Source organism: Ovis canadensis, chromosome 24 (assembly GCF_042477335.2).
Source record: "Ovis canadensis isolate MfBH-ARS-UI-01 breed Bighorn chromosome 24, ARS-UI_OviCan_v2, whole genome shotgun sequence".
Lineage (NCBI taxonomy): Eukaryota > Metazoa > Chordata > Mammalia > Artiodactyla > Bovidae > Ovis > Ovis canadensis.
Genome location: NC_091268.1, coordinates 49658150 through 49770222, shown reverse-complemented (window position 1 = coordinate 49770222; position 112073 = coordinate 49658150). Strand labels below are relative to the sequence as shown.

At 56.9% G+C, this 112073-nt stretch overlaps 7 protein-coding genes and 2 long non-coding RNA genes across 27 annotated transcripts; 3 read left to right on the top strand and 6 right to left on the bottom strand.

Annotated features, from left to right (window-relative positions):
* The first annotated feature begins 5836 nt into the window (after positions 1 to 5836).
* Positions 5837 to 18203, top strand: ORAI2 (ORAI calcium release-activated calcium modulator 2). Of its 11 annotated transcripts, none has more exons than XM_069571277.1 (5): positions 5886 to 6015; positions 8458 to 8584; positions 9862 to 9986; positions 10222 to 10459; positions 14862 to 18203. In XM_069571277.1, exons 4-5 carry the CDS (start codon positions 10235 to 10237, stop codon positions 15399 to 15401), a joined length of 765 nt encoding a protein of 254 aa, XP_069427378.1. In that variant the 5' UTR covers positions 5886 to 6015; positions 8458 to 8584; positions 9862 to 9986; positions 10222 to 10234; the 3' UTR covers positions 15402 to 18203. The 11 variants fall into 11 exon arrangements, with proteins under 11 accessions (XP_069427383.1, XP_069427382.1, XP_069427381.1 ...); XM_069571279.1 differs by having other exon boundaries at positions 5920 to 6015; positions 8458 to 8588; XM_069571274.1 differs by lacking the exon at positions 5886 to 6015 and adding an exon at positions 6749 to 6863 and having other exon boundaries at positions 7617 to 8584.
* On the bottom strand, positions 11767 to 14340 carry LOC138429592 (uncharacterized). Its single transcript, XR_011252853.1, has 2 exons — positions 14278 to 14340; positions 11767 to 11909 (listed from the first exon to the last, which is right to left on the bottom strand). It is a non-coding gene; the product is annotated as an uncharacterized lncRNA (long non-coding RNA).
* Positions 18204 to 20399: 2196 nt separating the features above from the next.
* On the bottom strand, positions 20400 to 24739 carry ALKBH4 (alkB homolog 4, lysine demethylase). Its single transcript, XM_069569807.1, has 3 exons — positions 24692 to 24739; positions 24335 to 24532; positions 20400 to 20990 (listed from the first exon to the last, which is right to left on the bottom strand). Exons 1-3 carry the CDS (start codon positions 24737 to 24739, stop codon positions 20400 to 20402), a joined length of 837 nt encoding a protein of 278 aa, XP_069425908.1.
* Positions 24740 to 27457: 2718 nt separating this feature from the next.
* Positions 27458 to 34032, top strand: LRWD1 (leucine rich repeats and WD repeat domain containing 1). Of its 5 annotated transcripts, none has more exons than XM_069571268.1 (15): positions 27458 to 27864; positions 28367 to 28601; positions 28698 to 28814; positions 29203 to 29340; positions 29550 to 29654; positions 29917 to 30039; positions 30128 to 30230; positions 30394 to 30503; positions 30683 to 30890; positions 31372 to 31444; positions 31535 to 31675; positions 33041 to 33132; positions 33318 to 33473; positions 33555 to 33667; positions 33757 to 34032. In XM_069571268.1, exons 1-15 carry the CDS (start codon positions 27506 to 27508, stop codon positions 33901 to 33903), a joined length of 2220 nt encoding a protein of 739 aa, XP_069427369.1. In that variant the 5' UTR covers positions 27458 to 27505; the 3' UTR covers positions 33904 to 34032. The 5 variants fall into 5 exon arrangements, with proteins under 5 accessions (XP_069427369.1, XP_069427368.1, XP_069427371.1 ...); XM_069571267.1 differs by having other exon boundaries at positions 33555 to 33679; XM_069571271.1 differs by having other exon boundaries at positions 27654 to 27864; positions 28698 to 28858; positions 33555 to 33679.
* Positions 34033 to 34352: 320 nt separating this feature from the next.
* Positions 34353 to 38915, bottom strand: POLR2J (RNA polymerase II subunit J). The gene is made up of 4 exons (XM_069571283.1): positions 38705 to 38915; positions 37275 to 37364; positions 35263 to 35437; positions 34353 to 34548 (listed from the first exon to the last, which is right to left on the bottom strand). Exons 1-4 carry the CDS (start codon positions 38755 to 38757, stop codon positions 34513 to 34515), a joined length of 354 nt encoding a protein of 117 aa, XP_069427384.1. The 5' UTR covers positions 38758 to 38915; the 3' UTR covers positions 34353 to 34512.
* Positions 38916 to 38971: 56 nt separating this feature from the next.
* On the top strand, positions 38972 to 40872 carry LOC138429586 (uncharacterized). The gene is made up of 2 exons (XR_011252852.1): positions 38972 to 39325; positions 39424 to 40872. It is a non-coding gene; the product is annotated as an uncharacterized lncRNA (long non-coding RNA).
* A 1729-nt stretch (positions 40873 to 42601) lies between these two features.
* Positions 42602 to 65437, bottom strand: LOC138429774 (ras GTPase-activating protein 4). Of its 2 annotated transcripts, XM_069571500.1 has the most exons (21): positions 65170 to 65437; positions 60288 to 60344; positions 58662 to 58775; positions 58116 to 58177; positions 56895 to 57024; positions 54979 to 55060; positions 54204 to 54335; positions 53887 to 53978; positions 52479 to 52596; positions 52089 to 52239; positions 51701 to 51765; positions 51277 to 51389; positions 50830 to 51022; positions 50463 to 50600; positions 49242 to 49386; positions 48893 to 49062; positions 48284 to 48421; positions 46953 to 47088; positions 45313 to 45433; positions 43338 to 43402; positions 42602 to 43239 (listed from the first exon to the last, which is right to left on the bottom strand). In XM_069571500.1, exons 1-21 carry the CDS (start codon positions 65232 to 65234, stop codon positions 43118 to 43120), a joined length of 2409 nt encoding a protein of 802 aa, XP_069427601.1. In that variant the 5' UTR covers positions 65235 to 65437; the 3' UTR covers positions 42602 to 43117. The 2 variants fall into 2 exon arrangements, with proteins under 2 accessions (XP_069427601.1, XP_069427602.1); XM_069571501.1 differs by lacking the exons at positions 56895 to 57024; positions 58116 to 58177; positions 58662 to 58775; positions 60288 to 60344; positions 65170 to 65437 and adding an exon at positions 55484 to 55683.
* A 24221-nt stretch (positions 65438 to 89658) lies between these two features.
* Positions 89659 to 94110, bottom strand: LOC138428900 (uroplakin-3b-like protein 1). Of its 2 annotated transcripts, none has more exons than XM_069569825.1 (6): positions 93900 to 94110; positions 92143 to 92295; positions 91806 to 92025; positions 91198 to 91274; positions 90830 to 90950; positions 89659 to 89922 (listed from the first exon to the last, which is right to left on the bottom strand). In XM_069569825.1, exons 1-6 carry the CDS (start codon positions 94087 to 94089, stop codon positions 89814 to 89816), a joined length of 870 nt encoding a protein of 289 aa, XP_069425926.1. In that variant the 5' UTR covers positions 94090 to 94110; the 3' UTR covers positions 89659 to 89813. The 2 variants fall into 2 exon arrangements, with proteins under 2 accessions (XP_069425926.1, XP_069425927.1); XM_069569826.1 differs by having other exon boundaries at positions 91806 to 91914.
* A 10217-nt stretch (positions 94111 to 104327) lies between these two features.
* Positions 104328 to 109821, bottom strand: UPK3B (uroplakin 3B). 3 transcript variants are annotated; one of them, XM_069571337.1, is made up of 7 exons: positions 109202 to 109821; positions 108892 to 109041; positions 108398 to 108635; positions 107189 to 107268; positions 106261 to 106390; positions 105599 to 105800; positions 104328 to 104953 (listed from the first exon to the last, which is right to left on the bottom strand). In XM_069571337.1, the coding sequence occupies exons 1-6, from the start codon at positions 109281 to 109283 to the stop codon at positions 105641 to 105643; spliced, it is 840 nt and encodes a 279-aa protein (XP_069427438.1). In that variant the 5' UTR covers positions 109284 to 109821; the 3' UTR covers positions 104328 to 104953; positions 105599 to 105640. The 3 variants fall into 3 exon arrangements, with proteins under 3 accessions (XP_069427438.1, XP_069427439.1, XP_069427437.1); XM_069571338.1 differs by having other exon boundaries at positions 104328 to 104832; XM_069571336.1 differs by having other exon boundaries at positions 104328 to 105800.
* Between the last annotated feature and the right edge of the window lie 2252 nt (positions 109822 to 112073).

Below are 112073 nucleotides of genomic sequence, written 5' to 3'. Positions count from 1 at the left end.
ACCATTCCGTGTCCCCTGCTTCTTGTTTACAGAAAAAGACTTTATAGTCTCCTAGACCTTCCCTGAGTTCAAAAGAGCAGACTCAAGCAGTTACTAACTAGGGAAGGAAGGGAACACAGAAGCAAAGAGCAGGTCCGAAGGGGCCTGAAAACAGCAGGGGCTGACCGGGAAATTCTCCACCAGTCAGTCACCTCGGCTCTAAGTAAACAACAAAAGGCCTCAACCATCCTTTTTGCTCTCTCTGAGAAAGAAGTTAAAGAATCACAAGACCATGATTTATGAGTTTGTTTTGCAGGAACACACAGACAGATCGCCAGTGACATAGTCACAAGACGGTAGAGGTACAGAGAAGCAGGCAAGTGAAGTCTTTTCAGGAAACTGAAATCACAAAGATCCCTCCTCTTTACCTTTTTTTTTTTTTTTTGCCTTTATAAACTTTGCACTCCAGCCAGCAAGATGGATTTGAGACAAACCTCTTATCCGCCCAGTTGGCACCTCCTGGACTAGTAAACCTTTCTCTGCTCTAAATGCCAGTGTTTCAGTTTGTTCGGCCTCACTGCATGTCAGGCACAAGAATTTGATTTTGACGACACCCCCTACCCCCAAATCTGTTCCCCACACAGCAACCAGAGTGATCTTTTAAAAGAAACTAGAGCTTTCCCTGACAGTCTGGTGGTTAAGACTCCAAGCTTCCAATGCAAGGGCGCAGGTTCAATTCCTGGTCAGGGAACTAAGATCCCACATGCCTCATGGTGAAAAAAGAAAAAAAAGCAGAAACCAGATATTGCCTCCCCTCAGGGTTCAGTCCTCAAGGTCGGACTTCCATTGTTATGGAGTCCAAGCTCACTCTGCCTGCCACACGACAGGCCAGTGAATCCGAAAGACAAGGTGTTGAGGCAAGCAAGAGAGAAACTTAAATCGGAGAGTCAGCAGATTGAGAAGTGGTGGGCTAGGGCCTCAAAATAACCATCTTATTGGGGTCTGGATGCCAGGTTCTTTTATAAGTCAGAGAGAAAGAAGCAATGAGGAACTAAAGTCAAAAGGCAGAATAGAGAGTGAGAAGCAGTGAGGAAGGGGTGTGCTATTCACAGGTGGGCAAAGACAAACTCTCTCCCTGAGCTGAACAAAGGCACTTTCAGTTCAGTTCAGTTGCTCAGTCGTGTCTGACTCTTTTCGACCCCATGGATTGCAGTGCACCAGGCTTCCCTGTCCATCACCAGCTCCCAGAGTTTGCTCAGACTCATGTCCATCGAATCAGTGATGCCATCCAACCATCTCATCCTCTGTCATCCCCTTCTCCTCCTGCCCTCAATCTTTCCCAGCCTTTAAAAGGTGCGTTAGTTTAGAGGGGCAGGGTCCTCCAGGCAAGCCACTGAGTATGATCATAATAATAAAAGCAATGGAAAGCAAGTCAAAGACACAGTTCCAACAAGGGAGTCAGAATTGGCTTTCTCCCTGAAACACCATTACACTTAAAATAGGAGCTGAGGCCTTCAACCCAGCCCCTGCGGCCCCCCCACCCCCCCAACCCCACCCCCCACCCCACTCCCCACCCCCCCACCCCACTCCCCACCCCCCACCCGCTCTCGCTCCCAGTGGCCCCGCCTCCAGAAGCATTTCCCGCCTCCTCGCTCCTGTAGGCCTCCGTTTTCCACCCACTCACCACCTGTTCCCTTTCTTCCCTGGCTCCATCACTGGTTCACCTGCCTGCACCCTGCCACACCCGCAGCCCCTGCTACCCCAGACTCCACTCAGCTTCTGACAGTAGGGACCCGCGTGTTCTGTTCCTTGCTGACCCCCAGTGCCAGCAGGGCGCTTGGGATGTCATAGGTGCGAAACAGATGTCACTCAGCTAATCTCAGTGACTGAAAGCAAGCAGGGAAGTTGTGCACCGGAGAAGGCAATGGCACCCCACTCCAGTACTCTTGCCTGGAAAATCCCATGGACGGAGGAGACTGGTGGGCTGCAGTCCATGGGGTCACGAAGAGTCAGACACTGAGCGACTTCACTTTCACTTTTCACTTTCATGCATTGGAGAAGGAAATGGCAACCCACTCCAGTGTTCTTGCCTGGAGAATCCCAGGGGCGGGGGAGCCTGGTGGGCTGCCGTCTATGGGGTCGCACAGAGTCAGACACGACTGAAGCGACTTAGCAGCGAGTTGTGCACACCTGAAAAAACCGCCCCTGCGGCAGGGAGAACCTACAAACCTGCAAGTAGGCACAGTCACTTTTGCTGCCTTTAGTGCCCAGAGCTCAGCAGCAGGGGAGGAGCCTGCCTGAAACACCCAGACCCACCCCAGCCACACCCCCCAGAGTGAGTCATCACAGCTCTGGCCGTGATTAGGCATTTTAAGCAGGTACCATTTGAAAAGACCCTGATGCTGGGACAGATTGAAGGCGGGAGGAGAAGGGGACGACAGAGGATGAGATGGTTGGATGGCATTGCCGACTCCATGGACATGAGCTTGAGCATGCTCCGGGAGTTGGTAATGGACAGGGAAGCCTGGCGTGCTGCAGTCCATGGGGTCGCAAAGAGTGAGACACGACTGAGCAACTGAACTGAACCTCAGGAGATGCTACTCTGGATCCCCACACCACACCCCTACCACCAATACCTTGAAAAACACTGGTTTGGAGCATAGAAAGTACCATCATTATTTTAATTCTCTGTTTTCAACATTTATCATATGGGGGGTAAAACTGAGTTAGAGGAGAGACATTCTACTGACTTCTGAAAATAGGAACGTAACTAAACCAGCGTTAACTAAACTTGGTTTCCAAGGTATATGGGAGGAGGGCTGTGTGGAAACCGTATCTTCCATTATCACCACTGGAAACAGGCACGGTTTCCCCTCCTCCCCTTTGGAAGTTTATCTATGTTTACTGTCCAGCATTCACAACTAAAGTGATCTACTGCTGAGTCATTTCAGGCGTGTCCGACTCTGTGCGACTCCATAGGCGGCAGCCCACTAGGCTCCTCTGTCTCTGGGATTCTCCAGGCAAGAATATTGGAGTGAGGTGCCATTGCCTTCTCCAATGCTTGAAAGTGAAAAGTGAAAGTGAAGTTGCTCAGTCATGTCCGACCCTTAGCGACCCCATGGACTGCAGCCCACCAGGCTCCTCCATCCATGGGACTTTCCAGGCAAGAGTACTGGAGTGGGGTGCCATTGCCTTCTCCGAAGTGATCTACAACCTCTATGTAATAACACAGATCAGTAAGGAGAACCACCTGAGAAATTAACCTGGGGCAAGTCCTTGGGCAATTTTCCCTTTTCTTGTTCCCCAGGATGTAGCAAAAAAAAATTTTTTTGAGGGGGGGGCACATCTGTGCTGCGTCAGGCTTCTCAAGCTGTGTCACACACTTGCGATCTTAGTTCCCTGAGCAGGAATCAAGCCCACGTCCCCTGCACTGGCAGGCGGATTCTTAACCACTGGACCACCAGGGAAGATCCCATAGCAAACATTTATTGAGCAAACACTAAGCTGAAATCCAAAGGGTTCTGAACTGCACTTTGTTGGGCAACACGATCCTCACCTTCAAGGGCTCTGGGTCTGATGAGGGATACAGACAAGAAAGTCAGGCTGGTGATGCTCAGGGTGCTGCGTGGGCATGGGCCCCAGGCCTCCAGGATGAGCGGAGGCTAGCTCAGATCAGAAACTCAGATCAGAAACCAGAGGTGACGATGGCCTGAATTAGAATAGACGAGGTGGGGAGAGCAAAAAAGAGGGGCTCGGGGGATTTCAGAGACAGAATTCACAGGACTTGAATTCTCCTTGTGGGGAGTCAGGATCTAGAGAGTTCTACAAATCTACAGAGTTACCAGCTGTGCCGTGTGGTGGACCCTCCCTAAGCGGGTAGGGGACCAGGAGGTGGAGCAGGGATGTGAGGGAACCATGAGGCCTCTAGCTGTGGGCGTGGTGAAGCGGGGGCCATGGGACACGTCCTGCCAGGCTGGGAAGAGATCAGGGTTGTAGGTGATGATACAGGAGCCCTCAGGCCAAACAGTGAGTGGGTGAGAAAACTCAGGGAGAAGTGTAGAGAGAGGGACCGGGGCAGGATCCTGAGAAACACCCGTATTGAGTGGACAGACAGAAGAAGAGACGCCCGCGTAGGGTGCGGGGTAGAGTCTGGTGGGCTCACCAAAGAAAGAAGGAGGGTTTCCGGGTGGAAGGAGGGGGACGCAGGGGCACACAGGGCAGTGGCTGGGACATCTGGATTTAGCAGCACAAAGGGCTGTGACTCCAGGTGGCTGAGGAGGAAACAAAGGAAGTGATGACAGCTCTCTGAGAGGTTTATAGTCTGATGTGTAGGGGAGAGGCCACAGAGGGAGTGGAGAGGAGACTGAGGGGGAGAAGGATGGCTGTCAACAGGGTCGGGGAAGTGCTGGGGACTGAGTGAGGAAGAAGGGTCAGAAAGCGGGATATCTGAATTTAAGAGTTCACACTGGGAATTCCCCAGCAGTCCAGTAGTTAGGACTCACTGCAGGGGCGCAGGGTTCGATCCTTGGAAGTTCACAGAGGGTGATGATAAGCGCTGGGCTTTAGGAGTGAATGGTCAAGGGACTGGATACGCTGTCCACGCCAGCGGGGAGGCCATCCTGGCTAGGAGCTGGGGGAGGGAGGAAGACAGCAAGGACCACAGTGTTCACGGAATGAGGGGTCACAGTGGATGAGGTCACCGGCATGGGGTGACCTCTGGGACGTGCCTCCCAGAATTGCCTTTTTCAAATATGGGGTGGCCAAGGCCTCAGAAAAGGCGGTGACTTGCCAGACCACCAGCCACGGGAGTGTCAGCAGAGACTGGAACCCAGACCTCCCTGATGAGCGGCTAGTACTATGCACCTTGACCTGAACCACCTTGGCTTCTGCGTAACCCCCATGCAACAACCTGGGCACCTGAGTGGGCTCTGCAACTGTGAGTACTGTGATCATTAAACTTCTCTCCTTTCAACTTGGTGCTGTCAGCATGCTTAATCTCATAGGGTGGGGAACGCTGTTTTCTGGGTTTGGTTAGTAAACGAGCTCTGGAAAGCCCTGGTAATTATGACTTACATTCTACTTCTGTCCAGACAGGCTGGATAAATGTGCCTGGGGGTGGGAGCGTGGCTACCAGGCCTAGTAAGCTTTCTAAAGGATGTGCAATCAGGGTTCAGAAGTGAGAACTCAAGCAAAGGACTCTGTTGCTCAAACAATGTTCACCTGTGATGCAATTACAGCCGTTAGCAAAGTGTTCAGAATGTTTTCTTCCTTTTTGAATACCAAAAACATTTTATATTGGGGTATAGCCGATTAACAATGTTGTGGTAGTTTCAGGTGAACAAATAAATTAAAAACAAATTTTTTAAAAAGAATGTTTTTCCTGTTTTCCAGTCCACATTATCAACTGCCAGAGGTGTGAAAGCCACACTATGTTTTTTGTGGACTTTGCTCCCCGAAATACAACAATCTCTTTCCTGTTGCCACGGGTGGGAGGGGCAGTAATCAGACCCCAGGATTTTCCTCATTGCCTTGTTAGGGCGGTAAACACAGGGAAACTAGCTTAGTCCGCTCTTAAGCATGCTCTTGAAATAAAAGGTGTCATTCTGGCTCTCAGCATGGGTCTTGAAGTATAAATGGATCTGGCCTGGCATACCTGCTAACATTTACTCATCCAATTGTCAGAAAACTTGGACTGGGCGACAGGAATGGAATTTTTCTTTTTTCTTCTCTTTGGATAAATGTGTCACGGTGCCATGCTGTTGTGACAGATGGAAAAATCCTATGTAGGGCAAGCAGGAAGGGCTCCGAGGGCCCGCCTGGCACGGTGGGTGGATGGGAACCCATCTCTCCTCTCAGTGAGTTACCCATATGCACTTCCTGAAAAGACCGTTCCTGTTTGAATGTCTGGGTTATAAAACCGGAGAGTTCACCACTCCCGCTGAGAGGTTCCCTGCTGCCTGGAACGGAAGGAGCCAGAGGCACCGAGGAAAACTCTTTCTCCCCCAGGACTCTGCCCACCAAGCATGCTGCACTCGGGTGAGGACCCCGTAGGTCTCGCTGGGCCTGGTGGGTGGGGCTGCAGTTCCAGGTGACCAGCTCCGGGTGTGTGCTCGGCCTGGGGTCGCTGTCCACCTGGCAAATGGGGGCGTAGCCGCCCACACCTTCCCCAATGGAGCCTCCTTTCCTCTACACCCCTTCTCCCCCGGCCACCCACCGTCCGCCCGGCAGACTGATAACGAGATCCCACCCGTCCACAGGGTCAGTGACCGGTCCTGGGCGTCCCCCGGGGCTCACCCTGGGAACCTGAGGCTCCTACTGTGTGTTCAGACTCACACGCGTCCCGCAGACTAGGGCTCACCCTTCCCTGGACTCGCGGGCCAGACCCAGGGGCACAGAAAGCGCAGCCTCCCCATTCCGTTGCTGGGGAGGGAGAGCGAGGGATGCCCAGGCTTCCGGCTCTCATCACTGCCGCGGCGCGGATCCCTGCTCACGGCCACCCGCGGCGCGCCCAGGAACCAGGAAAGATGAGCACCCTTCTCGGGTTTTCGTGTCCCGGCGGGAGCGGCGCCAGCGCGGAAGGGACCCCGGGGGACCCCCAGTGAGGGGACTACGCGCCCCGCCCCTCCTGGCCCGCATCATCACGTGGCCCGCGGCGCCCCCGCGGGCCGGTCACGTGACAGCCGCGCTGTTGCCGTGGCAGCGGCTGCGGCTGGGCGGCGGGGGGGCGGGGCAGCCGGCGGGGGCGGGGCCCGGGGGACCCCGCGGGACTGGCTGAAGGAGGGAGGGGGCCGCGCTCGGCGCCCGGGCCGGGCCACCGGGCCGCGCCAGAGCCGCCAGCCGCGCGCCCGAGCCGGAGTCGGGCCGGGAGGGCAGAGCAAAGATCGGTGAGTGCTCACTGCGGGTGTCGGGCGAGGGCGGCGGGATCTCCGCCCCGGCGGGGGGCGGGGGCGACCGGAATTGCACCCGGAGACCCCAGCTTCTTCCTAGGCAGGCCTACGGGACGACTGTGAGGTTGGGACCCCAAGCCCGCGGGATCCCCGGGCGGGGTGCGGAGCCGCCAGGATGACTGGGAGGTTGCCAGACGCGGAGAGATGCGGGCCGCATGCGGGTCCCCTGGCTGCTAGGGAGTGCTGAAGGGAAGGAACAGGGCTGCAGGCGGGTTCCTCCAGGGAGACCCAGGGGAGGAGGGGAGCTGGGCCTCCCGTGTGCGGGTGTGACAGAGTCAGAAACAGCCGTTTCTGCGTGGCACTCGCCATTGCTCATGCCCCAGATGTTTAAGGGAACTTGACAGTCAAACCCCCAAACCCACCCCCTGGAAATGTTTCCCACGGCCAGAGACAGCGTTACGGTAATTCTACGAGATCTCTTTTCTCTGACCGCCGCTTATATGAAAACAAAACCAAAAGACCACAAGGTTCGGCCAGGAGAGCATCCTTTGGCTCCTCTGCCACCTGACGGAAAGGTCAGGCTCCATCTTGCCCCGCCCCACCCGCTGCCTGAGCAGAGCCCTGGAGTCTGAGGACCAGACTCTGCCTCTGGGGGAGGCCGGGTGGGCAGGAGGCTTGGCCCGGGGTAGGACTCTGGGGCTGAGGGGCCGCGGATGGGTTTGAATCCAGTCTTTGCTGCTCCCTCTGCAGGAAGTGGTTTCTCTGTCCTCGGGACCCACAGGCCCACCTCACCACCCCAGCTCCAAGCAGACAGACAACCCTTCCCAAATCCTGCCACTGGAGACATCAGTAGAGCTGAGGCCGCCCCGCCACCGCCTAGGCCACCGTCAGCCCTCACTGCCCATGAAGTTCTCCACTCTCCAACTTGGGCTCAGCTCACCTTCACGGACGGTCCCCATCTCCACCCCATTCATCTTTCTGGAGGCCACCAGGCCTTCCTGCCCTTCCCAGTCGGCCAAGTGTTTGAGCACACAGACCAGATAGAGCCCCGATGGCTCCCTCACCAACTCCTCCCAAGCCCGAGCGTCTGGGCAGCTCTGGGCAGCGCCAGGGCAAGTCCAGCACAGTCCTACCACCCGGGCCGCACATACTCCCTGAATCTTGCTTCCACCACGGCTCCCCTGGCCCCCTCTGCAGCCAGCCTTCCTGCCCTGCCTCTCAGACCCTCCCCAAGTGGGCACCATCTTGTCTTTGCAGGAGGGTCCCTCTTTGCCAACACTACCTTTACCAGCTGTGTCCTGGTCCCTGCTCCCTTGCAGGGACCGTCTCCTGGCCCAAGAGTAGAGGCAGCCAGCCAGCGCCTTGTCCACCCTGTCAGCCCCCACACTGGCTCCACTACAGCAGCATTTAACTCACTGGACAAGAATCTCCCCCAACTTAGGCCACTCCCCCACTGAACATCATCATCTTTCATCTTTGATCCTTAAGTACCAAATGCAGTCTTACCTTAGGGCCCAGGAAGCGTTTACTGGATGCAGGACAGAGGATGGATCCTCTGAGGGGGCAAAGGTTGTGCCTTTTACCCTTCCAGAGGCTGGACAGTGTCTTCATCAACCCCATGGGCTCACTTCTGTTATGCAGCGGAGCAAAAAGAGGAAAAAACAAATGCATTTCCCAGTGATGCCATTCTAAATTATTTGGAGCCAGCCAATGGATTGGTTAGTGAACAACATTTCTCTGAATTCTCCCCAAGGGAAGGGACATTCCTGTGATTGAAATGCTCACAAGCTGTGCTGCTAGCTGCAGATGTGGGTGGGGGCCGGGGTGGTGGTGACCAAGTTTCCAAGTCAGCCCTCTTGTAAATGACCTAGTAATTGGCATACCCGGGCAGAAAAAGAAGAGCACAGAGCTGTTCTCTGGGGACCCTGTTGGTCAGTAAAAGCTGTGCGTCCATGGCCTGGCGCAAAACAAAGAGGAAGGGACCCCCAAAAAGAGAGAGCCTCCCCCCTCCCCAGGACCCTCCCAGAGAATCCACTTAGGGACTGGCATGGGCAGATCAAGTTTGGGGCATTTCCTCAGCCACAGACCCTGGTAAACACCCTCTATCCCGCCCTCCCATCCCCAACCTGGCTCCCTGGGACCTAGGAACGCTGATCTGTTTTTAATAGCCTTAAGTAGGCTTTTCACCGGGCCCATGCGGGCCTGAAGGTACAAGTTAATATCTGATGCTAAGTGAGCTGTGAGGTGCCTATGCCCTTGAAGCCTGCCCTACAGATTAATTAGAGCTGATCCTGAGGGCTGCTGCAGGGCCAGCCCCTTGGGCCACACAAGACCGCCAATCCCCTATTTGGATTAGTGGAGATTTGCGTTTAAATTCACAAATCTCGAAAGATCAGCCCTTCTGATCTTCATCCTGTGTTACTGTCAAACCACACGTCTACTGGGATGACTCGAGGGGTCTCCAGCCTCCATTTCTTGAAAAGAATAAACCCCCAAACCATGTTCATGTCAATTGACCAATTTGATTTTTCATTTTGCTAGTTTCCACTGCACCCTGGATGTAGCTTCAGCAAGCTATAAATCAGTTATTTTCAGGGTGAACTGTGCTGATTTAAATTGAAGTGAGATTTGAGAAATTAGCAGCTGCATGGAAACACTGATTTCATAGTTGGCACCTGGCTGTTGGAAAGCAATTTGGAGTCTTTAGGCTCCATTCTCTCGTTTAAGACCCCAATAGGGTGGAGAAGGCAATGGCAACCCACTCCAGGATTCTTGCCTGGAGAATCCCATGGACAGAGGAGCCTGATGGGCTACAGTCCATGGGGTCGCAGAGTTGGACACGACTGAGCGACTAACAGGATGGGCATGTCTCCACGTGAAGATGAACAAGTTGGAAAAGTCAGGTGGTGTGCTTAGAATCACATGGCTGGGTCAAATCCAGAAGTATCAGGTCCTAGAAGCTTCCAAAACGCTATAACCCCCTTGTTGAAGGTAGGCGTTTAGGTGCTTTCGGCCAGCCTTGGAATTCTGTTCACCCAAGAGCCATGCTCAGTTGGAGCTTTTCTGAGCTCAGGAGAGGAGACCAGATACCAGCTTTGTGGAGGAACACTGGACGCTGAGGTGGGTCCTAAAGATGCACCCGCTTGACCCTTCTTTCCCACAGGTGGTCCCTACATTCCTGAGTGGGGACAAGCCTCAGAGGCCAGGGCCCCACCCTCGTGCACCCCTGGATCCTGTGGCCCTGGCACAGGGTGTACATAGCGGGCCCCCAGGGAAGGTAGAAGGGACTTGGGAGTCTGGCTTCTCCATGTGTGGGGGACCCTCGGGTATATCTGAGTGTCTCTCCCGCCCCCAGCCTGGCCCCCACCATGAGCGCCGAGCTCAACGTGCCTGTGGACCCCTCTGCTCCCACCTGCTCGGAACCCGGCCACAAGGGCATGGATTACCGGGACTGGGTTCGCCGCAGCTACCTGGAACTGGTCACCTCCAACCACCACTCCGTGCAGGCGCTCTCCTGGAGGAAACTCTACCTGAGCAGGGCCAAGCTAAAGGCCTCCAGCCGGACGTCTGCCCTCCTCTCGGGCTTTGCCATGGTGAGTGGAAACACGTGGTGGGAAATACAGCCAGTAAGGTGGGCTTCTGCTCACCGAAATCCTGTGATGCTTCAGGGAGCAAAGCCCACCCTCTGGGCCCTGCTAGCAGCCAGGATGGACCATTAGGAAGTCTCTGTCCAGAGACTTCCCTGGAGGTCCAGGGGCTAAGACTGCACTCTGAATGCAGGGGAGCCTGGGTTCAATCCCTGGTCAGGGAACTAGATCCCACAGGCTGCAACTTAAGATCCCACGTGCTGCAAATAAGACCCTTCCCCCACCCCCACCCTCCAATGAAAGTCTCCGCCCAGGTCCCACCCCCTCCAAGGGGTTTGGTCTGGCAACAGGAAGGGCGACCTGGGGCACCCAGGGGAGTCCCCAAGCCCTCAGAAGGCCTCCAAGAGTTTGGGAATGTGAGCAGGGACTGCAGAACGGGCCGGTTTGCTCAGTGTAACCCAGCTGGGCACGCACACGCCCCCCCGAAGTGATGAAGTGGAGCTTCTGGCCTGACTCCTAGCTGCCTGGTTATGCTTTCCTTCTGAGTCACCCCCCAGGGCGAGTCTGTCTGGGGAGAATCTGCAGGCCCCCAGGAAGGGCCACGTCTCATATTGACTCCGAAGCCCGCAGACCTCATCCCTCCAGGGATCGTCCCAGAGCACGGGGATGTCAGGATCCCAGTGAGAAATGCGGCCACTGCTCCTCCTCTGTTGTCTGCTAGGAAGTCCTATTGGGCTGGAAGCAATTCTTTTTTTTTTTTTTAATGTGGAAACAATTGTTTTCCCATAACCTAGGGTGTCAGTTGTCCAGTGGGTATGCAGAAAATAGAAAGGTGTCTGAGAGAGCCAGTGTGGCCATTCCCCTGACAAGGGCCTGCCAGACAGAGGTGCCGGTCACCCTCGGAGAAATGAGACATTGTGTAGTCAGGCTGTGACTTCGTACAGGGCGGGGCAGTGGTCACCGCATTTAGAGGGCAGTCAGTCTGGGTTCGGGCCTGTGGTTTAAAGCAAACGCTGATTCAGGTCTTGCGAATTATTTTTTAAAAAACAGGGTCTTTCCTGATGTCCAGTGGCTAAGACAGCTCCCAAAGCAAGGGGCCCGGGTTTGATCCCTGGACAGGGAACCACATCCCACAAGCCACAACTAAAGATCCTGCATGCCACAACTAAGGCCCGGCACTGCCGTATAAATACATATTAAAAAAAAAAAAAAAAGCCCATAATTACAAAAGTGTCCAATCACATGGGGCAAAATTTTGGCTCAAAATGATTTTCTTTCATCACATTGAAAAAGGAATATTTTCTCAAGCTTAATTTTAAGAAATATGCAAGAGAATTTTCGATGTCATAATTAAAATGAGATCTTGGGCTTCCCTGGTGGTCCAGTGGCAAAGACTAGGCTCCCAATGCAGGGGGTGGGGTGGCGCGGTTTGATCCCTGGATGGGGAACGAGATCCCTGCGGAGCCAAAGAAATATTTTAAAAGTTAAATTTTGTTTTCTACCTTCACAGAAGAATTATAGTACTGCATTAAGTTTTTCTGGCCTGTGTGTATATGTATATATGTATATATATATATATATATATCTTTTATCTTTGGAAAACTAACTCTGAGAAGCACTGCCCAATTGAATGCAGTAGGATGGTTTCCATTCTGTGTGGGGCCCAGGTCTTGGAAATCACTTCCTGTCTGTGGGCGGTCTCTTGAGACTACAGTTTGGATTTCCAAATTTAGGGAAGTCACTTTTTCCAACAAAATGCTCACCCAAGTTGAAGGTTACAAAACCCGTCATTGAAATTTGAAAACAAGCCCTGTGAAGCTACAAAACAAAGAGTGAATCCTGGAGGATTAGTTTGAGACTTAACGGCAGGCTTCAGGGGTGTGAAGTGGCCTGAGAATGGGAGCAGTGACCTTTGAGAGGCAGGGGTGGAAATAAAAATGCATTTTCTCAGCTTTCATGGAGTATCTCCTCTGTGTCAGCCAGTACGCCCTTTAAGCCGGCAGGGACACATTTCAGAAACCACACAGACCCCAGTAAATCAGATAATTGTTCAGACTGCAAAGCCACCTAGGAGAAAGAAGTGATGAATACTGATCGTCAGCCAGTATTTCCGCTGTGGAAACTATCGCTGAATTAGGACGGGGTCATGGAAAAATGGACAGGCGGTGCTCCGCGCGGAGCCTGTTCTGTGTATCTTGTCGTCAGTCACGTCTGGCTCTTTGCGGCTCTCTGTATTATGTATTCCCTAATTAGAATTGCAAAGCTGGTCCCTTGTCCAACAGGTGCTCACGCCTGACCTTAAGCTTATTTCTTCATGTTTATCCTGCCCCTAACACAGAGGCTCTTTGCGGCTCTCTGTATTATGTATTCCCTAATTAGAATTGCAAAGCTGGTCCCTTGTCCAACAGGTGCTCACGCCTGACCTTAAGCTTATTTCATGTTTATCCTGCCCCTAACACAGAAAACCTGTGATCCGAGGCCTGTGATAAAATATTTACATAAATACACTGAAATATGGCCTTTGGCCTTTTCTCCTGCAGTGGAACAAAACTGCTTTCCTTGCTGGCCTTTTAATCATCTTTGTTTCTTATCTCTGCACCCTCTGAGGTTCACGACATCCTTTTTTGTTGGGTCACGTTCTTTGTGGTCACAAGAGCCTACCCAGGCTACCAGGGCACTGAGAAAGGACCACCCCTCCCTCACCTTGGCAATGTGGCCACCGACTCTTTGGAGCAGTAATCATTGCAGAGTTTCCGTTCAAGCTGTGGTCCATTAGGACTGACATTATCTTTTTCCCTACCAAGGGTTCCATCTCCACTGAGGACAGAATGAGGGGATAAGGCAATAGTTGCTAGAAGTTGTGAAATCTTTTTTGTAAATTTCTTAAAACTAGGATGGCTCTGGGAGTTCCCTGGCGGTCCAGTGGTCAGTGATTGGGACTCTGGCACCTTTTTTTTTTTTGGCTGGTGTGGCCCTGGGTTCAATCCCTGGTCAGGGAACTAAGATCCCACAAGCCGCACAGTTCAGGGAAAAACGAACAAACAAACAAACAGGGATGGCTTAGATCTAGGAGACAAACAGTGAGTGGAAGGGCCTTCTGGCTTCCCTCTGCCTCCCTGCTCCTGCTGTCTTAATGGGTCTGGTTTCTTATCGTTGGGTACTTGAGAGAAAGCCCTTGGTGAGCCAAGACTAGGTCTGCAGAGCTGGGGTGGGGCGTGGGCCCCAGGGGAGCCATCTCAAGTGGGCTGGGTGTGACCTGGGGAAGCATGGCAGGAGCTTGGGGCCCAGTCCGGATTTTGAAAGCCCCTTAGGGCTTCTGGTGAGCAAGTCTCAGCCTAAATAGACACCCACTGCTACAGAGATAGGGAGAAGACAGTGGCAACCCACTTCAGTACTCCTGCCTGGGAAATCCCATGGATGGAGGAGCCTGGTAGGCTACAGTCCATGGGGTTGTGAACAGTCGGACACGACTGAGCGACTTACTTTCACTTTTCACTTTCATGTACTGGAGGAGAAAATGACAACCCACTCCAGTATTGTTGCCTGGAGAATCCCAGGGACGGGAGCCTGGTGGGCTGCCGTCTATGGGGTCACAGAGTCGGACACGACTGACGTGACTTAGCAGCTACAGAGATAAGCTGGGGCTTCTAGTCCTTTGGTGGGCCTCTTATTCCCTTTCACTTAAAAGTGATTTATATGTTATTGAAGTGAATACACACGCGGTTTAAAACCCCAGCAGCCCCTGGTTCCCACCCCTGGAGGAGCCCCTCCGTCTCCATGTGGAATTTGGGAATTACTGGTTTCTTACACTTTCTAGACATTACCTTGGCCTAGCTGTGACCGCTGCTGAAGATTCAGCTGTTTTCCCAGCCCAGGCCATTTCCCAGCTTCCCCGTCTTGCCATTGTTCTCATGTATATGGCTATTCCCGGCCTTTGGAGATGAGGCTGCTCCTTCCTGCTTTTGGTCTCAGCTGACAGAGGCACTCTGTGGCTTGTGTGAGTCCGTCCAGTGTACAGCTCTGAGTCTGGGGGTCATCAGGAGCCTCCATTGTTCCTTTTTTTTTAAACCCCATGAAAGGTCAGGTTGTTTTGAAAAGCAGCAGTTGTTGGCAGCTAAGTCCCACTGCAGCCTGGCTCTGCTATCAACAGCAGTGTTGCATTTTCCCAGGGAAGTGTGGCCTCTGCCTTGGGCCGGAGCTGGGCACCCCCAGTACACCTCTGTCCATGGCACCTAGGGGGAGATCTCGGAGGGACACAGTGCTTCTTTAGCCTTTTCTGTACTTTTTAGATTGCCCTTAGTGAGATCTTCTCTAGCATATCAGAAAAAAATTCACAGTGTGTGAATAGGGGAGGAGAGTGCCCTCTGCTCTGCGGAGGCCCCGACTCAGCAGCCCCTCTGCCTTGCAGGTGGCCATGGTGGAGGTGCAGCTGGAGACGCAATACCAGTACCCGCGGCCGCTGCTCATTGCCTTCAGCGCCTGCACCACGGTGCTGGTGGCCGTGCACCTGTTCGCCCTGCTCATTAGCACGTGCATCCTGCCCAACGTGGAGGCCGTGAGCAACATCCACAACCTCAACTCCATCAGCGAGTCCCCGCACGAGCGCATGCACCCCTACATCGAGCTGGCCTGGGGCTTCTCCACCGTGCTGGGCATCCTGCTCTTCCTGGCCGAGGTGGTGCTGCTCTGCTGGATCAAGTTCCTGCCCGTGGACGCACGCCACCAGCCGGGCCCCCCGCCAGGCCCCGGCGGCCACACGGGCTGGCAGGCCGCCCTGGTGTCCACCATCATCATGGTGCCCGTGGGCCTCATCTTCGTGGTCTTCACCATCCACTTCTACCGCTCGCTGGTGCGCCATAAGACCGAGCGGCACAACCGCGAGATCGAGGAGCTGCACAAGCTCAAGGTGCAGCTGGACGGGCACGAGCGCAGCCTGCAGGTGGTGTGAGCGCATGCGCTCCCGGCGCGGCCGCCGCGGCGCCTGCATCACTTGGCATGGACCGGAACTCGCTTGCCTCCTGGACAGTTTCAGACACGCGCATGGCCAACCGGGCCGCCGAGTCTCTGCCAGACGGTTCTAGACCAAAGTTCTACTTCTGTCTTAATGCTGTTAAGACCTGGCTCGTTTCCCCTCAGAGGATGGAACTCTTCAGTTAAAGGGGAGACTGATGGCTAAGAGCTCAGGGTAAAGAAAGGCTGAGTCCTTGGCCGTGGGGACTTACTGAGGCAAGGAGGCCGGGCTCTGGGTTGTAACGGGTGGTCACGGGTCTCCTCAGAGACATGGACCGAGTGGCCAGCTCGGGGCGGGAGCCTGGCAGGGGCCTGGAGAGTCAAGGCAGCATCCTGAGTTCAGGGAAGGGATTGCACCTTGACTCTGGAGCTGGGCTGGTGGCAGCCCGGGGGCATGAGTGATGCTACCACCCCGCTATGAATAGACTGGGCACCGGATTAATGGCTTGGCCTGGTGCTTCCCTCCCTGCCCTGGAGGGAGTTGGGTGGCCTCGCCTGTGGGGTGGGGGGGGAGGGGAGGCAGGAACCTGGGTAGGGCAAGTCAGCCCAGCAAGTGCATCAGACTAGTCAGGCCTTGGATGAGATGTCCAAGGTCGGAGGCCTATGAGGTCAAGAGGCCTGTCTCTAGGCATCCCAGGTGAGGTGCCCACTTGAGGTGGCTAACTGAGGGGTGACCTGAAGCAACCTGGGCTCGAATTCTCTCTTCCCAGACAGCAGGATCCCTGGCCACACTGACACAGCGAGGCCACCAGGTTGGGGAAGGGGCCCCCAGTCCAGAGAGGTCCTTATCTCAACCCCAGATGGTCCCAAGCTGTCAGCCCTCCGAGCTGCGGTTACAGAGGGTGGGACACTGGCCAGGCAGCTGAGCTCACCTGTCTCCCTGCTGCCTGTGGCCCCTGCTGTGGGAGGGGGGCAGCCTGGGGGACTTCCTGTCTAGACAAGGCCGTGGCCTGGCCTGGTCCGTGGGTGGTGGTGTCAGAGGCCAGCCCTGGCCACATTTGGGTTCTGCTTATGACAGCAGGGAGGGCGAGGTCCCATGTAGTGCTCCCCAGGGGCCCCCCAAGCCTTCTGGCCACACCCACCCAGCTCATACTTCTAGTCATGGTTTCTGGTGTTTTCCAGATGGCATCTGGTAGGCCTGAGCCCACGTCTTGGGGCAGAACGTATACGTGCTACAGCCCAGCTCCTCTGTGAGCTTGCTGTGCCCTGAGCTGCTTTTAAGAACCACGTGTACATACTGGCCAGCAGCCGCCAAGAGGGGTGCCTTTTCTTTTGTTTCCACAGTCATCGGACTTCATGCTCCAATGGCATTTCTGTCCACAGCCCAGTAGCTCTGTGGTGTCTGGGTTGTGTGTGCCAGGAAACGCTGCTGGGCCTGGTTGAGGTTTCTGAGATTGTGACGTACTGTCGAGAACGTAAACCTTAACACATCACTCTGAAATGCTGAGAACCACCAGTGCAAGTCGTGGCATTTACGGGGAGCCTGGATGTTGTGTCCTGTGGGGCCAGAGGAGAGCCCTGGTGCCTTCCGAAGGGTGTGTCTCTCATATCCTCTGCTGACATCTGTCGTGACTTGCTCGCTCCCTGGCGCATGTCTCCTCTCCTCCTGGAGCCTTGCTGAAAAGGCTTGTCTGGGTTAATGTGTTTGCTCTGTGCAAGGTCACTGGCGTCACTGCAAGACCACCACTGTGTGTCCTGGTAGGGACCAGCTCTTCCCCACTGCTGGAGGGGGCAGCAGCCCCTTCCTCTAGCCTGAGCCTTTTGAGAGGGGCCTCGTGGCGCTCGCTGCGACCCACTGTCCTGGGCTGCCTGGCGCCCCTGCCCTGTGAGCCAGGCCCATGGAGTGCCCAGCTCCCCCACATCGTGGCAAGCACACCCCAGGTATCAGCCAGGAGCCCGCCGTTAATGCCTGGCCCATGGCGGTGGTGGGAGGGGAGCTTCCTAACCTGGCCACATCAGGGTCACCTAGGTGCCAGGGCAGTGGCACACAGGCAGGGAAGATGCCGCATGACATGTTTTAGACACTGATTAGGAGAACAGTGTTCTTGCAATTTCTTTTTTTCATCCGGCACGTTTTCCCAGCTCCAGCCTTTCTAGTTCCCAGAGGTATGGGGCAAACAGTTTCTGTGAGAACAGAGCTGACCACGGGTTGGGGACTGGTGATGGGGGTCACTCTCAGAGTAGCCCAGAGCATCCTCTGGGGCTGGAGAGTAAGCTATTTGGAGCTGCAGCAGGGCAGTCTGGGAAGGAGAGGGAAGCATATTTACAGGCTAGAAATTCGGTTCCTGGAGGTTTAGCCTGATTGTGAAGAGGGTTCCAAGTATAGTGGCCTCTCTATGGTGAGAGGAGCGGTGTGGGCTTGCCCTATTTTCCTCTGAAAGGAGCCTTCCTGGTGCTCATAAAACAAATGCCCGCAGATATACACAGAGGCCATTTCCAAAGTGGAACACAGTCTCCATTTAGTACCTGACCAGAAGCAAACTCACGGTTTCTATTTTGGACAAACTGCCAGGGCAGAATGTATTTCAGTGTCTTCTAGGAAGGTGCGTGCAGGACAAAACCACACAAGCCTGAGTGGATTGAGGTTCATCTACAGACCTTATCTGTCTTGTGCTGAGAAATGCACTATGCGTGACGTCATGGAGACCACATGTGGTGTACACCCCGCCCCCGTCCTATACATGGATTTTTTAAAAACTGTTGTCCTGGATTGAACTGAATAAATAAAGCTATAACTTGCTCTCTGCTCTTGGTGGGAGGCCACAGGGAGAGGGGATGCTCAGAAGCCCCTTCTCCAACCACTGGTCACCAGTGTCCCAACAGGCTCCCAGGTGAGGGAGGTAGAGGCCCCCTTATTGGAAACTTCTGTCCTTTACTAATAACATTTTTTAGGTTTTTTTGGCATACTGTGCAGTATATGGGATCTTGGCTCCCAACCAGGGATTGATATCATACCCCCCCGCAGTGGAAGCACACAGTATTAACCACTGGCCCACCAGGGAAGTCCCTGTTATTGTTCTTAACGTTCTGGCACTTCAACCCAGAGGGCCAGCCTGTCTCTGCAGCACAAGATGACTGGGCTGCAGTCGTCTTTTTTTTTTTTTGGGGGGGGGGGGGTGGCGGCCAGAAAAGGCCTGGGCTCAGCGCAGAGCTTTAGGCCAGCAAGCCCATTCTGACCATTTCCCGCATGTGCTCAACCAGCCTGCAGACACGGTCCCGACTTGGATGCCTCCAGAAGGGCAAAGGAAGAGAAGGGACAGACCAAAGCTAGAGACTCCTCACTAGGTCCATTAAGACCCTGCTGAGCTGTCTTTCCAGCCCCTGCCATCCCTCTCAGGCTGCTGGGGACACAGTCGGGCGGGTTTTGCACCCGTCTCTGCAGGAAGAGCCTAGAGGACACTGCCTGGCCTCAGCTCAAATGGGGCCCTCTGTTGGTGGAGCACCCTGCAGGCTCCATCCAGGGGCCGGGATGCCCCAAGGCCCAGCCTGTCAAGCCCCCAGCGAGCAGACCACCAGGTCAGTGTGCCTGCTTGGAAACCGATGTGGCAAAATGGGCTGGAATTCTGGCCGCCTTGCCCAAATGCCACCCTGAAGGGTGTGAGGGCTAGCAGGGAGGTCACAGTACCTGAGAAACAGCAGTCCCCCACCAGAAGAGGAGTCTGGGAGCCCACTGCCCCCCGCGGCCGGGGGCTGGGCCCACTCAGTCCTTCTGTTGGGTCTCTGCCAGGGCCACTACACAGACAGTGCAGGGGGACCAGTGGCTCTGCACTCCTGACAGCTCTTGGAAAGTTCCAGAGTAACCATGAAAACCAGTGCTGTGAATGTCTTCAGGCTGTGATAGGGCGCTGGTCCCCTAAGTTTGGCTCCTAGCATGTGGCTGGTGGGCCAGGTATATCGACATATAAGCAGCAGACAACCAGGCTGGCCCCCCAGCCTGCACCGCCATGCCTTCCGCCTCCACAGGCTGCTCCTCACCTGGTCACGAAGGACAGCCGCCCGTCCAGGTCACCACCTCACAGCACTGGCGCCAGGTAAGAGCCACCCTGTGCTGTCCTGAGCTGAGGAGACTCCTCCACAATTTCTAACATCACTGGGGGTTGGGGGCCCAGGCTCCCAGCAGACTGCCCCATCACCACACCCCACGGGGTCAAGCATGACCTGGGCAGAGCCGGCTCAGAAGCTGTCAGCAGTCCTGATGTCTGAAACAATAACCACCTCACATCCTCTACCAATCCACTCTCCAATCCAACACGAAGTGGTTCCTAAAGGAGGGGCCTGGGAACTCCCCGGGCAGTCCAGTGGTTAGGGCTCATCACTTTCACTGTGGTGGCCTAGATTCAACCCCAGGTCGGGGAACTAACATCCTGCAAGCTGCGTGGCACGGCCAAAAGTAAATAAGTAAAATAGTAACTAAATGCGGGGCCTGCAGGCTGGGAGGTTCTGCAGCCTTGTTAAGTTGTTCAGTGGCTCAGTCGGGTCCAACTCTTTGTGTCTCCATGGACTGCAGCACGCCAGGCTCCTCTGTCCTTCACTATCTCCCAGTTTGCTCAAATTCATGTCCATTGAGTTGGTGATGCTACCTAACCTCTAACCTCGGTTACCCTCTAACCTCATTAAGACAGATGGATAAAGGAGAAAACCGCCTGAAGGGGCACCAACCATTTTTAAGCTCAAATTAGGCCACTGCCCGCAACTGTGACAAACAACCCAAACCAGCGGCCACCGCGCAGGCCCAAAGGGACCGACCTGGGCCCCCCACAGTGAAACCATCCTGGGCAGGGCTCAAGCTGCCAGGCGCCAGGGTGTGGCCAGCAGGCTCCTCTTAAGACCTGAGAAAGACCCTCATGCACCCCCCCTTCGATGCTGGCCAACGGTCCGCTGGGGAGCCAGCGCCTCCGCCAGGCCCAGCTGCCAACTCCCTGTCCCGAGCGGCAGCTCACGTGGTGGGTCTCCCCTGAAAGGAGAGCGCCATTTGCAGGAGTTCCTGCCCCAGTTCCTGCTGCTTCCCTCCAGGGCCGAACTCGGCCGACAGCTCCCGGAAGGTGACGCCCACGCGCCGGGCCCGGACGTGCCGCCGGTGGATGGCATGCTGCCACTGGTGCCGCGCGCCTCCGCTGAGCACCACCAGGGAGCGGCGGGGCAAGGGGACCGCCACCTCCACCTCCTGGCATGGGACGGACCGGCTGGGAGCCATCGCGCTGTCCGCCAGGGCCTCCGGGAAGCCGGATGGGGCCAGGCAGAGCAGCAGGCTGCCGGGCGCCTCCCGGGACATGGACAGCACGGTGGGGGCCAGCAGGCTGAGGCTCACCAGCCGCTCCCCCCACAACCAGGCGTCGTCCAGGTGCGGGTCGATGGCCGAGCCCCGCTCCGGGCAGTAGTCCAGGTTGCACTGCTCCACGGGCTGGAAGTCCTCCAGGATAGGGTAGAGGCCCATCCGCCGCACCACCTCCCGGCTGAAGCTGGGGAGGCCTCGGAAGTCGGCCATCTTTAGCTTCTGTTTCCGGAAGTTGACTTTGGGGCCATAGTCCTGGAGGATGAGGACGAAAACGAAGTGGGGGGTTGGCTGAGTTTACGGAAATGGCATCACACGCCAGGGCGGAAGAATCCAACCACAGGGACCAAGACAAGCCACGACGTCTGACTTCGTGGATCTGACATTTTGGCAGGAGACAGAGACCAGAGAGAGAAAAACAGCAAACACCAGCTGGCAGTAAACGCCGCCGAGAAAAACAAAGCAGGGAAGGGGATATGGAGTGTCGGAGGATGTCTCCGCCCAGGCACCACAGGAAGCAGAGCTGGAGACAGGAGGCCCGTGTGTGGGTGACCTGTGGGTGGCCAGCGTCCCCAGAGTCAGGACCTGGGAAGGAGGAGCGGCTGGGCAGGGCAGGCGGGAGGGCGCGCCAGCCCAAGGCAGTGTTACCAGCTGGTCAACACGGCGCAGCTGGGCTTCACGACCACGAGGGAGAAGAGTTCCCCAAGGACCCCGAAGCGGTTCCACTTCTAACCTCACTGAAGAGAATGGAAACACATGTCCATACAGAAACCTGTACTCGAATGTTCACAGAGGCAGTACTGACAAAGTCAAACAGTGGGGACCTCCCTGGTGGTCCAGTGGCTAAGACTCTGAGCTCCCAATGCAGGGGGCCCGGGTTCTATCCCTGATCAGGGAACTAGATCCTACATGCTGCAACTTAGTTCATATGCTGCAATTAAGACTCGGTACAGGCAAATTTAAAAAGTCAGAAAGTGGAAACAACCTGTGTCCACCAGCCAGTGAGTGATGAACAGAGAGTCATCTATCCATGTGATGGAATAATGCTGAGTCACAAAAAGCAATGAAGTCCTGATACAGGGTGCAAAGCGATGAACCTGGAGAATATGCTTGGTGAAAGATGCTGACACAGAGGGTCATACCCCAGCTATAGGAATGTCCAGAAGAGGCCAACCCACAGACACAGACAGCAGTTAAGTGGTTGCTGGGAGTTAAGGAAATGACTGGAATGGGTATGTGTTTGCTCTGGGCTGATGAGAATGTTCCAGAACTAGACAGTGGTGACGGCTGAACAACACTGTGGCTACACTGAAAATCAAACCACTGAATTATACACTTGAAATGGGGGGATATTATGGTAGGTGGCTTCCATCTAAAGGAAAAAAAAAAAATACCACGAGAGAGGAGCCCTGTAGAATACAGCTCAATCTGAGGGGTGAGAGGGGAGCACGTATCCACACTCCTGCTCCCTGCAGCCCCTCCAGTGGAGGGGCCCCACCTGGTGGTAGAGTCTCCTTCCCTGTTCTGCAGGAGCCAGGGCCAGCTGGCTCCTTCAGGTCACCCTGACCTGTCAGCAGCAGCTGGCAGGAGGGCCACAGGCAGAAAGAAGAGAAGCCAAAGCCCGAGGAATCCCTGGGAGGCTGGGGTGACTGCCGTGGGGACAGCAGCAGCGGAGACCAGGGCTGGGCTGGCGGCCAGCACAGGGCCTTCAGGACATGGGAAGGCCTCCGTGTTCACGCTGACATGGGAGGCCTGGAGGGCCGGCAGTAGAGCAGCGACGCTGACCCGCTGGTGGGATCACTTCCTACTGAGACCGACAGGAGGGGCGATGGCCATGCAGGGAGTGTGGGAGGCAGGTGGCAGCAGTGGCCGGGGGTGAACGTTCTTAGATTCAGGACACGTTTTGAAAGAGTAAAGAGCTGACAGGAATCACCAGAGAAAGACAGGACTGTGAAAAGATCCAGGGTTTCTGGTCTGAGTAGGTGGAAGGTGGAATGCGCCAGCTCAGCTTCAGGGCTGACAAGCAGGAGAAGCTGGGGCTGGAGATCCAAGCACGCGAGCCCTGAATTTGTTGGACCGGGCCTTGCTGAGATCAGCTAGGGGTGTCTGGAGAGGGAGGAGAGGCCTGAGCCTGAGAACCAGCCGCTGGGTTTAGCGGTAGGGGTCGGCAATGAGGCAGTTTCAGAGTGGGTTAAGAGGGAGCAGGAGGAGAGGAGCTGAACAGAACAGCTGCACTTCTCTTCTGAGAAGTTCTGCTGCAGAGACGAGAGACATGCAGCTTCCTGGGAGGCTGGTGGGAGAGAGCCGACCTTGAGAGAAGGGAGCTGGACAAGGGCTTCTGAGAAGAAGCAACCAGCCCGAAGCTGAAGAGGGGCTCGGAGGGAAGCGGAGCACAGGAGAGAAGGAAACCTCAGTAGATCCGTGTGTTTTCTCAGAGAACCCCGGTCATCAGTGGAGAGGGAGGAGGGGAGTGAGGACTGGAAGGACAGCACCAAAGCCGACAACCTGGGGAGTCAGCATGGCTCTGAGCATGAAGGGCCTGGCTCAGGATGGAGAGCCAGAGCCCGGGGGCCACCTGGGGGTGGGCGTGCGGGCTGGACCCGACCAGAGCTGTGGGTGAGCGGAAGGAGTCTGACAAAGTGAGAGCAGAAAGGGTAAGGGACACCCGAGGAAGTGCCTGTGCTAAGTGGCTGGGGGGCCAGGGGGAGTTGGGGGGTGCGCTCGGGCAGGGAGCGTGGAAAGGGGGCCGATGGCTGTCTGGAGGGGGTGAGGACTGCTGGAGATGAGGAACAGAGGAGACAGGAATGGACCCAAGGAGAAGGGGGCTGTGATCCCAACAAAGGGAAGCTTCAGGGTTTGGAGGCCAGCGTATCAGTAGGAACAGGCGTGAGGAGATTCATAACTGACCCGGAGAACTGCCTGCCGACAGGGGTCGGGGCGTCTGGCAGCACTCCACAGGGCTTCCCTGCGGGCTCAGTGGTAAAGAATCCGCCTGCTAATACAGGAGACGCAGGTTTGACCCCTGATCCAGGGGGATCCCACGTGCCTCGGAGCAACAAAGCCAGAACTACTGAGCCTAATGCTCTAGAACCCAGGAGCCGCCAAGTACTGAAGCCTCCAGAGCAACAAGAGAAGCCACTGTAAGAAGAAGCCCTCGCACCAGAACTAGGGAGTAGCTCCTGCCTGCCGCAATTACAGAAAAGCGTGCGCAGCAGTGAAGACCTGGCACAGCCAAAAACAAATAACTAACTAATTAATTAAAAAGAGAAGCACTCCACGAGAGTCACCAGCACTAGGCCAGCTGGGGAGAGGGCAGAGAGAGCTGGGTGGCCGTCTGCTTCTGAGCCCCAACTCATAGGAAGGTAAACAGGCCATGCTCTGGGCCCTTTCCCAGCACGCCTATTCAGCAGCCCTGCCCTGCCAGAGCCCTAGGTCAGCTTGTCCGCTAATGGCTCTGGGGGGTGGCTGCAAAGGAAGGCATGGAAAAGGAGATAAGCACAGGGGCTCCAGGGTCAGGTGCCTTGCAGGGCCCTGTGGCGTGACTGCCCTCTCTGGCCGGCCAGGCCCTCCTCCCCCTACCCGGCTCTGGCCCAGCCTACCTGCTTCCTCCGCCCAGACTGGGAGAGCTTCCAGGGCTCGCGGTCCATCAGCTGCACCATCTCGGCTTCTTCCTCTCGGGTCACGAAGTCCTCGATCAGGGTCACGCCCGGGAAAGGGAAGGCCCAGCCTTCAAAGTCAGACTCCTCGGCCCCCACTGCCCAGCCGGTGTCAGGGTAGTAAATGAACCGGTGTGTTTTCTGCAAAAGAAAGACAGGGGTATCAGAGCCTCTGGAGCCCTGGCTCACACCACACATGTGCCCTGAAAAGCTGCCCCACCCAGTGGTGCACCCTCCCCAGCAGCACTTTGGGGGGCAGCTGGCGTCTCCAGGGAGGTGGGACCCCTGCCCAGCCCCCACCTTGCTCACTTTTTCATCTGTAAAAGGGAAGAGAGTACACAGGACCATTCTTTCGTCTTCCACCTTGCAGGTGAGGTGACTGAGGCTCAGCAAAGTTAAGGAACTAGCCCAAGGCTGCACAGCTGGGGAGCAGCCTCCAAGGCCACACTGTTGCTGTGCTGCTGTGGGCACTATCTGTGCCCCCCAGGCTAGTGAGGCCTGTGTGGAGGCAGACAGCCCTGACGGGGAGCTGGAGAAATCTGCTCCCCTAAAGCTGAGGCCTCGAGCTGCCCAGGGGGTGAGTTCACACGCTGGGAAGCCAGAGGGAGCAGCTCTTTCCAGCCACAGTGGGGGTGTTGCTGGGGCCTCCCCGACACGGTGGCAGCCATGGGCACTCCCTGAATTTCTCATCGAAAAAGGATAGAGGGCTTCCCAGGTGGCTCAGTGGTAAAGAAGCCACCTGCTAAGGCAGGAGACATGAGTTCAATCACTGATCCCAGAAGAGCCCACTCACAGTGGGGCAGCTAAGCCGGTACGCCACAACTACCCAGCCCGTGGTCTAGAGCCTGGGAGTGGAAACTAGCGAAGCCTGCACACCCTAGAGCCCGTGCTCCGCAGCAAGAGAAGCCACGGCAACGAGAAGCCCGTGCACTGCAACTAGAGAGGAGACCCTGCTCGACCCAACTTGAGGAAAGCCCACACAGTAGTGAAGACTCAAGACAGCCAAAAATAAAATAAACAAATACAATTTAAAAAGAAGAGCAGAACTTGCCAGTCACCTAGAGGAGTACCAGACTGACAACCTCCTGTGGCAGGACCTCCAGCCAGTGACCTGGCAGAAGCCTGGCCAATTACCAGGCAGTCTTTGCTCTGGAGCTTCCAGTTGGGTGAGCCAAGACTTCCTCAGATCTGCGTAGCAGTCGGAGGTGCTCCCTGCCCAGTGCCCCCTGCCTCCTCCCCGTGTATGTTCTAGAAGCGTTGCCAGCACCCCTGACTCTGAACCACCACGTCTCCCTCCTGGCACCTCACGTGGGACAGACAGACAGTAAGGACTCCTCCTGTACATTTCACTTGTTCCTCAGGCATCAGGTTGGAAAGATGCTACCCGCTGCAGTGCCCAGAACCTCCACACCCTCGGCCATGAGCCCAGTCCAAACCTCTGGCGAGGTCTGAAAAATTTTTTTTAAGAAAGTAATTGTGGTGAAATATATACAACCACATATATTTTATACGTAAGACTGATCCTCAACCATATTTTAAGTGCGCAGTTCAGTGCTGAGTATATCACACTATCGTGCAACCAATTTCCAGAACTTTCTCATCTAGCAGAAGTCTACCTGTTAACTTAGAGAATGAACTTGCGGTTGCTGGGGCTGGGGGTTAGGGGGTAAGGAAGGGGTAGAGGGGTAGTTAGGGAGTTTGGGATGGACATGTACACACTGCTACATTTAAAGCCAATGAGGTCCTCCTGTACAGCACAGGGAACTCTGCTCAATGTTATGTGGCAGCCTGGATGGGAGGGGAGTTTGGGGGAGAAGGGACACACGTATATGTATAGCTGAGTCCGTTCTCAGTCCACCTGAAACCATCACAACATTGTTAATCAGCTATACTCCGATACAAAAATTTTTTTTTTTTTAAAGTCTATCCATCAATCGACACATCCCCTCTCTCCTGCACACCCACCACTCTCCTTGACTCTGACTACCTTAGATGCTCTACCTGAGTGGAATCATACAGTACGCCTTGTGACTGCCTTAATCCACTCAGCATAACGTTTTGAGGTTCATCCGTGTTGTAGCACGTGCCAGACTTTCCTTTCTTCCTTTTCGGACTGAATAATAGTCCGTTGTATGGATGGGCCGCATTTTGCTCATCCTTTCATCTGTCCATGGATACCTGGGTTGCGTCTACCTTTTAACTCTTCTGCGTAACTCTGCAGTGAACATGGGTGTACAGATATCTCTTCAAGACACTGCTTTCAATTCTTTTGGGTCCATATCCAGAAGTGGGATTGCTGGGTCATATGGCAGCTCTACATTGAATTTTCTGAGGAACTGCCACTGTTTTTCACGGACAAAAACAGCCCCCTTCTGAGCTTCTATCAGGGACACCGTGACGGTTTCTTCACTGGCTTCCCAGCCCCCTTTCCTTCTTATCCACTCCCTCCCCTCAGAGGAACTTTATAAAGTTCATATGTGATTTTAACTTTAAAACCCTCATGAGCTCACCACGGCCCTCAAGAGGAGCCCAGCCTGCCTTCCGTGGTCAGGCCCCACCGGCCTCATCTCCCTCACCTGACGCGTCACCCACCTTCCCCAGGCCTCGGCCCAAACAGTTCCCCAGCCTGAAGGCCCTCGCTCTGCGCAAAGGCTCTGAGTCCTTCTTTGTTAATTCGTAGGATTAAGGAATCTCATTTCCGTCCAGTGCCTCCTGGGACCCTTTGCCCCGAGTTTCGGCACCCTCTGCTCTCGTCCTGTCGTCTTCCCACGGGCAGGTGAGGTTCCCAGCCCGACCCGGGCGGAGGGGCAGCGGCCACGTCTGCTATCAGACTACCCCCAAGTTCCATAGGTGAACCGCGGCCGGACTGCACCGACGTCCCAGCCCCTTCTCCACTCCAAGCCCACGCCTCAAATCCCTCATCTCTTCACCTCCCAACGCCCCCATCTTCAGGGCCGCTGACACGGTCTGATCCGGAACCTGTCTTCAAGGCCTCAGTTTCCCCACACGAAGAATGGAGTTGTGGGCGTGGCCCCTCTCCCACCCCTCACCTGCGAGGGGTGCTGCCAGGGCGGGTCACCTCCGCGCTGCCGCTCGCAGATCAGACAGGTCCTGATGCCCTTGCAGCCGCATTCCCGGAGAACCTCGGGAGGCGCCACCGCCGCAGCCGCCATAGCAGCGTCCCGGCGGCCAGGGCGCAGGTGCGGGGCCGCGGGGGCCGCTGGGAGTGGTAGTCCGCGCGCGGGGCGCGAGCTTCGTGGGGACGCTTCCTTCCGGTGGTCGCCGCCGCGGACGGATTCGCGCGGCGCCACCTCCTGGGCTGAGGCAATCGCTGGCGCCAGCGTCGGATTCCCGTGCTGCGGCCCGGGCACACGCGGACCGCGCCTCCTCGCCATGGCCCCCCTCTCGACGCGGCTGCTGTTCCAACGGGGGCGACCCAAGAGCGACCGGCTGGGGAAGATCCGGAGCTTGGAGTAAGGGCCGGGGCCACACTGTCCGCCACCGGGGCCTGGGTCGGTGGGCAATCGGAAAAAAGCCTGGGATCCTTTCTCTCTCCCTTCGCGGCCCCGTTATCACCCCGAGTCTTTAAACACTCGGGCGAAACGCCGTCCTCTCGTTATGAGATGGGTCGGGGCTGTGGGGGTGGTGGTTCTGGGGCAGCGTTGCCCCAGAAGAGGGCCTGGGCTGCTAGGGAAACAGTCTTGTAGAAAGAATATGGAGCAACCTGTTGAGAGAGTTACAGGGGAGCTCAGAGAGCCCCCCCTAGAGGATCAGGAAAAAGCCTCTTGGAGATAGATAGCCAGCTGCCTCAAGTTCTAAAGTAGTTATAAATGGAGGCGATGTTGGGGATCAGCTGCACAGACAACAAGAAATATCAAGAGAAAAGCCATCTGAGGTGCCTGGGCTGACATGGGTGTGGGGTGGCAAGTCGGTGGGCCTGCCCCCTGAGCTGGTCCTGTCTGCGCCTCTCCCCAGCCTGTCAGGGCTGAATCTGCTCTCGGAGGACTTGGACCTCAATCTCCTGGGTCGCTTGAAGCAGCTGCAAGAGCTGGACCTCTCCGACAACCAACTGGAAACGCTGCCTGCTGACCTGGGTCTGCCCCACTTGCATGTCCTCCATTGTGCCAACAACCAGCTGAGCGACGTCACCCCCCTCTGCCAGTTCCCACAGCTGGAGGAGCTCAGCCTGGAGGGCAACCCCTTCCTGACAGTAAGTGGGTGCCCGCAGCAACCCCAGGCACTCGATGGGCTGGGGCTTAGCCACAGACTGGGTGCAACCCTGAGCCGCTCTTCCCTCATCCTCCAGGTCAGTGACAGCCTGAAAATCACCTTCCTCCTGCCCGAGCTCCGTAAGTTCAACGGCAAGGATGTTTCCACCACTCGCTCTAAGGCAGAGAACCTGAATCGGGAGCTGACCACCAGGGTGAGGAACCGGGAGGAGTCCTTGGTGCTCGGGAGCCTTGAGGAGTGAGTGACAGAATGGGGTATTTGGAGAACTCCGAGAGGGGCTACAGCGGCCCTGAGACCCTACCCTGACCCAGGGCTCTGAGCTTGGCCTCTTGTTCTTGTGCAGGCAGGGGACGTTGAGACGTTTTCATGGTGACACTACACTGGGCCAGCTTTTCCCTTCAGGGACTGTTTCTCCCTATGGCTCGCTTGGGTTTGTGCAGCATGCAGCCGAGAAGACTGTGGTTCCTGGAGGCTTCCCGGAGGCGATGAGAGCGACGCCTCTGATCTCTAGAGACAGGCGCCACAGAAGGTCCAGGAGAGCTGGGCTGGCCTGAGCCTGAACCTGGTCCCTCTTGTACCAGGTCGCAACTCACTGGAGGAAGTTCATGGCTGCACTGAGCCCAGAGGAGCAGGCAAAGGCCCAGGCCAACTTTGTGAAGTCAGCTGTCAGGAATGTCCGCTACGGGCCCGTGTCGCTCAGCGAATTCACCCAGTGGCGGGTATGCCCTCCCAGCTGCTTCCTCCCTGGCTTCCACAGCCCGAGCCGCCCTGGAGGTCGCTGGCCACGAGAGGACGTGGGGAGTAGGGCAGGTCAGGGAAGGTGGCCCTGGGGGCTGGAAAGACCCTTCCCCAGCTCTGACTGGCTGTCTGGGAGGGGCTGGAGGCCCCGGGACCGTGCCCGGCTTCCTGACGGCCTGCTCCCACCCAGGTGCGGATGATCTCTGAGGAGTTGGTGGCCTCTGGTGGAACCCACGCGCGTGAGGCAGACATGCCAGAGGGGCCCCACAAAGCCACAGCTACCCAGGAGCCCAGGGTGAGTGGTTCCGTGGGGCTCCCAGGCTCCTTGGGCCTGCCTTGGCCCTTCCTGCCTCAAGAGGCATTAGGGAAGCAGGGGACCTTGAGATATGCCCAGGAGATGGTCTCCTGTGCTAGAGTGGGTTCCCTCTGACCCTGGTACCCCTTGCCTCCCATACCCCAGGAGGGTGAAGTTGCGTCTGTGAGAGGGAGGAGGCAAGCCCTGGGCAGATGGGCTCCTGGTCACGACGCCTCAGCCTGGCCCACCCCCTCCTCCACAGGCGAGGCCTGTGGCCTTGAGGCGGCCAGGTGACACCCCACTCAGCCTCTCGCCCCAGAAGCGGGTGTGCACCTCCCCGTTGGCGCCGGTGGAGGGCAGCCCTGTGGGCTCTGAGAGCAGCCAGGTGAGCCCTGCGCGGCGGCAGGGAGTGTGAGGCGGGAGAGAGGGCCGGGCCGCCGCAACCACCCTCTCCCCTCACCCCTCTCCTGCAGCTGGAGCCCCTGCACTTCCTGCAGTGCCACAGCAAGAACAACAGCCCCAGCGACCTGAGAACGCAGCTCTGGGCCTGCGCCTTCGAGCCGGCCTGGGATGAGGGTACACACTTCGGGGGCAGGGGCCCTGGGAATGCCACCTGCAGGGGCTACCTGGAAGGGTAGGGAGCAGGGAGGGACAGAGAGCTTAAAGTGTCATCCAGGTCAGGAGGAGTGACTGCTGCGGACAGCTGGAAACGTTTTCACCAGACTGACCTCCCAAACAGGGCAGGCAGGGGCCACGTCGCAGACCGTGGCCACGTGTGGTGGGGAGGCCGTGTGTGTGATCGACTGCCAGACGGGCATTGTACTACACAAGTACAAGGTGCCTGGCGAGGTGAGTGCCAGCACCTGGCTCCTGCGAGGTGGGCAGAGCCTTGGCTCCTGGGGGCAGGAGTGTTGAGGTTGACGGGCCAGACTCGGCTACCTGCTCACCAGGTGGCCTTTGTCTTTGGTGCTGGACCGGGGTCCCCAGGTAGCTCTGCCCCTCGGTGATTGCTCCTCTCCCCGCCCCAGGAGTTCTTCTCCGTGGCCTGGACCACCCTGACGGTGGTCACACAGACCGGCCACAAGAAGCGCTGGAATGTGCTGGCGGCTGCAGGCCTGCGTGGGCTGGTCCGGCTGCTGCACGTGCAGGCCGGCTTCTGCTGCGGGCTCATCCGGGGCCACAAGAAGGCCATTGCCACCCTCTGCTTCAGCCCCACCCACGAAACCCACCTCTTCAGTAAGACCCTCCTCCCACACCCCCAGGGTTCCCCTAGTACCCGTGTCCTGCAGCCTGGCACCTCGGCTTCTCCCCAGGGTGGGCCTCACATCAGCTGCCAAGGTCAGCTCAGACTGCGGTAGGAAGCACGAGGCTTCAGGGACACCTGACCTGGCTTCGGATTCTGTCTTGTTCCCCCAACCTGCCCTGCAGCCTTGGAGGTTTCTCAGAGCCAGGGCAGTGTCTGCCATCTGGGTGGGTACCCCAGCCCTCTGGGTGTGGTGAGGTGGTATCTGAGCTGTAGCTGCCTGGTGTGGGGCACGTTAGGTTCGAGCAGGATAAGGATGGGGCCCTGGGAGTCCTGTCTCCCAGCTGTGGCCCTCCCTCCCTCCCTGCCTTGGAGGGGCTGGCCTTGGGAGCCTGGTCTCCACCTGGGATGCAGCCTGCAGGAGACAGCGGGGCCTTCTCAGAGCCATCTGTCTCCTTCCCATCCCCTCGCCAGCGGCCTCCTACGACAAGCGCATCATCCTCTGGGACATCGGGACACCCAACCAGGACTACGAATTCCAGGCCAGGTGACACTGCGAGGCAGGACAGCCCGGGACAGGGGGTGGGCGCACCAGAGTCTGCGGCCTCACGCCCTCCCGCCTCTCATCTGCTGGCAGCCACCTGCTCACACTGGATACCACCTCCACCCCACTGCGCCTCTGCCCTGTTGCCCCCTGCCCGGACACCTACCTGCTGGCCGGCTGCGAGGGTGGCTGCTGCTGCTGGGATGTGCGGCTGGACCAGCCCCAGAAAAGGAGGTGAGCACGGGCAGGGGATGCCTCGAAAGCCCGTCCTCAGAGCTGAGCAGCTGCAGGTCCAAGGGTCTGACCCCCAGCATACCTGCCAGGGGTAGGGCCTGCACTATGCCCCCCACCCTGGGCAGCGCAGAGGCAGTTTCCAGGGCCCTCTTTGCAGAGCTGGGGTGTCTACACCTCCTGCTCATCTCTAGAGGAAAGATCACACTTCCCAGCACCCCAGGCTGTGATCACCTTATCATTGCCCGGGTCCTGCCACTCGCCAGCTATGGGACCTTCCCTTCTCCAGCATGATTTCCTCATCTGCAAAGTGGGGACAGTGACTCACACCTCAGGACTAGTGGAGGGCAAGAGGGATGGGGTCTGGGCTGGGACGAGGCCCCGGGAAGGCCAGCTTGAGGCTTGTGGCTCCTGGACCCTGGGAGAGCTGAGGCAGTGCTCGGGAGGGAAGCCCTGCCCTCGAGGGTCCCAGAGCCTGGTGAAGGAGACAGGCATTAAAATCACACAAGGTGTGATTGATGTCAGCGACGAATAAGGTGCTCCGAGAGGAGCAGGGAGGCTCAGGGGACTCTGAGGTGACCAGTGGCAGATGGACAGGTCCTCAGACCTATGCTCTTCATGGATCCCAAGGGTCAGGTGGGCAGACGGAGGGAGGGTCTTCACACAGAGGGAAGTGCAAAGGGCAGTGAGCTGGCTGACAAGGGACGTCTGGCCACAGCTTGGGAAACTGGAGGGAAGGCAGGGGCGAGGTGGCTGGGCCAGGGGACACTGGCCCTGTGGTCCCTGGTGAGGTACTGAATTTTAACCTAAGTACAGGGAATAGCCTGGGGAGAATTTGAGGGCAAGTGGCAGGGGCAAACTAGAGCAACATCTCAGCACAGACCAACTGCCACTGGGCAATGGTCCCGCCAGGTGTTGGCGGCCCCCTGCCTCCTCCCTCCCTGCCCACCCGCGTCCGCCTCCTCCCCAAGTCCTGTGATGCCTTCCCCACACCTCAGACGCGTCTGCCTCTTGGGGTGGGTACTTGGCTGCCTTGTGGATCTCAGACTCTGCTGGGACCCTCTCCAAGCAGTGTGACTCCGCGCGCTCAGCCGCCACTCTGCACACTGCCCTCGGGGTCAGAGCAAACCCCTGCCCTGGCCAGCAAGCTGCTCACCTCACTCAGCCCGAGGCACAGCCTGGCTTCCGAGCCCTTCCTGGCCAAACCCCACCCCACCCCACCCCAACCCGCTGGCTCCGCCTTCAGGGCTTGGATGGACCAGGGGTCCTGAGGAAGTGCCCGGCAGGGATCTGAAGGAGCACCCAGCTTTGATGTGTGACACTTCCTGCAGCCTTCCGGGCTGACCAGCATCTTCCGCTGCCCCACAGGGTGTGTGAAGTGGAGTTCGTCTTCTCCGAGGGCTCCGAGGCATCCGGACAGAGAGTGGACGGGCTGGCATTCGTGAACGAGGATGTCGTGGGTGAGTGAGCCCAGCTCCAGGGACAGTCTGGCTTCTTGGGACCCCGCTGGCCAGGCCTTCTGGGCTGACTTCTCTGTGGGTGGGGGTTTAGGTCCAAGGGTTTCTGAGGGGGCCCTCAGCATGGACCAGGAAGTGTCTGGAGAGGGCCCCCCCGCAACAGGCATAGCTCTTCCTTCTCCCATCAGCCTCCAAGGGGAGTAGCCTGGGCACCATCTGCCTGTGGAGCTGGAGCCAGACGTGGCAGGGCCGGGGCAGCCAGCCCACGGTGGCGGTGGTGGTCCTGGCTCGGCTGCAGTGGTCGCCCACCATCCTGGCCTACTTCTCCCTTAGCACGTGTCCTGGTGAGTGGTCCCCCCTCCTTCCCCACCCCCGGCCGCCCCCCAAGTTCTGTCCCACCTAAGTCTCCATCCCTGTCCTGACAGACAAGGGGCTTGTGCTCTGCGGGGACGAGCAGGGCAGCGTGTGGATCTATGACATCAGGCCCCTCCTGGCGCAGCGCTCCCCACCGCAGGCCGCCCCGCAGGCCGCCCCGCAGGCCCCCACGCAGGTAGGCACGCAGGGGGCCAGCGCCGCCCAGGGGCCCTGCTCAGGAAGCAGCTGCTCAGCCCCCTCTCTTCCACCCAGATCCTTAAGTGGCCCCAGCCCCAGGCGTTGGGCCAGACGGTGACCAAGACGATGGTAAACACGGTGGTGGCCAACCCCACCTTTACCTACCTCACGGCGCTGACCGACTCCAACATCGTCGCCATCTGGAGAAGGGGCGAGCCCTGAGCACACAGGCCTGCCTCCGCCACGGGGCACCAGGGACACAACTTAACTTATTCAGCTTTGGGGGTAGTAATGGGATCTTTCTGTCTGTGTTGTTGTTTTTTTTTAATTAAATGCTACTTTGTAATAGAAGCTTGGGGAGAGCTCTCTGTGGGTCCCATCCCTGCACTGAGTGAGGCTGGCCAGCCCTGCTGCCAAGGCTTCCAGAGCAGACTCCTGGAAGCACACAGGTTTTCAGTTCCCTTCTGCTTGAGACAGTGCCTGGCAGCCCCAGGTTCCCAGGGTTTGCTAGAATGAGTTAGCTCCTGCCACCTTCTCAAGACAGAGATCGGGTCTGTGGGCCAGTCCACTCTGAAACAAGGCCCCCAAGTGGCGTCGGAACAGGTCCTCTACCTCCACTGAACTGACGGTCCTTTAGCTGTGAGGTCATCTCTGCTCAGCCCACAGCTGGGTTGTTTCTGGTCATGCTTTATTAGGAAAATAAAACCAACTCTCTATGTACAGGACACATTAGTGTCTGGGGGCTGGGGGGGAGCTCAGTGGACCCTATGAGGAGGCCCACAGCTGGCGGAAGTGCTCTCGTCCACCTGGAGAAGGGCCCGGGGCAGCCAGCTACTCGATGCCCTCCTGCTTGTCTTTGATGGCCACCTGTCAGGGAGCAAGGATGTTGAAGACTCAGCCCCAGCCTCCCTGACCAAGGGCCACCAGGAAACCGCCACTGTGCCCCTCCCCAGAGTGCAGCCGTGAGCTAACAGAAGCAGCAAGCTGGGGCCTCAAACATTCCGGGTGCTGGGCAGGTGCCCCAGAGACCCTGGAGCCAGCCCACCCATGCCATCATTCCTCCACAGCCCAGGTCCTGTTGCCTGGGGCAGGAGGGAGTCAGGGGACAGAGGTGCCTCCTGGTGGCTCCAGAAGCCGTGGCTCTTTCCCACTCTCAATTATGCCTAGACTTTGAAGACCCCTGAATAAACAAGTGTGGCCACACCCATTTGGGCTTCTTGACGATGGAACCCCCAGGGTACAGTGAGCTGCACCCTGGACAGACGGACCACAGGGGGCCGGCACCACCAGGAAGAGGCTTGGAGGGCCAGCCCCAAGCAGGGGGCCCCTTGCTCCCACAAGGAGACCCAGGGCACCAGGGGAGGTCCCACCCCCGGATGCAGAGCGCAGGTTCCAGGCCTCAGCTCCGTAACCCCTCAGTCCACACTCGGATGCTGTGGCGGACATCCCTGCTTGGTCATCACTCCCTTCCCCGCCCCGCCCAATAAGTCAGAGGCCACCCCCTGGGGGCCGTCCTGGGTGAGGGCGTACAGGCTGGTGTCTGCGGGGACCGCCCCCTGCCCCTCCCAGAGTGGGCCTCACCCGGAAGCGCTCTTCCAGTAGGGACAGCTCGCTGATGAGGTCAGTGATGGCGTTGGTGAAGGCCTCCTGGGGGCTGTAGTCTGGTGTCGTCTGCACCCGGATGATGATCTTGTGCTCCAAGGGGTGCGGGACTTTGTAGCCAGCAAACAGCACCTGTGGGTCCTTGAGGAGCTGCCTGAGACATGGACGGGCATGGTGAGGGGGGCAGGGTGCTGAGCCGAGTGCACTTGGGGCTCTGACCCCTTTGTAGCCTTCTAATCAAAGGTCTCCCTGTTGGCTTGTGGCCTGAAAGCACACGCAGCTACTCCTGACCGTTAAGAGTCTGTGTTGTGGTCACACACCCTCACCCCAGCCCCCACAAAAATCTTGAGTTAAACAGACACCCAAAGACAACACAGCCAGTGGGGACTCCTCCCACACACACCCCTACAGGCACAAGGGTCAACGACCCTTCCCACTGAACAGGGTTTCCCGCCACCTCTTCCCTCAGGGGATGTCAGGGAGCCTGCAAAAGCCCCAGAGAAACCTCCCAAAGCAGGAAAAATCCAGCCAGCGTCCAGTAAACCAGGAAAAAAAAAAAAAAAAACAACCCATTCCCAGCCCCCAAACAGCATCTGGCAGAGTAAATAAAGGCAGCAGGTGGAGAAGGCTCTAGGCTCTGAGCACTTAATGAAACAGAAATGGAAATCCTCCGGGCAACGCAGGCTGGCAGCTGCGTCCACACACACGGGGTCCCGCTCCATGAGGTTGTGGGGAGTGAAGCCTGTGCCCTGGGCACCAGGAGGCTTCCTCCTGTGCGGCTCTGTCAAGCGTGAGCACTGGGGGGCTCCCCTGGTGGCTCAGCAGTAAAGAATCTGCCTGCCAACGCCAGAGACAAGGATTCGACCCCTGGATCAGGAAGACAACACATGCAACTTGGCAGGTGACTAAGCCCGTGCGCCGCAACTATGGAGCCAGTGCTCAGAGCCCGGGAGCCGCAACGACCAAGCCCACGTGCCGCAGCCACTGAAGCTGGGGCTGCTTGTGTCCTGAGCAAGAGAAGCCACTCCAATGAGAAGCCCTCATACCGCACTTAGAGAGTAGCCTGCACAGCAATGAAGACCCAGCACAGCCAAAAATAAATGTTTGATAGAGTGTGCACACCGAGGGAGGGGTGGGGCCTGGCATAGGAGGGGACACTGGGCTCACACGGGCAGGGGGCCGCAGCAGGACACCAGAGACAGCCTGGGTGCACCCCTGGCGTGGTGCTGGGCGGGAGTCATCCAGACAGAAGGTGGGCAACCTCGCCCCCTAACTCACACCAGGAGAAAAACAGGCTCCTCCTGCCTGCGGCCTCAAACATGCACACCTGGGAAAGGCCTGGCTTCACTGACAGCATTTCTCAGCAACGAGAGGACAAGTTCCTGGGCCAGAGTGGCAATCCCACTGCTGGCCACCTACCGGGCCAGGACTTTGCTGGTGCAAATACCAGGCGTCAGGTAACCACCAGGACACCGGATGACCACGGAGTCCCTCTCCCACCTCCTTCCCTTATTCTACTGACAATCGCTGGCACGTACATCTTGGAATGCCAAGTGTCACTGATGTCACTGTTTGTGACAGGGCGGACAACCCTGACGGCGTCTCGTGAGCACAGAGCCTCAAGCGGGCCTCCTGTTCTGTGGCTCACTGTGCATTTACTTTCTTTAGTTGGATAACTGAGCCAACACAGAGAAAGGGCTGCAAGACCAGATGTGGGGGCACCGTCATTTGGAAGAAAAGGTACTGGGATCTGTGAATTCCCACAGCCAGCTCCCAGGACTTTCTGGAGCTCAGAGAGCCTCGAGAATGTCTTCTGGAACTTGATGCTTGGCCTCTCAAAAAGCCTATCAAACGTAACTCCCAGGACTTCTCTCGTCATCCCGTGGCTAAGACGCCACACTCCCGATGTAGGGGGCGCAAAACCCGGTGCAGCCAAGTAAATAAATACTTTAAAAAACACAACCCCCAAAAGCCACTGACTTGGAACTTACGATTTAATGATGTTTCCTAGTGTGTGGTCCTCCTTGTTGATGGTGAACAAACAGGCATTGGGTACTTTGGTGTCCTTGTTAATGGTGATCCTAGGAAGAGGCAGAGGCAACAGATTGGGGGCGGGGGGGGTTTCATCCCTGGAGCCTAAACCCTGTCCTCCAAGGCAAGCTTAGGCCCTACCTCCTCCTGAGAGCCCTTCCCCATCTCTTCATTCCATACAAACCTCTCTGACTCAGAGAAGCCCAAACCCAGCCACACCTGATACTGTGGGATCCTCACCTTCTCTGAATTATCCCTTCTTCTCGAGCAGAGCTTCTCAACTTTGGCACCACTGATATTTTAGGCCAGAAATTTTTTTTGTAGGGGGCTGTCTGGTACACTGTAGGGTATTAGCAGTAGCCCTGGCCTTTACCCACTAGAAACCAGAAAAGTTTGCAGACACTGCCAAAGTCCCCTGGCGGGACAAAGTGGCCCCCCAGGTTGAGAACCACTGCTCTCAAGCCATTTCTCTGTGTTGGCTCAGTTATCCGACTAAAGACTGAAGTGGCTGGCAAGGGGCTACGGGCTAGACTGCAGAGCCTTGCAGTTAAGACCAGGCAGTTAAGAGAAAGAAAAGCCAGCATTTAAGATGGTCTTTTGGGGGGACTTTGCTGGCAGTCCAGTGGTCAAGAGACCGCGCTTCCACTGCAGGGGGTGCGGGTTTCATCCCTGATTGGGAAAGATTCCCCGTGCCATCGCAGCGTGGAGAAAAAAAAAAACAAACAAAACAAAACAAAGCAAAAAAAGGTCTTCTTTGTGCTGAATCCTAGACTAAGCACTTCACATAAATTACCTAATTTATCCTCCCCAAGAGAAAATCCTGTGATTTAATACACTAATAAACCCATTTCTTAGATGAGGAAAGTGGTTCCCAGGCAGATTAAGTCACTTGTCCAAAGACACAGAGTTCTTAAGTGGGGGATCCTCAGGCAGGCTATCTGAGCACTGGACTGCACTTTCCTTCATCAGCAGACAGTGAGGAGTCACTGAAGATTTTACACCGGCGAATGAAGATCCGGTGTGAGCCTGACAGCCCTCAGACTGTCCTCTGTATGCAGCAAAGAGGATAACGGTGCCGGGTGGGAAGACTCTGGAGCCAGAAACCCTGGGTTCGAATACAGATCGGCTAATTTCTGTGCGCTTGGGGGAGTTACTTAACCTTTCTGAGCCTCGGTTTCTTCATCTACAAAATGGGGCGGCTCACCACCGCCCAGGAATGTCTTAAGTTTGGCAGACACGGGTGTGGAGCACTCAGCGAGTAGACACTCAAGCAAAACCTGCTTCTGCCTCCCGGCAGAGGACGGGCAGAGAAGCCCCAGAATCTGCGGGCGCAGACGGTCAAGGGCCCGCGACCCTTCCCCTGTCTCTGACCCAGGCTGGTTCCACTTACTTCTTCTCGCCCTCGAAGAGCAAGAACGACTCGAAGGCGGGAGGGGCGTTCATCCTAGCGTCGCGGCCACCTAAACCGCTGCAGCAGCCACCACCGCCTCCAGGGCACTACCAAGCAACCACTTCCGGGTTAGCGGCTGCTTCCGGATTATGCCGGCAGTGCCAACCCCGTGTGAGGATCGGCTCGTTGCCCCCTATCGGTCTGGAGGATCCTGCGCAGGCGTGAGAAGCCGCCAAGGGTGGGGGGCTGGTGGCTCTGCGCATGCGCGAGTCTAGAAGCTCCTCTCCGCTCACCGACGGGCCCTGGCGCGCTTTGGCGCTCGGTGGGAACGCTGAGGGGTGCTCTTTCAGTTCTCAGACATCCTTGTCTAAGCCAAGCGGGAAGCCAGCGGTGTATTTCCCTCTGCTCTCTTTGTCCCTTTATCCCTCTTTGGAAATGTGCCCTTGGAGTACACAGCAACAGGCTCCTGAATGGAGAAGGAAGCCTTGTGGTGGTGGGCAGATGTGACCCGAAGAGACGGAAGAAACTTCCCCTGGGCTAGACTGTTGTGTATGAAGACAATCCCCGTGCCCACGCGAAGGGCTACAAGACCCCTGGCCGGGTTGTCAACTGACTTTCCAGGTGGGCTTATAGCCTAGTTTCTTGTTAGAGGAGGGAGGGCTGGGGAGGAAGCAGGTGTAAACAGGTGGGGACAAAAAAAAAAATGTCTGCCATTTCAGTGAACAAAGAACGGCTGCCCACTCTCCAGTTACCAGCCCCTGACAGTGCGCCCGGAGGGGAGTTCAGGATGGAGAAAAACCGGATGCTGGCCCTAGATAGTTAGGATGCATATGTAGAAATCATTTCAGTGAGCCCGCATTCTTGCATTTTCCCAAGAAAAGCACTGAAATCCTTGAGTGTCTGTCTTTTGTGATTAGGAGTGATCTTTTGATACTCGACTACATGTGTTCTGTTTTTCAGCAAAACAAACAAACAAACAAAAAAGCTCCTATATATCCTGGCTCCTATCTTACCTCTTTGGAACAGTTCCTCACAGCGATCTGAAAGGCTGTCTCCCAGGCTATTGTCCTCAGTAGGATCCCCAATAAAACAGAACTCACTGGGGAATTCCATGGCTATCCAGTGGTCAGGACTCAGCACTGTCACTGCTGAGGCCCAATTCAATCCCCAATTGGGGAACTAGGATCCTACAAGCCACGTGGGGCAGCAAAAAACAAAAACAAAAACAAAAACATAACTTCCAACTTCTGGGTTGTGTATTTTTGTTTTGAGTCAACACAGTTGTGAGAGGAACTCAAGAGGATAAGGGTGTGAATCGGTTCTGGTTGGTTGATACTTTGCAGACTACAGCTTAGAATAAAAGTCCTATCTGAGCAGTCAAAGCAGCAGGGGCCAGAGTCTCAGATTAGCCACTGGAGCTGCAACAGCTCCCTAGCTGCTTCTTCAGGTCTGGACCACAGCTGTGGAGCCCCCAGGGAAATCTGGAGCTTCCCTCACCACTTCCTGGGAAGGACTATTTCCTACTTGAGCTTGAGACCTGCGGTGAGAAAATGTCATATGCTAGAGGCCCTTGTGGCTCAGCTGGTAAAGAATGCGCCCGCAATGCGGGAGACCTGGGCTCGACCCCTGAGTTGGGGAGATCCCCTGGAGAAAGGAAAGGCTACCTATTCCAGTATTCTGGCCTGGAGAATTCCATGGATGGGGTCCTGAAGAGTCAGACACAACTGAGCGACTTTCACTTCAGAGGCCCACACCAACCTGACTCTCTGGGCCAAGAGTCTTTTAGGTTGTGACTGTTTTACTGGAATATACCATCCCCACTGGTTTCCTCAGTGCCTCTTGCTGCTTTTGTGCTACAAGAATAACTGTGACCAAAACCTGCATGCCCGGGCCTTTGGAGGAAAAATCTGGCAATCCCTAATCTTGGGGAATGAACCCGTGTTTGACTTTGATATTTATTATTCAATTAGAACCCAGACACTGAAGTTACTTATGAACTTGCAGGTTTCCATCCCATACAGGACAAAACTTCATCCACCAGTTTTGTATCTAATATCACCATCTTATTCTAACTTTTCCCAGCTTCTCAAAATAGTCTGTGAACCAGATTTGCTCAACACTCGTTTTCTCCTTAAAGTGTAATAAATCTTTGTTACATGTTCATGCTATATTTGTCTGAGTCATTTTTTAACGTATTTGAAAATTATATTTTGACAGGAGTTTCCTAAGAGGAGGTCGGTGGGAATTTGCCCAGACTTCCTATGGGATCGGCCTAGAGGATGAAGAAATGCACATACCACATGAGCTAGGCCCACTCAGGGCTTCCCAGGGTGTCTGCTTTGTACTGAATGCCAGCCCCAGGGCTGCGGGCCTCTGTCTGAGGGCCCAGTCAGACTCTCAAGACATCTGGGGTGGTGGTGGTGAATAACAGGCCTGGTGATCCCAGGGAAGTGGTACAGAATCCCTGGGCAGGTGAGGGTGTGACCTGCAGGACCGCCTGGACTTGAGGGCAGGAAGGAGTCTCTTCTCTTTTTACCGGAGACTTCCAAAAAGAACGTAGCATCCTGGGCTGTAGGGACCTCTGCTCTGATTCTGAGAGAACCTAGACAGGTGGGTACTCATGGGAGAGGTGGCTACAGGGACTACTCCCTCACCAGATCCACTGGAGGACAGGGTGGCAGTGACGACACCCACATCAGATCCACTGGAGAGGGTGGCCAGTGATGCCAGTGGGTGGCTGTGTGTGTATGCAGTTAAAATCTGCAGTTCTGGGACTTCCCTGGTGGTGCGGTGGTTAAGACTCTGAGTTTCCAGTGCAGGGGACGTGGATTTGATCCCTGGCCAGGAAACTAAGATCTCACATGCCAAGGGTTGTGGCCAAGCCCCGCCCACCCCCACCCCCACCGTGGTTCTACTTGTGGCAGCCCCTTGGATCCATACTTCCTGAAACCCAAGAAGAGCCAACAGGCAGGAGATGTGTGTGAGACCCTAGGGAAGTAGCCAGAGAAGCAGGAGTTGGTGATGGGGGCAGGGAAGAGCAGGCTGAGCCCCCTAGGCCCTGAGCCCTGGGCCAGGGAGGGAGAGGGGATGCCCAGCCTTGCAAAGAAGCTGGTGAGGCCCACACGCTGGCAGCATCATGACCAAGAAGCGATGAACATCCAGGGGGTTGAGTTGGTGTGAGCTGTGGGGGGGACCACCCCCATCAAGGCTGTGGCCAGGAGAAAAGTCTGATATGGCCTCAAAAGCCACAGGGTTGAGGGGAGGGGGCAGCCCCTTGTACCTACATCACCTCTTTGCTTCTGGGCCACTGCTCAAAGAACCCAGATGGTCCTGCCCCAGAGCCTGGCTAGTCAGCTGGGTCAAGGGTCCTGCCTGTGACCCGGGCCCTTGGGAACTGTCCCAGGTCTGGGCTCACAGGGGAGGCCCTAAGCTTGGTTGAACGAGACCTTTAAGAACATGCTGGAAGACCGTGTCCCTTCTCTGTCTTGTTAATTACGTGGAAGGTTTCTGTGTACCTAGGGAGGGACTGGGAGGAGGGCAGGGAGGTGATGCAAGGAAGTCCTGCTTGGGATGAGGGGTTGGCATAAGGGACACTGGCAGGGCCAGGCTATGTAACAGCTTGAGGTTCTGACCAGCTTCCTCTTGCAGGCCCGCTTGAAGGGCCTGTTTGGGGGCCGCAAGGAGGGGCAGCTGGTGAGACATGTCAGGCTCACAGCCTGTGGGATGGATGGGTGGGACCGAGGGGTGTGGTGGGGACAGTAGGTGGGAGGAGAAAGAAGTCCTCAGGATGGGGGGCCGCAGAGAAGAGGCAATGGGGTTACACAGAGTCTATGCTGGCGCCCAGTGCTCGGCCATCCCCGCCAGCAGCCGACCCCCATCACGAGACCCCAGAGCCTCCGCAGTCGCAACAGGTTTATTGTCGGCAACAAGCACCTCGATGCTCTCCCGGGGGGCACAGCCCAGGAGCGGGTGGGGTGGCGGCTGGGAGCAAAGCGGGTGCTGAGGTCCAGGCCTGGTCTCCTGGGCTCTGCGCTCCCTCCTGCCTCTCTGGATCTGAGAAGTGTCAGTCCATCTGGGAGTGGGCCACCGTAAAGGGTGGCTTCTGGCTGGCTCTGCCCTGGGCAGGAGAGGAGGGCCCCGGCGCAGCCTGGGGCATGTGGTAGAGATGGCGACGGGGAGCAGCCCGGCCTTACAGAAGAGCGAGAGCAACTGAAGCTCCCTGGAGACATCAGGCGGGCGATGACTGGCCAAAGCCTTGTCAGCCCTGGACTCCGGAGCCCCCAGACCCCTGGCACCCCCAGCCCAGGAGGGACCTGGGCCCTGCACCCCAGTAAGAGGGAGTGAGGCAAAACACTGAGAGTGCGCGGGGGTCTCCCAGCACTTGGCGGGGCACAGCGCAACCTGTGGGGCACCTCACGTCTGCAGCTCCAGGATGCGGCTCGGCTCCGAGGGCGGCGAGCCGGCTGGGCTGGACCTGTGGGCCTCCTGGAGGTCCCCGAGCACCTGGAACAGCTCGGCCAGTGGGTCCCCAGGGGCTGGAGGCAGATGCGGGGTCAGAGAAGAGAGGGCCCCCCCCAGGGAGGGAGGCCCCACCCACAATGCCTGAAAGGGGGCTGGGGTGGGTAGCACCTACCTTCCCCACGGCCCGTTGGCCCGCGGCTTGCCTCTGGGCCCGTGCTCAACTGTCGGTGTTTCTCCCTGTGGGGAGAGAGGACAGGCTGTGAGGCTCCCATGTCCCCACGGGACCCAGGGTGACCCCAGCTGGGACTCCTGAGCTGGAGGGGGTCCTGGGGGCAGGGGCCTAACTTTTCCAATCTACAGGCAGAGATATGGGCCCAGGTCTCAGCTGGCCCCCACTCACCGCCCTCGTCCTCGCTTCCAGCCCCCTCCCTTGGTCCCCCCTCACCCCTCACCCCCCACCACCCTGGCAAAGGCAGTCTGGAAACCAAGGTTGAACCGTGTCACTCCTGTTTTGGAGGGCCCTTGGGAAGAGGGCCAAGCGGAGCCTGAACATCCCCTAGTGTTAACTGACCACGGAATGAGTTTCTTTCTTTTGGGAATAGGAGACAGTGATTTTTTTTTTCTGGCCACATTGCACAGCATGTGGGATCCTAGTTCCCAGACCTAGGGTCAACCTGCACCCCCTGCATTGGAAGCACGGGGTCTTAACCGCTAGCCCACCAGGGAAGTCCTGAGAGTGCTGTTTCAAGCGTGGCTCCTGACGCGTTCACCAACGGCACCCCGGGCCGCTCAAGTACAATCCTCTGTGCGCTTACACAGAGGGAAGGCGAGCAGCCTTCGTGCAGACCTTGTGCCTGTATTGAGGAATTCTATGGGCTCAGCCCTTTGACTGTCTCCTGGATCTATTCTGGGAGAGGCGTGTCCCTCTGCTGAGGTCTAACAAGGTCGCCCATCTCAGGTGCCTCAGGTGACCCCGGGGGGTCAGTCTGGTCCCTAACTCCTCTGTTCATTTGCTTCTTCAACATTTACTAGAAAAAGAGAAATCTGTGCTGTTTAAGCAAACAAATGTATGATAATCTGCCTCAGCAGCTGTAGGAAACCAGTGCAGCAGGGGGCCGTGGACAGGTGATCGGGCCAGAGGCTGCAGTTCCTGGTGGGGCAGAAGTTCTGGGCAGCAGGATGGAATGGGCCAGGGCTGGTCAGAGGCTCTGGAGGTGGGGAGGCTCTCAAGGCAGGCTGTGCTGGTTAAGAGCCTGGGCACTGGTCTCACCTGAGCCCCAGGTAGGTTGGGTTCAAATCTTTGCGCTCTCTGTTGCTTCCTGGCTTAAATGGGGGAATGATAAGAATCCACCTGTTTCAGTAGCTGCAAAAAGTGGTTTTTAAAAAGCACCCCATGTTTTCTAAGCTGGAGCCAGGGGCTTCCCTGGTGGCTCAGGGGTAAGTAATCCTCCTGCCAAAGCAGAAGACATGGGTTCGATCCCTGGTCGCACATGCCTCGGAGTAACTAAGTCCACGTGCCGCAACTCTTGAGCCTCTGCTCTAGAGCCTGGGAGCCAAAACTACTGAAGCCTAGATGCCCTAGGGTCTGTGCTCCGCAACAAGAGAAGCCTCCGCAATGAGAAGCCCTCGTGATGCAGTTAGAGCACAGCCCCCACTCACTGCAACCAGAGAAAAGCCTGCAAGGCAATGAAGACCCAGCACAGCGAAAGATATTTTAAAAAATAAAGTACAGAAATAAAACTGAAATAAGCCAGAGCCAGGGCTGAGAACCACTGAATTGAATGAGTTTGCTGAGGGCAGTCCCGGTGCTCCGAGGGCCCCACGGAAGTACTGGGCAGATGAGGGGGCAGGGTCAATCAGGGCAGGAATCAACCACAGCCTGACCCTGGGCTTCCACAGCCCTTGGCACCTTCATCCAAAATAGAGCCAGCCTCGTGCTGCAGAGATCCAGGCACCCTGCCCTCCCCAGCTGTGGGTGCCCTAGCCAGGAAGGTGTGGGGGCTGGATTAGGAAGGAAGAGAACAGCCACCATGGAGAAGCCCTGAGCCCGATCCTGGCTCTGGCCACCCCCAGCCCCCCAGCACATCCCCGGGGGCTGCCCAGGCTCTGCCGCATGGGCCTCACTGCCCCCGAATGGGCCTCCTCACCTCAGTGCAGCCTCCACACCCAGGAGGTGCCTGTAGATGAGCTGAGCCTCCAGGTCGTGGTCGAGAGGGTCATTCCACTCCTGCAGGGTCACCCAGGACCGTGTCTTGTTGCAGCCCAGATCTGGGGGCAGAGAGGGGACAGAGTGGTGGGCAGGCACTGTGAGCTTTCACATCTGACTTCCTGGAATGCAGATGGGGAAACTGAGGCCTAGAGAGGGCAAGGGGTGGACTCAGGGGCCCCCCGGTGCGGGGCTGGGCTGGGGGCATAGCCTGGGAGGTCTGGCCCAGGGCCTGTCGGTGGCACCCACACTTCAGGGGGCAGCCCCTCATCTCCCTCCTGTTCAGCTCCTGAGCGGTAACTGACATAACCGCAGGATGTGGAAGTTATGCAGGATACAACCTAGGGTGCTGGACCACTTTCTGGAAGATTCCTGCCTAGAAGGAAGCTGGGAGCAGCCAGGAACCATAAGGTTATGGTGAGAGGAGCCAGGAGGGTTGTGCCTTGGAATGAGCTGGCTCTGCCATGTGCTGGCTTCACGACCTTGGCACAGACACCCGCCCTCGCCAAGACTCTGTCTCCCCTTCTACAGTATGCGGCTATCAGGCCCTGCCTCGTAGCACCCTGGGGAGCCCTGCTGCGCCAATGACAAGGGTTCTCGCCACGTTATAGCCGGAGGCTGCAGGCCAGGCCCATCACCCAGGGACATGCTCGTAACAAGCTGCCCTTGCTCCCTGTCAGAGCCAGGGCTGAGCATGAGTGAGTGGGCCATCTTCCCAGGGCCTGGACCACGCCGAGCTACGGGGCTCAAGGCTTGGCCCGGCCTGCAGGCAGGGGGTTGCTCAAAGTGCTGTGTCCTCTGTGACTGGGGAGCAAGAATTCTGTAAAGCAGATACAGATAATGCAGGAAGATCTGGAATCTTCAAGAACTTTGCTGTCCAAGAAGATAGCCACTAGCCACGTGAGACCATTCATATAAAAATGAATTGAAATTAATATAAATTCAAAACTCAGCTCCTTGGCTATACTCACCGCATCACAAGTGCTCAACAACTGCATGTCCACAGCTGGCACACACACAGTGTTGGGCCATACAGATACACACCATTTCCATCATCACTGAAAGTTCTAGAAGCTTCTCTCTGCCATCCCTCTAGGGTCCAAGGCCCAGGGTACCCCCAACTCACAGCTCCAGTATCGGGCTGCCAGTGTGGCAATATGCAAATTCAGGAGCTCTCTTCAGTCCTCTTTAGCAAGGAATCCCTAAGGCATGTTCCTCAGAACCCTGGTTCTGCAAGAAGCTCTTTCATTGGGCTGAAAAAGGCTTCCCTGGGAAAGGAGTTTGGAAAGAGCTGGACTAGATGGCAGCAGATATGGGATGCTAACTCTGGCCTCCTCCAGGGTCTCTCAGGCACCCACAGGCTTTGTACACACCAAGTGGCAGTTCTCAAACCACCAGATCACGGGACCCTTTCTGCCCAGAGCACCTGCATGGCCTGGCTGGCCTCAGGAGTGCCCACAGGTGCCCAGGTGGCTCCCAGCTGGCCACCAAGGTGGGGCTCCAGAGCCCCATGTCCTAGGCAGGGGCCTGAGGCCTATGGGGGACAGACTCAGCACTGTGGCTTTCTGGCCTGCATCCCACCTGTCTTGTCCCTCTGGTGGCAGCAGCTCCATTTGTCCCCACGGAAGACGCCAGGGTGGTAGGAGCCCAGCAGGCCGGTGTTGTTGATGCAGACCTTCCGCAGAGCAGACAGCCACTGGTTCAGCTCATTCACACACTGCAGGGGATGAGGGGGAGGGGCCATGATGAGAGGTCACCGCCTCCAGGAAGCCCTCCATCCTTGAAGCTGCCCTGCCTCTCAGGACTACATAGTCTTGAGAGTTGGCTCAGCAGCTTTGGGGGAATTAGAAAAAGCTGCCCTTTCTCCAGATGCAGGCAGCCCACACCCAGCACATGGCCTGGTGAGGGAGCGAAGGCTGCATGTCAGCCCCACTGGCCCCCTCGGCCAAGCCCCTGGGCAGTCCCAAACCCGCCAGTCATGTGTGCTGGCTTTGCTGTCACCATTTCTCCCCTGGGGCTCTAGACTCTGACCCATCAGGGAGTCCTTGGGGGTTGGGCCCCATCAGATGGGTCTGTGACCTCCCATCCCTGCATCCAAGACAGTCACTCTGGGGAACAAAGCACGTCTCCTCCCACTTCTCCATCCCCCTTGTTCAATGTCCCTGCTCAAATGCTGCCGTCAGAGGCCCTCCCTGAGCTCCCCTCCCTGCCGCACCCCACTCTGTCCCCTCTCTCTCAGTCTCCATTGCCAATGTCAACAAAGCGCTGACGTTAAAATAATGTCAAATATTTTCACTGACATTTAAAATATTTATTTATGGATTTATCTCCTTCCCCGTGATGGAAGCCCATGAAGGCAAGGACTCTGTTCTGTCTGCCGCAGTACCCCCATCACTTAGATTAGTGCCCGGAACCTAGAAAGGATTCAATGAATATTTTTTAGATGAATGAATGGGTAAGTGAATGGGTTAATACGTGAAGAGGAGAAGGAGATCTGAGAGAATGACCCACAGCCACACACTTGCATAAACGATTGTTATGTGTGGAAACATATGTACACACACACACAGAAACACACAGACACCAACTTAAGACAAGTTCCAACAAATATATACAATGTGAAGATTCAAGACACAGGGACACACTCATCTACGCACTGGACCACCCTGAGACCTAGGACCTATGTGTGGGTGCCAAGACAGGGCCACACAGACATGGGCATGGCCTCCCAGGCACCCAGACCCCGAGAGACACACCCACGGCACTCACATCAGCTTTCACACCCATGCTGTGCCTGATGCAGCGACAGGCGGTCGGAAGCTCATTCAACCTTCACTCCAGCCCACCCAGGGTGGGGAGAGTTTCCCACAGGACCCCCACTGGCCGTGGGCCCCCCTCCGCATGGCCCACACCTTGCACTGCAGGTAGGCAGTCTGGAGCCTGCCCGAGTCATCCGTGTAGATAGCCTGCATGACGTGGGAGCTGCCGAAGCTCTTCTCCTCCACCTTCTCTGCTGCCCGGATGTTGGCGAGCTTGATGAGGGTGCTTTTCTAGGGGGATGGGGACAGGGGAAGGGAGGCTCAGGCCGAGGTCACTCCCCTTCCTATTTCTGGGCCTCAGTCTCCCCTTCTGCAGCACCAGGGGTTGGCACCGGGGATCCAGAGGACTCATCCTCCCAGGAGCCTGCTCTGAGAGTGACCTCAGCCAGGACAGAGTACAAGCTCACTCAACCTGGCCTCTTGGGGGCCTGAGCATGCCTCAGTGCCCCACCTCGCTCACACCCCGACCAAGAAGCCAGGGCCAGACACTGCAGCTGCTGCCCACCCCAGAATCCCCTAGAAAGAGGACCTTCTTCCTTTTGGGTCTTAAGTCACCCTGTGGCTGCCACCAGGAGCTGGCCCCTGCCTGGCTTTCTTCTCCAACCCCGGTGGTCCCTGAGATGGGCCAAGAGGAAGGGACAGGTGCCTCCAGGGTGTTCCAACCCCTCAGAGCCCCTCTTACCCTCTGCCGCCCTTACCCACCTTGGAGCTGGGGGTCTTGGCAAAGCTGAGGGCCTCCGTGGTGAGGGAGAAGTGGAGCTTCTTAAAGGAGGAAGATGTGAGGGGGCCTTTGCCCTTGGTCCTATGGATGAAGAGCGGCCCCTCCTTCACCGGGGGTGCCTGCAAGCTCAGGGCCCGCTGCAGGTCCAGCTCTGTGGGCCAGAGAGGGAAGGCAACACGTGAGCCCTTGGCGGGGGAAGGCGGGGGGGGGGGGGGGGGGGCGGGGGCGGGGCCGGGGGCGGAGCAAACTTCAACATCAGGCTGTGGGTGGAGCAGCGAGAGGCACTGAGGTGGGCGGGGCAGGGGCGGGGCCGCGCCCTGAAGTGCTCACCGTCTTTCTCCTGGATGTCCACCAGTTTGGTGATGAAGTCCTTCAGCTGGGCCACGCCCTGGCGCACTGTGGGCTGCAGCGGTTCCATCCAAGTCTCCTTAGCCCTGGAAGCTGGCGTGTCCATGTTGCCCACGTTCTGGACCGCCTAGGGGTTCGACAGCAGGAAAGGCCAGACTCTGCTAGAGTCAGACGCCCGGCGACGGCTGCTCCCACCACCCCCCACCTGCACCCTGTCTGTGCTACTCCCACAGTAGAAATGGAGGCAGGGGCGACCCAAGCTCTGCTCAAGGGCCCACTCTATCCCACTGGGGACCGGGGCGGGGCGGGTCACAGTTTGCCGTCTTTGCTGCTACTGCTGCTGCTAAGTCGCTTCAGCGTGTCCGACTCTGTGCGACCCCACAGACAGCAGCCCACCAGGCTCCTCTGTCCCTGGGATTCTCCAAGCAAGAACTCTGGAGTGGGTTGCCCTTTCTTTCTCCAATGCACGAAAGGAAAAGGGAAAATAAAGTCGCTTAGTCACGTCCGACTCTTAGCGACCCCACGGACTGCAGCCTACCAGGCTCCTCCGTCCATGGGATTTTCCAGGCAAGAGTCTTTAGGGAACTTATAGTTGGGACTGAAAGTGAAAGTGAAGTTGCTCAGTCGTGTCCGACTCTGCGACCCCATGGACTGTAGCCCACCAGACTCCTGTTTCCATGGGATTTTCCAGGCAAGAGTACTGGAGTGGGTTGCCATTTCCTTCTCCAGGCTATCTTCCCAACCCAGGGACAGAATCCGGGTCTCCCGCATTGTAGGCAAGACGCTTTACCATCTGAGCCACCAGAGAAGTCCATAGTTAGGGACTACTTGGGGCCAGTCTATTGACCCGTGGATTTCACAGCAGACTCTGCTCCACCAGGTACCCTGACCCCAGCCTGGTGCCAGGGAGATAAGGGCAGCCTGGGAGTCAGTAGATCTGGGAGTTAGAAGGTCCCTGTTCTCCCAACATGTGCTGCAACCAGGCCTTGGGCACCCTCCAGCTCGCGGACTTGTTCCCTTAATCATGAGACTGGGCGACCATGAGAAAGCTTTGAAAACTATGAAGTGCCGTGCCACAGGAGGGCACCGGCGGCCTGCCACAAGGCGTTCCTGGAGCCGATGTGAAACACAATGGGTAACATAGCAAGGGCCCCACTCAAGCACCCAGCTGGGCATCTTCCGCCAGGATCCGCAGCCCCGGACCTTGGCCAGCAGGAGCAGGGTGCGGCTGGTGCGGGCGTCCGCGTGCCGCTCTCGCAGGTGGAAGAGCTTGGGCGCCAGGATGGCAGGAGAGACGAAGCGCAGGCACAGGAAGCTGGTGACGGCGATGAAGGGCACGTTCTGGAAGGGCGTGAGAGAGTGGGGGGCTGGACTCTGCGAGGCCTGGGCTCTTTTGACATCTCCCTTCCCTCTGGGACTCTCTCCCTCGCTCCCGTGACCTTCCTGAGCTCAGCCCCAGCCTGGGCTTCTAACATCAATCAGGCCCCTTCCTACCAGGCCCTGAGACACCCACCCCTTCTTTTCCCGCCACTTTCTCCCCTCCGTCTAGCCCCACCGACAGAGGGCGCACCTCGTCCTGGGCGCTGGGGAAGCGCTCGCGCACGCGCCGGAAGAGCTGGCGGAAGGTGGCCCGGACCACGGCGGGGCACGCGCGAACCGAGCGGCTGAGTGCGCTCAGCAGCGCCCCCAGGTGGGCGCGCAGCGTCTGCGCGCTCTGCTCCAGCACCTCGGCCTCGGTCTGAGGGCGGTGCAGTCCAGAGCACCTGAGTGGGCCCCGGGGGCGGACCCGCCGAAAGATCGAGGTCAGCGCCTGCACCCACGACTCCGACAGGGGCGCCCGGAGACACAGGTGTAGAAAGACATCAGCCAAGACAGGGACACAGTCAACGCACAAGTGGGCAGAGCAGACGAAAGGCCGACTCAGGCAGAAAGAAACACACGCACACTTTCCCAAAGGGCCTGACCCGTCCCCCTGTCCGTCCCCCACCCCGCCCTCAGGGGTCACCCCTGGCCTCACCCTACATCCTTGACCTCCACCTTGCTGGGATCCAGCTCCACGTACTTCTTCTCCTCAAATACCCTGTCAATGATGGGGCCCAGGACTCCGTGCAGATACCGCATCCCTGCCACCTGGGGGCCACCGCGAGCAGCGTTGGTCCCGCCTCCCACCTTCGGCTACCGGCCCTCTCTCCCCGCAGCTGGCCTCCCAGCTACCATCTGCCTGCTGTAGCCACCCAGGGTAGAACCTGGCGCACACAGGGAAAAGCTGCTCAACAAACTGCAGCCACATGAATGAATGAATGAATGAGTGGACGGAATTCTCAGCCTTAAAGGGCCCCGGACAGGAGGCAGATGAGCCAAGTTTAAGGCGCAGCTCTGTCTCTCCGCCTCTAGGATCTGTCTCCTCTATAAAACAAAGACAATACACCATGCAGCCTCACCTTCAGAAAAGACTCCATGGATTTGGAGGCCAGAGAATTGCTCCGGAACAGGGTGTTCGCCTCACCTATAAGCAGAGGTTCCCGTGGGCAGGGAGTTGAGAGAGTGACAAGGCTTTGGGGAAGAGGATGGAGGAGCTTAGGACTAGGGGCTCCTTGCTAACCACTCAGTAAAGAGCCTCCTGGCCACCTGTCAACTCAGCACCCCATCTCTGCCTTTTGCTTTTTCCTTTACTTCTGAATCTGACCCATCTCCCTCCTTAACTGGACCCATTGGCCTCCTGCAGGAGGACTCTGGGATTTCTCACCTCCGAGCATCCCTGGAGTCCTAGGCTCCCGGCCCTCCACCCCAACCTGGTGCCCTAACAGGCCACTCCCTCCCAGGCCTCACAGGTGCGGCTCAGCTCCAGCTGAAAGAGCAGGTCCAGGAAGTCTTTGGCCAGTCCTTGCCCCAAGAAGAGCTTGAGCAGGGTGGTGGCCACTTCCTGGCGGCACTCCGTGCTGGTCGTCTCCTCAATGAGTGAGATCAGCTGCCCTGGGCCCTGCAGGGGGCGGCGAGGAGAGGCGGGGCTGCAGGACACACAGGGGAACCCCAACCCTTCCCTCTGAGGACCGCAAAGGACCACGGAGAAGGCGGCCCACTGTCCCAAGGGACGGAGGGGTCCTGGGCACTGGCTGGTTCTGACGGCTCAGATCTTCGCTCTTCAGAGCGTGTTTAGAAGGACAGGAAAGACACACCCACGGTCCCTGAGTCTCCCGCCTTCCCCCGGGGGCTTCTCACCTGGTGGCCCAGCTTCACCTCTCGGCACAACAGCTGCACCAGGGGCTGGTAGCAGCTGGATGGCAGCACCGTCTCGTCCCGCAGCCTCACCTCCAGCTGCAAGGAGCCCAGGTGGCCCCTGGAACGGGCAGCCCGTGACCTCTCCACCAGGGACCCAGGCCGCCCGGGGCCAGCCCCTTCCCCACTGCCTCTGTCTTCCCTGCCATCCCTCTGAGCCAGCCGGCCCTCCACCAAGGTCTCCTCACATCGTCTCCTCCACCTCCCATTCTCTGCCCCAGCTGTTCTGTTTGGAAAGCCCTTGCTCCCTCCATCCTCAGGGGAGCTCCATCCGTCTTCAAGACCTAGCTCCCTAGGGACCTCGAGACTCCTGAGGACCCCAGGCTTCACCCATGTGGGCCTGCTAGGCTCCCCGGCCTTGAGTTTGTCAACTCCCAGAGAACAGCTCCCATGTGTATATTTTACACAGGAAGCAAATCCCCAAGCTTCATGACAACCTGCCAGGGGAAACTGAGGCTCAGACTAGGTAAGCAACTTGCCACATTAGACCTAACTTCCAAGCTCCCCTGTTCTGACCCCTCCTGGGGAGGCTGCTGACCAAGGCTTGATAGACCCTAAGGCCCCCCACCCCCACTACCTGCACGACAGCCCGGCTAAGTGACGAGTGACAAGACTGCCGTGGCTGGTTCTATGGAAATGTCTTGGAGTTGGACACAGTGGTCCACCCAACCCCTGTCCTGATGAGGGTGTATGTGTAGGGACGGGGCTCTGGGACCTCCTGTGGACTCACAGAGCTGAACCATTTGAGGTGGGGACACTGCTGTTCCTCCACTTCCGGGCTGAGTAGAGGGCAAGGGGGCCAGAGAGCTTCCTTATACGGTTGCCAGATTCACCAAAATAAAAATACAAGGCACTCAGTCACACTGAGTATCTTAAATATGTTTGTCTCATACACTTCATGGACACACACTAAAAAATCAGTTCAAGGTTTATCCCAAATTCAGCTTTACCAAACATCCTGTATTTTATCTGGCAACCCCATTCCTGGAAAACTGGGGGGAGAGTGAGAGCTACGGCTCAGGGACACTGACTCAGAGCTCTGGAGACTTGAACTCTGGTCTAGGGTCTGCAGAGACACCCTTAAAGGGAAAGTATCTGAAGGCTTGTTCTAGAATCTGCCAGAAGACGGAAAGCAGGAGGTTCGTACTGCCTTGGAGCTCTGAGGTCAGGGCTGAGCCCAGGACTGTCAGAAGGGAAAGAGGAGAAGATGCTAGCCTGGTGGACAAGGGCACAGGAAAACAGGGGCCGATCACTCACCCCCAGCCGGCACACCTGCCTGCCTGCTGGAGCCGAGGCTCAGCCTCCCAGGGCCCAGACCCGCCACCCCTGCGGCCAAGCCCCAAGCACTCACTCTTCCCGCCGGCTCTTGGACTGGTCAGGCTGCAGCCGGAACCAGCCCTCCTCCCGCTGGGCTGCCCACAGTCTCTGCACATTGACCACCACCTGGGAGCGGGACAGGCCGTGGTTGTTGGCGGGGGAGAGGTGGGGACGACCCAATGCTGGGATCCTTGTTTCTCTTCCTTGCCAACCACTGTTCTTTGGAGAGGGGGTACCTGCTGAGGGTCCCTGAGCACCCGGGGGATCCCAGGCCTCCTGAGTGCCCGGCTGTGGGATGGGACAGCCGGAACGGAGGCCGGCAGGGGTGGCCTGAAGGGGCAGGGCACTCACTTTGCCCAGGAAGTCATTGCGGCTGACAAGGTCCCAGTCCCAGGCCTCCACACACAGCGCCTCCGCCGCCCCTTCCTCCAGCTCGAACTCAAATGTCTCGTTCCAACGTGGGTAGCATGACTTTTTCACAATCTGCCCCAAAAGAAATCCCTGATCACTGGAGGCGGGCTGACTCCACCAGTCTCCCCGGGGCCACCCGAGCGCAGGGCCCCCCCACACATCTCCCTTGGGTTCCCTGCAGGGGCTCTGAGGCAACAACCTCTCCTTGTCCGCACAGAGGCCCCAAGATAGCAGAGGTAACGATTCCGTGTCCAAATCCCTACTCACTTCTCAAGTGGGGAAATCGAGGCCCAGAAGGGGTAAGACACTAGTCCAAGGCCACACAGCAAAATGGTAGCAGGCTGCCCTGAGAACCCAGGTCTCGACGCCCTCCCCACCAGGGGCAAGTCCACCCCGCCCCTGCCGGCTGTTTCCCAGAGTTGAGAAAAAAGCAGTCTGGGCAGGGGTTGGACTTGGCAGATTAACCCCTAGGTGGGCAGACTGTCGCAGCACACCCAGGCCAGGGGCGAAAAGGCAGCAGAGACCGCAGAAGCTGGCACCAGAAAGGTGGACCCACCATGCACGCTGGGAGAGGCCACCCTGCTTCCCCGAGCCTCCTCTGAGAGACCACAGACCTCAGCTGACCTCCCCGGTGATGGTGATAGAGGATGAGGCCGTGAGGGCCTGGGCAGGTCCCAGAGCCCCCGGCCAGCTCCCGGCCCCCCAGCGTCCTCACCGAGGTCTCCTGCGTGCGGCCGTTGTATCGCACTCGGACGAAGGGGTCAGAGGCACCATTCCGGTCCTTGGGGGCGAGGTCCCTGCAAGGGACCAGAGCACCCACTTGTCACCCAGTCTCACCCAGGTGGACACCCCCTGCCCCACTGTGGGGTGACCCTACACCAGGCTGGAAAGGCCTGGGCGCAAGCTGGGAGGCTGCGGACAGTATCTCTCCGTTTTCTAGACCCTGACTCCCACTGCGTTCACCCCATGGACCCTCCCCCGTGTTCCCCACACCAGGCTAAGGGTCCTCCAAGGCCCCTTCTGTCTCCAGCCAGCTGTTGCGCCTCCTTGGGTGGCAGGGACGCGAGGCAAGTGCGGCCCGGAATAGCCCGGCCCAAGGGCACATCTCACTGCCCTCCGTTCCCAAGGCAAGGCTCACCTCTTTGAGCCTCGGTTTCCTCATCAAGAAAGTGGAGAAGACAATCCCTTGAATGGAGGTAACGGGCTCCTAGAATGCCTACCTCCTCCTACTTGGGCGGGGGGGGCCTTGGGGAGCAACCCCCACCACCATCCTGCCCTCTCCCTGCAGCTGGTCCTTCACCAGGACCAAATCTGGCCACGGCTCCCCCGGCTTAGCACCCTCTTTGGAAGAATCACGAACCCCCTCTGCCTTCCCTTCCCCGGAAATAGAATTTTCTGCTCTTTTCTGTCTTTTCCAGTTTACGCCTCTTATGACTGCTTCTCTTTCCTCCTCAGAACTGCCTATTAAAATTCCAGAGCGTGGCCTTGAGAATCTGCCCAGAAACAGGAGGAGAAAATGTTCTTCCTGCCTCTGCAAGAAAGGCAGCTCCCTAAGGGGCCAAGAGCCGAGGACAGCAGGGGACAAGTCCCCTCACACACCAAAGGGGCGTCTAACTGACCGCTGTTGCCCCTTTGCCCCCAACCCCGTCACTTCCTAAGAGGCGGCCAAGTCGTGTGCATGTGTGTGAGCGTGCATGTGAGCGTGTGAGCACTCAGGTTACACACAGCCTGGCCTGGGCGAGGCTGAGGACGGAAGAAGTGAGTGGGCAGAGGGGTGGACGGTCTGTGAGGATGACAGGGTGCGAGGGGACTGACTGTAAGTCTGCCCAAGTCCAGCCATTTTCCCTGGAGCTGGCTGTGCATGTCCCAGCCCCAGGACGCAAAATAAAGCCCAGCAGAGCCACAGGCCTCATGTTCAGGAGGCAGGCTTTCCTCCAGAGCGACCAGCCACCCCGCGGGGACTCCACAGGTGCCAGCCAGCTGGTGGGTCCCTCCACAGGCCGCCCCCACTCCCACCCTGGAGGCAGGCAAGGACCCGGTGGAGGTGGGTTGGAGCCAGAAAGGAAGGTGCTTCTCACAGAGTGTGTGTGACTCACACTCAGGCCCCGACGGGAGTGGAGCCTGCAGCTAAAAATACCCTGGTGGAGGCGGGGGGTTCCCTGGCACAGGTGACAGCCCCAGCTTCCCATCCGAGTCACTCTCCCTCCGGGGAGAACCCCACCCCTTCCTCTGGAGATTTACAGCAACTCCTTTCACCGCCCCCACTACCCTACCCTACCCTACCAAGGGCTCCCCGCCAACCCCACAAGTCAGGCCAAGTTGACAATGAAGTTAAACCCAGGGGAAGCCCAGTCCTGGCACTGGGGCTGGACGATCGGGGAGCAGGGTCCCCTCCCCCTTCACCCCCCACAGCTCGAGGATGCCTGGAAGTCTAGCATCAGACCAGCATCCTTGCCCCTAAGAGAGACAGCCTCCCACGGGGTCACCGTGGCAGCGTCTTCACGTCCCCAGGCTCCCCCCAGAGCCCGCCATCCAGGGAGGAAGCCTGGTGGCATCAGGGAGAGGAGGCCTAGCACCATAGCGGGCTTCTCTAGTTCCGGGGGGCCCCCTGCCCAGCTCCCCATGGCTCACCTGGCCTCCAGCACAGAGCAGCGCAGCCTGCAGGCGCGGGTCCCCGGAACCACCTCCAGCCGCAGGTGGATCTCGCCCTGTACCTCCTCATCGGGGTCGACCTCGGTCAGGTGGGCCCACCCGCTGAAACCTAAGGGGCCGCAGCTCAGCCAGGGGCCTGGCCCTTCTCCCACAGCGGCCCCACCCAAACACCCCAGGCCCCTGCCTGATCGCCTCGAGGACCTCTCAAGCTCCCGGGAGGCCAGGGCTGCTGCCGCCAGTGGCAAGCGGGGACACCGAGGGTCAGGAGCTGAACAGTGGTGGGGTCAAAGTCCAAGTCCAGCATGGTCCCAAGCTGCATCTGGTGGCCCTGGCCTTGCCCCATCCTGGGACAGGCCTCTCTGCCTCAGTTTCCCCATCTTAAGAGACGGGGAGAGTGGGCTGCCGGGAGGAGGATGCGACAGATGGGGGTGCGACAAGGGGATGGCATCACGGGGGCCACTGGCCCCTGAGCGGCCAGCTGGGGCCACAAGCAGGAGAGGCCTCAGGCCTGGCAGGGGCCAAGAGGCCCCGTGAGTCAGCATTGGCCATCCCTGCAACCAGGCCCGCCCCAGCGTCAGGGATGGGAGCAGGTGTGTGCCGGGGAGGCCCCTCGGGAGTCACGGGGGCTCAGGCCAGCAGAGCCTGAAGCACCTCTGAGCTCCTGGTCTGAACCTCCACCAGCAGATGGTGACTCAGCCCGGAGGAGGCGGCACCGGGTCACACGGCCAGAATGGGGCAGGGCTGACCCCTCCAAACAATGTCAGTGTCCCCCAATCCTCCAGGGGCTCTCTAGCCACGCCTTGCCCCAGGCCAACCCCCTCGACTGAGGACACTGGGGACCAGGCTGAGGAGACCTGGTGGGGTACACAGACAGCCAGACTGGGAGGAGGGAACCCCACCCCTCGACAGTGGAACATAAAGAGGCCCCTTCCTCTGTGTGCAGAGGTCTCAGATCTCACTAGCAGCCCCTCATCGCCCCGGGGGGATGTGGTCCCAGCTACAGGGCAGAGGCCGGGGAACAGGCGACAGAGAGGGCCACGGGCCCTTCGGGGGAGGGCCGTGATGGCTTTCCTGAGCACAGGAGACTGAAAGATCCCAGAGGAAGGTCTCAGATCAGGGGATGGGCCGGGGACTGGGCAGACCAGTGTAGGGGAAGGCAGGGGACGAGAAGCTGGCGTGGCCTCCCTCCTGGGGTCTTACCCTTAGGGTGAGCGGCCAGCGTGTCCCTTGTAAGGCAGACCTTCCCGATGACATCATCCCGGCTGGAGGGTGGAGAGGGAGCCCGAGCTGGGCAGGGCTGGTGCAGAACCGGAGACCCCCAACACACCCCACCCCCTTCAGGGCCCCTCTCGGGAGCGGGGAGGCTGACACTGCGGTCACTTACAGGAGCCTGCATGGAGCAGGGCCCGTGACCCTCTGGCAGACCCTCTCGGGGGCATGTGTCTGCACGTGGACTTATGCGTGTGCCTACCTACACGCCCAGCTCTTCTCTCCGGGTGCCTGTGTCCAAGCTCACACCCCCATGCACACACAGCCCAGCACACACATGCACGCGTAATGGGGTGTGAGCATAGCGAATCCACACACACGGACACAGATGCTGCACACATCCAAGCCCTGCGCCCTGCAGGTCCCCTGGGCTCCCCCTCCTTCCAGGCTGTAAAGAAGAGGCAAAGTGACCCACAGTCCCAGAGAGGGACGGGGGGCGGGGTCCAGGCCCCAGATGGGGAGCGGGGTTGTGCCCACCTGAGAGCATCCTCATCCATGACGTAGAAGGCCACCGAGTGGAAGGTGGGCGGCAGGTGCACCTCGTACTCCTCACCCCAGAAGGGGCAGAGGGTCTTCCACACAGTGGCAGTCCTGCAGGAGATGACCCTCAGCACCGCCCACAGACCCCTGGCTGGGACAAGGCGGTGGGCGCTGCGGGGCTGGAGCCCACCCGTCCCTACATCCCCCTCCATTTCCCGGAACGACTGCTCTGCTGAGTAATGATTCTCCCTGTCCCTCCATCGTCCGCCGCCCATCATCCCCTCCTGGCCGTGCTTTCTGCCCTGGCTGGGGCACTGGCTGCATCTATCAGGCCATTTTCCATTTGGGGAAACTGAGGCCAGAGTTGGCAGTCTCTGGCCTCAGGTCACACAGCAGGACAATGGCAGAGCCAGGACTGGAAGCCTAGCTTCCCAGCCTCCCCTGGCTCCTGATGCTGAAGAGACTCGCTCGCTGAGGGTGGAGGCAGGGGGATGGCCAACCTGACTCTGGGGACAGACGGTCCTCCTTGGGGGGAACCTGAGAGCCAAGGACTGGAGCCTGCCCCACAGAGCCAGCTCTGGTTCATCCCAGGGCAGAACCCTCGACTCACAGGGCTGCAGACACTTTCCTGGTGGTCCAGCGGCTAAGACTCTGTGCTCCCACTGCAGGGGGGCGTGGTGAGCTCCATCCCTGGTCGCAGAACTAAGATCCCACATGCTGTGCGGTGTGACCAAAATAAACCCCGCAAAACTCCTAGGGCTCAGCAGGGTAAGCTGAAACCCTCCAAGGACCTTGATGAAGGCTCAGGGGATCACCTTCACCCCAACCACTTCTTGGACAGGCCACTTGAACTCTGGGGCCTTGATTTCCCTGTCTGTCCTTGAGACAACCCGAGCAGTCAGGCATCTCCCCACCCTGCTCCCCCCATCCCCCAGTGTCCATTCTCTGGAGAAAGCCTGGAAAAAGGCATGCTGTTTGCAGGTGGGAAGCACTGTGGGGCTGAGGTAACCGCCTTGGCTATTGATTAGCAGTGGGCACCCCAGTGGGCAGAAGGGTGGAGCAGCTCTGGCCATGAACTTTGGAGGCAAAGGCCTTCGCGGGAGAGGATACCAGACAGCAAAGACCCTGCCCAGCATCATGGGGCCCACGGGGAAAGGGATATAGCACAGGGAAAGTGACCATTCTGGGCAAGTTAGCTTTTTTTTTAATGGGATGTGATGCTGTTGTATGGAGCTCATGGTAAGTATTAAACAGGCTGCAAAAGGTTTAGCATAGGGCCTGGCAGAGTCCATCCTTCCTGAGTGACAGCTGTGGTTACCAGCCATTATCCTCTGGCCCTTTGGCCGGTTGTAAAGTTGTCAGGAGGAACAGAGTGGGTGGGAGGCCCTTGGCTGAGAGCCCAGCGCACCGTAGATAATCCTTCTATGGGCGTTAAGGCCAGTAATTAGCAAGGCTAGTCGGTCTTTTCTCACCTCCCAGCAGGCTGTCAGGACCTAATGGGCACCAAGAAATCAGAAGCTCCAAGCCCTGGCCATCTCCATGCAAATTTCACACGCCCTTAGATGTGGGAGTTGGGGGGCAGGGCAGGAGGGCTGGACGGGGCTGGCAGGGCGGGGGCGGTACCTGATGATGGGCTCGTTGTCCACCTTCACAATGCAGTAGGGGTCGCTGCTGCCGGTGCTGCAAGAGACGGGAGGGACTGATGGGGGCGGCGGGCCATGGGCACCCCTCCTCCCACCCCAGGAGAAAGGGCAGTCCAGGCTGAGGCACCAGGTCCTAGGCTGGGACCCAAAGACGCCTCAGGCTGAAAAGTGTGCCCCCACTCCTGGTCTGGGAGGAGGCTGGTGAGGCAAAGGCAGGAACCTGCACCAAGGCTCCCCAGCCACTGCTTCTCCAGCTCAGGACAGGTCTCTTCTCCTTCCTGCCGGCTCCCACAGCCCCCAAACCCTGCCTCGTCCAGGGGAGGACAGAAACAACAGTCACAAAAGCCCCTCCACCACGTCAGTCTCTCCTCTGAGCCTTGGTTCCTGCTGTTCCTTCTGCCTGGACTGCCTTCCCACTCCTCCCAAGACCCCTTCCCAGCTCCCCTCCTCTGAGAGCCCACACCTGTCCCAGAGGCTGGGAGTAAGGTCTCCCCTCCCATCCCAGCACTGCTAGTGAGGTACTGTCACCAACTGCCTCCTCTGCCTGACTATAACCCGAGAGTAGGGACCACTTCTGTGTTGACAGGGCTTGGCACAAGACTGCGTCCCCGGGAGTGTTGAGAGGAATGAATGAATGAATGGACAGCCATTAGCCTCAAGCTCCCAGCCATCTGGGAAAGAATAAATACGGAAGGCAAGCCAAGATGGCTTGGTTCCTCCCGTCTCTGTTGGCGGGGGATCCGTGGGGTTGAGGGCAGCCCTGGCCAGGCCCAGGGTCTCTCCTGAGCAAGAAGCGGGAGTGAACTTTCTCCAGAAGTGCCCTCCAGGTCTGCAACTCATAAAATGGAAGACGTTGGATTTGCATGTTGGAGGTTGGGGAATTCCAAGCCCAGCTTCCCTACACAAAAGGGGATCCTCCTGCAGAGGAAGCTACTGGAGACAAAGGTTCTCCTGATACCGATGGGAAATGTCTCCCAAGACTCAGTCCCTCCTCCCCGTAGACTGGGATCTGTAACACCAGCTCACAGGGTGGCTGACCTGATGTGAGGGCCAGCCCACAGACTGTGTTTAGTAACTGTTAGCACAGCCCGGAACTCTCTGATCTTCCCTTTGTAACCCTCTCCCATTGTTCAAGAGCCCTGCCCCCTGGTTGGGAAACTAAGATTCCACTTGCCTTGCAGCAACTAAGCCCCAGCAAGGCAACTCCTGAGCCCTCCAGCCACAACGGGAGTCCATGCACTGCAGCTAGAGAAGATCCCATGTGCTGCAATCAAGACGATGCAGCCAAATAAATAAGTAAATATTTTTGTTAAAAAAAAAAAAAAAAAGAGTAGGCTTTTACGGACCTGAGCGCACTGGTGGTCCCTGACCAGCTGTTGGGACTTGTGCTCTCTGCCCTCACGAGGCCCTTGGGCTGGGCCCCTTCCCACTTCTTCCCCAAACCACTCACTGCTGCTGCTGGCCCAGCCTGGCTCCTTGCAGGGCCTCTATATTTAGGGCCTTGGCAGTTTCCAGGCTGTAGAAGGGGGAGGATCAGGGCAAATCCTGAAATAGCCCCGGGACCGTCCCCAGGGCCGCTGGGCAAGGGAGCCAGCGGGTCACCGGTCACCATGAGACTCAGCTCCTCTCTGGCTGGCCCAGGCACCGGAGGATGGGGAAGAAGCAGGACAGAACCAAGCAGGCTCTGGAATCTGTTCAGGGAGCACCGCTGGGCCCTGTGCCCTTAAGAGGACTAAAAACCCACGAGTGGAAGTGGCAGAGAGGCGGGTGGCCACTGTGTGATGACCACCCCTCCTCCGAACTGTCTCAGTCAAGGTGGATCACCAAGAATGAAGGCGAGCTCCCTGTCCTCAGAGGCATCCAAGTGCTAGCTGGAAGGGATGTTGCTCGTGAGTCAGGCTTGGGGCTCATGAGGCCCAAGGGTGCAGGCTCACCACCATCACTCCTGCCTCCAGCACTCAGGGAGGGCCTCCTGAGATTTCTGAACCCCTGCCATGCCCAAATGCTTTGCATGGCATTTGCAAGGCTGGGTCCTCACTGAGCCCCACAGCAAGCTTGCAGCCTGGGTCCAGACAGGATGCTTGGTCTATCAGCAGAAGAGTGGATCTGACTCCTGACGTCTCTCCCTACAGGCTGTGTGGCCCTGGCAAAAGACTTTCACATCCTAAGCCTCAGTTTCCCCATCTACAAACGTTTGTTGTAGCATTTGTTGGAGCAGTGTTCGGTCGCTCATTTGTGTCTGACTCTTTGTGACCCCATGAATGGCAGCACGCCAGGCTTCCCTGTCCTTCACCACCTCCCAGAGTTTGCTCAAATTCATGTCTATTGAGTCAGTGATGCCATCCGAACATCTCATCTTCTTCATCCCCTTCTCCTCTTGCCCTCAATCTTTCCCAGCATCAGGGCCTTTTCCAGTGATCAGCTGTATAAGGCAGATATGAGACGACTCATTGGAAAAGACCCTGATGCTGGGAAAGGTTGAGGGCAAGAGGAGAAGCAGGCAGCAGAGGATGAGATGGTTGGATGCCATCAGTGACTCAATGGACGTGAATCTGAGCAAACTCTGGGAGACAGTGAAGGACAGGGAAGCCTGGCGTGCTGCAGTCCATGGGGTTGCAAAGAGCTGGACACGACTTGGCGAATGAACAAAGAGGACTGCATGGGAAAGGTCCTCAACACATCAGAATCTCCTCTACCGTGGAGCAGGTGTCCCTGAGGGCGCCGAGAATGCCGAGACGAATGAGTCATGGTTCCTGTGCTCAGAATCATGTGGCAGGGGCAGCCCACAAAGGAGCAGCTGGTACCAAGGGCTTCATCCTAACTCCAGCTGACCCAAAGTGCTACAGGGCAAGGAACCCTGCCCAAGGGCACCAGGGAAAGCTCTGGAGGGAAGCAGAAGTTTGGAAAGGGTCCTGAAGGATGCATAGGAGTTTTCTAGCGGCCCATGAAGGGAAGTGCTTGAAGGCGGAAGACTCACACATGTGCGAGAGCAGGGCAGTGAAGGCCAACAGCCCAGATGTGAGGGCCTGAGGTGGCGCAGGTTCACAGCTGGATCTAAGAAATGCTTGATGAGTCAGAGCTGCCTATACCAGCCACTATGGCGAAGACAGACCAAAGGAGGGGAGGGGAGGGGAGTACACAGGAGGCAAGAAAAGAGATTCTGGAGGCAGAACCCACAGAACTTGGTGACCCCTCCCCTGGGGATGGAGGCACCCACTGAGGAGTCTCTCACCTGCGGAGAGGCAGGGCTGGGGAACCAGGCATCAGGGTGGGCAGAGTGCAGTTTCACTGCCCTTGGCTGCTAAGAGCCTGGAGTCAGGCACTAGGGCCAGCGCTGTGGGGATGGGGAGGGAGGCGACAGACGGAGGGGCTGCACCTCCCAGCCGCCACCAGCCGGAGGAGGCCAAGCTGACCTAGATACCGGTGCCAGCAGGGGGTCGGGGGGCGGGGGGTGCTTGGAGGCTGGGCCTGGAGACCGAGACCCTTCTCAGAGCTCATCTGCCTCCCCACCCGAGAGACCACATTCCCAGCTCCAGCTCCCCTCCCCTCCCCTCCCCTCACGCAGCGAAACCCACCTTGACACAGCCCAGCACCCTCCCTCACCCATCGCCATGACAACTGCTGAGCCTGGCCTCCTCAGGCCCAGGGGGCCTTGAACTGGAACTGCTGGTGGCGCTGAGCGCGCTGGGAAACTCCCGGGGACCACTGGGCTCGCGAGGGAGGTGCCTGAGACCCCTCCTCCTGCGCCCCACTCCCGAGTCCGCCCCCCCTCGGCATCCCGGCACCCGCTGAGGAGCCCAGGGGTGGGGAAGCTGCCAGCCAGCAGACTTTGGACCCTAGGCTGCCTCCGGGCTCCCCGCCCCCGCCCCCGCCCCTCCTCCAGGCAGCCAGGCCCTCAGGCTTCATACTTTCCATCACCCTCCACCGAGAGGGATTTCCACCTCCAGTTTACGGCGGGGAAACTGAGATTTAGTGGACAATGAGCCGCCCAAGGCTCATAGGAGGGAGGCGGCAATGGGATCAGACAGCTCAGCTCTGGCACCTACCGAGAAGGGTGGAGGTGGGGAGAAGGGGAGGGGGGTGTGCTTTGGAAACCTCAAATCTGGCCAGGGACCAGGGAAGGTCCTAGATGTCAGTGCTTGTGAGGAGCCCTAGGATTAAGACCTTGCTCTTCCACCTGGGGCCAGCATCTCCCTGTTCTCGGAGCCTCCGTTTTCCCATCCGTAAAATGGATCAGTGACAGCGGCCTTGCTGGGTGGTTTTAAGGGTTAAAGGCTGCTCCTCAGGCAAAGCTGAGGACACAAGAACAGCGACTCCCAGGACACCCCATCCTCCACAGATCCTGCCTCTAGACCAACAGGGCTGCTCTTCCTTCCCTTTTCAAAGGCACAGCAGGAAGCCCCAGGGCATTTCGGGTGCAGGGTGCATACTGCCAGGAACTAAGTGTTCCAGAACTCCTGAGGAAGACCCTTCGTTTTTAGGAGGGCCCTCCACCCCCTCCAGCCACACCCCCCGCAGTGCACAGAGACAACTCCTTTTCTGTCTCCCCCACGCCCGCTCCAGTTCTATCGAAGCCCCTCCCGCTTGTAAGCCTCCGTCTTCCTTCACTGAAGGCCCCTTATAGACCCCCCCCGCCCCCTCCCCAGTCCCGGGCCCTTCCCTGTCATCCCCTGTCCGGTGTTCCAAGCAAATCTCACTGTCCCTATTTCCCTGCCTGTCTCCCACCGCAGCCGCACTCGCCACACCCTCGCCACCACTGCTCTACTTGTGGCCGGGCCGTGTAGACCCCAGGAAGGTGAGGCGGGCATAAGGGGCAGCACCCCTCCTGGACAGTTCGGGTTCCCATCCCCAGGCTTGCTCACATGTCCTTGGCGGGCAGGTTCTTCCCCTCCACGATGCGGATGGACAGCGAGCTGCGCTTAGCCATCGCGGGTCCGCGACGCGGGGTCCTCAGCCAGGGGAGCCGGACGCCAGGTTCCAGTGCAGCGGCAGGCAGGCGGGCGGGGGAGAGAGCGCTGGACTGGGCGCAGGAGGGGGGCGGGCCCCGCGGGGTGGGGGAGGTAAACGCGGGGGCGGGGGAATCTCGTCCACTTCGTTCACCCCCCGCCGCCCCCGCCCCACGTGCGGGGACACAGCGCCGGGACGGACCAATCGGCGGCCGGGGCTCCCCCGGGTGGGCGGGGCCGGCCCAAGCCGAGGCGTTCATTGGGCACCTGAAGCGGTGTGCGGGCGGGGCCTGCTCCGGGCGGGGGCGGCGATGGTTGGTCCCGGCTCGCTGGTGGTGGCGGGGGAAGCGGAGGGGCCAGGGGCGCCCCACTAGGCAAGTGGGGACCCGAGGCCGCAGGTGACGTACGCCAGGACTCGCATGGGCCACGGGCGTGATCCGAGTGTCTGTACCCAGGCGTTCAAGGGTGTGGGCCCGAGTGTGAGCTGGGAGGCGTGAGCAAGCGCGGGGATGCGCCGGTGGGATCGAGCGAGGAGGACAGCACTGGTCCCCGGGGGCTGACTTGGGGAGGCCCCTGCAAAGGTGTAAGTTGAACGAATAAACAACTGGATGAATTTAGCAAACAACAGGTGTGTTGGTGTTAGACTCTCGGGGACCCAGAAGGAGGTGAAGCGGGGCAACTCAAATGTCCCGGGGATCCAGAGGTGTGGGGATTAGTCTGAAAGAGCCGGATTATTTGGGGGAACCTACTTGGGAGAAGGGGGCTTCCTCAGTTGTCATCTCATTTTCGCCTTTTACATGCCCGGAGTGAGAGACTGGAGGAATCGGTCAGGTTCACAGAGGAAAAATTATGTGCTGGAAGGTCACACAATTGGCCCCTGGTGGGGCTAGGCTAGGCCTCCCCAGAACTTCGGGCCTGACTGGGGGACCTTTCCAGGCCAGCAGGATCCTTCTCTGAGACTCAGTGTGCCCCTTCCCAAATCTAGAAGTCACAGTCCAGGTCTGGCACAGTGGCAACTGGCTCTGGCAGCTCACTCAGGGGTGGGGGTGTGGGTAGGTGGGAGGGGTATTACCCCAAGCATGACTGCAGACTTGGGTCCTCACCCCAGTCCCACCACTCCCTTGCTGGGTGATGCTGGATGGCTTCCTAGACCTCTCTGAGCTGGTTTCATTCCATCACCTGCAAAGAGGGAGCACTGACACCTACCAAAAGCACCTACCAAAAGGACACACTAGGTATGGGGTGCCCAGCAGGTTCTATTTTCTGGTACATTTTGTATTTTCCTGTTTTGTTATTTATACACTTACACGCATGCTTTACCAAACTCAGAAGGCTTTGAAGGTTTACAGTACCTTCAGAGAAAAGTCAGTCTCTTCTCTCCCAGCCACACAGATTCCTTCCCCCGAGGCACCCACTAGTCCTGACACCTTGTCCGTCCTTCTGGACTCAGTCTCTGCCTACAGTGCATCAGCAGACATTTATTTTGTTTTCCTTTTTATACACAAATAATAGCTTAGTGCTTACTCTGAGAGTTTCACTTATTCTGTCTCAGGGAGCCATGCATATCTGTACACAAAAAGCATCCTTGTTCTCTTGGCCGCTTACCCAGTTTTCCTTCACGTGGAGGTCCATCCATCACGTCTTCAATGTCCCCTGTCAGTGGATGAGCAGGGTGTCACCATCATTTGCTTTCACCAAACAATTGCATGGCTCACACATGGAACAGGATGGTTTCTCAGGGTACCTAGGGTTGTTTTATCAGGTAGTTTATCAAGGCCATTATCAGTTCAGTTCAGTTCAGTCGCTCAGTCGCGTCTGACTCTTTGCGACCCCATGAATCGCAGCACACCAGGCCTCCCTGTCCATCACCAACTCCCGGAGTTCACTGAAACTCACGTCCATCGAGTCGATAATGCCATCCAGCCATCACATCCTTTGTCGTCCCCTTCTCCTCCTGCCCCCAATCCCTCCCAGCATCACAGTCTTTTCCAATGAGTCAGCTCTTCGCATGAGATGGCCAGAGTACTGGAGTTTCAGCTTTAGCATCATTCCTTCCGAAGAAATCCCAGGAGTGATCTCCTTTAGAATGGACTGGTTGGATCTCCTTGCAGTCCAAGGGACTCTCAAGAGTCTTTTCCAACACCACAGTTCAAAAGCATCAATTCTTTTTGGCGCTCAGCTTTCTTCACAGTCCAACTCTCACATCCATACATGACCACAGGAAAAACCATAGCCTTGACTAGACAGACCTTTGTTGGCAAAGTAATGTCTCTGCTTTTCAATACGCTATCTAGGTTGGTCATAACTTTCCTTCCAAGGAGTAAGCGTCTTTTAATTTCATGGCTGCAGTCACCATCTGCAGTGATTTTGGAGCCCCCCAAAATAAAGTCTGACACTGTTTCCACTGTTTCCCCATCTATTTCCCATGAAGTGATGGGACCGGATGCCATGATCTTCGTTTTCTGAATGTTGAGCTTTAAGTCAACTTTTTCACTCTCCTCTTTCACTTTCATCAAGACGCTTTTTAGCTCCTCGGAACTTTCTGCCATAAGGGTGGTGTCATCTGCATATCTGAGGTTATTGATATTTCTCCCAGCAGTCTTGATTCCAGCTTGTGCTTCTTCCAGCCCAGCGTTTCTCATGATGTACTCTGCATATAAGTTAAATAAGCAGGGTGACAATATACAGCCTTGACGTACTCCTTTTCCTATTTGGAACCAGTCTGTTGTTCCATGTCCAGTTCCAACTGTTGCTTCCTGACCAGCATATAGGTTTCTCAAGAGGCAGGTCAGGTGATCTGGTATTCCCATCTCTTCCAGAATTTTCCACAGTTTATTGTGATCTATACAATCAAAGGCTTTGGCATAGTCAATAAAGCAGAAATAGATGTTTTTCTGGAACTCTCTTGGTTTTTCGATGATCCAGCGGATGTTGGCAATTTGATCTCTGGTTCCTCTGCCTTTTCTAAAACCAGCTTGAACATCTGGAAGTTCACGGTTCACGAATTGCTGAAGACTGTCTTGGAGAATTTTGAGCATTACTTTACTAGCGTGTGAGATGAGTGCAATGGTGCAGTAGTTTGAGCATTCTTTGGAATGAAAACTGACCTTTTCCAGTCCTGTGTCCACTGCTGAGTTTTCCAAATTTGCTGGCATATTGAGTGCAGCACTTTCATGGCATCATCTTTCAGGATTTGAAATAGCTCAACTGGAATGCCATCACCTCCACTAGCTTTGTTCGTAGTGATGCTTTCTAAGGCCCACTTGACTTCACATTCCAGGATGTCTGGCTCTAGGTGAGTGATCACACCATCGTGATTATCTTGGTCGTGAAGATCTTTTTTGTACAGTTCTTCTGTGTATTGTTGCCACCTCTTCTTAATATCTTCTGCTTCTGTTAGGTCCATACCATTTCTGTCCTTTATCAAGCCCATCTTTGCATGAAATGTTCCCTTGGTATCTCTAATTTTCTTGAAGAGAGCTCTAGTCTTTCCCATTCTGTTCTTTTCCTCTATTTCTTTGCATTGATCCCTGAGGAAGGCTTTCTTATCTCTTCTTGCTATTATTGGGAACTCTGCATTCAGATGCTTATATCTTTCCTTTTCTCCTTTGCTTTTCGCTACTCTTCTTTTCACAGCTATTTGTAAGGTCTCCCCAGACAGCCATTTTGCTTTTTTGCATTTCTTTTCTGTGGGGATGGTCTTGATCCCTGTCTCGTGTACAGTGTCACGAACCTCCGTCCATAGTTCATCAGGCACTCTATCTATCAGATCTAGTCCCTTAAATCTATTTTTCACTTCCACTCTATAATCATAAGGAATTTGATTTAGGTCATACCTGAATGGTCTAGTGAGTTTCCCTACTTTCTTCAATTTAAGTCTGAATTTGGCAATAAGGAGTTCATGATCTGAGCCACAGTCAGCTCCCGGTCTTGTTTTTGCTGACTGTATAGAGCTTCTCCATCTTTGGCTGCAAAGAATATAATCAATCTGATTTCAGTGTTGACCATCTGGTGATGTCCATGTGTAGAGTCTTCTCTTGTGTTGTTGGAAGAGGGTGTTTGCTATGACCGTTATCAGTCATCCTCAATTGCCCCCTCTGACTGGGCATCCCTCAGGCGTGTTCCCTCACCCCTGGGTTTGGACCAGACCATCTGGGGAATGAGAGGAAGCTATGTTAGCTTCTTGGTAGATTGGGGGCTCACTGCCCCCACCAGGCTGTACTGAGGCCTGCTTGGTGGGTGCTAGGCAGGAAGGGTCACTGCCAAGTCTTGTGTTTGGTGTGGCTACAAGGATATTCTCTTCACCTAGATGGGAGACTCACCCCAAAGCCAAGCCAAGGAAGCCCAGGCTTCAGGACCAGTCCTTGCTTACCTCCAGTTCTGGGGAGCTTTGTTGTTTAGTCATTTACTCATGTTGGACTTTTTGCAACCCCATGGGGTGCAGCACACCAGGCTTCCCTGTCCTTCAGTGTCTCCTGGAGTTTCCTCAAACTCATGTCTATTGAGTCGATGATGCCATCCAACCATCTCATCCTCTGTCGCCCCCTTCTCCTCCTGCCCTCAATCGTACCGACTCCAAAGGCAGCTCTGTCCATCATCAAACTGTTCCAGCAGTGAGCACGGCCTGGACCCCCCTCCCTGAGCTGCCACAGTGGTCCTTGGGGCCCAAACCATCACTGTTCTCCCCAGAGCCTTTAGCCTACTCATCTCCAGGCCAGGCTCCTCTCCCCTACTATGAATTCTAGACCCCAGGCCAGAATTGTCCCCCAGAGAACCTCCACTTTGTCACAAGAGCTTGTGGAGTGTAGCTTCCAGAGGGGAGCTGGGCCTCCCTTCTGTGTTCTCTGCTCCATGGAGCAGACATGAACAGATCCTCCCATTTTCTGGGCGCTAGACCTTAAGTGATATCACCCACAATCTCCTTAGCTTTGGGGGAGGCCACACTTCCCTGGTTTCTGATCCCAAGCAACACAAACCAGCTCTGACTAATACAGACAGAAAGGGATTCATTAGAGGCTGTTGAGTGTGTCATGGATGCTCAGGGAGAGCCAGAGAACCAGGTCCAAAGGCCACACCCAGCCGGGAACAACGCCCCAAATCACATGCCAGACGTGGCTTGGTGTGGACACCCCATCCGCTGCCCTAGCCCAGACCCCTCGTCTCATACCAACAGTGCTACACGGCCGCCCCCACCACCCTCCCAGCCTTCCCACAAAGCTGGGAGGGTGTCTGTGCTTGGGGAGGGGAGGGGCCTGCCTCCAAAGGTGGGGTTGGGGAGGGAGGAAGACCTGGACAGAGGAAGGGGATCCAGGCGCTGGGCACCCCGAAGGGTGACAGTAGATCCTGCAGGGTCTTGACTTTCTCTGTGCTGCACCCACTAGATGCCACCTAGACTCCGAGCGCCCACAGAGTCTGCCATTTGGCTCCGGTGACAGTCCTCTGAGTAGGCGCCTGGCACCCTGCATCACTCAACTTCAGAAGGAAGGGAGGCAGCTCAGTGGGGGCTGCCGCCCACCGACCCACATCCCTGCTGATGTGAGAGGCCCTTCCCTCTGCACTGCCCACTCCCTGGCCTGGTGGCCTCAGAGCGAAACCTCTGAGGCCATAGGGCCTCCTGAGGCAGAATGGGGTTGACACAGGATTCAGCCAGGGAAGCAAGCCCAGCTTCTAGAACATTCCCAGAAACCAGTCTCTGGGGAGGGGGTGAGTCAGAGGGCGGGACAGGGAGGAGAGGGCATTCTGGCTCTGCCATCAGGCCAGACCCTCCATGTAGAGGGGGGCTATACAGGAGATCCCTTTCCTGAGCCTCCTGCTCTCAGTCCCCATCTTCCTCATTCTTTCGTTCAGTCATCTACTCATGTGTTCAGCATCACTGACTTGTGCCGGGTGCTGGGGATCCATGGGATCAAGGGGTTCACAGTTGAAGGGAAGAGAAAGACACAAAAGGGCAGGTAAATGCTACAACAGAGAAATGAATGAGGAATACAGAAGGGGAGGAATACAGAGGCCCAGGATCTTCAAAGAGGAAGTGACATTTGAGCTGGCTCTCACAGGGTGCACACGGTGGTCCACGTGGGAGCAGGTGCTCCCAGCGGAGGGGGCAGCCTGAACAAACGCGTGCAGGCGTGATGAAGGCTGGTGTGTTCCGGAGACATCCAAGAGGGAGGTGTCAGAGGCCTATGGAACTTGAGACTGGAAGGGCAGAGGGAAACCAGCCAATGAAGGGCCTTGGCAGCTCAGATGTTTTCCTGGGCAGGGTTTAGAGCCCAAGAATGACGTGGATGGACCTGGGTGCTGGAAGTTCAGCGAGTCCACATTTTGAAGTATTAGCAAGTGGGTCTCATTACCACCCTGAACTCACTCTGCCCCTAACCCACATGGTCAGCTGAATGGAGTATCCCTTTCCGGATGTTTCTGGGGAACTACAAAATGTTTCAGTTTCTTTTAAATCAGAATAAAAAGTGAATGTAATAGTAATGAATATGTAACAGTGGATCCACCCTGGATTGCATCCATCTCTATACCAAAGCGGATGTAAATTTTAAGGTCTTGACCCACATCAGCAAGAGTGCCAAGGACTCCTGAAAGTCTTGGTGCTCTTGGCACATTAAGGAGGCAGCTCTTGAGTTTCAAAGCATGTTTAGAATAAATTCACAACAGGTCAGTAACATTGAAAAGTGTTTGAGTTTGTGGAATCTGGGTTTTTGAGCATCAGAGGAGACTCAGAAGGCCTGGGAGGACCAGCTATTTGCATACTCTTGTTCATCGCATCTTTTTTCCCCAAGAGGTAGAAGCGATCTAAGTGTCCATTGATGGGTATATGAATAAGGTGGTCTCTACACATACAGTGGAATATTATTCAGCCTTTAATAAGAAGAAAATTCAGGGACTTTCCTGGTGGCCCAGGGGCTAAGACTCTGCACTCCTCCAGGTTTGATCCCTGGCCAGAGAAATTAGATCCCACCCGCCGCAACTAAAGATCCTGCATGCTGCAACCAAGCCCCAGTGCAGCCGGATAAATAAAAACAAATATTAAAATAAAAAGTTGAACAAAGAAGAAGGAAATCCAGCACCTGCTACAGCGTGAACTAACCTGGAGGATATTATGCTCAGTGAAATAAGCCAGTCACAAAAGACGTGTGCTCTATGGTTCTGCTGCTGTGTGATGTCTAGTACAGTCAGTCTCAGAAATAGAAAGTAGAACAGTGGTTGCCAGGGTTCTAGCCTCAGGGAGGGAGAATGGGGTGTTTGTTGTTTAATGGGTATAGAGTTTCAGTTTTGCAAGATGATAAACTTCGGAAGATGTGTCTCACAAGGGCATGAATGTGCTTAGCAGCATTGAGCTGTGCCCCTAAAAATGGCTACGGTGACTTACTTCATGTTACATTCTTTTTTTAACCACAATCAAAAAATGCAAATATCCCTCAACTTTATATGCCTTTCTGTGGCTGTAAAAATATTCAAAAAAGAATTTTATAACCTAGTTTTGGAAGTTCTCCGGGTTCCAGGAACTCATTTGACTTGCTGCTGACCTTGATTTCTCCACAAACATCGTCCACTCTTAGGAATCTTGGGAATCCTTCCCAAGTGAGAAAATGTGACCTACCAATTGTTTTCATGCACAGTGACACATCTTAAAATGCTAAATTTGTGAAGCTGACACGACATTGTGTGTAGAAAATATTTAAAGAAACATTTGCCATTTTTATAATTGGGGGAGGGACTTCCCCCACTGGTGGTCCAGTGGCTAAGACTCCATGTTCCCGATGCAGGGGGCCCGGGTTCAAGCCCTGGTTGGGGAATTAGATCCCAGTATGCTGCAACTACGGCCTGGTGCAATTTTTAAATAGTTTTAAAAATTGGGGAGCTTATGTATTTTGAAGCCAGTGACCTTCCCCTCCCCCAGAGCTAAGGACTGGAGGCCCCTCACCCACAGGGTCTCCTGGTGAAGCTGTCCTTGCTCAGGGGAGAGGCCTCCCATTCTGTCCTCCCCACTTCCAGTGCCAAATCTCGGCTGGGCCCCAAGAGAGGACTTCTGAGAGGAAACAGACCCCAAGAGGAAAGGGCAGGTTGGTATTACTGTGAGTCAGAAAGTCAGAGAGGTGGATCAGAGGGAGAAGCAAGGTGTGGGGAGGAAGCTGGGCGGAGGTGCTGAGGGGGGAAGGGCAGCCCTCCCACAGAGGTCAGCGGGGGTGGGGGGGAGGCAGCGGGGGGGGCCCAGCTGGGGCCCCACAAAGGCTGGGTGCAGGGCTCTGGACTGAGCCCAGGGCCCCCGGGGAGCCCTGGCAGGCTCCAGACGAGTGACAGCAGAGTGCCATGAGGTCTAGACAGGCCAGTTGTGAGATGCCTGGAGGAGGCAGGTCAAGAAGTCATTCACAGGCCGGTCAGGTTCTATTCCCAGCTCCCCCTTGCCCGGCCCCATTTAGACAGAGAACATTAAATACAATTTTAAAACTGAGGCCCACGGTAAAGAGTGTGGGCCCTGACCCGGATCCCCAAGTTCAAATCCTGGCTCCGTTACTGATAGGGACAGAATGAAGGGACAAAACAGGTGATTAAATAGTTAATCCCACTAGGGAACTATAAGTAGAAAGATATGGGAGACCCCTGTAAGTTAATGATTACTTGAGAAAGCAGGGTTGTTTAGCAACAAAACCATGCAACGGGACATGCCCCCAAACAGTAAAACAATGGTGGCGTGAGACTCACCTCCTGCCCGGTGAGCTCAGTAAGTTGATGATCTCAGACAAGCTCTCTGCACACAAAAAACAATCGCTTGACCATGTAGGGACAAGAAAACTCCCCTGCTCCACCTGGAGGAGGAACTGATGATGAGAGCATGGCGTCTACTCAAGAAAGACAAGGTCTTCTCCTCTCCTCACGGTTCCTTTGATTATAAAACTGCAGCCCCACTAAGTTCTTGGGGCACGGCATCTCTCGCCCACCAGTGTGTAGGCCTCACAAGCGTCCTAGTCTAATAAATCACTTCTTATCTACCACTTTGCTCTCACCGAATTTTTCACTGCACTGAGACATAAAGCAATATAGTATTGGGGCTCTTTGGAGCCCCCCTGGAATGACACCAATCGGTTTCACGACCACAACAAGACCTGCTGTGTGACTATGGGCAAGTAACTCAGCCTCTCTGGGCCTCATTTGCCTACATTGTAAAGTGGTGCAATGGTGGGGCACCCCCTCCATAGCGTGGCTGTAAGTAGAGCTTGCTGATGTCAGCAGAGCTCAAGAGGCACTTTTTGGTGCTGAGAACTTCGGGAACATTCTCATTCGTCTTTGCTGGAGCCAGGAGCTGCTCCCATCATCCCCTTCATACAGATAAGGAAGGCACAGACAGAAAGGCTGGTGTCTGTCCGCTTTGTAGACAAGACCCTGCAGAGGCGCTGTGATGAAGTTGCCCTCTCCTAGCACAGCTTCACCCTCCCTGGAGGACAGAGAAACAGACCCTGCTCAGAGAGAAAGAGAAACAGAAGCAGAGAGACAGGAAGTCAGAGAGAGAGACTGCGGAGACAGAAGGAAGGTTCTAGACCCCAACTGAGGTGGGGGCAGAGTTAAGGGGAGTGTGGCCCCCGATTCTCCCCAGGGACCCCTTGTGTGTGGCGGGGGAGAGGTTGCAGGTCCCTCGGGGCGCCCCAAGGGGGCCGGGAGAGCGGCCTTGAGCAGAAGCCTAGAGCAGGCATGCAGCGCTGACCGCTGTCCCCGAGGTGCCCTGTGAGCGTGGGGCCCCAACAGTGGCCAAGCGGGCAGCCAGAAGGGAGCCCAGAGGTGCCCATTCTCTGAGGCCTCCCCAGAGCTGCAGTCACTTAAGCCCCTCAGCTCCAGCCCACTGCCCCCTCCCAAAGCGGGAAACTGAGGTAAGGCAAGTGAAAAACCAGGAGTCCTGGGTTTTGAAAGGGGAAGGTTGGGAATACAGAGTCTGGGTCTAGATCTCTGCCCCAGCCTCTAGGAGAAACCCAAGGCATCCCCTACCCATAGAGGGTGATGTTCCAAGTGGGCTTCCTGGAAGAGGTGACACCAGGCTGGACTTGAAGGAGCAGGGCCAGGGCGAAGGGGGTGGGGGACAAGGGTACGGGCATCGTTCTCAGGCAGAGATGGCCCTGGACTGGGGAGGGGACGGTGAGACTCCCAGGAGACCCTGGTCTCCAGACCCCTGGCTGAGCGTCTCCCAGCTCCGGGGGGAGGAGGATGGCAGGGCACATGGCATGAGGCCAGAGCCGCAGCCGCAGCCGGAGCATAAACCTGTCAAGGCCTCTGGCGCCACCGCCTCCCGGCTCCAGCTCGCGACAGGCCCTGGCTGGGCTGACAGGAACCAGGAGTCCTGGAGCCACGGTGGGGTGAGGGGTTACGGGGGGGCTGTGGGGGAGACAGGACGTGGAGGCAGCTCCCGGTTCTCAGCCTGACTCCTGCCCAGGGGGCTCCAGCCCACCCTTCGCACCTGCTCAGAGGGCGCCCTTCCACCGCCGCAGACACCAACTTCTCTGCTTTCACGGCATCACAGCTTCTGGTCCTCTGTGGGTGTTTCCAGTCCAAGCTCCAACTGCTGGCAACGGGGCAGGCTGATAAACCGAGAGGAAGAGCTGTTGGGGCACGAAATAGCGACTTTATTCGGAAAGGCGGCAGACGGAAAAGATGGGAGACTAGTGTCGCAGGGAACCGTCTTCCTCACGTTAAATTCCCCACGTTAGAATCCAGGCTTCTCTTACTAAGAGGGGAAGGGGAAAGTCCTGGTTCCGACCAGACTCCAGAGGGGATGCGTTCATTTCTCCCTCCCCTGCTGCCGTTCACAGGTGGGCCTGGTCAGGCTCTGTCCCGTGAGCTCATCTAAGGTATTTCAGCTTTACGCTCGTTACCTGTGGCAGGGTTCCCAGAGGTGGTTCCTTATGTATAACACAAGCTTACAGGTGGTATTTCATTTGATGGTCCAGTGGCTAAAATTCTGCACTCCTAACGCAGAGGGCCTGGTATTTGATTCCTGGTCATGGAACTAGAGCCCTAACTAAAGATCCCACAGGCAGTAACTAAGACTCAGCATAAGTAAATAAATATATTAAAAAGAAACAACTTATGGACAATAGTGATTAACTTGTCATAGAATATGAAGGTCCTTCCCTATTACCTGGGCACTTGGGACCCTGGCCTCTGGGTGCCCTCAACTCACCAGGGCCCCCCTGCCCTAGCCGCCCCCAGCAGGACCCCCGCTGTCCCTCCTAGCATCTCTGCTTCTGCTCAGTCTGGTACCTTCTGTGTGACTGACCGCTCCCTCCCCTGCTGGACTCCACCCATGTCTGTCTGGACTGTGCCTGAGTGAGGGGCCGCCAGGCTGACAGTGCGCCCAGTGCTGGGGGAGCAGGCCCCCCCAGCTCCTTGGGGCAGAGGCCTCTGTCTGTTCCCTGCCGCGGCCATGATGACGCACAGTGGCCGACGCCTGCAGAAGAAACGCGGACTCCTTTTCTTTTAGTAAAACGCACACATCTTAAGTGAACAGCTTGATGGAGTTTTACACATGCGTACACCTGGGTAGGGCTTCCCTGGTGGTTCAGTGGTTAAGAAACCACCTGCCAATGCAGGAGACGTGGGTTCGATCCCTGGGTCGGGAAGAGGAGGAGGGCATGGCAACCCACTCCAGTATTCTTGCCTGGAGAATCCCATAGACAGGAGAGGCTGTCAGGCTACAGTCCGTGGGGTCGCAGAGTCAGACACTACTGAGCGACTAAACGGCAACAACCACACCTGGGTCATGCAGATGGAGAGCGAGGTCGCTTGCTGGTACCCCTAGCAAGCTTGCTCGTGCCCCAGTCTGGGGACAACCTCTACCCCAAGTCGATCACCCTGTTATTCTTGCCCGCTTCTCGTCTCCCCACGGAGGGGATCACATAGCGTGGATTCCTCTGCCTCAGGCTTCTCTTAATCAGTGCGATGGCATCCAGGACAGCCACCCACGGCCTTGCCTGCGTCAGCCATCCATGCCCTTGCCATGGCGGAATAGCCTTCCATGGTGTGGACAGAGCTCCCACAATGCCTTTCGCCCGTGGACAGACATCTGTCCTCTGTACTGTGTCCAGTTTGGACCTGTTACGAACAAGACTGCTGTGAGTGTTCTCAGACCTGACTTCTGTTGGAGGAGGGTGTGTGTTTCTCTCTACAGAGGAAATACCATGAGCAGAACTGCTGGGTCCTGGGGGAGACATCAGAACACTAGGTCCTAGCCTGGTCAGTCCTTACTGTCCCTCTGCAGGCATGTCACACCTGTCCCCACCCTCTCCTCAGTGGACACACTGGGTGGCTCCCCTACCTCCTTCCAGCAGCCCAGTAGCTGAAACTCTTGGCCCTTCGGTCTTATTTGGAAGAGCTGGACAGCTGTCCTGACCTCACTGCCCCCACCCTCGTGGGCCCAGGGGCCCCTCTCACAGCAGAAGGACCCACGAGGTTGGTCAGCAAGCCGAGAGCCCTTTCCCCCATGAGAGCACAGAACTTTCTTCCTGCACCGGGAGCGCTTCCCATGGCACTCTGGGACCATCTACCTGGGGTGTGTCCCTCCGTCTTGGCCATTTTGTTCCCACAGGACAGGGGCTGTGGCCAAGCTCTTCCTGGCCCCGGTGCCCAGCACACAGCCCGGGAAGGATGGTGGCAGGTAAGGATGCACAAAAAGGTGGGATGGGCGAAGACAGCCGAGACGAATGTCCCCACCCTGGGCACTGAGCCTGGAGATTCAGGCTTAAGGTCCAGCCTGCCTGCAGCTTTTAACTTCCAGGGGCCCTGCTGCAGCCTTGGCGTCCCTCTGGGGTCCAGGCAGGATCGAGAACCTGCCCTTCCCTTCATCCCCACCAGGTAAGACTTAGACTTGAGGCAGGCCAGCTGGGGACAACCACAGCCACATCGGCCAGCCTCCCCAGGCCCCAGGGGTCCACATCCTGAACAGCTCAGGCTGGACCTCGTCCACGGTGGGAAGAGAAGGGGTCTCCTGCCCTGTTGAGGCCCTTCTCTGACATTCTCGGAGACTTCTCAAGGGGCTGGTGACTGGACCGGGGGAGGTGGGTAAGCTGTGGTCAGGCTCTGTGAGCAGAGGTACCATTGCCTGCCCCGCCCTTGGCCCTGAGCCCAGACTCAGGTTCCTCTCTTCCCAGAACTTCATCCCCCCTGAGTGGTGTTACGTGCTTTGGCCTCATTAACCTCCTGAACCTTCCAGAAAGGAGTGGAAACATCCTCCCACTGAGGAAGCTGGGGGTGGGAATGGGAGAAGGGCAGGGGACCACCCTGGCTGCAGCCCAGATCAGAGGCAGGGGCCCAGGGGCTGGGCACCCCTGCCTCCCCGTCAAGGGTCCTGTGGCCCCCTCTTCCCCTCCAGCAGAGTTCTAAGACCCCTCCGGGTCCCACCACCAGCTGGCAGCACTTACACACCCCTGTCTGTTCATCTGTAAAATGATGCTAATCGTGGATTGCCCCAAGGATGTGAGGTTCACATACGTGAATTGTTCAGTCCAGTTCCTGGTGCCTAGTAGGTGCCAGACAAGGATCCTTGGCATCGCTGTGCCCTCTGCATGTGGCCTTCGCTGGGTTGGGCTGGAGTCACTGGGTGGGGCGGAGGGACTGAGGAGGGAGCGGTCTGAGTCTCCTGGTCTCTCTTTCTGCTGCCCTCGGTCTCTCTCAGCCTCTATCCTACCAGGCGTGCGTGGAGAGGCAGTTTTGAGGGCAGCCAGGAGATATTCTTGGAGCCCTTGAGGTTCAGCGTGGGCAATGAACTTGCCATGGAAGGAAGTCCCAGGCGGCCACAAAGAGGTGACGTTTGAGCTGGGCTTGAAGGACCAAGGGGATGTTGGCTCCAGGTAGAGGGGCAGAGAGGTGGGAACAGCAGTAGGAGAGTGAAAGGAACAGCCTTTGTGAGCCCTCGAGCTGCCAGAATGACACAGAACCTCGGGGCCGACTCTGGGCAGCTCAAACCCACCCAGCAGGCAACACCATGTCCCCAGCAGCTCTGCAGAAGTCCCCAGGGCCACCAGGGGGCAGCCTGCATCTCGGCCTGGGGCCAATCAGGGTGTCTCAGAAGGACCATGCCCTCAGCCTGGACTACCTTCCTAGGAGGGACCTCCCAACAGGACCCTTAAGAGACCTCCTCTCTCGGGTTACACCCTCGCATCTTGGTGCCCCAGGTGGAAACGTCCCCTGGAGAGCTTAGGCTGACGGGTGTCTTCAGACCCTTCCATGTGAACCAGCATTCCCAGTGGAGCCCCTGATCCATGCCAAAGAGAGGGAGTGCCAAAACACACTTGGGAAAAGGGGGCACAACAGTTCCGTGGGGCCACCTGGGCTCCTGTGGCAGGGGAGAGCTGGGTGTCTGGAGAGGAGCTGGGGTGCGGAGACAGGGGGCTGGGAGGTTGCAAATGGCGTCCGGGGAGGGCCCCTGGGGGACCCCCGCATGCCTGCCGGTTGGAGTGATGAGCCGTGAACTGTCCTTGCCCATGACACACCTTGTCTTTCTCACCCTTCTTTTGGCTTCAATTTTGCCCTTTCCCCTATCGAGCCCAGACCTGGAACAGAAGCACATTTTCTGATTTTATCTTGTGTTTATTGGGAAATGGTCGTGCCCGTCTCCGGGCCAGCTCAGACGGCTTCCCCCCAGGAAGTGAGGGAGTTCCCATGGCTTGTCAGAGTTAAAAATAGAGACAAGTGACATAGTGAGAGGCAGAGACAGGTAAGAGTTGGGGATACAGGGAGAGAGACAGAAAAACAGGGACAGAGGGGCAGGGATACAGCAGGTCCTCTGCCCTCATCTGTTCGCCCGTCCACCAGGCTGACGTCACAGGCCCTGTGCCCCACTGGGTGTCGCTTCATGGCCCAAGGCCCTTGTCCCTGAGTCTGTTTCCCAGGTTTGTGCGCCCGAGGGCTGGGGCGCTGAGTGGGCTGGGTGGTCTTGGTCACCCCACCGCCCCTGCTCCCGGCAACAGTGTCGGCGCCCCCGTCCCACGACGGCCTCCTCGTCATCCCTGTGCAAGTCGAGCCCCTGCTGGTGCAGGGCTGGCCTTGAGGCCAGGACTGGAGCCGGTGCCCGTCTGCTGAGTGTAGGAGGAGATGAACCAATGGATGAGTGAACAGAGAGGGGCTGAGTGACCTGAGGACCTCACCGCTCACCTCTTCCATCTTTACATGCACGAGAGAACTGAGGGGGCTCAGGCAGGGCGCCAGGGCTGGGGCTGGGGCAGGACACTCCTCGGGCCCTGGGAGCGCCACAGGAGAGCCACGCGGGGCTCTCCCTGAGGGCAGGTCTCACAACACGGCTCTGAGGCTCATGCTCCCTCTCTGCTCCATCGGGATCCCGGTCGGCAGCTCTATGGGCCAGCCACCCTGGGTCATGAGGCCTTCCCCTCCAGCCCAGTCCTGGACTCCCAGGCCCCAGAAGAGCCCAGGAAAGCCAGCCCAGGCACGGCTGAGGTTCCAGTGAGACCCTGGGGTGGGGTTCAGTGTGTGTAGGGGGACGCCCTACCCACACCGTGCTGGGCTCTCAACCACCCACGGCTGAGCTCTGGGCTCAGGAGCTGGCTGAGACGTCATGGCCGGGCTGTGCCTATCACAGAAAGCGGTGCTTGTCCCTCGTGGGGGCCTATGATCTGGGACAGTGGTTGATCGGGGTCTTCTCCAGAACTCGGCTTGGGGGCTGGAGGCCCAGGGAAACACGAGGGGGTTGGGGGCCGGGGGACAGCTCTAGGTTTGGCTGTGGGGTGACGTGGTGGCCTGAGGTCCTCTGGGACATCCATCCAATCAGAGGCAGCCAGGACCCCTGACCTCCCTGACTCAGGGGTCGGTCAGTTCCTGCAGATACCTGTCTGCATGCTCCTCACCCTGGCCTCAGGCAGCCCTCTAACTAGGACAGGACTTTGTGGCCCCTTGCTCCAGTCTGGAGACCAAAGGTGGGGACGGGTCTGATTCCACAGGATTGGCACAAAGTTGGTCTGTGCCGCTTGGTGATGCTGTGATATAATAAGAACTGTACACTTGGTCTTTGTATAGCTCCTGGGACAGAGCTCTTAAAACTTTGGAATTTTCTGAGTGCCGGGGTGAGAGGAGCATATTTTGTTATTCATAAGGAGCCCCCATCAACCATACCTCAGTCTACGCTAATGAGATGACTCTGGGTGGGCCCCTAGAGTGCTTTAAAAAAATTTTTTTTTAATCTTGGAGCTTGCAGGATCTTAGTTCTCACACCAGGTATCCAACCCGTACCCTCAACCATGAAATCACAGTCCTAACCACTGGGTTTCCTTGGTGGCTCAGACTGGAAAGAATTTGCCTGCAATGCGGGAGACCTGGGTTCGATCCCTGGGTTGGAAAGATGCCCTGGAGGAGGGCATGGCAACCCACTCCAGTATTCTTGCCTGGAGAATCCCATGGACACAGGAGCCTGATGGGCTACAGTCCATGGGGTCACAAAGAGTCAGACACGACTGACCAACACGCAGGCACTGGACCACCCGGGCAGTCCCCCTAGATGGCTTTAAGATGGAAGCAGCCATGTGACTAAAGGGCTGGAAGTTTCAGCCCTACTCCCCATGGACCACACCATCCAGACCCCCCTGCCCTCCAGCAGCATGATCAGAAGGCCAGAGGGGAAAGGCCAGAGCATTTAATCCCTCTACGTACATCCCCCTGTCCCTGCCGGGCAGACCCTTCCCGTGGCTCCGGCTCACTGGCTCTGGAAACCCCACCAGTCAGTCCTTCAGGGACAGGAGTGTTGATGGCCCCATCAGTGCTCTGGGTCCCCTTGATTCGGTGCCCACACCCTTGTAAATGCTCTCAGTTGCCCCATTAGACAGTGTGCCATCTGTTTCCTGCCAGTGTTGACCCATGCTGGGTGCTGGTGGAGAGCAGGGCCTCACAGTTACCCAGCTCAACCCTCGCTTTTACATAAGGGGGAAACTGAGGCCCACAGAGGGTAAGCGATCCATCCAGGGTCACCCAGCCCCAGGGTCGGGGCTCATGGCCGCTCTGGAAAGCCTTTACTCGGCAGAGGCTGGAATTCCAAGTGCCCCCTCTCCTCCCTGCCCTGCCCTGCCCAGGCTGGTCATGTGAGCATTTCCTTCCCACCAGGGGCCGGATGTGTCTGCAGTGGCTTAATAAACCCATTAGGGCTGTTTGCAACACCCGGACACAGACACCTGGGCACCCAGCCAGCGCCCTCTTCCCTGCCCAGTGCCTGGTAGCAAGGGGTGTCTCCTGGCCTCCTCGCTATCCCTCACCCCACCCTCCAGCTGTCCTCACCCTGCCCACCCAGCAGTCACTGTGGCTTCCAGGCTTTTGTACGCTCGGTTGCTCCCGCCGGGGTCCCTTTCTTGGGGCCACCTGGCACAGTGCGGCCCTTCTCCTGGAAGCCCTCTCTTCTGGCTCTCAGACCTCTGCGTCCCCTCTTCCTCTTGTGCTGGCCGGTTGCCCTCTCCTGTTGAAGGAGGAAACAGAACAGGCTCCATCTTGAAACAGGACTCCCTCTTGGGCCGGACTGTGGACTTTGAGCTCTATGCCCAGTATCTATGGAAACAACACACCAACTGGAAAACCAGGCCCCCTGGATGGAAGAGCCCCAGGGCTCATACCTAGACTCTCTGTTGCCTAAAAGAATACCTTAATTATCTGTGTAACCGAATAGAATCATACATTCTATTATGCTTATTGGGGTATGACCACCGGCCTATTGATAATTGTCCACTGTTAACTACCTAGGCTTAAGACATATGAATCACGGGTTAACTTTGATTGTATCTTTCCTTTCCTTTGTTCAGACTAGTTTCAGGGAATTTGGGGAGGTGGGTTTGGGCAGGTACACTTAGGGTCTATAAAGTTTTCAGAAAAACTGGTCAGGGTCCTTGGCTAAGAGGAGACTCTGCCTTGGGCTGCCGGTGTGATAGCGCACTCCGCTATCTGCATTGTCCTTCTGAGTGAGTTTGTTGCCCAGAACATGTGGCTACAACATTTGGTGCATGGGCCAGGAAACTCCTCACTTTGAGGAGACAAGTCCCATTTGGGACTACTCCAAGGCCTTGTGGCTCGAGTCTTCTAAAGGGGGGAAGGCACCTTGCCCTTCTGGAAGGATTCTGCTTCTCAATGCCCAGACCTTTCATGTTAGCAGGTAGTGGACGGCAGCTGGGGAACTGAGCGCTCAGGTGAGGAGGAACCCACCAGGTAGGGTGGAAGAGGGGGCCTGATCACCCCCCTGGGAGGGATTAGAAGGGGCACAGACCCACAGGAGCCTGGAATAGGCAGGTGGCAACGATTGCTTGGTACACAGGTTGACGAGGGTGTTAGGCCTTAGGAAGGAAATTTGTGAAGGTCATTTAGGAGGTGGTGTCCACACCGTCTTGGGGAAAATTATTACCAAGCAATTGCCAGGGGATTTTTAGGAGAAGAAATGCGGTTTTTGTGTGGTCATATTCTGCTCTCCCCAAGGAGGTGTCCCATCTGCTATGAAATTCTCGACTCCCTCGGAATTGTCAGGCTAGAAGGAGGGGGATACATAAGTGAGTACAAATTGGCTTTTCCGGAGACGGCCTGGGACGTGGGGTATTTAACCCATCTGTGCTTTCATCTACACCTGATCAAGCCCACCAAGGCAGACTGGACTTTAAAAATTAAGGGAGAAACAGTCTTGGATCACATGGTGTTCTGGTTCAGCGGTGCTGACTGGAAGGTGAAGACACACCGATCCCCCTTCTCCCTCTGGGATCTGGCAGGTAAGGCTCTTCTCACCCCAATTAGGAAGGAGGCAGAATGGCAATTTAAGTGTCACTGAGTGGAAATATCAGAAGTACATAGGGTGCTGAGAACTTTGTCGACAGAACGAAAAGGAAAAGTAGAAGAAGGTCCGAGAAGGTAAGCAAGATGGGGGGAAGTGAATCTAAGGCAACCGTATTGGAGTGCATGATTCAAAATTTAAAGAAAGGATTTGTATGTTACCCTACTCCAGTACTCTTGCCTGGAGAATCCCATGGACGGGGGAGCCTGGTGGGCTGCAGTCCATGGGGTGGTGGAGAGTCAGACATGACTGAGCGACTCCCCTTCAATTTTCAATTTCATGCATTGGAGAAGGAAATGGCAACCCACTCCAGTGTTCTTGCCTGGAGAATCCCAGGGTCTGGGGAGCCTGGTGGGCTGCCATCTATGGGGTCGTACAGAGTTGGACACGACTGAAGCGACTCAGCAGCAGCAGCAGCAGCAGCAGCATGGGGTGAAATGAAGCCTAACCACCTCCACATACTCTATGATGTCGAATGGCCCCCTATGGGAGTAGGATGGCCACCAGAGAACACCATGAACTTAAAAATAGTGGCAGCAGTCTATACAGTAGTCACAGGATGGCCAGGACACCTGGATCAATATCCGTATAATGACTCACGGCTAGGGTTAGCTCAAGACCCTCCTACTTGGACAAGGTTCTGTATTCAGAAGGGAAAGGGGAAAATATTAATGGCACAAAAATTGACTGATGATAAAAAAGGAAATTCTACAGGATTTGGATGGGGATGACCTGACCCCTCCCCCATACTAGATAATGACGTGCCTGCCTCTCAGTGCTCCACCAGGACCGGAGGCCGCCTTAATGCCCAATCCAGGGCCGGGTGAAGTTCCTGCAGCCGCTGCTCCTCCGCCAGCTCTCCCAGAGTTCGTAGAGCCACCACCTCGGCAGGCTCCAATCCCAGCGATGGAGACCTCGGGTCAACGCCCCCAGAATTCCACCTCAGCTGGACCTCCTAGATTGTATCCACCTCTCCCCGTGAGTACTGATGGGAAGGGGGAAGAAAACAGCAATTAGCCAGAGGCAGCACTCTGCCAAGGAACAGGGGGAAAGAACCCCACTACAGATGCCCCTCAGAGAGCTACGACAGCCTCCAGCTCAGGACGCGTGGGGCACTACCATCAGCCCCCTGTAGCCTATTATTACCGGCCATTTTCCTCTACGGATATATTAAACTGGCAGAGACACGCTCCACCATACTCTGGGGAGCCACAAGCCATGATTAGGCTAACGGAGACTATTTTTCGAACCCACTGCCCTGCATAGGATGACATAATCCAACTACTAGGCTCCCTTTTCAGCACTGAGGAAAGACACAGGATCCTAACTGAGGCCAGAAAATGGTTAAGAGAAATGGCACCTGAGGGTACTGCAAACCCGCAGCGGTGGGCAGAGCTAGCCACCCCCGATGAGAGGCCCAGTGGGGACTGTAACACAGAGGAAGGGGGGGCCACCTGAGAGATACTGAACAGCTATTTTACAAGGTCTCAAGAGGGGGGCCCGAAAAGCTATGAGTATCGCGAACCCTCCGAAGTGATTCAAAGGGAAAGTGAATCACCCTCTGAGTTCTGCAAAAGACTGTGTGAGGCCTATAGACTTTATACGCCAACAGACCCAGCCAGAGGCTGCTGGGTCTGCAGCCTTTGTGTCTCTAGCCTACCCTGAAAATGTCAGATGCGGGGACACCAAGTGACTCATGAATTTTTATACATCCCTGAATGCCCAGTACCTTCGTTAGGAAGAGACTTGCTGTCTAAATTGGGGGCACAAGTGGCCTTTCCCCTCAAGAAAGACCCACTGTTCGAGTGGGCTCAACCACCTATTTACTCTTCCTCTCTGTAACCCCTCAAGATGAACGAAGGTTGCACAATCTCCCGGCAAGGAAACCGGACGGGCTAAACAGTCAAGAAAAAGAGTTAACTGAACAATTCCCTGAGGTCTGGGCGGAAGACAACCCCCCCACCCCACCGCCCCGCCCCACCCCACCAGGCTTGCAAAACAAGTCCCACTGGTAACAGAACTCAAACCCGGTACAATTATGTCAGCATCCGCCTTGGGCCTGCCAGACCTTGCTAAGCCACTGACCTTGCTAAGAGTGACCTTGTAGTCACACTTTACGTGACTGAAAAGGACAAGGTGGCTATGGGAGTGTTGTCCCAGACTATGGGGACATGGGACAGGCCAGTGACTTATCTCTAATCGGCTGGACAGTGCTGCCACTGGGTGGCTGGGATGCTTACGGGCACTTGCTGCAGTTGTGTTACTGACCCAGGAGGTAACCAAGCTGACTTTGGGCCAAGATTTGTTCGTAAAAGTCCCACATGAGGTCAACACTCTCCCACGAGGGGACCCCCATAAATGGCTGTCAACATCCCAGATTACCCAATACCAGGGACTGTCATGTGAGAATCCCCATGTTACTACTGAACCTTGTCAGGCCCTGAATCTGGCCACTCTCTTTCTTGTGGGAGAAGGTGGGCCCTCACATGATTGCAAGGAGATACGCCAGCAGACCTGACTCGAGAGACCAGCCAATCCCGGACCCAGGTTTGGTCCTGTACACCGATGGCACCAGCCTGGTGAAACAAGGACAGTGACTGTCGGGATGTGCAGTAGTCATGGAAGAAACCATCGTTGAGGCTAGCTCTCTGCCATCACACTGGTCCGCTCAACAGGCCAAACTATATGCTCTAATCCAGGCCCTCAGCTGTCAAAAGGTAAGAAGACAAACATTTACACAGACTCCAGGTATGCTCTTGCCACACTACAGGGCTCTGTATAAGGAGAGAGGCCTTTGACAGCTAGTGAAAAAGATACTAAAAATAGGGAAGAAATTAAGACCCTATTAGATGCTGCCTGGGAACCAGAAAGGGTTGCAGTCATACACTGCTGAGGACGTCAAAAAGAGGATAACCCCCCGGGCTCAGGGAACAGACTGGCAGATAAGACCATGAAACATGCAGTCGAGGGCTTCGGGGTGACAAGTGAAGCTGCTATTAAAGCTCTCATATTGGCGGAGCTATCCGAGCTAAGGCTAGACTCTCCAAAATACACTGAAGCCCAAAACCAACTAGCCAAAGCAGAAGGGGCCATCAAGACTGAAAAGGGATGGTGGGAATTGCCAAGTGGCAAATTATTGGTACCAGAGGAGCTGGCACCCACTCTGGTAAGCCAAACACACCAAGCGACCCATCTAGGCCATGATAAACTGGAAGAGCTAATTTGAAAATATTTCTTGGTTCTCCACCTCTCTTCCCTATGCAGGACAAAATCTCAGAACTGCACTGCCTGCTCACAGGTCAATGCTGCCTCTCGGCACAGACAGAAACCTCCAGGGATTCAGCTAAAAGGCACGCTGCCCTTTGAACACCTGGAAGTGGACTTCACTGAAATGAAACCTCACTGACACTACCATTACCTGGTAGTGGTAAGTACGTTCTCAGGATGGGTAGAAGCTTTTCCTACCCAGACTGAAAGAGCATCAAAAGTAGCCTGGTGCCTGCTTAGGGAGATAGTTCCCAGATTTGGATTTCCTACCAGCATTGGATCGGACAATGGCCCGGCATTCGTAGCTGATTTAGTATAACAAGTAAGCAAAACTTTAAACATCAAGTGGAAATTACATACAGCATATAGGCCCCAGAGTCCTGGAATGTTGGAAGGAACTAACCGGACACTTAAAGAGACACTCTCCAAGTGGATCTTAGAGACTGACTGTTCCTGGGTGGGCTTGTTTCCGACGGCTCTGCTCAGACTCAGGATGACCCCACAGTCCCATGGCTCTTCTCTGTACAAAATTGTGTATGGGAGGCCCCCTCCCATAATAAAACAGGTGTCAACAAATTTGCCTCAGGTAAGGGGAGATATTTCACAGCAGATGGAACCACTGGGTAAGGTAATAAGTCAGCTAACTAAGTTTGTACAAGTAAGGGTGCATTCCCCCTTGGGGAACAGATTCACGAATTTGTGCCTAGTGATCTGGTGTGGGTCAAGGACTGGAAACACAACTCCTTGGCCCTACATTGGAAGGGTCCATAATACTGTTGTTCTAACCAGCCCTACTGCAGTTAAAGTTGCAGGCGTCACTCCCTGGACCCACCACATGAGGGTGAAGAGAGCATACCATGAGACCCAGAGGACGCGGAGTGGTCTACACAAAAGGACCCCACTGAGCCCCGTGAAACCAAAATCCTCTTGAAGAAAAAGAGGTGAAGCTCTACGATCAACTGCTGCTACAAGGACTTGCTGGTACCATCTTGAGACGAACCATAGTTTCAGTACAGAGAGGGACCTGTGCTATAATTAAAGCTGAATGTTGTGTATATATTCCTGATTTATCTGGCTATATATCAGCCACCCTAGATGACATGAAAGGTCAGGTAAGAGTTATGTCTGATAATAATCTTCTTTTTGGACTTCGGTCCTATCTGGGTGAAGGGTGATGGTGGAAAACTATATTTACCACTGTTATAGTTGCCTTGATAGGTATGCATTGTGGACCCTTTATTTTACAATGTATTATGAACTTTGTAACCCAAAGATTGATGTCGTTCTCCCAAATTGGAGGTCAGAGAGTCAGGGTGAAATATATTCCTATGAATGATGCTCATATGATGAGTTAAGAGCGTCAAGAGGGGGGAATGAAGGAGGAAACAGACAGAACAAGCTCCATCTTGAAAGCAGGACTCCATCTTGGGCCAGACTGTGGACTTTGAGCTCTATGCCCAGTATCTATGGAAACAACATACCAACTGGAAAACCAGGCACCCTGGATGGAAGACCCCAGGGCTCGTACCTAGACTCTGTTGCCTAAAAGAATACCTTAATTATCTGTGTAACTGAATAGATTCATACATTCTATTATGCTTATTGGGGTATGACCACAGGCCTATTGATAATTGTCCACTGTTAACTACCTAGGCTTAAGGCATATGAATCACGGGTTAACTTTGTATCTTTCTCTTCCTTTGTTCAGACTAGTTTCAGGGAATTTGGGGAGGTGGGTTTGGGCACGTACACTTAGGGTATATAAGGTTTTCAGAAAAACTGGTCAGGGTCCTTGGCTAAAAGGAGACTCTGCCTTGGGCCCGCCAGCGTAATAAACTGCACTCCGCATTGTCCTTTTGAGTGAGTTTGTTTCCCAGAACGCGTGGCTACAACACTGTCCCCCACAGCGCTGAGCAAAGTGAGGACAGAGCCCCGCCTGGGTCATCTCGGCCCAGAGTGGAGTGGATGATGACAGACGCACCGCGTCCTGCATGGGGTTTGGGCCCCCAGTCTGAACCCAGGCATCTCCAAGGAGTTACAGCTTCTCACACACTTCTGCGCCGCCACCCAGAGCCAGCACAGGAGTGGGGGTGAAGCCTGGAAGCTCTAAGTCCTCCAGCCAGGAGGAGAGGCCACAGAGAGGAGGCTGGGGGGAGGGACGGCACGTGCCCACAGGCCAGGTGGGCCTCAGTAGACCTATTGGGGTCACTGGACTCATCCTCACTGTCCGGATGGCTCGGCTGGCCTAGAACCCCTGGGTTCCCCCCTGGTGCTGTGTCCTCCTGAGAGGGGCTGGGACAGGCACGCAGGGAGACCAACAGATGTATCATAACCCAGCCACTCAGGGAGCTGTTGGGGACATTTATTCCTCAAAGCAGCAGGCCCAAGCTTTGGGCTAAGGATACCCTCCCCTCCCCTCCCCCTTAGTTAGAAACACTCTCTCCGCAGGCTCTGAAGCAGCAGGGTGGGCCCCCAGCCTGCACCAGGGGCCCCCTGGAGGCCCTCAGGAGCCCCCCACAGCTGAAGGCCTCGACATGTGGTGGGTGTCATATTGTCTGACGAACACCAGCTCCCCTGGGCCGGAGATGGGCGTGCTCCCGCAGGTGTCGTACCTGGGGGGCATGGAGGGGAGAGGAGAGAGGGAGAGGATGGTGAACGGACAGCCCGATTGAAATCTGATGGCCATGGCTTAGAGCCTAGAGCGCTGTGCCCCTAAATCTGAGAAAAGGCAGCTCTGTCTCCCCGCTCTTTGTCACGACCCCGCCCCCATGGTCTCCTCCACTCCCCACACCCAGGATGCCTCCACAACAGCATCTGCGTTTCCCCTGATCAAAACCGGCCACTGGCTCTCTCCGGCCTTCAGGATACAGCTCAGCCTTGAATCAAGGCCCAGGCCTTGGTGGCAACTCTTCTGCCCCCAGACCCTTCCCATCTGCTTCCCTTCCCCTCCTCTCCAAATTCTCTTTAGGGACCAGGTTCCTTTCCTCTAGGAATTCTTGTGGACACCGCTTTCCCCACCAGGCCCCAGCATCTGAGTTCGGAATAAAGCCTTGAGCGCTCAAGTCAAATCTCAGCGCTTAGACTAAAAGCACTTCACCTCCATCCGTCTGTCCTGTCGTCCCCCACCCGCCCCCACCCGCCCCCACCCGCCCCCACCCGCCCCCACCCGCCCCCACCCGCCCCCACCCGCCCCCACCCGCCCCCACCCGCCCCCACTCGACGTGCAATTCCAGCTCTTGCCACCAGGGGGCAGATGGTGTCCGCTCAGAAAATTTGGCCCCACCCACCGGCTCCACCCATCAGCGGGTGTCTGGCAGGCAGAGGGACGAGGGAAGCAGGGGTCAATGCGCCCACAAGCACACACACTGGCTCTAGAACCAGTTTGGCCTTCAGGGAAAACCTCTCCCGCAGAGCTAGCAATGGGGAGCAGAGTTGGAGGTCTGGATCGAGGGGAAGGGAAGAGGCGGCCCAAGTCAGGGACCCCATCCTCCCAGGGGAATCTCGACCCTGTCCACGTACCAGGTGAAGATGAGCAGAGTGAGGAGGGCAGCGAGGAGGACGGCCAGCAGGACGGACAGGATAGCAATGATGACCACAGTGCCCGCGGTCTGGGGCCCTGGGGCAGCCTGGAGCACCTCGGCTGAGGGCGCCAGGGGGTGCCACAGGCGGGTAGGGCAGGAAGGGAGGAAAAAGATCCTACCTGAGAAGAGGGGCCTGGAACAGCCCCCAGATCAACAGCCTCCCAGCCCAGCCGGGAAAGAATGGGGCAGGGCCCAGGCTGGGAGAAGGGCTCTGACAGACTAGGGGCTGGCCCATTCCTCCCAGCCCACCCCCAGTCCAAAAGAGCCGCCAGGCCTAGTGTTGGACCTGCACACCTGGCCGCATACCTTGCTGCAGGCGGGTCTCGCTGGACCACTCTGTCTCAGCCATGGGTCCCCTGTCACTCATCACCAGGAACTTCACTCTGAACAGGAGATCCACCATTAGGGGTGGGAGTCCCCGGGACCTGAAACCCTCCCACCCTGGTGCCTGTCAGTCTGTCTCCCTGACTCCCAGGACCTGGGGGGAACAGCCTGGAGCTAAAAGCACGGCCTTAGAGTCCGCCGGAAGGGGCTCTGATCCCAGTTGTGACTGTCTCCGCTGTGCGGCCTTGGGTGCATGGCCTGCCCTTTCTGGGACCCTCAGTGTCCTCACTTAGGACAGTGTGGAGTGGGCTAGGCCCCCCAGCACAGAACATCAGTGAATCAAGTCCTGAGTGAGATGAGATGGGGCCCACTCTGACTGGATGAGGATACCCCTCCCAAGTGGTCCAGGTGGCCTATGGGGTGGGGGCTCAAGTTGGGGGGAGGCTCTGCTCAAGAAGACGGGACAATTCACCACGGCCTCCCTGGTCCCCTCCTGCCATTGGCAGTACTGGAGCCAGGCTCCCAGGCACCCAGGTGAAGGTCTGGACACAGGCAGGAGCTGTACACCCCCGGCCCGGCCCGGCGCTCACCGGTAGGGGCCGGGGCCCGGCAGCGGGCGGTTGCAGCCTCTTGTCCTCGGGGAGCAGTGGGTATCGTTGCCAACGCGCAGGACTCGGAGCTGGTTGCTGGGCGGGCCGCCTGGGTAGAGAGCCCGGCTGGCCCTCAGCGTGAGGTAGTAGCCCCCCTGGGGGAAGTCGGCAGGGACCGGGGTGTCTTCCACATTCTGTGGGGCCGTGAACTTCTGCGTGGCTGAGGGTGGCACCGAGGGTCAGCCAGTGGGGGCGGCCACATCCACTTACCCCCTGCTCCCTCCAGCCCTGGCCACCCACTTCACAGAGGGACAAGCAAGGCCCCGGCAGCACCCACCGTTACTGTGGGCCACCACCAGCCAGATGGCGTCAGAGTCGGAGATGCTGGGGTGGCTGAACTGGCCCCGCGGCTGCTCCAGCGTGAAGGTGGACTGGGTGAGCCTCCCTGCCAGGGTGGCGCTCGAGAGCTGGGGCACGTAGCTGATGCGCTCTGCACCAGGCGGGGGCAGAGAAAAGAGGCTCAACATGATGACCGACTCCCCACAGTCTAGTCTGGAGGCTCAAGGTCTGGGAAACCCCAGTCTGAGGTGGGAGGCAAGGTCCTGGAAGCCCCAGTCTGAGGAGGGAGTTAGGGCTTTTCCTGAGAGTTTTAATCAGGCATTAATCAGGAGGGCTTCTTGGCAACTCTGCGTCCAGCCCCTGGCCCCTGCCTTGGGAGCCTGTTAGGGGTGGGCACCATGGGAGGTCAGGGGAAGCCTTGCCCTCTTGAATCACCAGGGTCTCCGGGAAGTGCAGGGCAGATGGAGGCTCCGGAGGCCCCTCCCCAAGCTGCATAGTCAGTTCTGGGAGAGGCATCTTAGGTCTTGCTGGGGTGAGACTCAGATTTGGGGGCCTGAACCCTAGGCTGGACTCTGGCAGAGCCTAGTGACCTTGAGCTCTGACACTCTCTGGGCCTCAATTTACCCACCTCTCGAGTCTCCGCAGCTCCACCCACATGGTTCAGGTTGGTTTGTTTGATGGGAGGAGTGAATGGCTTGGTGGGAGGGTGGTGGTGACACAGGAAGACCCCAGGCCCAGACATGGGGACGGGTCCTGGCTCAGAGCGCAGGGTGACCTCTCCTCACCTAGAGCTCTGCACCTCCTGCCCCCCGCCCCCCAAGACTCCCTCTCCTTCAGGAACCCGTCCCTTTCTCAGCCTCCCACAGCCCTGTCCAGCCTTCAGGCTCTGCTTAGAGAGCTCAAAACCCCTAATTCCTCTCCAGGCCCCCTGAGGTCAGAGCTCCCCCTCCCTCCAGCCCCAGATGCTGGAGAGCTGTAGAAAGATGAGATGGGCTAGGGAAGTTTCCAGAACCCTCTTTCTCTTTTGGTTCAGTTCAGTTCAGTATGATTCATTTCTATTAAATTCAGCTCAGCCCCAAAGGTTCAGGGCTAGAACCTTCCCCTCTCAGAGTTCCCGGCTCTAACACTGAGGCCCAGGGCACCCTGCATACAGCAGGTACTTAATGTTCGTGCTTAACAGGGGAAAGGCGCAGAGCAGCAGCAATGGGAGTCGGGGGCTGCGTCTGTGAGCTCTTCCACTTTAAGAGCCTGACAGTGAACAATGCCTGTCACTCCCTTGCAGAGCTTCCTTTTGGAGTGTTATCCTTAAAGACTTCTTATTTGTTTTGGGCCACGCTTGCAGGATCTTAGTTCCCCACCCAGGGGCCAAACTGCACCCCTGCAGTGGAAGCACAGTCTTAACTATGGGACCGGCAGGGAAGTCCGCTGAAGTCCTCTTTAAACCTCTCCCGGGGACAGGGAGGAGGGGAAGGAGGGAAGCCACTTGTGACAACTGGGCTCAGGAGACAGGGGGATGAGAAGCCCAGAGAGGGAGGAAGCATTCCTTGCTCCCCTGTCTTGGGGGGCAGGGGCACAGGTGTCTGCCTTGTGTCCTGTTCTGGTGAGCTCTCTCCCCTGACCCACCTGGGACCCAGCCCCAGACTCAGAACTCAGACTCAGGAGGCAGCTGGAGGAGATGGGCTCTGTCTGAAGCCTGAAGTGTGGTGGGCACCACCCCCTCCCCACCCCACCGGCCCTGCCCCGACCCTCACTCACCCAGGCTCATCCCCGTCTGGAGGCAGGCCAGCAGCAGCAACAGTGCCATCAGCAGCGGAGACTGTCCCCTGCCGAGCCCCATGGGCAGAACAAGCGTCCAACCGTCTGTCTGTCCGAGGGTCTGTCCGCAGCATCCAGAGCCCCAGAGGCTCCGCTCCCTGGGCTGGGATGGGGCGGCCACTTCTGGCATCTCCTGCTGCCCCTCCCAGGCGCCCCCTTCTCCCAGACAACTGGTCGGACGGGTTTAGGGGCTGAATCTGTTGGCCCCAAGGATTTGGCATCTCCAGGGAGGGGTCTGAACAGAATAATTAGCTGCTGTGCTGCCAGACCAGCCCGGACACCCCACCCCCACTCCAGGAGGGCCTGGCCAGGGAGGGGCCCCGGGAGGGGGCGGCAGCCCTGGGGTCCAGGCAGCCCCAGTGGCGGTCCTGCCAGGCCCTGTGGAATCTCCTCATCCAAACAGTCCTCCAACCTGGCACCCAGGGCTCCCCTTGGGCACCCTGTGCGGAAGGGAGTAATCCTCATTTCCTGGATGAGGCACAGAAAGGGGAAAGAGGGGCTTGTCTAAAATCACCCAGCCAGCCGGGCAGACCCCAGAATTGGAGGATCACCTCCAAGGCAAGCCTGGGGGCCCTTAGGAGACTCACTGCTGTGCCCCTGTTGCCTGGCCCTGGGAGGGGGCTCCCCATTGCCCCCCTGTGCGGAAGGCAGTAATCTTCATTTCTGGGATGAGGTACAGAAAAAGGAAGGGGGCTTGTCCAAGATTGCTGGGGCAGACTCCAGAATTGGAAGATCTCCCCGACAAGGCAAGCCTGGGGTGACTCCCTGCTGCCCTCCTGCAGCCTCGCCCTGGGAGGGGGCTCCCCCACATCACCCTCCCTCCTCTCCTTATCCAGGTGACCTCCTCTCTCCTTCCTCCATCTCTGGCCACTGCCAGAGCAGGACAATCCCTCTTCCAGACAGAAGGTTCTCAGTTGGGGCCCAGGGGTGGTAGGCGGAGCATGTACCAAGCACCTCTCACATGGACTGGAGTAGCAGCCCCTCATGGGGTTCTCTGCTCCAAGCACAGGGACCCCACTCGGCCTAGCTCCACACTTGACCAGAGTCACCCTCTTAAAACTCAAACTCCTTTGAGGGATACTTAAATTTTTAAAAAACAATTATATTCTTTAGTCATTATAATGCATTCGATTTATATCTCTATATAATCAAATATATAATCTAGTTGATTGCCAGCCCACCTGAACTATCTTTATTTCCCAAAATACTTAAAATGTGCAAATTGTTTATTGCAGTGAACTTGAAAAAAGGAAAATATTCCTACCCACACTATTATTACCTAGTAGACCTTTTTCGACCAACTGTTTACCTGGACTTGCTAGCAAATGGTCGCAGACTTTGCAGGATTGAACACTACTGTATTTCACCAGTGACTGACTCAGCCTCAAGGGAGTGTTAGTCTCTCCGTCATGTCTGACTCTTCATGACCTCATGGTCCGTAGCCCACCAGGTGCCTCTGTCCATGGGATTCTCCAGGCAAGAATACTGGAGTGGGTTGCCATTTCGTCCTCCAGGGAATCTTCCCGACCCAGGGATTGAACCTGGGTCTCCTGCATTAGCAGGCAGATTCTTTACCATCTCAATCACCAGGGAAGCCTAGCCCCCAGGGAACTGGGGGCCAAAACCAGAGGGGAAAACTCAGGGAACAGGATTTCCCAGGTGGTCCAGTGTGTAGGACGCTGCTCCCAATGCAGGGGCCTGGGTTTGATCTCTGCTCAGGGAGCTAGGTCCCATATGCGGCAACTAAAGATCCTGAATGCTACAAGTAAGACCTGGCACAGCCAAATAAATGAATAAATATTTTTTAAAAAGTATTTAAAGGGTGGGGGGAGGCAGACAAGGTTCTGGTGTTCATGGGGAGCCTCAACCAAAAGGTGCTGAGACACCCTCTCCCAAGGCCTCTGGCCTCTATGTCTTGGCTCAGGCCAGGCTCTCCCTGGAGGGCCCTCACTGCCTTGCGTTCCCAGCGAGCTCTTGTCCTTCGGCCCTACCTACCCCAGGGTCTGGCGTCACCAAAAACTCCCCTGATTGGCCTTGGTGCCTCCTCTTAATGTCTTCCACAGCACCTGACATGTACCTCCATCTTATTATATACTTGTTGCAATAAAATGTATTGTTTTATCAAGTGCAACTGGACACACCTGGCCCTCCTCCCGCTGGAAGCTCCTGGAGGCAGGAATCCCCCTCCCTCCCCACAGGATGGCTGTGCGGAGGGGGTGGGCTCTCAGGTCTGGCACGGGTTGCGGGGGACACCTCCACAGAGCAGCCACTTCAGCGCGCTGCCCTTTACATGGATGGTCTTCAGATGCAGGTCATCCTGTGCTCGACGTTCAGCCATGGGACACGGAGGTCATCCATAGACTTTGAAGCAGAGGTGTGGGCCTCTCAGAGGACATGACCAGTGCTGCTGGGCCCGGAGGCAGAAGAGAGGAGGACACGAGCCGGCAAGTCCCGGGCAGACCCGATCCCGGAAAAGCTTCTCTATTTCTCCAGCCTGTTATTACAGAAATGGTCACACCTGGGAAAGTTGGAAGTGTATAGAACAAAGAATGCCCTTACATACAGTCCCCACCCAGATTCAACAATGGTTAACATTTTGCTATACTTGTTCTCAAGCCTCTCCCGTCTGTGTGTGTGTATACACACTATGGGAGAGTATAGTATATATGTGTGTATAGCATACACACTTATGCTTCCCCGGTGGCTCAGCGGTAAAGAATCCGCCTGCAATGCAGGAGGTGCAGGAGATTCGGGTTTGATCCCTGGGTTGGGAAGATCCCCTGGAGGAGGAACTGGCAACCCACTCCAGCATTCTTGCCTGGAGAATCCCCGTAGATAGAGGAGCCTGGGGGCTACAGTCCATGGGTCACAAAAGAGTCGGACACGACGAAAGCGACTAAGCACAGTATATATATATATATACACTGTTACTCTCTATACATCAATATATACCTACATGTGAAAGTGAAGTCACTCAGTCGTGTCCGACTCTTTGCGACCCCATGGACTATAGCCTGCCAGGCTCCTCCATCCATGGGATTCTTCAGGCAAGAGTACTGGAGTGAATTGCCATTTCCTTCTCCAGGGGATCTTCCCAACCCAGGGATCGAACCCAGGTCTCCCGCATTGTAGGCAGACACTTTACCATCTGAGCCACCAGGGAAATCCAGATACCTACATGTATATAAAACATATATATGTATACTTACAAAAAGTATGTGTAAATATATGTTTATACTGTATATATTACACTTACATGTAATATATTTTAATATAATGTATATAAAAGTATACAGATTTACTTTTTTCCTCTTCTTTTACTCTTCTGAAAGGCAGCTGAAAGTGGCCATCAGAACATGGGAGGAGCCGGCTTTAACCTTTCGAAAGTACATTCTTGCCCATCGACTCATCTTCTCAGATCCCAGAAGCAGGCAGGCAGGCCTGATTATTAATCTCATCATACAGATGAGAACACCGGGGCCCCAGGGAGAGGAGCTTTCTCGGCCCTGTGGACGGTCAGTGGTAGGGTTGGAAACCGGCCCCCTTTTCATCCGTGTTTAACCCAGGGGCCGTAGGAGCAAAGGACCATGCATCTCTCTAGGTCCGTGGCCCCCTCATTACTGCTCTGCACAAGGTCTTGCTCTTTTCCTAGTCTCTCCTGGCCCTTCCCTATCCTATTTCTGCGCTCCCCAAGGCATCGACTCTCCCCATTTGGTGAGTGCCTCTGCGTCAGTTGCCTATGGCTGCACTGATGTGCATGAAGGTCTTTGTCTGTGGTCCCCAGCATGCAGCACATAAAGGAGCATCCTTGGTTCCCTGAAATAGCGCCGGAGTGATGAAGGTGAAATGCGTGTTTTGTTTTGTTTTCTATAACAAGCCCCTTTCAACCACACCTGAGTTTATGTTGCTATGATTTTGGAAAGCCCCTAGATAATCACAGGTTGGGGGCTGGTTGCCAAGGGAAACAGCCACATGATTAAGAATTTGCAGCTTCATCCCCTGACCTCTGGAGAGGGGAGAGGGGCTGGAGGTTAGATTAATCATCAACTGTTGATGGTTTAATCAATCATGCCTATGTAATGAAACCTCAAAAAAAATCGCAAATATTGAAAAAAAACTAAAATACTGAAAAATCAGCCCTATTTCTACTGATTTGAAATGCTATTTTCAAAAAATCTTCTCTGTTTAGCTGTGTCAGGTCTTCATTGATTCATGCGGGATCTTCCATTGCATCCCAGAGACTCTCTAGCTGCGGCTGAGACACACGGGTCTTAGTTGCAGCGTGTGGGCTTAGCTGCTCCACAGCATCTGGGACTTTAGTTTTCCAACCAGGGATCAAACCCACGGCTCCTGCATTGCAAGGCAGATTCTTCACCCCTGGCCCACCAGGGAAGTCCCTGAAATGTTCTATTTTTAATCATAAGCCACAGGCATGGGCAACCCTCAGTGCCCTTTTCACTTGATCCAGGTCAAGTTTCCATATGTCCCCAGGGCGATCCTCCCCACAGCCCACCCCGGGGCACCAGCTGGCTCCATCTGTCCCCCCAGGCCCAGTGCTCCTTCCCAGAGACCCACAGGGCCTGAGGAGTGCTCCTGGTCCTGCATTCAAACCGGGGCTTCTGCAGGCAAGCCGGTGTGAAGGGGATGGGGACCAGAATGCCTGGGGGAGCCAGGGAGGGCTGTGGGGGCAGCTGGGACACACCTAGCCCTGGGGAATAGTCTATTCCCAAGGACCTACCTGGCCATGTACCTGGGGTGACTCATGGGACAGGGTGGGGCACCCAGAGATGTCTGATGACCCGAGCCCACTCTCAGCCCATTCCCCACCCCTGCCCCGAGGGCTCTCCCACTGCCCTAGGTGCCTATATTCAGGGCACAGGGACTGGAGGGCGAAGGTGAGCCTGACACTTCCATGAAACAACACCTCCACTGGGGAGTGGAGGAAGGGGGGCTGAGGACTTGGAGAGAGAGGCCAGGATGATTAATGGGGCATTCCTGTCTGTCACTCAGCGGGGAGAGGTCAAAGTCTGGGAGAAGAATGGTTGTCAAGGGCGACACATTCTTCCTGGGGATAACTCCAGCCTGCGTCACCCCACAGGGAGTGGGGTTTCGGGGAGGTGGGGACTCATCTGACAGGGGAGGGGAGACTGAGGCCAGCAGAAGGGGGCAGGGCTGCCTGCAGGGCTCACCCAGAGGAGGAGGAATCAAGGGTGACCCCTGGGCTCCTGTCCCTAGAGGTCCAGGCTGGGAGCAGTGGTGGTCGGTGGGGAGAGGGCCAGGACACGGCTGCAGTGGGCCCTGGGGAGGAGAGGAGGCAGGGAAAGCTGGGTCAAGGGGCCAGCGCGAGCCCGGCCCTTCCTGCCTCCAAGCCTCTGCACACATTGCTCCTGCAGCTCTCACCACGGCCCCCTGCCCTGCATACTCCGCCCCCCGCCCCCCCCCCCACCCGTCCCCAACACTGTGATGGTGGGTGGATCAGTCTGCTCCACCCACCAGGGCAGAACGCCCCAGACCAGGCAGCTTAACAGCAGACCTCTACATTCTCCCAGTTCTGGAGGCCGGAAGGCCAAGATCACGTGGGCAGGGCTGGTGTCTTCTGGACCTCTCTCCTTGGATCGTCCCCTTCCTGCCTCTTCACCTGGTCTGTCCCCTGCAGCACCCCAGTGTCTCTGCATCCTAATCTCTTCTTATAAGGGCACCAGTCCGATGGGGTCACATCCCCACCCTCAAGGACTTAATTACCTCTTAACTTCATTATCTCTTTAAAGACCCTCTCTCCAAATACGGCCATACTCTGGAAGCCCCCTGGAGGCCCAGCGGTTAGGACTGGGCACTTTTACTGCAAGGGGCACAGGTTCCATGCCTCGAGGGAACTAACTAAATAGTCACACGCTGAGGCTTCAACATAGGAATTTGGAGGAACATGGTTCCATCTGTAGTAGTCCACTCCCCGGTCCCCTCCGTGGGTGGGACTGGATCTGACCCTCCCTCTGCGTGGCCTGGAGGGTCTCTGGGCTGGGTCCCTGGACTGGGTCCCTGGGCCTGTTGTCCTGCCCAGCAGCTGCCCCTCCCCACTTCTGAGGGCACGGGTGGGGGTGGGTGGGGTGGCTAGGCTGCAGAGTGAGCAGCGGGGTGTGGCTCTGTCCATCTGTCCTGTTTCACGTTGGCCCCTCCCGAGAAGGGGGTGCCCGCCCCACCCCCCACCAAGGGCCTGGCAGCTCCCCAGGTTCTGTGAGCAGTATGGGAGGGGCCCCAGGGAACCCAGGAGGCAGTGGGCTGGGCGGGCCAAGAGCTGGACGGTCCCTCCCTGCCTTCCAGCTTCCTCCTAAGGACAGCAGCGCTCTGCAGAAAGTGCTGGAGTCGCCATCCTGAGGAGGCACCAATGAACTGCCCCTCAGGCTGGGACACCAGCCCTGGGGTCCCTTCCTAGGAGGCAGAGAGTCACAAACCCCAACAAGGCTCTGAGGAACTCCAACAGGAAAGGAAATTCTTTCCGTGAGCACAAAGCCAAACAGGAAGGGGCTTCCCCGGTGGCTCAGTGGTAAAGAATCCTCCTGCAATGCAGGAGCCACTGGAGACATGGGTTTGATCCCTGGATCGGGAAGATCCCCTGGAGGAGGGCATGGTAACCGACTCCAGCATTCTTGCCTGGAGAATCCCCATGGACAGAGGAGCCTGGCGGGCTACAGTCCATGGGGTCACAAAGAGTCGGACAGAAGTGAAGCGATTTAGCACATGCGCAACCACAAAGCCAAACAGGAGCTCCTCGTGTTCCCCCCGCGCCTGGGGCCTGGCCACCTTCCCGGGCGTGGCAGATGGTTGCTCTTCTGACTGCCTCCTGCAACGCTCTTCTTACATCCGGGACACGGCTTTCCGACTGCTATGTGCCCCCACCCAAATGATGTCTCTGATCGGACTCAGTCCCCTCACCCCCACCCAGGACCCCCCCACCGTGGTGGGGTCCGGGGGGCGGAGCCTGTATCTGCACCTCCCCCTGCATCACCCAGAGGGTGGGACGTGCCAGGCTCCCAGGGCACCTACCTCAGCCCATTCTGGCCAGTGTGAAGAGGTATCTTTCTTTTATAAAACATTCAAGCAACAAATATGTATTAAACACCTACTGGGAGCTGGGCACTGTGCTACCTCTAGGGGGCGCTCTGGTGAGCAAAGCACACGTGGTCCCTGGCCCCCTGGAGTTGAGGGTTTAGGGAGGAGATGCAGAAGCTCCTCGTTTTAAATGTCTGATTACAACATGGAAAGAAAAGGTGCCGAGGAGGAAAATAACACGGCTCTAGGAGAGCTGAGGGGTCAGGAAGGGCTTCCCTGAAGAAGTGTGAGGAGCTGAGGAGCGATCTAGAGGAAGGGGCATGGAGGGGGGTCTCTATCAAAAGAGAAGCAGGTGCAGAGGCCCAGTGGCAGGATGGGGTGGAGGGGCTGAGAGAGGCATGAATTCAGGGAGCAAGGGGTGGACCCCGGCGCCTTGCAAATGAGCAGACCTGCTCTCACGGGGAGGAGACCTCTGAGGGGGAAGCAAAGGTGAGACACATTAGGTGTATCATCGAGTTCCTCTGGATGCCAGGAGGAGAATGGGGGTGGGGAGCAGGGATGCAGACGTGGGGAGACCAGCAAAGGGGCGACTGCTGACACCCCATCGAGAAGCCGGGGTGGCGGGCCTGGGGGACTGCAGGGAAGATGGAGAGAAACGGATGCTTCAGAGATAAGAGGAATAAAGCGACTCTGACGCTGAGAGGGAGGGAGGGGTGCTGGCTGGTTTCTACCTGCTGTCATTCTGCTGCCTTTGATTTTTGGCCCAATGAGTCATCTGTGAGTCATCGCCCCCACAATCACTGCTGTTTTTTTTCCTTCTTCACAGTGAACTTGTTTTTAACCACTGAGCCATGATGTGATGGGCCAATGGGTGTGGAGGTACTTCCCCAAGGACAGCCCTGGAGAAAATGGAAAACATCATTTAATAAAGAGGTTCTCTGCAATGTGGTTCTCACTAGGCGCCCTGCTCCAGGCTGTCACGAGCTGGCCCTCGCGGGGCTTGGGTCTAGCTGGTGACCCTCCCGAGCGTGACTCTGAGGCAGAAGGCCCCAGCACAGCTCCCCAGAGTCCAGCGTGGCGGTGCCTGGGCTGGTGATGACCGGGCCCGCCGCCCCAACTGTGCGTGGACTCTGTGGCGCCCAGGCATGCCTGCTCTGGGGCAGCACGCCCGCAGCCCAGCAGGCTCCCTGGGCAGCCTTCCGCTGACCAGGGCTGTCTATCTTTGTAAAATACTAACAATTTGTTAGTGTTTGTGTGGATTCACTCACCTACGATGACGTTCCCAGAACCCCCGTTTTCTGGGGATCGGCTCTAAGGCTGAGGCGACAGGACCACTTTCAGAACATAAGGGGCCCCGTTTTGCATTCCTACCCATCCCCACATCAGAAACCTGGGCACAGGAGGGACCTCCCTGGTGGTCCAGCGGTTGAGAATCCGCCTTCTTGTATAAATCTTAATTATGTTGAACTGATTCACAGCACTTTTCAGGTCTACTATATGCTTCTGCTTCTCTGTACATTCATTCTATTAATTTCTGAGAATTTGATATTCTAACTAAATATCTTAATTTATCTACCTAAAACAACCATAATTAAGTGGAACTACATGTAACTCTGTCCTGTATTTTCCATGCTTCCTGTAAATGTGTTACTATGTTTTCATAATTTAAAAATTAAAAAAGAAAGATTAAAAAAACCAATCTGCCTTCTAATGCAGGGGACATGGGTTTGAACCCTAGCTGAGGAACCAAGATTTCACATGCCACCGGGCAACTAAGGCACAGCTAAGATCTGACACAGCCAATAAATAAATACATTTTTTATTTTAATGAAGGAAAGATACCCAAGCACAGCCTCTCCCTTTTGGCTTGTCTCTCATGTCTAAGAAGTGCCGGATTCCTCCAATCACCTCCCCAATATTTCTAGAATCCACCTCTTCCTCCCCAATGTGCTTCGTCTGCCCTGGCTCAGGGCTGATTCCATGTGCCTGGAACACCAGGTCACCCTCGCTCTTACTGGGCTCCCGGCCCCCGAGTCCCTCTTTCTCCTTCCCTCCTCCTTTCCTCTGATCTGACTTACATTTGCCTCCTGAGACACATCTCACCCCTAGTTAATCCTCTTGACCGTCAGGTGGGGTCAGTTGCCTCCCCTGCCCAGGCTTCACTCACCTTGTTGCAATGTCTGTTTAGAGCTCATCTCCACGGTCAAGGCCCAGGTGGCCTCGATGAGAGCAGCTCCTCAGAGGGGCTTGAAGATGTTGTTTGGAAGTGAGGGGCGGCCCCAGGGACTCACAAGACATCACAGGACTCAGAATCCACAAAGACTCTGGCACTAACAAGCCACCAAAGGACCCCGGGACATGCCAGAGCCAGGGGCAATTCCTGCTCCTGGCTGATCCTCCATCTTTGGGCAGGTTCTTTCATCTCTTCACTCAGCAAACACCAGTGGATCCCTATTTCTCACTATCATTTCCTTCCTGGGCAGGCCCCAAGCCAGGCATCCTGGGTCTTAAGGGCCTTGTTGTCTGGTATTGGGGCCAGGCCTGGGAGGGACAGCGTGGGCCGGGCTCCACTGGTGGTAGCTGGCATAGCGCAGGGCCAACTTTTAACCCTCCTCCAATTCTAAGAATGAGCCTCTCAGATGGCTCAGAAGTGAAGAATTAGCTGCCAAAGCAGCAGACACAGGTTCGATCCCTGGGCCAGGAAGATCCCCTGGAGAGGGAAACGGCAACCCACTCCAGTATTCTTGCCTGGAGAATCCCATGGACGGAGGAGCCTGGCGGGCTATAGTCCATAGAGTTGCAAAGAGTCAGACACAACTGAGCGACTAAACAACAATTCCAAGAATCCAAGAGGATCCTGGGCTCTAGGGCAGTGGAATTCCAAAAGTGGCAGTCTGACAGGGCTAGTTCTCATGGCCAGGTATCACCCAGGACACTAGGGCCTGAGCTCCCAACTGCACCAAGAGCAGGTCTTGTGGCTGGTGAGGATGCAGGCAGGGTGGGAGAGAGACCACAGGGACCGGGGTGCATGGGTTTTGAAAGCAGACTCCCGTGAAGCGTTTACCTGGGAAGGAGCACTGCTAAATCCACCTGCATTAGTGCTGGGCTTCCTGGCCCTGCCCCCCACCCCATTGGGGGTGGGTTTCCCTGGGGCCATCAGGAGATGCGGGTACCCCAATGCATAGCTAGGGCTAGCAATCTAGAGGACAGGCTTGGGGCAGGGCCCGGGCTGGTGGCAGGGGCAGGCTGCACAGGGCGGAGCCAGGCTGAGCAACACGTGTAACTGCCCCTCTTGCAGAGCCAGTGCGGGCACCACCCGGATGGAGGAGCAAGATTGCATTTATTTATCTCCAGAGTCAGGGGAAGGGGGTAGATTTCTCCGCTCGGCGCCCTCCTCGGGTTGGCCTGTATGCTGGGAGCCGCAGTTATGCTTAGAAGGGCCTGGGAGCGGCCGGGGGACACGGGATGCAGGGACAGTGGATCGTGGGCAGATCACTGAGCCTGTTTTTCCATCCAGAAAACAGTGACAGCTGTGCAGTGGGACGACACACCGCTGATCCTCAGACGAGAGTGACTGCTCATCCTCTGGCTTGGCCGAGGTGGAAACTGGAGCCGTGACCTCCAGAGACCCAGGTGCGTGGCGGCCACTGAGACATCGGGTCCAGCGGCGGGACGCTCAGCTGTGCACAGACGTGCGCATGCGCGGGACTCGGCAACCGCGGCGCCACGGCGCCCCCTTGTGTCCACGGTGGGAATCACCGGTCTTGCAGGCGGACGGACGCTGGAGAGTCAAGCGGCTCCGGCTGGGTGATGCGGGCGCTGGCTACTGGACAGGAGAGTCCATCGGGGGCAGATCGTCTCAGGAGTGTAAGCTCGAGGGTGCGTGACAGTCCGAGGGGGTGATAGACCCCCCAACAGTAACAGGTCGCATCAGGACACGTGGTCATCTGAGGCCCAGAGCAGTGAGTGAGCACCCCAAGAACAGCAGCAAGCCCTGCGTGGGGGCCCATGCCTAACACTGTGTGTGTGGCATATAGCAGCCGCTCAATAAATGCTTGTGGAATGGGAGTGAGCGCAGGAGTGTGTGTGCCATCTGCATGTGCAAGGAGGTAGGAAGTGGTAGCCGGATCATCACAGCAATCTACACTGTCTGACCTTCCAGCCAGTGAGGGCTACCCTCAGAAAGGGCCCATGTCCAGGGAAGATGGAGGCACCTCTGAAAGCCTCACTGCAGCCCCGGCCGCCAGTGAGGGACAGACGGAGGGACAGAGGGACAGACGGGGGCCTCATGTACCCCAAGATGGGCCCGGCCCAGCCCAGCCCACTGCAGGCCTCCTCCTGGGGCCTGGAAGCCTCCTTTCGGGCAGTGTGTCCACATGACCTCCAGCCTTGCTTGAGGTAGGCAGATCAGAGGCAGATGGCATTGGGGGCTGGATGCCTGGCCTGACCGCGGCCCTCCCACAACTTCCTGGAGGCGGGGGAAATGAGAAAGCCCAAGGCAGGGCTGCTAGCAGTGGGATTTCAGGCAGGGCGGGAGGTGCGATGCGGAACACACACGCACACACACACACATACGTGCACTGTGCACTCACCCCCTGGCCCCCACCGCCCCAGCCCCAGCCAGGTGGGCCAAGCTACGGGCTGAGGCTGGGGAAGCGTTCCAGGCCAGGCTCGCAGCCCATCGGCAGGGTGGCCGCCTCACTGGGCGGGATGTGGTGGGTCATGTAGCGCTTTCCCATGAAGGAGCCGATCCGCAGCTGCTCTGGGGCCTCCTCCGGCCACCACAGGCTGGAGCTGGATGGGGACAGGGAGACAGGCTGTGGGTGGAGTGTCTCCCTGCTGGGTGGAGCGGGCTGCTGAGCTCCCACAGCCCTCCTCCTGTAGCCTCTGATGTCCCTTTCCTCCCTGGGAGGACCAGCTGGAGGCCTGCCTCCTCCAGGTGGCCACCCTGGCTCCCTAGATATCAGTTCATTGAAACAACTGAGGGCTCACTGGAGAGAAAGCACGGTCAGGGAGAAGGGCCCAGGCAGAGCAAGGTGGCCCCGTCTATGAACCCGCCATCAGAGGACCTGCTGGACCACCTTCCTGAGCTCCTAGATGAGACACTCAGGGTGGAAATTCCCTGCACATTGCTGAAAGGGGCACCAACCAACTCAAAACTACAGGGCTCCCGAAGGGCTCCCAGAAGGTGCTGGGCCAGACAGAGAAGAGAGGTTCTGGGGAGGCGAGGGGCCCTCCGGGGGTCGCCACTCACAAGCGCACGCTGGAGGCTGCCAGGAAGGCCAGGAGCAGGAGGCCGCCCAGGGAAGACAGGATGGAGGTGATGACGATCATGTCTCCACTCCGCCGCCCGGGCCACGTGTCAATGGAGCCTGGGGACTTCCCTGCACACACAGCGGCTTTCAGAGGCTGCCCTCAGACCCCAGGGCGGTCACCTCCCCGCCATGCTGACTGCCGCACGTCCCCAGCTGGCCTCCTGAGCCCGCTCATCTGTCGCTCTCTGCTGGGGCACTTGCGCTCTGCCAGCCTGGACCACCTGTCACGCCAGCCTCTGCCTTGGTCTAACCTGCCGGACTGTTCCCACCACCCATGGCAGGCCCACCCATGGCAGGCAGAGAGGCAGCGGAGCTCAGGACCAACCGGGTGCTGCCCTGCTCCCTGGAGTCTGGCATTCAAGGGCTTCACGTGACAAGATCCACGCCCCTTCCCCTCCCCGACCCCAGCCTCTGCAGCCTGTCTCCTAGACAACCCCTCATGGGACACTCGGCCTTTGACGTGCAGTTTCCTTGGTCTGCTGAACCGCTGCTCCTTGGAGCTCTGCTGAGAGCAGGCTTCCCAGGACCACGGCTCCAGCCTCTTTCTTGCCCTGGCCCAGCACAGGGTTGGCTCCCTCAAGGAGGGGCAAACTATTTCTGTCCATGATGGGGCTTCAGCCTAGGGCACCCGAGGGTTGGCAAACATTTTAGGGTGGACAGAGCTGGTGTCTCTGCCCATGGGGCTGACCCAGTACCCCACCCTCTAGAGGGAGGTTCTATTTAGGGGGTGGCCTGGACTTGGATTCTGACTTGGGGGCCCCAGTCCCACGGTAGCTGGGGGAGGGGCCGGCTGAGCACAACCGGGGTGCCGATGTTGGCTGGTCCACAGGGCACACTGGAGTCGGAGCACCCGGCCCTCTGAGCTACCTTGGTGGAGAGCGATGGGGTCGGACCACCTCGTCTCGGCCTGGGGTGAGCCCCTGGAGTTCATCAGCAGGAACTTCACCCTGAGGGAGAGGACCAGGGATGAGGCTCCGTGCCTCGACTGCTCTGGGCAAGGCCCCCACCTCGGCCAGGCCCCAGGCAGCTCATGATGGCTAGGCTGTGGGCCTGTCATGTTCAGGGCAGGGGGGCACCCTGTGCTAAGCACCCCGAGACCTCTCTGGCCACAGCAACCTCTGCCACCAGCCCTCAACCATCTGAACCGCCACTCTTCAGACACCCTCTCTGGTTCAGGGGTCCCATGACTAAATGCCACGTACAGGGGGCCTCAGGGTGGCTCACAAAGGTGTGTGAGGCCCCAGCCCCTGTTCTCCAGAGGAAAACTGCTGGCTGTGTGGAGTCTGTGAGGCCTTGGAAGGCCCCCCAGTAGGAGCGGGCACCCCAGGCAAAGGCCAGGAGGGAGAGGTGTGCTCAGGGCGTGCTCAGAGACCAGGATCAGGGGAGCGGGCAGGCTGAGCTCCGGGGGCACCGCCCAGAACTTGAGTTGTATCTCTGTTCGGGGTGGGGGCTCTGGGATCCAGGCAGGCTGGCACCTGCCATTGACGGGAGCTGGCTCTGGTGGCCGCTAGGGACGGGGTGGGAGGCTGAGTCAGGGAGTGGCCACTGGGTGAGAGGGTGAGGGGCGTAGAAGGCAGCTACGTTCTGCCCTGCCGTCTCTGTGGCCCCTGCCGGTTCCCCCAGCCGCACTAAGTCACCCTGAGTTTGTCTGGTTTTGTCCCCTTGCTCGCTGGACCCCTGCTCTCCCACCCCGGTTCCACCCTCAGCACCAGGCTGACTTTCCTGCCAGACCTACCTGTGGGAGGGGCGGTCTCCAGCATTCCCCTCCCCCTATGCTGGGGCCTGCAGACCCCTTCCCATCCCCCACCAGCTCTGTGATTCCCACCTCCTCCTGGAGGCCACCTGCCCCTCCAGGAGATCCGTGACCCCACACAGGAAGAAACCAAGGCTGGAGAATGGGAGGGGCTTGCTCGGCCTGCAGCCAGGAAGGAGCGGGGCCAGGACAGAGGCCTGGGCGGAGACTGGGGCAGGGGTGGGGTGGGGTGGGGTGGGGGGCAGCCCTGGTCACAGAACCCGACCCCCACCCCTTCATCTCCCAGTACAGCTCCCTTCCAGGTTTCAGGTCAGGCGACTCACCTGTAAGGCCCCGGGCCCGGGAGGGGGGCATTGCAGTAGCGAGGCTGATGGAGGTCAGCAAGGCAGCCGGCGTCATTGCCCACCCTAAGCACGGGGGCGCGCCCACTGCCACCCGCCGGGTCCTCACAGGGCAGCTGGTCCATGGTCAGGGGCAGCGTCATGTAGTGGCCATCGGTCAGCAGCCTTGGGGAGGCTGGGATCTCAGCCAGTGTCTGGGGGTTCTGAAAGACCCTAGAGGCTGCAGGAGGGAGACACAGGCAGCTGGGGCCGCAGGGCAGGAGGAGACAGGCAGTCCACTCCCATAGCCCAGCGCCCTCCACACCTCAGAGCCCGGAGCGCCCCTCCAGACACAAATCAGACATCACCTCTCAGATCCCCTGCAGGATAAAGCCCGAACTCCCCATTCACACCCAGTTGAGAGGGGCTCCCAGGGCCCTGGAGCTGTCCTCAGACCCACTCGTCACCCCAGGCCCCAGACCTGCACCGGAACCTACCGTTGTTGAAGGCCACCACCAGCCAGACAGTGTCGGCAGCGCTGGAGTGCCCATCTAGGACACAGCGCGGCTGCTCCAAGGAGAACGTGGTGGCCGTGACCTTTCCTTCCAGGTCCCAGGCGGTTATCCGCGGCGTGTAGGGGATGAGCTCTGGGGCCATGGAGACAGGCGTGAGGGTCCAGGGCCCACTGCCCCTGGGGCTGCCTCTCCTGGTTGGTGGGGGCAGGGGGTCCCAGGGTCTAGTCACTCCAGCAGGTGCCCCAGCCCCTAGGGCCTGGTCGGGTGCACCCCTCCCGGGACCCCCACTTACCCAGGCTGAGGCAGGGCTGGGGCCAGCCCAGCACCACCAGGAGCAGCAGCCAGGGGCAAGGCTGCCTGGAGGGGAGCCCCATGGCAGCCTGCAGCGTGCCCACCGGTCTGCTTCCACACCCGCAGCCTGGCGCCGGTCGGCTGCCTTGGGCGGCGCCCCTCCCCACACACCGTGGGCCTGGAGGAGCTGGTTAGTCAGGCTGCCCCGCTGGCCAAGGGCTGGAAAGACCTGAAAACATAAAAGCACCCCACTCCGCCTCCCAGCCCAGCCCACCCCGGGGAGGGGGCTGGGCAGGGGCAGGCCAGGGCTGAGAGAGGCCCCTGGATCCCCGGGTGCCGGCCAGGTCACCCCAGTGGCCTGTGTCTGAGTTTGGGTCCCACCCAGACCCCCAGCCTTGGGGAGGAGGGCCACATGCCAGAGATTCCTGCACCCCACGTACCAGGAGCCTCCCTCTGGCCTTCCATCCCCACCCAGGGGAGGAAGGGGGCAGCTCTAGCTCCCTCAGGGCCCAGTGGTCCTGCCCTCCCTTCACAAGGCCACATCCTCCCTTATATCCTTTGATCATAGAGCCAGGGTGGCTGGCCAGTGCCCTGCTTACATCACTCCCTTGGGTTCTCACTATATATGTATATATATATTTACTTTTTAGAATTCTTTTAAATTTTTCATTAATATTTTTGGCCACACTACTCAGCTTGAGGAATTTTAGTTCCCTGATCAGGTATTGAACCCAGGCCCTGGCAGTGAAAGCGCCAAGTCCTAACCACTGGACCGCCAGGGAATTCCCTATAGTGGGTTAGTCGCTCAGTCATGTCTAACTCTTTGCGACCCCATGGACCACAGCCCACCAGGCTCCTCCATCCATGGAATTCTCCAGGCAAGAACACTGGAGTGGGTTGCCATTTCCTTCTCCAGATAATTCCCTATAGGTATTTTTTAAATTAAGATATTATTCACATAACCTAAGATGTCCCTTTAAAATGTACAGTTTAGGGGTTTTGTTTTGGTGGGGTTGCTTTCTGGGGAGGTTGCTTTTGTTTTAAACAAAAAGGGTTTTTTACTTACAGGAATTCTGGAGAAAGATGGCTGCTGGTATGGGTTTGGTCTAATGACATTAGGGTCCATGTCTCTGAAATTCTCACCTTTTTTTTTTTTTTTCTGCCATACCTTACAGCTTGCAGGATTCTTGTTCCCAGCCAGGGACTGAACCCAGGCCAGGGCAGTGAAAGCAGAGTCCTAACCACTAGGCAACCAGGGAACTCCCTCTCTTGGTATTTTTTTTCATTGCAGCAAGATGGCTGCTGTGGCTCCAGGCATCATGTTCTCACTCAAGGTAGGAAGAAGGGAGGGGCCGAGAGGTGTTGCTCAAACACTTTTATCGAAAAACCTTATGCTTTCCATATAACATAAGCCCTGTAGACTTCCTTTTAAACTTCATTGCCATAAATCACCAGATTCTAGGACTTTATCACCCCAAAAAGAAACACTGTACCCATTAAAACGGTCACTTCCCATTCCCCTTCCCCCACTGACAACCACTGATGTCCATTCTATCTCAGTGGATTCGCCTCTTCCGGATGTTTCATATAGACAGAAACACACAATGTGTCATTTTCTGCCTGGCTTCTTTCATTTGATACAGTGTTAAGGCTCATCCATGTCGTATGTGTTAGCATTTCATTCTTTTTTCTGGCTGGATAGCATCCCATTACAGGGACAGATCGTATTTTGTTCATTCTTCGGCCGATGGCTATTTGGGTCGTCCCCACTTCTTGGCTGTTATGAACGCTACCGGGACCGTGTTTCCAGTTCTTGGATATTTATCTAGCAGTTTAACTGCTGAGTCATATGGGAACTGCTTTTTGTGGCTCTGGTCGCCAGCTTTCCAAAGCAGCTGCATTTTACATTCCCACAAGCAGTGGACGAGGGTTCCAATCTCTCCACATTCTCACCAATATTTATTTCCTATATATACTTTTTATCATAACCATCCTAGTGGGTATGAAGTGGTACCACTTTGCGGTTTTGATTTGCACTTGCCTAATGACGTTGCTTGTCCGCCATCCGTATAGCTTTTTCAGAGAAGTGTGTGTTCAAGTCCTTTGCCCGTTAAAACTGAAGATTTTTTTATCGTTGAGTTGTGACAGTTCTTGATACACTGTGAACACGAGAGTCTGATCAGGCATACGACGTGCAAACACTGCTCCCGCTCTCTCACTGCGCTGTGGTGTGGGAGCCGAGGGTGGGGGCGGGGCACTCAGGGACCCACACAGCCCCTCTGCCCTGTGAGCCCTGGAGCGAGTCTCACTGTGGAACCTAACAGAGTTGGGGTCCAGCTTCTCTATCAGGGCCTCCTGGCCCTCCCCAAACCAGCTTCTCCACAGGGCAGGGGGCATGATGCCAGGGGCTCACAAAGCTGCCTTACTTTCTTTTCACAATCAGAAGAGGAAGGAAAGTAACTTCTAGGTGAAAAGTAAATACTCTAACATACACTGATCTTTTTAACAATAAATCATAAAACAGAATTTAAGCTTCTTTCTTAGGGAGAAAAGGGCTTGTGAAGGCCACAAGCACACACCCCCACCCCTCCTTGCCCTCAGGAAGCCTAGGAGTATTGGATCCTCTTTCTAAGAAGACTGGGAAGGACTGGAACCTTGAGGGTGGGGGTCAGACCAGGCCTGGCTGGGATTCAGTCCCAGCTCTACTACTGTGCCCTTAAACCTCCGTTTCCTCATCTGGAAAGTGGACACAGCAGTACACGCCCCGATATGAGCAGCACTTAGAGAGTCAGAACCCGCTTAGGAAGTCAGAACCCCTGAGGAAGTAAACGAGAGGAGCTGGGGTGGGGGGGGTCTCCCTGGCAGAGCTGCTG

Bases quoted from the DNA above. Each gene is read 5' to 3' on its own strand.
- ORAI2 (XM_069571282.1), top strand. From the start codon at position 10,235: ATGAGCGCCGAGCTCAACGTGCCTGTGGACCCCTCTGCTCCCACCTGC. The intron at 10,460-14,861 runs GTGAGTGGAAAC...TCTGCCTTGCAG, and splicing joins TCCTCTCGGGCTTTGCCATG to GTGGCCATGGTGGAGGTGCA.
- ALKBH4 (XM_069569807.1), bottom strand. From the start codon at position 24,739: ATGGTCCTGTGTACTCTCTTCCCTTTTACAGATGAAAAAGTGAGCAAG. The intron at 24,533-24,691 runs GTGGGGGCTGGG...TTTCTTTTGCAG, and splicing joins CAGATGAAAAAGTGAGCAAG to AAAACACACCGGTTCATTTA. The intron at 20,991-24,334 runs GTAGGCTGGGCC...CTCATCCTCCAG, and splicing joins AGTCTGGGCGGAGGAAGCAG to GACTATGGCCCCAAAGTCAA.
- LRWD1 (XM_069571267.1), top strand. From the start codon at position 27,506: ATGCCCTTGCAGCCGCATTCCCGGAGAACCTCGGGAGGCGCCACCGCC. The intron at 30,504-30,682 runs GTGAGTGCCAGC...TCCCCGCCCCAG, and splicing joins AGTACAAGGTGCCTGGCGAG to GAGTTCTTCTCCGTGGCCTG. The intron at 33,133-33,317 runs GTGAGTGAGCCC...TTCTCCCATCAG, and splicing joins CGTGAACGAGGATGTCGTGG to CCTCCAAGGGGAGTAGCCTG.
- POLR2J (XM_069571283.1), bottom strand. From the start codon at position 38,757: ATGAACGCCCCTCCCGCCTTCGAGTCGTTCTTGCTCTTCGAGGGCGAG. The intron at 37,365-38,704 runs GTAAGTGGAACC...GCCTCTTCCTAG, and splicing joins CTCTTCGAGGGCGAGAAGAA to GATCACCATTAACAAGGACA. The intron at 34,549-35,262 runs GTGAGGCCCACT...GCTCCCTGACAG, and splicing joins TACTGGAAGAGCGCTTCCGG to GTGGCCATCAAAGACAAGCA.
- LOC138429774 (XM_069571500.1), bottom strand. From the start codon at position 65,234: ATGGCTAAGCGCAGCTCGCTGTCCATCCGCATCGTGGAGGGGAAGAAC. The intron at 52,597-53,886 runs GTGAGTGCTTGG...TGCCCGTTCCAG, and splicing joins TCCAAGAGCCGGCGGGAAGA to GGGCCACCTGGGCTCCTTGC. The intron at 50,601-50,829 runs GTGCGCCCTCTG...ACGCCCTTCCAG, and splicing joins TCCCCAGCGCCCAGGACGAG to AACGTGCCCTTCATCGCCGT.
- LOC138428900 (XM_069569825.1), bottom strand. From the start codon at position 94,089: ATGCCAGAAGTGGCCGCCCCATCCCAGCCCAGGGAGCGGAGCCTCTGG. The intron at 90,951-91,197 runs GTATGCGGCCAG...TGGCGCCCTCAG, and splicing joins CGAGACCCGCCTGCAGCAAG to CCGAGGTGCTCCAGGCTGCC. The intron at 89,923-90,829 runs GTACGTGGACAG...CATGCCCCCCAG, and splicing joins ACTCTGCTCATCTTCACCTG to GTACGACACCTGCGGGAGCA.
- UPK3B (XM_069571336.1), bottom strand. From the start codon at position 109,283: ATGGGGCTCCCCTCCAGGCAGCCTTGCCCCTGGCTGCTGCTCCTGGTG. The intron at 108,636-108,891 runs GTAGGTTCCGGT...TCCCTCCTGCAG, and splicing joins GGTGGTGGCCTTCAACAACG to CCTCTAGGGTCTTTCAGAAC. The intron at 106,391-107,188 runs GTAGCTCAGAGG...CTGTGTGTGCAG, and splicing joins CCCCATCGCTCTCCACCAAG to GGAAGTCCCCAGGCTCCATT.